The sequence below is a fragment of the Gymnogyps californianus genome, chromosome 10, assembly GCF_018139145.2.
Source record: "Gymnogyps californianus isolate 813 chromosome 10, ASM1813914v2, whole genome shotgun sequence".
Classification (NCBI taxonomy): domain Eukaryota; kingdom Metazoa; phylum Chordata; class Aves; order Accipitriformes; family Cathartidae; genus Gymnogyps; species Gymnogyps californianus.
In genome coordinates this window covers 25,451,463-25,595,641 of record NC_059480.1, presented here as the reverse complement: position 1 = coordinate 25,595,641, position 144,179 = coordinate 25,451,463, and the positions used below count along the sequence as shown (strand labels likewise).

Below are 144,179 nucleotides of genomic sequence, written 5' to 3'. Positions count from 1 at the left end.
TTGCTGGCTGGGTATGAGAAACTGAAAAATCCTTGACGTAGCATAAACACTACTTGGCAAGAACTAAAAACATCAGTGTGTTATCAACATTCTTTTCCTACTAAATCTAAAACACAGCACTATACCAGCTACTAGGAAGAAAATTAATTCTATCCCAGCTGAAACCAGGACAACTAGATACAAAATAATGAGTTGGGTTTTTTCTTATCATTTTGCTAAGGGACCCTGTTGCACTCTCTGTAAATTGTTGAAAGATTGGACTGATAAAATCTGCTAAGGCTAAGATGTCCAACTAAGAGGAGATACAATAGGTCAGAAATGAAAAAAAAAAAAGATTTAAATCTTAGGCATCCAGTAAATAGTTGTCTATAAGCAACAAGAGTTTTTACCTGGACAAGGTCCTATGTTCTGTTTAGTTTTGGGCCCCTCTCTACAAGAAAGACGTTGAGGTGCTGGAGCGTGTTCAAAGAAGGGCAACAAAACTGGTGAAGGGTCTAGAGCACAAGTCATGTAAGGAGCGGCTGAGGGAACTGGGGTTGTTTAGCCTGGAGAAAAGGAGGCTGAGGGGAGACCTTATCGCGCTCTGCAACTATCTGAAAGGAGGTTGTAGTGAGGTGGGTGTCAGTCTCTTCTCCCAAGTAACAAGCGATAGGACAAGAGGAAATGGCCTCAAGTTGCACCAGGGGAGGTTTAGATTGGATATTAGGAAAAATTTCTTCACAGAAAGGGTTGTCAAGCATTGGAACAGGCTGCCCAGGGAAGCGGTTGAGTCACCATCCCTGGAGGTATTTAAAAGACGTGTAGATGTGGCACTTAGGGACATGGTTTAGTGGTGGACTTGGCAGTGCTAGGTTAACAGCTGGACTCAATGATCTTAGTCTTTTCCAACCTAAACGACTCTATGATTCTATGATACTATGATGCTTTTAAAATGTGTTTTATATGCTTGCTATTTTGAAAAGTTTGTTTTTATTTTATAATTGCAGAATTATTGTCAATGAAGACAGTTTTGCCCTGGGTAGGTAAACAAGGTGGCAATACATCCAAAAGCCTCAGAAGATGGTTAGTTCTATAGCACTTTTCTTTTTTAGTGAACGGTGTGGTATCCCTTTGCTGATCATAGCTCATGCTCCTGAGGTTTGTGGCATGAGACATTTTTGGAAAGGGATTTGAAAGAAAGCAGGATGCAGATTAGACACAAGGTCCTTGCAATCAATAGGAGTCTTCATATTGATTTCAGGTAGGTTATGTATTATTTAAAGATATAGTTGCAAACATGTCAGGAATCATTTGAGAAGGCACAGACTAAAAGCAATGTAAAGTAACTCCTCTCTTATGGGAAATTCTTTCCTTGAATATTGGTCACCATTTCTGCAGATATTGCTCCTTCAAGGGATTAGCGGATATCACCTTCAACCCTTAATGTATCCCAAACAGACATGGATCTGTATTTCAGAGCTCCCACTGGAAATTAGAATACATCTTGCAGTTTGAAAATGAGACCAGCAATAAGAAATACCTACTTTTTTTTGTATATTTGTATCTGCTAAGGTAACACGTTGTCTAAAAGAGGGTATTTTTCCACATCCAATCACTATTCCTATTTTCGTTGTTCATAAAGCAACAGAAATGAAAGAGAGAAAAGATGAATCGATTAACATCTGATGGAGAAATTGATCTATTAAAAAATACATATTGAGCACAATGAGGTCTTTAATTTGATGGTGCTCTACTTAAGAAACAGAGAAAGAGTAAGTATGTGAGAAAAATCCAGAAAGATCAGAGACGATGCAAAGTGTTCTAGATTTCATCCACCAAAAAATAAAATAAAATAAAGTAGATATATCAGTGATTTGCTTCATATAAGAACATACAGTTTTATGGTGAATTAAGAATGCTGAATATGGAAAATTAGTAGGCTCTTTCTGCTAAATTGTTTTAATTGTTCTTGGTAAAGGCGGAATAATTCTACAAGAGTTTTTCATGTTTTTTTAATTACTTGAAGAATTTAAATGAAGTACTTTAAACAATAGTGCACTTGATCAAATACGCACAGTGAAATTGGCAGCTAAACACTAGAGCTGAAAACTGTGGTAGTCCAACCCGGACGGCTTCCATACTTTCCCACGCATGCAGGAATTTTAAACGTGTAATACATTTGTGCTCATAAATTTCACTTGCATAATGCTTTACTTGAAGGTTTCAAACCAGATTAAGTCTCTGATCCACTGATAAATTCTTGGAAACCTCCATACACATTACGGATGAGATTTTTCAGGAGAGCCCAGCATTTGCCTTGGTCTCCTTCCATTCCGAATGAATTACCTATTGATTTTGATGGGAGTGGAATTAGGGCAATGCAGTGACTTCTGAAAATGTCACCATCTTAAAAAAGGATGGACTGATAACAGAGTCTTGTGGTGAGGAGTCTTTTATGACAAAAAAAATTACATCTTAGAATACGAAGCCCTAATTTTGAAGATCTCTTGACTTTATTCAGGATTATTTCTTGTCCAGTGAACATAGTGGGATTTTAGTCATTAAGCAACTAATTGAGCTCTTTACATAGATGAACTCCTAGCTTGATATTGCAGGTGGAGGGAGCATGCATACCATGCTGTATTTTTATCACACACAACATACAGCTTTATTTTTCTCGATCACTGTCATCAGTGTGATTCCTTCCATTGACCTTATGTGAACATCCATGTAGTAAAGTTCCCTGTTTGTGCCCATTTGGAAATCAAGGAAAGATTATTTTCTTTTTCCAGAATTACAATATTTTTGCTTCCTGCTAAAATAAGACAAGACTATTAATTATAAAATACACTATTTTCAGTGTATAGCTGAAAACCGTCAAGATTTGAATCACATATCAGCCAGGTTGGTTCATACAACCTCACAACCCCCACTTTCTAAACCAAAATAGTCCCTTTGTTAGTGGTGACACAAAATCAGAGAAAAGCACTTCCTTCGCCAAAGAGCTTAAAAGCTAAATAAAAGTATTCCTGTGATTTCTATCCTCCTTCACGTAGTTTTGTACTATTTAAAAATAATGTTATTCAAAACCTGTAAAAAGATTTTAGAGTAGAACATTGCCTTGCAAGATGCTGCAGGGTACTGCAGGATGTAAAGCTTGCAAGGAAGAGAGGAGTTTGAGATCCTAGAAAAAAATGTTGGTACAAAATTTTGGGTTCTGGATGCTTAAGATTAAATAGAGCAGAAAAGAATACATATAGAAATACATTTAACAGCACATGGCCTAGAAGTGTAAGATAGTGACAGATTTGGCATACTGTTTTACTTTTTGAAACAGTTTTGAAACAGTTGTAGAAACTTTTGAGGAATATTTTGGCTCTGTTTTCCTGGTAATAAAAGTTTTAAAACTACTCAACACCCAGCACTGGAGGAGTATGTACCTTTCCATTTCACCAGTTTTATTTCCCTCTAATCATCAGGTTTAGTAGCATCCTTCCACTGCCCCCAAAATCTAAAAATCATAAAAACCACTGAGTTCTAAAAAAGAACTCTTCGGCTTCTCTGGAACTATGCTGGCTGATGATTTGCTTTCTGCTTTCTAGCCTGCTTAATCTACGATCCAACCCCCCATGGCAGTGAACAATCCATGTGTGCCACAGTGGGGTACGTGAGAAGGACCCCATCACTCTGCCCATGGATCCATTCCAGAGCCGCTGCAACTGGGGGCTCAGCTGGGGCCCCATGGAGGCGAAGGGCTCCTGTCTTCTCTCCCACCACTCAAAAGAGACCAAAGCAATCACACATTTCAGGGTAGGTTTGGTTGGTTGTTGGGGTTTTTTTTTTTGGATGCTGATTTTTTTTATTTTTAATAGAGAAACATACTTCATTAGCTGTGTATGTATGAGAAACTTTGCAACAACAACAATTATTTAAACAAGTTAGAGATCTCAAAATCTATTCATCTTCGGCTAGGAAGCAAGAAGGAAACATAAAACTTGGAGGATGCACAAAAACCTATCTGAAAAGTCTAGTCCACCATTGGATTTTTGCTCCTTTTTTAACCTTAGGGCATGCAGTATTAGCTAATGGATTTTAAACCAGATATAGCTCAGTGGAGAAGGCTTTTCAATTTTATCTGCAGCAGAAAAAGTGAGTTTTCACACAGCATTTATATTCCTTGCTGAATTGGAGTCCTTTGCCTTTGATCATCATAAAGAAATATAAATCAGCTGTAGCATTCCTTTTGATTATTTACCCTTTTACACAGAACCCTTAGGCAGAAGAGACTTGTGTTTGCTCTTGATTAATTTGCTGTTGTATCTTTTAAAGGCATGTGCTGGTTGTAGATGGTTGTAGCAGAGATAAGAGGTTTTTTATGCTGAAACACCGGACAAGTCATATAATTTCCTCTTATTAGTCCCATTTCAGGAGAGATGCAGGCAAGCCATAAAACTACCAGGTTTTAAACAAATGAGGTGGGAAGTTGTGGATATGAAGGGGTTTTATAGAGCAGCTATTATTTCACATTTCTACTGAAAAAAAACCACTGTAATTTCTTAGCAGTGCTCATAGGCATTATTAGACCAGGAATTACTTGAAGATAACCCACTGCACATTAATTAGAAATTGCTTGCATTAAGCTAGACTTTTCTGGAATCTTTTTGACTTATGGAAGAAGATTCTTAAAAAATTCAGTTTCAGAGAAAATGTATAGAAACAGTTGCCTCCTTCCTGCTAATTTACAAAATCCTGTAAATCCTGGGTTTAAGGGAAAATCTTTCAAAATGAGAAATGCGATATTGCATTATAAGGATGAGAAAGACTTGCTCTCTTTTATGTATTATGAAACAAGGTGAATGAATGCAGATAGAGACAAGGCATGGGAATGAGTGACGGGATGCTGAGCACAGGGAGTACCCAGCCGTCTGGCTCCGAAGCCCTGAGGGCTGAAGGTGGGGGACTTGAGGCCACGTAATACAGGAAGCAGGTATGGTCTCCAAACAGCCGGCCCTCCTTGCCTCAAATGAGAAAGAAAGTCTGAGCAGCAGAGAGAAAGAAGGGATTCTGCATTTCTTAAACAGACCCAATAAAACCCCAAAGACCTGGACCTAGAGTTTGTCTTTCTGTCCTAGATCGATGCAGATGGAGCTCCTGCTTTTGGTACAATTAGTTGGGAAGGCCCTTTGTTTTTTCTTGTTTCAACCTAATGTTATACATGACTAAATATTGAGGGGGTTTTGGGTGGTTGTTCTTGTTCCTCGGTGGGCAGAGTGACCATGGATTTGGGTAAGAACAAAGAGTAGGTGACATGCATGTGTCTGGGAGCTTGGAGACGAGGTCTAGTGCTACATTTCACTGCTAATACCAGCCTCAGGCATCTGGCAGGAGATTGACCATAAAACAACATTTGCTTTCATTATAATTTTTCCGTGTTCATTGTTTTGCACCTTGCAGGTATAGATGAATCACCAAATCTGTGCTTTTCAGGATCAGCCCTCAGTGTCATCTATAAAATGCCCCATAACAAGGTTCACAGTAGTGCTTTGTTCCCAAGTCAATGTTTTTACTTTAACTCCTGCGGCAAAAAATTATTTTCATAGCTTTTTCTTAATTTCAAGTATTAAATGGAGTCATTCCAGATTACTCCTCTGTTATCTTTTTAACGTGAAAAAAGTCACCAGATGGTAAATGTGTTTCAGATGTGCTGACCACCCTTCCTGAAATACTTGGCAATAGCTGGGAATTTTATTTCTTTTAGCCACTGGTAATAGATGTACAGTAGAAAAGAAAATGAGTTAACAGATGAAGGATGGATGGATGGATGGATGGATGGATGGGCGGGCATGTACAAATTGTTTGAATATGATTATCACTCTGCAGTTTTATATAGAACTCCTTTATTTTAGACTAAATATCATATTGTTGACATAAAGAAAGAGTATTTTAGGGTGTGAAATTTATTTTGCAGGTGTTGCTTGGAAATCTAGAAAACCCTCCTATGTCTTCACCAGGTCTGTAAGACTAGCAGGTGAATACCTTTGGCTGGGGTGAGCTGGGTTTCTACTGTGGCACTCTGTGAAATTGTAACCCTCTACTTAACCACAGCTCAGTGTCGCAAGATGCAATATCAGTAGAAAAGATCAATTGCCATTATTGAGTTATTTTCAGTGAGATTAAATGATATAATACTTTTTACTGTAGTATGAGAAAATTACTTATGGTTTTGCAAGATTAGCTTTCAAAAAAGATCTGAAAACAGAGAGTTGTTAAATATACACTCCCAAGCCACATATAAGGAATAAAAATATTATTATTCTTGGCCACATTGTTCTCACTAAAGGCAATATTAATGCATCCAATTTTATTAAAATATAAATGTTAATAAATGTACTGGTATTGCTGACTGTCAAAAGTTACTCCTGGAGTGGTTAAATACTTGAGGCTGCATTACTGTTGGCAATAAAAATATGCAAAGTGCAGGAAAGTTACACATATTCAGAAGCATTTTATGAAGTTAATTTAGAACATTTAAGTTAAATTACTGGTTTGGGTGTGCAGGGGAATGAGTAATTGATAAAGGTGAAATAAAATTAGATTTTCTAGAAGGCACGTCCTGAAACAAATCAGAGGTCTTCAGCTGGTTCTCGAGCCATTAAAATGCACATATTTCACTTTATAGGAGTAAATATCAGTTGCCTTTTATTCACATGCAGATACAATTTTATAGGTCCTCAGGTCCTGGAGGCACTTGTAGGCCTGCACCCATGGGTACATCCGCAGCCGCGGCAGCCGGATCGGCACCGCAGCTGCCTGCGATGCCTGCCTTTGGCATCATAGCAAGCCTTCAAAAAGACCTGAAAGCCCGTGGAGATGTTTGGATACGAATATAAATAAAGCAACACTGTACAGATGGCATCTATTCAAAATAGTGTTTCTGTGGTCCTCTGGGAGACGTAGTGCTGTCACATTTGGAAGTTAAAGGTGTTCTAGGAGTTAAAAGCACTGCACATATGTCTGGGGATACAGTTCCTCACCCCAAATATTTGCAAATTAAGCAAAGACTGAGGAACCTGTTGTTATCTCATTTCTTCTGTCTTTTGGCAGGTAGGGGATGGATTTGAGTCATTAATTTAGATTTTCCTAGCATACAGGCCAATGACTGCCCAAACTGCTGCTCATTCATTCTCTATGAATATGTTAAATTGTTTAATAAAACTAAACATAAAAGTTGGGAAATATAGGGATTTTAAGAAAGTATTTCTGAATGTGAGGCCATTGTTTGCCAGCTGCTGTGTGTTTTGTGGGTCGGATGTCTGCCTCCACCAGCAGCAAGAACAAAATACTGCAGGGTCAGGCGGTAATGGTGACTGTTGCTACTTTGCAATTTCTTGGTGACAGTGATAGATTTTAAAACAAATTGGTGCTTAGATTCCAGGGGAAAATTCCTCAGCAGATTACAGCACTATCAGGAGGGGTCAGAACCAGAGCCTAATCTCTCTGACAGTGTCTTGCTACCATCTACCTGTCGCTGTTGCACGGCACGGGGCAATGCTTCACTCCTGCCCCTGCCCAAGTGGCACGGACTATTGTAATGCTGAAATATTGTCCCAGCCCTCTCCTATAAACATTTTAGTACATTTTTAGTGCTTTTCCTGTATGTGTGGTAGATAGGGAAAAGAAGTAAAGAGGAATCCTATCACACATGAGGTTGTTTGTCCTGTTCCCACCAGCTATTTGTTATACCACAGGCCAAAACCAATAAAAAGGGAAACAGATATCTTATCTTATCTAGGCAAGACCCAAATTGTCAGGGAGGCCATCCTGATGAAAAACAAATCCACCGAGGACATCCAGTCTTGCAACAGATTCACTGGCGAGACCAGAATCTGAAGACCTTTAACTGGCAAAGGGCTCATACAGATGCTAATGGATAATTTGTGATATGGTGAGGAATAGAGTGAATTATTGGAAAGCTTGTCTTTGTGGTACGTACATCTGGGGCACGGAGCCAAGATCTGCTTACCCCGTGCCCTGCCCCATGTGTTCTTTGAAATAGTGCCATACACAACTTTCTGATACAAATGTAAGTAATGAATTGGCCATCACCAAAAATCTTCCAGACCTTAATCCAAAAAGCGTCAGAGATTAAAGAAGGCATCCGGAAATTCGTGGACTAAGTGAAGGTATTGGCTGTACCTAGGACACAGATAGGTGTTTGTCTCTGCTAAAAAAAATAAATCTGCCATCAATGAAAAAGCAAAGTGTACTATTGCCAAGTTATAACAGCAAAATTAGACTATTTACTTTTATTTCTATAGAGCAGACAGCACTGATGGCTGCTATACTTAGGTGTAGTTACCCATGCTATTCAACTTCACTGCAGCAAACAGATAAACAAAAAAAACCCTAAAATTGCATGCTGGAGAAACTGAGATGATCACGAGATCGGGGCTTCTCTGACACTGTCTGTTCCATCACTCAACAGGGAGAGCATCGGCTTTCAGGTGACCTGTGCTCCACAGTGTTCCCAGAGACTCAAAAAGCGACTGCTGACAAAAAAATTGCTCTCAAGGGCAGGGAGAAAGCATCTTTTCTTGCAGGGTTTTGAATTTATCATTAAATAAGACAATCCCAAAGTTTGTATTTTTTAACTTGTTTATGATGACTCCCATCTACTTTGATGTGAAACTGCTGTAAACATGCAACAGAAATTACATGCTGGTGGCAAAGGGAGTTAGCAGCATTGAGCATCCTGTTACCGTTTAGTTGTTGTAGACTAATACAGTATCCTTGGGCTTCAGCTGCCAATCTATTTAATCAGACCTACTGTCATTTGCTGTCATTTCTACAAGTACTATAGGTCTAAATTAGAGGCTGGATCTCTTCACCTTGTCATTAAGGAACTATGAACGAGCGATGGCCATAGTAGATTGTGATTATTTTGACAAGGGGATGATATTAAACCTCTGTACTCTCCTAGAGCAAATCACACTTGATCATTATAATTGAGAGGTACGTTTCTTTAGACTGATGACTTCTATCTTTGTAGCATTGCTTTTCAGCCTAGAATATTACTTGTTTCCTTCCTTCACTGCCACTAAGCACTACATGAGCAGGTGTAGAGTTTTATCCTTTGCCATCCCTATAATCTGCTGTTATTTCTGCAAGACAGCCCTTTGAATAAGGTATTTCAATTGCAGTGATTTGATTCCTTTACCAATGTTTACATAAATAAAACAAGCCATAACAATCCAATTTGGAGCTTACGTGATTGCATTCACTTCCTTTGATCCCCGAACATTTGAAATGTGATTCCTTTCCTCAGCACAGATACTGTCAAATAGAAACATCTCTCAGCTGTATTCAGTCCAGGTCTGTCACTTTTAACAACCTTCACTTGAAAAAAAAAAATAAATTAATAACCTTATTCCTAGGAAAGTGATGAGTGGAACCATTTTTTGTGGCTTAAATTATTGATTGCCCTTAAGCATCTAATTTCAAACATTTTCAAAGGGGAAGCAAACAAGAATGTATTTTACAAATAAAAATCAGTTTAATGAAAAATTCCATAAGACAAATTGATTATGGTTCTTGCTTGGTTTTGATTAAGAATGTTTTAAAATTATTTTGGAAACTATTTTTCTAGTTACATTCCTGAACTCGTTATTTATTGAACTTCGTAATGTACATATGGATGAAAACTAAAAAGAGAAAGTTGATTAGAGAATGACAGAGATTTTCTAAAAGGGGGATTTACTGAAATGGATCCTTACTTGCTAAGACTGCAGAATGTATTTATATAAGTGATTCACCATACGGATGTGGGAAAATGTTCAAATATTTGTGTATCAAGTTTCAGACTTTCATAAATGTTTGCTACAGAAAGTAACACTGACTATAAAATATCTTTTTGCTATAGAAAGTAACACTGACTATAAAATATCTTTTGGCTTCAAATCACACATTTAATTCAGGAAAGCCAAAACGACAGAATGAACCCAATGCATAAGGAAGACATTACTACCTGGGTAGTAAGTCCCCATCGTGAAACTGAATTCATGACGTGACCCTAACTGCCATGTCCACATTTACATAGTAATTGCTAAATCCATCTGTGCCATTCTATGTGTTTTTCAGATCTTGAAATTATATATCCTACTAGGACTTGGCCCAAAAGATAGTATCAACAACAGCAGCTTGTGAGTGCTAGCATCTGCCACAAGCGATCCCTGTAGGTTCACTGGCAATTCCCCATCCCACCCTTGCTGGGTGGAGAAGAAGAATAATCCTACCATGGTCGTGTAGGATTAGTGGTGCGGAATCAGTGCAGAGAGCTGCTCCACCATGTTCCCGGTTAATATAGTCCAGGTTAGCGAAGCTGGAGGAGCTCCTAATGAAAAGATAGACCTTAAAGGTCTGTGTTTTAACCATATCTGCTAAAAAGTGGTCTGTAGGGCCACATCCTGCAGCTGAAATCTCTCCAGGCGATTGGAATAGCCATGTAGTGCTACCACTCTTCTCCCCCAAGGTAAAAAAAGAGCTGCCTCCCCAGACCTCAGGTGAAACAGAGCTTGAACAAAGGAAAGACTGACAGACCATGACCCAAATTGTATTTACATTGACGAGCAAATCTTAGCCATGGCAAAAACATGCATATTTTAGTAAAGTTATTTATTGTTAGATTTACTCCTTTGTTCTGTTTTTATCTCCATTCTCCCTGCAATATAATGGATTGTTTTTCTCAGCATAATGAAGTCGAATGAAAAGGAAGAAAATTCATAGCTCTTACTATTTTTTGTAGTTTAGAAAACAAGAACTTGAAGAGAAAATGCAGTATGACATACCCATTGCTGCCAATGCTATATGCTAATTTAGATAATTGAAAAATGCGAGACACCATAATTATCTGACATCATAGTTCATAAAAATTGCTGCTATTTCAGTGTTAACTTAAAAAGTGAGTAAATGCAGGAATACTTTCTTGCTCACAGAGGTCCGGGAAGGGTACTATCAGCTGAAAACACTGTCGTTATTCATAGGGCTACAGTTCAGCTGGTGTAAAAGATGATGCACTGTCATTTAACAGGCCCACAAAAATCATAAAAATCTGTTTGAATCATGTAATCACAGGTACCTCTGGGACAGCTGCTTTGTCCTAAAGAAGAACTGAAGATATTTTGGAAAGCACATCCACTTTATGTCTTCATCCAAGGAAACAATCACAAATCAGTTAGATTAGAGCAGTGACTGGGTGATACAGAAGTTAAGGTTGTGCGTGTCAGCATTTCTATTAGGCTGATAAGTAACCTGCTGTGAAAAATCTAAACAGTAGCATAGATGGTCTCTGCAAATAAGTTGTCTTATTATTTTCTCTAAATTTTAAATCATTGGTTGTTTTGAACTCCTGTCAGCTTCATTTTGCTGCTGTGTGCCTGCCAAGTTCAAGAACATCCTTGTGCAGATATTAATACCTGAAATACCACGTGTGAATTTAATTTATCTGGTAAGGTTTTTGAAAATGAATGCTCAGTTAGTCCCTGTTGGAGGTAATGGAGGAGTTAAGGCTCCCAGCAATTTCATGGAATGTAAGCTTAAAAAATTTATTAATAAAAAATGGTCCAGCAAGTTTAGTCATCTTGGGTTTCTTTAATGAAAAGATGTTTAAATATATAAACACGTAAAGTAAATATTCAACTAAAAATGATTCACAGATGCATTTTTAAAGCTTCCGTGACAGATTTTAATAAAAAGTTTAAACAAAATTGCCAGAATAAAGCTGGTGGATATTGAATTCTTGGCTTTGTTATTCTTTTAAGAATATATGACATGTTCAGTAGCAGAGATCCACCCATAGAGGAGTCTTGCACAATAGACAATATCTTAAATAGGCCAAATTAACCTGGAAGGAAGAAAAAGGCAAAGCTACACATACTGCCAGTGGAGACTGAGAAGACTTAACAAGTCACAATGTCATTGCTTCTTTGCAAAGAGTATGTGTAATGCCAATAGACATGCAGGTAAAAAGTGGAAACACCGTGCCCCAAGGTAGACTTCACACAAAACATTTTTCCAGCCATTCACCTGGAAATCAGGACATTCAAGGAGTTAATTTTCTTTGTCACATCAGAGTCACAGAGGGGCTGAGGTTGGAGGCACCTCTGGAGGCCACCTAGTCCAACCCCTGCTTGAGCAAGGGCAGCCAGAGCAGGCTGGGCTTTGAATATCTCCAAGGATGGAGACTCCACAACCTCTCTGGGCAACCTGATCCTGTGCTTGACCACCTGCTCTTACGTTTAAACAGAATCTCCTGTATTTCACTGTGTGCTTGTTGACTCTTGGCCACTCACTGGGCACCACTGAGAAGAACCTTTGTCTGAACAACCCCAGCTCACTCAGCCTCTTGCTCCAATCTCTTAATCATCTTCATGGCCCTTTGCTGGATGTAGTCCAGTATGTCCTTGTCTTTCTTGTACTGGGGAGATCAGCACTGGACCCAACACTCCAGCTGTGTCTCCAGGGTGCTGAGCAGAGGGGAAGGATCACCTCCCTTGACCTGCTGGCAGCACTCTGCCCAATACAGCCCAGGATACCATTGTCCACCTTTGCTGCAAAAACGCTTATGGTCAGCTTGGTGTCCACCAGGACCCCCAGGGCCTTCTCTGCCAAGCAGCTTTCCAGCTCGTTGGTCCCAGTATGTACTGGTGCATGGGGTTGTTCCTCCCCAGGTGCAGGACTTTGCAGTTCCCCTTGATGAACTTCACGAGGTTCCTGTCAGCCCATTTCTCCAGCGTGTCCAATTCCTGCATGCTGGAAGGCAGTGTGACCCTCTGGTGTGTCAGCCACTCCTCCCAGTTTCGTGTCATCTGCAGACTTGCTGAGGTTGCACTCTGCCCCACCCAAGGTCATTAGTGAAGGAGTTAATCAGTGTCTGTACCAAGGGAAGTAAATGCTATACCCTCAACAGTAATAAATTAGATTTCTACATAAGATAAATGCTCATTGAATGAAAAAGATGCATACATTTTTTTCCATTTTCCACCTCAGTAGCAGTACAGAATAGAACACAAGTACACCTTGGGGAACAAAATTAATATATTCAAATAAGTTTTTTTGCATCTTGAAAACAATCTCTAAATGTCTTTCATAATACATTCAATCTCTTTTTCAACTTTATGGCTGTATCACGAAGGAACATTCAATCTGTTAGCCAACTAACCAAGCAAAAAAGAATTTACATATAAATTTTTAACAATGTGTTTTGAAATTAAATCTTAGTTGCGTTGACCTTTGTGTCTGTGCTAAACCTAGGGACTAGCTCCATTTTTCAATAGGCCTGTAACACATTGAATATCGCTGCCAAGAACAAACGTGTTTTTGACAAACTGTCTTTGGAAATGCCTTTTAAAACTGTAGGTATAGGTAGAAAAATAAAAATTTAATTGCTTGGCTTTCAGTTAACCCTGAAGAATATTGATAATAATATTTTATCTAAGATAGTTATAATTGTTTTGTTTCAGGAAGCCACATTATAATCACATTAAGACACTTCAGGGTGTCTACACTAACAATAGCATGTCCTGCTGTGTCTTATTACTTAAATGTGCTTGCAATTTGCTCTCCCTGCTGACTATTCATTTGTCTTTTCTAGACAGAGATTGATAGTAACTTTTACCAAGTTGTATTTATTTTACTAAGAAGAGTGTTGATCAATACCGTATGAGCTGAGACAATCAGACTCATTTTTCTAATGATACCGTTTTTCCAGAAAGCCTGATGAGATGTATTTATTTGTACCTTACCTTACCATCAATTACTCCATACAGATGGTTAGCGAGATAATAACTGAATGATCAAACAATGATAATTCTTTCCCCATTTAGCAAGACTGGTTACTCTGCAGGAAAATTTGAGCAATCCTGGGAAGTTAATGTGAATCCAGACTCACAGACTCTTACTGCTTATCCCAGAAAGCCAGACACTTCCAGTTTGGTTATTTTGAGACTGTTGTAAGACATATTGACTTGCTGGGAACAAGGTATTTGGGAATATAGCTCTAAATACCACGGATAGAAACCAGCCGCTTATTTCTGTGGCAGCTCTATATCATGAGTAGGTATGAATGTGTTAATGTGAAAAGGGGCATTAAACACTTCTTCATACTGAAACGTAGACAGAGTCTATATTCTTCACTGTAAAGGCACATGGAAAAGCAACCAACAGCCTCAAAAGTGCTCAAGCCAGATTTTTGACACCATTTTAGCACTGAAATGACATTAATTCAGTCAGTTTACTTAAGATTATTCACATGAAGGCAGTAAGTAGCCAAACATGATGAAGTGTGTAGAAGAGCTTTAAAGTTGCTTTCAGATACTTCAATTTAAACAAATTCCTCAGCAAACCAAAGCCACTCTGAGTCACGTTCGACATCCCTCCTGAGTGGAAATCTCCCTGGCGGGGTAAAGCCCAAGGTCTGCAGCAATACCCCGGGGGGCTCCCGTTTAGTTCTGGGCAAGGGTAAGCAGCGTGCAGGCTCTGCACGTCGCCTCTGCAGGTATACGAATGCTGAATTAGCTAAAGCCAGAGATTTATTCCCCTCATTGAATATTAATATGACTGTAACAAGGCCAGGCTAAAATGTGTACTTCCTGACACCAGTGAAGAGTGCATGAGGAGCAGCTGAGCTCATGCGGGTGGTTTTGTACACCCGTCTGGATTCGCTGATGTCTAATAAAGGTAGAACTTATCTTTATTCTCAGTGCTGGCGCTAATATCCTCCCTCTCCTCCAGCTTCTGGCTTTTATGAAATCGGAAGGCATTTAATATCTCCGTGAACTCCATCTCTTTGCTAAATTTCATTATAAATACTTAATGGCTTAAAAACGCAATAGTACAGATAGCTGGACAGGTAAACAGAGACATGAGTGTGCAAGCTTACATATATAGCTTATATATGTAGCTCATACAAGTCTAAAAATAAATTTCTCCTTGGTCACGTTAGCAATCTTTTCCTACTTCTCCAGTAATATTAGAAAGAAAAAGCCTTACTAGCAGTAAATACAGTTAAAGCTAATTTTGTCTTAGACTCATTCTCCAAAATGACAAAGCACGAAGACTGCATTTTATACAGGTGAACTACCAACAGTTTGGAAATTACATGTTTAAGTAATGAATGAATTCCCTCTAGGTTTGTTAACTCAGCATGGCCTAGATTAGTTATATACCTCTCCTGTATCCCAAGTCAGGAGCATATGCATCAAATACACAGTCGTATGTAGAAGCCTACAGAAAACCATGCAACAAGCAGTAGAAATTAATTCCTCGTGTTACACTGAAGCGGTACCGCTCTTCTGAGGTTGTAATCCAATACAAACTGCATTGCTTTTAAAGCTGAAAAGAGGAAAAAGCATATTAATACTGGAACAAACAGTATCATTTCTGAAAGTCTTCTACAGAGAAAGTAAAGCAGAAGCCACACCTAATTAATGGCACTTTATCCAAGAGTTTTCTTAATATTGCAGGATCCAGGGACCCAAGTTCCACATTAATATCTGTTTTATGATGCCCTAGAATGAACCATAGTTTCATTATCAATTCCAGACATCTATGTCTGAGATGTATTTTCAGTGTTTACAATGCTTTTCAAAACAGAACTAATGAACTGTGTGTTTTAAAGGATTCTGTGGGTTTTGTAGGCAGGCTTGTTATTAGAGATAGAAAGCAAATGGGAGCAATAAAGTTGGAATGATGCCTGGTGTACAAATAAAAGTTGTAAGCAGCAGGTTCGGTATCTTTGCATAATCGTGACTCATCTAGCCAAGTTATCTGCAAGAAGAGAACTCGGGATGTGAAATCATGAAATGCTGTTTCATGAGAGAAAGGAAGAAGTTCTCCACGCTGGGAGCATGCCCATCACAGACTCATGTATATATATAACCTAGCATCAGAGGGACACAAAGAGTCCCACTACGGAAAGAGCAGTGTGCTCAGCCTGTAAAGTCACCCAGCAACTATACCCTCAAATTCAAAGTGCACATTAAAACAAAAATAATTTACAAATATTTGCAACTATTCTAAAGATTTTTCCTAGAAATTCTGCTTCAGTCTGATTTCTTCCATCTCTGGTTGGTTTTTTTCTTTGCCCTTCCTCCTTGTTTGGCTGAGCCAGCTCCTGCAGACTTAGCTGCTTGTCTGTTGCTCCTTTGCCCAGACATATTGCCCAGATTTGATCACAGCTAATAACAGAGATCCCACTTACATTTCTACTTCTGATCACTCTCAAGTCTCTGTCAACATCAGTTTTTCACGTCTCCACAGTCTGATATCTACATGTACCTCTCTGATATTTCATGCTTGGAATTATTTTGTTTTCTGGTAATGCCAGAACCTATTGTTTCCTCGTCTTCTCCAGAACATCCAAACATATCTTCTCTTACTTTAATATTTTGCTGATAGTTCTTACACCACTTACATCCTTTTGCAGATCTAATTATTTTTTAGTTGCAGAAATATTCTGCATAGCTTCATAATAACCTATTTTCATATTTAACATACACAACGTTTGGGCAGATTAGATTTTTATGGGAGCAAAATGATCTGTAGCACCCAGATGCAGAATGTAAATGCATATTAGTGAAGAACATGTACATTCAAACCAGCCAAATAAAAGAAACCTCTAGACAGTCTGGGAAAATCCTGACCTTGAACTGTCTATGATTAGTAAGCGTTGCAACAAGGTTGTAAAGCTTCAGCATGTGCTGTATCACAGCATGTACTGTTATAAGCGCCTTTGGAGTTGACAGAAACAAACATTTTTTTCGGGATCAGTTCAGTCATCCTAAACCAGACGTTTAAAATAGGTCAAAGAATTGTAAGAGTGACACTGCTTACTAGTCATTAATTTCAGTGATCAGTTCAAATGCAGATGTCTGCACTGTCAATGCATAAAGTTTGGTGAGACAAAGCCTTACTCAGTGGGATTTCGCTCTTACAAGCTTTTGCCTCTTTTCAGCTCACCCACTGAATTTGTGCTAATAAGCATTTGTCCTTGGTTTTATGGCAGAAATCCTTACCAAGACAGACAAAGACTGCTATTTCTGCACCCAAATAGCAAGAGAAATTGCAAGTGTAGTGGGATACCACATAGACTTTGCAGAAAAAAACCCTCTGTGCATAACTCCTCTTTCTTCTTTCAAGTTTTACCCTAGGTCTTACACTTGGACAGAGGGGTATGTAAGGCTTGTCAAACCACTCTGTGCTTCAGTCAATTTTATCATCTTCAAAGCAGATTCAATTTTGCCTGCACAATAACACCACTCTTTTCCTGATGGAGATCTGTCTCACATTTTGCTTTAATGTATGGCAGGCTGTTTTTTAACTTAGCTAGAAACTGTGAACATGGTCAGAATAATGTTCTGAAACGCGGTAGGTCTATTTTGCCAGTAATATATTAGCTATTTCCAGAGGAAATAATTCTTCAAGTTCTTATGTTTTCCCTGCTTGCTTAGCTACATAACTTCTCCCTGGTGGGCAAAGTCTTTAAAGGTCATTGTGTGTGTGTGTATAACATAAAATTGCTCCAAGATCTCACTGCTTGTTTCTCTGACATCTTTGCAGTGGGGCATTCTCCTCCAGGTAAGGCAAGGTCTCATTATCACTATCAGTATTCTAAGTAAGCCAATTTAGCAATGCTTTCCCATCTGGAGCACTCTTTACCAGCTAAAATGCAAACTCAGGTCTGAGATAGGATCATTTTATCAGATTAGGGAGTGGTCTGGGAGTACTTGTGGGACTTCTCCTCGGGGAGAATTTAACATGAGGAATGGATCTTCTTGTGTGGCTGGGATAGATTCTCTAAGGTTAGGAGCCTATCTGCTGTCTATTAAATGACTTGTATTTTGTATACCCAGGGGTCTGTCCAAATAAGAAGTATAAAAGAAGTCACGGAGTCTACAAAGGGAGCACAAGCAGGAAAAGCTGTGCATGAAGGGTTGGTTACCACTGTCCAGGCCCGAAACACTGCTGAGGGAGAGCTAGCCATGAGTCCACACTAGCGTCACTCCACAGAAAGAGATCTGCTAGAGAGGTATTTACTTGCAATAAGTATTTTGGAGCTGGTATCTATATATTTTTCTTAATCCTCTTTCTTCAAAGATTACTAATTAATTGTATTGCAATGTTCCCAGTCCAACTAGGTGCATCCTGACACTAAAACCAGAGGAAGACTCCAGAGCAAGACTCTTTCAGCCTGCATACACCAGGTACCTTAGAGGTGAGAGGAGAAACAAAAGGAGAGCAAGGTCTGATCTCATCTGGGTCCTGAATGAATCTGGGATCCAGACACAATCCAGAGTAACTGATCACCCTGTACAGCTCCATTAGTTTCTGTCGGCTTTAAGCACTTAAAGCCTCTTAAAATTCTTGCCCAAAGCATGTTTTGAGCACGTTTTTTTCGTGCTTTCTTTTTCCCGTTGAAAATATTAGCATTCAGTTTGTATTGTGAACTCTGCATCGAATAAAACCTACAGGAGAAAAAAAAGAAGTTGGTGGCAAAGCACCCCTTCATTTTGAAAGCACTTGCCCTGAATTTAGCAGGGTTTCTGCTCACAGCTCTGCCTTCCCTCTTTTCAGAGGTGACAGGGACTGGCCTCAACTTCACGGGAGCCTGGGGAAGCATTTTCCTTGCAGTGCCTTTAGCTAGGAAACCCCTTGTTAGATATCATCCTGAGCTCAAACATATGAAATTCTTATAACCACTAATTTATAAACTAAAAAACTGAGACAACCAGCTTAAAGACTTTGAACTTATATGCATATGTGATTGCATACAGTGATACAATTTCTATCACCATTTTTAAACAACAGTCTGAACGGCTTCAGAAGGCATTTCTGGACTCAGGATATTTTAAGTCCCTTGTGTTTACATGATGGTTGGGTTATTTCATCTGCCAGACATTCATAAATATGATTTTTATAGAGAGATATTTCATGTATTAAAATTCTCAAAAGGAGGAGTAAACATCTCATTATCTTGCTCCAAAAAAAAGCCTGAAAACAAAAAAATAAACAAAATAAACAGCTGGATCCTTAGAGATACCTGAAGGAAGGGAGCAATAATAGAAAAATGAAGATGTCCAGTGTGATAAATAACATTCTATATTATCCATGTTGTTCTCCACGCACACATCACTTAGAGTGCATTTTGACTTTGATGTTTTATTACAGATGTTTGTTATTATTACCAGTTTCTCAGTAAATTCCACTGTCTGTACATGGTCTTTATGTGATGTTGCTGGCTTAGGTCATTTACTGTCCTCAATTCAGAAAACAGTCACACACAGCGCTGAAGGGAAGTATATAGCCCTGAGACAGAAGGCTGGCAGAACTGAAAGATAGCTTGTTAGGGTTTTTTCCAAAATAAACATGTCTGACCTATTGCAGATTACAAAGGGAGCCTTAATGGAAGCTGGTTGCTGTGTTTACTTGAGGAATACATTTGATAATGTTGTGATTATAAAAATAGATACTTTAGTTTAGTTGACCTGTCCTAACTTAATTATTTCACTTTCCAGAGCCTTTCCTATGCAGCCAGGTGTCCTTAGCAATCAATGTCAAGGCAGGCAGCTATCGTTCTCCTGATGGCCTCCCCTGGCATTAAATGTGCCTCCAGGTTGAAGTGACCTCCGTGCCTCCATCCACGCCTGCTGCCAAGGATGTGCAGGCAGGAGGGGAGAGTCTGGGATGCTCTGCCTGCACTCCCCATAGCCGTCCCCGGGACGTGGGATGTGCCAGGGCTGCCCCTGCTCCATGCACTGCTGAAAATTGCCTGGCAGTCTGTATAAATGGCAGGATAAACTAAAACATCACGCTTTTGTGCAAGCTTGAGGCATGCCTGGGCTGAAGCTTGTTTGGAGGAGAGCTGGAAACGCTGGGAGGGATGGACAGGGCCAACTTTGCTGGGTGTTGCCCTTCATGGAGCACTGCATCAGCCTGGTTGCACGAGTGAGAGCCAGAGTCAACCAGGTCCTCGATGAGTGCTGACATCCAAACCCACCCAGAACCAGGGCAAACCAACAGCTGAGTCCCCTCTTGCCCCAGGACTCAAACTCAGCTTCAAGGTAGTCAACTCAGCTTCTCTCTTACCACCTTCAAATGCCAGTTAAATAGGGATGATCATTATTGGTGGCAAAATTTATTGGCACGGTATTTCTATTTGCAAGGTAAAGGTGGCCTTTAAGGGAATGAGACTCCAGGAAATTTGGAGATCTATTTTTTTTTTCCGCTTGATTTGAAGCTTGTGTTACTTCGCATGAGGTCTTAGTGGCATCCCAATATTCTTAATCTACTGACTGCAGGTCCTTTAAAACGAGAGGCTTAAATCTAGTCATTTAATTTAGTCCAAATTTGAAAGTTTTTGTATGGTCTCCTTTTAATTCATTTTAAATTCCTTTATATATTTTTAATTACATTATTAGAGTGCTTGTGTTGAAATTCACCTAGAGTGCTGCACAGAGATAATTAGTTAATGTATAATGAGAAAGCCTATTGTATTTGGTACAGTTGAGGATTACTGGAATTCAAAATATTCTGGCTTTTTAACTTTAAGATTGTACACTAATACAGTCCAAATGAAAATTTGCATACACAATATTAACCTGGCAAATATGAATGGGAAAGAACAAAAAGCAAGCAAACACCCACTTTCCCTGGTAGTCATATAATGCTCATTATGAGACCTGAACCGGTAATGACACTGTATCTGAATCTTGATTAAAGAATTAATTGCTGGCTAACTATTAAAAAAAAAAAGAATAAAGCAAACAAGAAAAGGGGCTTTTACAGAGATGGAATTAATTGTAACACAGTGCATTCACAAATCCAGCAGTGTAGTACGTATTCTAACAGCCTTAACAAACTGTGATTTCCCACTCCAACTCCACAGTACAGGACAATAAACTCTGGTAATGGCAACAATACCAGACACATTCCTATTTCAAACAGTAAGTGCTAATTTGTTCTCTATTTACATATGCAATTGAAAACAATAATGTTACATTTATGCTGTGGAACTGTAAATGTTAGCGTTACTGGTTTGTCTCTCTGAGTTTTAGGTCGTCTGTTATTGAGCAGTGGAAGACAAGTTTGGCTGGTTCTGCTTCATCCAAGAAAAATTTATTGCTTGGAAAAGCTCAATTAATTTTTAATTCTTTGCTATCCTGATAGCCATGCCTCATAATTACATTTGAGATTATGGTCCTGTTATGCTGTGAATTGTGCAGATACGTTGAAGAGCCGGCAGTGAAAACAGGCAAAGTAAAGAAAGAATAGAAGGGGAAGTGGGCAAAGGGGTGGTGTAACCTGCTCAGTGCCAGGACTAGAAAATAAAAGCCAGATCCAATTAGTATTAGCTCAGAGCACTGTTCACAGGAGAGGAGTAAAGTACAAATCATATTATAGAATGGACTTCAGAGAAAGGCTGGAGATTATCTTGCTGAAAGGTGATATTGTGCCCAGTTAGAAACTTTAATATCACTTTGCTTCCCTGGGAAAGCAATTGATTTCACTGCAGTGTGGAGCACATGCTGCTCCAAACCTGGGAGGATGAAAGTCTGCTCAACTCATGGTTAGCTGCATATGTAATAAATTCAAGAATGTGTATGTCATAAACTCCCCTGATATCCTGGTCTCTTTAAAACAAAACAAAACAAAACAAGAAAAGAATTGTATTTGGCTGTGTTCTGTACAAACGTCCTCAAATGCTGCAGGGAGGACAGAATTTCCCTTTGGGAGCAAAACAGCAATACCTGAAATGGAAGATATGAAAATTTTAAAATCCCACGTAGCTTGTTACTTATTTATACCATAAGACATTTTCACAAAATTAAAAGTAGGTGAAATCCAAACAGCAATGGAAAAGATTTTTGGAAGAGAAGATTTGTACATGTGGAAATTTGGGCTTTTCACAGAACTACAGAAAACTGACATTTTGTAATCAGAATCTAAACACCGTGATTTAAGGATGCAGGGATACTGCTTCAGAAGTACATTTCAGGCATTCGTTGGTCCCTCCATCTTCAGTGAGGCTTCAGTGTAGACCTCATTTTTGGTACAATATTGGTGGTGAGGTGTGTATGAGGAAACTTGGCAACAGAGTGCCTCAGAATGGAAGACAAAGTCCTAATTTTCCACTGAAAAAGCAGCTTCACTCATAAATTTGAGACTGCTCATTCCCTTCCTGCATGTATTTCACTTGAACCTGGGTTTCTTGTCTACTGGTTTTATTATCTAGCCAGGTAAAATGGTTCTGGTGGAGAATTTAAGTGAAAGATATTCCTCCTCTCTGGTAGCAAGCGCTTGCCGAAGATAAAGATCAAATCTGGCAGAGGAGGAAATTCCCTTCTCTTCAGAGGACGTGGCTAGCTGTATCCCACACAAGCATCTTGAAACTGAATCCTCCTTTGGGCAGTGAGATACCAAGGTATCCTCGGAGAATGCCTTTATTCAGGATTCAGTATTTGTTTTATGTAACACTCAAAAAAAGGCCAAAGGTCCACCTTGAGACAAGCAGTACTCTAAGCCACTATGATTAAAGCCCATCAGTTTACAAATCAAAAGCATTCTAGGAAATTATGTGGGTAGCATCAAATCTCTTTGTCTTTTGATCACACTGCCCATGGGACTCTTAATGCCATATATTTTTAGATCAAGTGAAGATTTTATTCAGCCCATGGCTGCAATGTGGAATTCGCAGAAAGAAACCTAAAAGGTACCTTCACAGTTCCTCCTGCGTGGTGAGCTTGACTGGTCTTCATTTTACAGGCTCTCTGCTCGACCATCCAGCTATGACTCCAACCACCATGATGGATTTGCATGAGGAAGAGAAAATTAAGCCACTTTTTCTTTCTTCATTTTTCCTTGAGGTAGTTTGCTTCAGCTATACAGTAAAATGTCTTTTACAAGGACATTACATATTTACAGAAGAGAAAGAAAACTCCTTTGAGGCAGTGAAGGAACACGTCTGAGAATGGGGGGAATCTCCAATTCCTGAAGGAGCCTATTAGTTTCGAATAGTCTTTCTGAAGGGAAGGAATAGACATGCTGCTTCTGTGGCAGCTGAGAAATTTCAGGGACATTTCTCAGTCTGTGCATGACAAATGCTGAAAGATAGTAAAACCAAGCTGTATTTGTTGTTGATGCAGTAATAACTACTAGTAAATTTGAATTGCTGACTTGGGCCTGATTCAGAACCTTTTAATGCCTTTACAAGACTTGCTCTTACAGATAGCTGGAAAAGGGGATTGCTTTTCTTTTTTGCATATCTTCTTTTTGAACACGCGGGTTTTAGTTTTTATATTTGTGGTGAACTGAAATTTCAGAAAGCCTCCATCAGGCAGGTCGTCAATAAGTTACAACAATCGAACATTCTCATGGGTATGCTTCTGTCGTGGTTTAACCCCAGCCAGCAACTCAGCACCACGCAGCCCCTTCCCTCTCCCCCCTCCCAGTGGGGTGGGGAGGAGGGAAAAAAAAGGTAAAACTCGTGGGTTGAGATAAGAACAGTTTAATAACTAACACAAAATAAAATACACTACTAACTAAGAATAATTATAATAATATAATAATAATAATTGTAATGAAAATGAATATAACAAAAAAAAGGAAATAACACCCAAGAAAAGACAAGTGATGCACACTGCAATTGCTCACCACCCGCTGACCAATGCCCCAGCAGCAATCTGCGTCTCCTGGCCAACTCCCCCCAGTTTCTATACTGGGCATGACGTTCTATGGTATGGAATAGCCCTTTGGCTAGTTCGGGTCAGCTGCCCCGGCTCTGCTCCCTCCCAGCTCCTTGCACACCTGCTTGCTGGCAGAGCATGGGAAACTGAGAAGTCCTTGGCTTAAGATAAGCGCTACTTAGCAATAACTGAAACATCAGGGTGATATCAACATTTTTCTCACACTAAATCCAAAACATAGCACTGTACCAGCTACTAGGAAGAAAATTAACTATCCCAGCCGAACCAGGACAGCTTGTAAAAACGAACCCAAACAACTCATGCACATTGTGTGCTTAAAAGATTTTAATCCTTTGGTAGTAAGTGGAAATAATTTCTGTAAAAGTGTGATTATAGCTGAAGTCTCTAACCAGTCTTTCCTCAAAAGACCTGTATAAATGAAGCTTCTCTAGGCATTTCTACATGATCAGTCCACTCTTTTTATTTTGCATACCAGTATTTCATTTAAAGTATCATTCCCATCTCCTTAGCTGAATATATGCTACTTTCTTAGATCATTCTTCACCTTATTTTGACACTGACCTGCCTGGAGCACTGCTCTAACCTCATGTTAGATGTCTCTACCACGTACGTGTGGATCAGCTACAGAGCATTACAGCTTCCCGAGCTTCAGCTCCCAACTTCAAACAACTTCCAACTCAGAAGTTTGTAGCTTTGGGTGCTGGCCAAAAACAATGCTGTCAAGCTGATATAAACCATCTGCTATTGTATTTGCCATTTTTTTGGCTCTATATAACTCTCTGGTTTGGAGGCAAGTCCTTCAGCGTAGTCCTTGAATACCAAGTCTTTGATGGAAGGGACAATATGGTCATAAGCCATCAATTTAACTGAGCTCAGAAAAAGTGCCATTAAAATAACAAAAAACCTCCACAGCCACCCGTGAGATCATGGGCCTCTTACAGACGGAGAAGGTGGCTGCACAATCTTGGTTACCAGGGACTTGGAACGGAAATTGTTTTTGAGATGACAACAAAGACACAAGCACAGATTTAGAGCTTTATCTTTTTCTTATTGAAATTTATGTCAAAGCTTCCTTAACCAGATAAAAATGTTTCAAATGTTTATCCATTTGGTTGAAAGCTATTTCCTCAGCTGGAGAATTTAATCAGAATGCTAACATTTCCACCAAAGAGAAGATAGGAGAAAGTTTTATCATAGTATTTTGGCACGATTGTTTCTCTTCTCAGGTGGAATCAGAAAGGACAAACACAAGCAAAAGGCAATAATGATGCTACTTGCAAAACTAGCTTTCCCAATCTGTCTCTGCCTAGGTATGCAGGTTTTCAAAAAATGTCTGTGGATAAATGGTTTATCATATTTGACCTGCCTCTAAAAGGGCAATAACATTAGTTTGTAACAATTAATTATGCTTTTTGTATCCAAGATGACTTGATAGAGAGTAGGAGTCAAGCCATGTTGCAATTTCATTCAGTTCGTGAAAATACAGCAAGAAATTCTCTCTGTCGTGTTGCTGTGCAGTGGTCGCAGAACAGTGTCAATGGCCCAAAGGCATGACTGAAACTCCTCCATTTTTCATAAGCATGAAGTTGGAGTGAAATGGTAGCCTAGGAAGTGAAAAACTGATTTTATTCAGACAAGTCACCTGGCTATCAGTTTTTGCCAGAGCTGACAGAAGGGAAAGGACAGCAGACGCAAGATGATGATTCTGGAAAATCCAAATAATAATAAAAATCCACTAGAAGTAATAGCGGTTTAAGTAATCTACTTCACCAGACTTTAGAGCATGCCACTCTATAATCTCCACAAAAATAAAACATCAGTATTTATCTGTCAACACTGCTTAATATATAGTCAGCAAAATCAGAAATAGGCCTACATAAAATCTGGCAAAAGCACAGAGACTGCTTTCCATCCGGCACTTTTCAAAATGTCACTGAATGACATATTATTGTATTTTGCAGCAGAAACCACTGCTGTCCAAGTCCTGAGATTTAAAAAGACATATTTATGTGGGATTCCTGATCTTGCCCATCAGCTAATTAATTTTCTTTTTTTTTTTTAGAAGTACGTTACAAAACTTTGGAGAATATTGATGAATTTGTCATGGTGTTTTCAACTTTGGAGAATATTGATGAATTTGTCATGGTGTTTTCATCCACGGACTCTACCGTGCTTTAAGGAATCTTTTGGCTAAACAAAATTTCTGGCCTGTAATAAAAATGATGAAAGAGAATACAGGCTTTTGAACTTCCCATCCTCTCCATGTCATGAGATTATGCATGAAGCACAGACATTATTTCAAAACCAAACATTGTCTCTGTGTGTAATAGATGCAAAGCCAGAGCCCTTTGGCATCTATAGCACTCATCAGCATCGCGGCTGGAGGCTGCAAATCCTTCCACAAAATTCTGAGAAACCTGATTACTAAAAAACTGTCAAATCTTTCCATGTCACGTGCAACCCAGCGAGCAAATATGAGCCTACAACAGCTTATCTGATAAATCCTATTTCTCAACCTTGTTACCAAAGGATAAAGTGCTAAAACAAAACCCACTCACTTTTTTTTTCACTATTGCTCTGAGTTTTCAGAATATGCAGTTTATCTATATTTATCTGAAAAGAAATTATAAGAGTGACTGGGGAGAAAAAGGGAAAGGAGCAATTTTAAATATGAGGTTTAAAGAAACTACTCAGCAAACAAAAAACAATCCCTTAGAACTGGCTAAGGATAAAGTTCAGTGTCTCTGCTATTTCCACCTTAGGTCCCTTCCTTCTTCTGTCTTTTCAGCCCCTTCTGTGGCTCTTCTTGAATCTGTGGATTTGATTAAGGGCCCATGCTTGAACCAAAGCTTCAACATCATTTAATAACATTAAATCACATATGTGATAATGATGAGTCACGGCAGTGCCATGGAACCAAGACTGTTGAAAACAGTGTTAAATGAATGGCAAATGTTCTGCTAAGTGTTGTATTTAAATAAGCTTCCTTTGGTATTGCTTATGCCTCAGCACTCGTTTTTTAGGACTGGGGCTACTGGTGTTGGAGTAACGTTTTACTAAGACAAATGTCCATGGAAACAATTTTGAAATTATTGGTGTTCAGGAAACCTGTTTGTAGATAAAAAGAGTGATTGTCCAGGGACTAGAAGTATTTGTATACTCAGGCTAATCAGGGAGAAGGATACAGCTGCTAGAGAAAGGCAGAGATAAAGGTAAACAAACTCAAATAGTAATTTTTTTCAGGATCTTCCTTATAAACAGTCTTAGGTAAAGTTTTAAAGTTATTATGAGAAATATTGCATTATTGCACAGTAAAGACACATGATACAGTTGCACTATTTCTTATTGCTAATCATCCATTAATACTTCTACCAAAGCTGAATCTTTGTCTGTTCCTTGTACACAAAGCCTCTCTCTTGTTTTTTGAAAGAAGGTAAAGGACAATGCTGAAAATCTCATCTCAGGAAAACATTTTCCATTCTCTAATCATGTTAATTTTATCCCCAAACAGTGTGCTCTACGCATGAATTGGTAAATCATATTCATTTCTTACGCAAGGCACAATATATTCACCACATTGCATTCAACAGATCAACGTTACAGTGATTGTTTTATTAACATCAACATCGTATTATTAATGTACAATATCAGCAGCTTCTTTATGCTAATAATGATTAATTGTACTTCTATTTTGGAAAACAGCCTACCTCCAGTGATGTATTAGAATAACATTTGGTGCTAGCGTATCTTCTGCAAAGCTTACAAACAATTTGGTATAACGCATAAGTATATGACAAAGTCAATCAGTCTTATTAATCTCTTAGCAGATTTCATAAGACCATTCTTTTACAAAAGTAAATCTTTATACAATTTTTTGCTGTTTTTCACTGAATAGTCTCTCCGATATCACCATTTAAAATCTGAGCATGTTAAATCAGGATCTGTCCTAGGTCTACCTCATTAACTCCACTGGAGTTGCACCATGTTTTATTTAATCCAAACATTTCTGAAGTTCTGAAGTTCTGTGACTACATCTTGTTTAAAAGGAAGAGTGTATGGAAATCTGTTCTAAAATTAATATACGTACTATGGAAATATTTTTAATAGGAATTTAACACTTAGTACATAATCAAGCAGGTTTCAGCCCTAGAAGAAGCCCAAACACCAGAAATTTAGTTTGGATTCTGTGAGATATGCAGAGAGAGTCAAAATGAGAATTATTAAATGCTCATCATAGAATTGGTCCATGAAGTGGCAGGGAAAGGTTCATAAAAACTGTTCCTATTCTCAGAAGAACACTTCCATATTAATTTTATTTCCAAAATATGTCACCCTTTGTTATTAAATAACTATGGCTCGCTTGATTTCTTTTTTTAGAGGAAAACTACAAGGTTGACATGAAACTTGGGAGGTATTTTTGACTGGAATGTACTTTTAAATGAGACCTACTTCTACTCCTCCTAGTTCTTTTCTACATCTTGTACTAGTTCCTCTTGTTGAACATTCAAAGTCAGGATGAGATTATGCCCTAATTTATTTTCTCTTGCTCTGGGTTGGTTGTAGAGCCTTTTTTTTCCCCACTCTTTTCACTCTCATCACTTTTTCAAAAGGAGGTGGGATGAAAGCGGTCTATTTATGGCAGTCCTTTGTGATTTATTTTATATTTTTTAAAATGTGTTGCATACTGGACCAGATCCGTGGTGCACACCTACAGACAAATTCAGGAACAAGAGAAGCCAACAATGTGGGCAAATGGACGACAACTACATTTTATAGCATCTCGAGGGCAGGGGTTATTTTTTACCTAGCGTATTCACAAGCAATATAATAAAGATGCAAGAAATACTCAAAACACTGAGTAGAACGCAATGAGACCTAAAAAACTCTCTGAGTTTATATGTGAAAACATCAAAAGAGACTTGGATGGAGATTATCCAGATTGTGGAAACAGTAGAGTCAATTCCTCTCTGAAGGACCTGCGTGAGATGCCCAACCCATCAGTCCACACGCAGTCCCCACCCTGCAGCTACCCAAATGGCTACGGGCACTGTGACCCACCGGCACTGTCCCTTCGCCCCTTTCCCCACCACCTGCACCCCCACAGATGAAGATGTGCCTGCTTCATCGTGGGTGCTTGGAGACAGGCAGCTGCTCATTAGGTTTCCTGATGAGGAGGGAATTTATTACCACGGGCAACTTGTCCCTCTTCTGCTTGCCACAGCCCGAGAGCATCCACTGTAAAGATGGCAACCATGGTAACTGTAGCTATATAGTTATATAGCTCACATTTCTGACAAATTGGCGGCAAAGTGCTTCCCATATCTCTTTTAAAAGTAGCAATTATGGTATCTCCTGCATTTTATCTTGCAATAAAACACCTGATTTTAGAAGTTTTTAGGAAATGCCAATACACAGTAGTTGCCACTTGGTGTTTGTTGGCCTCATAAACTCTGTTATTATTCATTTTGTTTTGCCTAACTGCATGCGAATTAATTTTCTGTTAAACGAACTTGCCTATGCAGGAACACACAATCCCCAACTGAGTAATACTTGTTCGCTTCCCCTTCTCATTTTCTTCCCCAAATGAGCTGCAGGCATTTTAGATAGCCACTGTAACTGTAAATCTCCAAAGCTGTCTAGGAGAGGTGGTTAGTAGATATGAGAATGCAACCCAAAATTTCTCCTAAACACACTGGGATTGAGCCATGAAGACGAATTCTCGCAAAGCACTCGTGTTTGAAAGGGAAGCGCAACTATATTGCCTTTAATGTACTGGGTTTAATCCTCCAGGTTTTGTATTATTCCCTAGTGTTGTCAGGTCAACTTTAGAAATAGGTGACATATCAAGATATGAACAAGGACCTATTTTCTTAGACCTCTGCCAGCTAGAGGTGATTGCAGGGTATACATATGGTAGCTCTTCTGTGCTTGGTATAACCTATACCTGGACCAAAGTATTTATTGTATGCAGTATCTAGGAAGTATATGGCCCTTGAGACAACTGAACTGGTGTTACTGCCAGAATAAGTTATGTTACAGCTAAATAATGTTACAACGAGAAGAAGATCATTGTGGTACAGGAAGCGGTGGGAAAAGGTTTAAAGGGAACTTTTTTTTCCCAAAGGCTCTATGTTTCTTCACCTTCCATCCTTACAATCTAAAAATGTTATCTCTATTACCTCAACTATCTTTTTTTAAGACTTTATAGGTTATTTCTGTGTGCATGTACATTTTGGTGGCTTTTTTCCTCTTTGCTCTCTTTTATGTGTGTGTGAAAAATGAATAAAAGCTAGGCGATAAAATAAAAGATATTTTATTAATAAAAGCTTTTCAGATCTTTACTTTATTAACCACTAGTACCACTAGTCAGGGAAAAAAAAATAATCCTTCACAGTCAGAATTCCCAAGTGGATTCTCTTAGACAGCAAAAAAGGGTAAAAAAGAGCTGCATTAAAAAAATATGGAAAGTACCAATCTACTGCCTTCATTGCCTCATGATTATGTTACTTACATTTATCTGATGAAAACAAATACTTGCTATAAATGTAAAACAACATGATCTGAAGCAAAAGTACTGGTAGCCTGGCACACAATTGAACCATTTGCATCAAATAGATTGCAGTTATTGCTAACATACCCTGTTTTCCTGTCATATTTTGTATCTTTGTGACTAACCATGCACTAAAGAACTGTACACAAATGCTTCATTTAGGAACTTTTGATTTGTCATGAATGCTCTACAGCCATCAAGTGAATTGCTGAATATTAAGAACTTCTGCTGTTTCATCTAAGTATGAAAAAGAATGACATATTTTATAGGATCAAATAATCATGTCCTTCTTTCTATATTCCTCTTTTTGGAATCCAAAAACCAACCTCACACTAAGAAATATTTGTCTGTTTCCTACTCTGCATTTGTCAGATAAATTTTTATCATCATCATTTACATAGACATGATATTTGGCACTAAGACAGAGGCAGACAAGAAGCCGTCTTTCAACTTGTGATCCCTGCAATAAACTCTATTTTTGGGCAATTCCTGAGCTCACCTGAAGCCCTCTTCAGGGTGTAGCACAACTTTCTCATACACAATTTGCAGCTCTCCTGCAAAATCAGTCTTCTCTTCACATCTACAAGGGAGCTCTTCAAGGGTGTAGAGGCAACTCCTAAAAATACTCATTAAGTGTTCTTAAAAGGAAGAAAGATTCCAAAAGTTTGATGGTTCCATGAGCCAAAGGATATGTTTCATATGAGATGGTTAAAGTGGCAGGGTGACATCATGTTAATCAAACATAGGCATGAATGGCCATGGTATTTTGGGGATACCCTTTCTGAAGAAAATGAGCCCCAAGGTGGCTAGGATTCAGACTTGGACTTCAACTGGTGCTCCATCCTGGGACGTAGGATTTGATTTTAGATGGACTGGGAGTGTTATGATGACAGTTCTTATTGCGGTAGTTGGTAAGTTCTTTTTCCAATCCAGGCTGGAAGTCTGAAGTGAAGAACCACGGGAAAAATATCGTGAGGAAAAGATTTTGGTGCTCCAAAAGTGAAGATTATGCTGAGGTTCCAAAGGATGAATAGAAGTGTTTGTATCAGAATTGATAAATTACTCTAAATGCTTCAAAACATCCCTGTTTTATAAACAAAGATTAAATTATAGTAAGGAATTAAAACCAGTACTGTTTGATTTTTCTTGCTAATTAGTTTTTCTTATTAGAGGACATTAGACGTCTATGATGATGTTCTCTGACCCTTTGTACCAAACATAAAGAAAAAAAAGTTGTTGCAATGTTGTGCTTCAATGGAGTTACTGAAGTTTAACACATACATCCTAGACACCTCATTTCTGCAAAAACAGGAGTTGATTTTCCACTAACTGAGATAATTTTCTAGGTCTCAGTGGAGACACTCCTTATTCATATAGCTGTGAAAAAGGAAGGTCCATAGTGTTTGCAATAAACTTTGCTTCTTGCCTGAAGATAAAGCAACCAGAATTACATTTGCAGCAGGAATCACCATGGCCTCTATCCTATTGATTTTCTATGCCGTTGCAGATCTGGAATATTGTCTGCTCCTGCCTAGCTGGAGGTGTTCTGTGAATTTCTGAGATTTAAATATTTATCGTTCTTTCAGTAATTTCACAAAGTTTCTCTGAGTTTTTCAACTTGCCTAATCCTTAGACAACCTACACGTATGGGAAGTAAAATTTTTAAAGCTGCCAAAAGCCAAAGTATTTTTAGAGAGGGCATCATGTATTGATTATTGCCAAATCTCAGTGGACTAAGACACTACGTTATTGTCAGCATTTTTATTGCTGCCATTGCTTTTTCTTTTTTTCCCTCTTATAGTTACAAGTGTCTCTAATATATTTTAGACCAAACTGTCCCACCAGCTAGAAGGCACTGAGAACTTTTCATAAGAACCATATCTAGCTTTAAGAGACAGAAAAATGAATATACTCGCTGCATTTCTGTTTCTGTCACACATTGTCAGTCCACAAGCAAAAAAAAGAGAAATGCCGTTTCTGTTTGTTTTGATGAGCAAAGAGAATAATCTCGTTCTTTTCTTGATCTAGCTATCCTTTTGCAGACCATGGACATCTTATATATAATGTAAAAATGTTATAGAAATTGAAATGTGTGAAGGGTAGACAGAAACAAATCTATTGGAATGCATAGAAATGGGAATTTATCAGGGGAATTGGGCCCAGAATGCACACAGATAATTTGTGAATGACGGAGATTCTGCCCATCTGGAAAATTTTATAAAAAGTTCAGTTCGATGCATTGTCTGAGAGGCAAAGCCCTCCTTGCTTCTGTTATCCTCTCTCTGCAGCTTGGTAAATATTTACCCTCTTAAAACAACCTTGCACATAGCACAAAGTCGAAAAGAGAGGCTCCAGCTCTTGGTCCCAAACTGTTTATAGTCCTGTTGGAGCCGACAGGAGTGATGCAGAGCTGGTGATAACCACAGACCACAGAACAAATAACTAAATTAAAAATTCTGAGAACAATCTGCCTGTTCTGCACATAGTGATGCATCTTAGTGGCTAGCAAAATTTTATTTCTGTATGTGTCTTTGATAAACAGCTTTTTATCTCTCCTGCTTTAGCTTATTCAAAAAAGAAAATCATACCAAGAGATTTTCTCCTTTTCTCATGGCATAACTTGGCATACTCCCTGACATTAAACAGACCTTTTTTTCAGATACCAGTAGCACATTTCTGTTCCCAAACAGACCCAGATAACCGAGGCCACTGCCGGCGAAAGGCTTATCTGTGGAGTTTCTATCAGAAAATGTGCAGTGTAACACAGGTCAAGCAAGCTGGGCCTCGAGTGAGAGAAAGGGAAAATTAACAGAAAAGCCCAACATACAACATCTTACAGAAAGCACTTGTTCAACTTGCTGTTCTCTCTGATTTTAACATTCAGGAGAGTCAGGCTGGCCTGAACCTGCTGTATTCAAGCTGTGCATACAGTACTCCTCCCTGCAGGCATGCTAAATAATATTTTTATTTCTTCCGCTCCTCTCTTCTGGATCAGACCCCCCCATCAGTGGGGATGGTGTGACAGTTCAAACAGGAACCTCAGGATCCCCAGATTTCCTCCTGCATTTTGAAACGTGCCATTCCTGTGTCTCGGTGTCCCTTGTAAAAAGTACTGGGATGGAGGGAGGGCACCGAAGGAGTCCCTGGGAGAGACGGAGCAGAGCAGGAACGCTGCAGCTGCTTTCCACCGGCACGTGGAGGGAGCAGAAACCACTCCAGAAATGAAGTGTGGAGATAACTGATCTCCACTTGGACGGACTTTAAGAAAACATGCAACTGCTCAAGTTACTGGGATCAGTGGGTGGCAGAGAGTAGAGCTGCCCCTCGGCTCCACGTCCGCACAAGGCAAGCACTCGAAAACATGCTGGGCTGTTACCCAGGTACACACATTATCAACACCAGGGGTCTTTTCTCAGAAAATGCTGCTTCTTCTTGTCCTCTTCTTTGGTGTTTCCTATTGCTTAAGTAAGAGGAAGCATGGAATGAGAGTCGGAGCTATACAAACTCCAGGGACGTTTCTGCATTTTATGAGCCCATTTGCTTATCTTCACTTGCTCTGGAGAGCACCTTTCAAACGATCTAAATTTTTTAGCAAACTTCTAAGCAAAATGTAAAGTCTTTCATAAATTCTACATACCCAGAGAGCAGTTACGGAGCAAATAATATGGATCACATTGTGAGTGTCCTAGCTAAACTCCTCCTAACATACAGCACAGGTCAGCAGAACAATTCTGCAGTGAATTTAATTAGCAGGGTTCTCCTTTCTGCATTTGTTACACACAAACTCTTCTTTGTACAAGTAACATTATTTTCTTTTTTGCCTTTGCTTGTGTTATTCCCAGTGGCTATCTTTTTAGTGCCATTTTGCCATTTCTTACAGGTTTCTCTGTACTGTAATTACGCCAGTCTGCTTTCCAAATATACTTCTTTGGCACTGAAATACAAAGGTTGGGACTGAATGAAGAAAGATAGAATAATTTTCACAGAATTATTTCAGTTACTTCAGAGACTGCACATAACGTTTTTACAACTTTCCACAGATTTTCCTTCTCCCTATACTTGCACATATTTGGTAGTCACTCAGACAATAAGACATCCTGACTATCACAGCGTAGGAAAAGAAACTGCTGCGCCTGTATCTATTATGAGCACATAGTGCAGTCTACATAGATATTTTACATGAGACAAGTGGTTATTGTCAAAGAGACTGGTAATATCTTGCTTGAACACTTTCAAGCTGGCTCTAGGACTGTGTATGCAATGCTAGTAGTGATGGAGTAGGTACAATATTTCTACAGTAGCATAGTTCCCTGCAGACATCAGTAGGTTTTATCAGGCTCAGAGGGAATGTCTGACTCTTTATTGCACTGGTGAAGTTCTCCTGCTTTGAAGAGCTCAGACCAGATTAGGCTTTTAAAAAGCACTGACTCTTTTAATTTTATATTTTAATGTTTTTTGACTAGGAGTGGGTCTGAAGTTTTTTTGCAAATTTTTATCAGAAACAAACAAACTTGCAAAATATTTCCCAGAGATTGCTCTACAGTCCATAATCTTGTATAATTTCAGGTTTGAAATGTGTAAACAACACGATTAGGCAACATGACAATTGCCTTATAAGATAAAACTCCAAGAACTAAATTTCTAAAATTCTGAGCAGACTTTGGGACTGAATGGTAACAGTTAAACATATAAACTCCAGCTCTCTTAAAATAAACAACAGAAATCCACAGAGGCTGGCTGCATCAAGGTACTGGATGGATATTAAGAGATATCTACTTTAAAATATTTGTTCATCAGTATGGGAGGCCAGCTTTCTTGCATTAGCTTGAAACTCTCCCTCCAGCAAGGTTATAGAGTGGCATTATAATTTTATAATAAGATGTAGTGAGGCGTAGGATGAGCACAGTCTTCCCAATGATATGTATAAGACTATTCTGAATTGAAGGCACAAGGAGGTGCCTCACATTAAACGATGGGAAATTACACAGCCCAGTTAAAATATTGACTCAGAACTTTATGCAGCAAAGTGCTTCAGCTTAAGTCCATCCTTTTTCAGCAAAGCACTTATTTTTGTGGGTAGCCTTAAGCACCAACATAAGTCAGTTGATTTTAATAGGGCTTTGCTGCATAGACGCAGCTTGTTGAAACTAAAAACAGAAAAACAGTTTAGCAAGGGCCATCCAGTTTTCCTGGCAGAGGCCAGGAGACATTAGCTCTTACATTAGCTCCCCTCTCTTGAGACCCTGAAGCAGACACGAGATTTTGCTCCCTGCCAGGACAGCACCTTTGCCTTTTTCTGAACCCTCGGCTCATTTGCTGGCCGAGGGACAGGCCTGTCACTGTGCCACGCTGGGGAGGAGATGCTTCTACCAGAGGAGCGTCACTCTGGTACGTGACACAGGGCAATGGCATTTCTGCTATTCCCTTCCGTTTCCCGCTTGCATCTACCCCAGCATAACTCTTCTCATCACTCCTCAGGGCACGGCAGAGACCGTAATCAGATATCTGACTCCGTTTCCTTACAGGCACCTGCTTGCTTGAAAACTATCAAGGGCAGCAAGCACTGCGATAGGATTAGAAGGATAACAAGCTAAGACCTTACCCTGCCAGATCTGCAAGGCTGGTTATGAAGGAACTAGTGGGACTTAAAGTCCAAAAATTCTGTACCACATATGATCCAAGATTGCAGTAATCCTATTGATGGCAATCTACTTACACACACGGAAAGATAAAAAAGAAGAAAGAAATCCATATTCTTAGGTCTACTGTTACACAACTATAATTTACCATGTTAGTATTCATCACAGTGTTGAAGCCATAGCAAAGCACGTAAACTCCACAGGATCGCCAGCTAACACGCTGGGCTTCGCAGTGTCACACGTCACTGTTCGTGAGATGGGAAGAAGTATGGAGGAGCAGGTGTATATAAGGCCCTTGTCCAGCAGTTAATCTTGTCTTATAGTGTGTTACTGATATTTCCCTAAAGGAGGGTGACTCACCCTTTCTAATGATAAGAAGCTGCTAGAAAATAAATGAAACCAATTAGTAATAAAAGACAGATCTCAAGAGCAGCAAATCCAGATTATCCATCGCAGATGTGAACTGGAGGCAGCTAATGGCAAAAGACTGGTCTCTAACTTCTCAGTTGAAATACTATGGCTGAGTTGGTGGCTGTATTATAACACTATTTACAGATACTGTGCGAAATCACAGGCATAATAAATCCAGCGAAAGTGCTAGCGAAATTGAGAGGGAAATTCACACTTCATTGAATTCAGTTTCAACTTCCATTAAATTCAAAGGGACATGAGAGTCTTCACGGGGTTACTGAGCATCTGTAAACATTTCCAAGTATGCCCCAAGTTACAGGTTTATTTTTCAGTTCAAAGAAATTGGCCAGGCAAAGGTACGTTTATTTCTTATTATAGAAATAGGAGAGCAAAGAAGAATGAAATGAGAGGCTTGATAAGAGAGCAAAGACAATTAAAAAATGGATCAAAATCTTATGATATTTGGAGTGCTACACAGTTTGGGAACCCTATTGGATATGGGGAACCTAATCTAATATAACATGCCTTTTTTTTTATGGTTCTTGGCAACACATTTTCATTCTAGTGTGGCCTCAAAGGCACTCGGCATCCTCACGTTTCAGGTCTGATATGCTTCATGTTGAGGCACTGAACTAATGGACGTGTTTTACAGAATCACAGAATCACAGAAGGGTTGAGGTTCCAAGGAACCTCTGGACATCATCTGGTCCAACCCCCCTGCTCAAGCAGGGCCATCTAGAGCCAGTTGCCGAGGACTGTGCCCAGACAGCTTTTGAATATGTCCAAGAATAGAGACTCCGTAACGTCCCTGGGCAACCGGTTCCAGTGCTCGGTCACCCTCACAGCAAACAAGTATTTCCTCATGTTCCTGTCTTTCAGTTTTTGTCCATTGCCTCTTGTCCTGTCACTGGGCACCACTGGAAAGAGCCTGGCTCCGTCCTCTTTACACTCTCCCTTCAGGTATTTATATACATTAATAAGATCCCACTTCAGCCTTCTCTTCTCTAGGCTGAACAGTCCTAGCTCTGTTTGGAGAATGCTTCCTCCTTAGCTGTCTTCATCAAAAGGCAAAATATCAGCTAATCTCAAGGCAGGGGCAGCAAGATCGCGGGATTTTATATTAATGAATAAGAAGGTTGAAATGAGAAAAAAACCCACTGTGATGAGGTTAAAGAGCTCTTCTTCAAATAAAGCTTCTTGCTTAAATAGCACAGGAAGAAAAGAAGAGAGGAAGGATATCTAAACATTTCAGTGATAAACAATATTTAAAGTCTATCCCTCTCCTAGCAGTAATAGGAGAGGCAATCCTGTATGCTACAAAAGTGAAGCTGGCACCTCACTCCTTTCTAAATTTTCCTGTGATGAAGGTTATAGTCAACAAAGCATTGCAATTCTTGGGCATGTGTGACATGCTATTACTCGTACATTCATCTTAGTTATAAATACATGCTTAATTGTTTTGGAGTTTTTGTGTCTGTGTGTCAAAGCATAACGTGTACATTGACTTCTGTTGAAAGAGTTATTGACTTCTGTTGAAAGAGTGGGGGCTGGCTCAGCTGCTAAATTAGGGTTCACTTTAAAGCCTACAAACTTCAACTGAAAGGCTTTCATTGACTTCAGTCACCTTTAGATGAGGTTTCTAGTGCAAAATATTGAACCTATTTGCAGCAAAAAATCTTAGAGAATGAAATCAAAAGATGACTGAAAATAAAATCATAAAGTTTTCTCGGAATCTTGGTTTTTAATTGCTGCTCAGAGCTAAAAGGGCAAACACAACAGCTGGGGTAAACTCTACTAGCCTGAAGCTTTAATAGTTGTAAACAGCTTGGAGTGGTAGGAAAGGCAACATGATATTTGTTAAGAAATGGACTGCAGCTGAATTCTGTGTATGGGAACACCCTGGTTGGCAATCATTATAGAAAATCACTTTATCTTTTTTTTTATGATAAAGCAAAACAATACAGAGGAATCCTGCAGATTTCCTGAGGTTCCATAACACTGAACAACAGTCCAGGCAACATGGAGAGGAAAAGCAAGAAATAGAAAGGAAAGGGGAAAAAATACATGAGTAACTGAAAACTACCTGATGCAATTTGCTAGAGGGATACAAAAAGAAAATAGAGAGATTAGTTAGTTAATAGTGAGAGATATTAATTAATGACAAAAGAAAATGAACTAAGGGTTTTGGTTACGTGAATTTGGATTGAAACTGGAGATTAGAAAGTATCACAATCAGAGGAACTCTGGATTCTGCTGTAGAAAAAAATGTATGTGTTCACATTATGCAGCTTGCTGGATTTTAAGAATCTAAATATTGAGTGGGTAAGTATTATACACAGACACAAAAAAAGAGGCTATTTGACTAGAGGAAATAGTACTTCTCTTTGAAGACTTTCTTTATTAATGAGTTTCTTCTTTTACTGTTGTACATTTCAGGTTAGTCACAAATCCAGGTCTGCAGTTCAGTAGCTGTTTAATCTGGCTGTTGGTGATGTTGCTTCTCTGGTTGGAATACTTGATGAGACTGAGTTCCACCAAAGGGAGCAGCAAAAACTTTTCCTTCATAATGCAGATGGTAGCGAAGAAAAACTACATTGTCAGCAGTTCTGACCACCTTTCTGGTTATGTTTGGCAAATCTGAGATCTACAATCAATCAATGAACTGAGCTTCTCCATATAGTATTGAATTATAGTGTGTCTCAGAAGCAGCTAAGATACCTGGCTAGGGGACTATAAAGTGAAGTCAAGCAGATAAGTCCTGATTCCCAAACAATGAAGGAGAAGTTCCATAATTCAAACAGAAATACCCTTGGAGCAGTACACGTATTTATTGCAAACCACAATTCATTTCTTTACATTTTATTTTACAAATTCTCCATTACTTGCTTCAGTTACAGTGAAATGGCCTACTGTATTTCAAGATATTTCAAGCTGATCTTGTACTTCACTTTTCTATGTCAAGAAATATTCAGACAATTGAACAATCAGATTACTGAAAAGCTGTTAAGTGCCTTGTGATGCAAGGAAGTGTGAGCTATTTAAGAACTAATGTGAAAAATGGCAACTTATACACTATGAGGTAGGTCTAAAAGGGAAAAAAGGAAGAATAAGTCAATATGATTAGACAGGACTGTATTCAATAAGCACACTTTTGTTTTGAAATTGTGAAAGAAGAATGTTATTTCTTAGGAGATTTTCCTTCAGATTGTAGAAAAAGATACTTCTACTCTGTAACAGGTATTTTGCCCTTGCAGTCCCCATAGTTTGTAAGAGTAATCTGATTGAAAAGAATTGGATGCACAGAAATGAGAAATTTTTTTACACTGGAGAGGCTAAAATGAATCCTCTATATTAAAAATGGCGAAGATTATTTATACAAGAAAAGAAGTGTTCAATCAGTCATTTTTAAAGCAGAAATGAGGTCAAAAAGAAAAATGTTGCATTAATGATAGCTGTTTGTCAACTCTGCAGAGGTTTCTCTGGAATGAGAAGTTGTTGAGTTCATTTGAGTGGACACACCACAAAACCATTACTTTAAACAGCTGGTAACTTTGGCCAAAGGACTAAGTGAGCATTTGCAACTAAGTACCACATAAAAATTGAATAAAACTTAGAATCGTAGAGTCTGTGTTTTGCTGCACTTTATCGATTGAGATTTCCCAAGCCCTCAGTACTGAACTAAATCTGCTCGCTCTGAGGTTAAAAAGGTAGGTAAATATTAACGGATTAATTCCCACAACACCAATAGGCAAATGGAGGCACAGGAGGTTTAAATGAGCCCAAAGTTTTGCACAAACTTTGAAGAGACCCAGCTTGCACTCGGTTTCTTCCTTGTGTGAAGCAGGCAGGAAGAACCACTGCCGTCTGTTCCGAGCGTGCATGCTTTCATCTGCAAGGTTTGCAAAATGGATAATGTAAGCGGGGCGGGGGAGAAAAAAGCAACTTCACTGTAAAACCACAGCACTGCACTGAACAAGGTGTATGTGAGTGCGCAGCTTCTAAACTGACCCATGGCGTGTCCCAGTGGGAATAGTGGGTCTGGGACAGCCAGGAGTAGGTGGAAGGGCTCTGACATGAGCCCGCTCCTCTTTGTTCCCAGACCCCAAGTCGGCCCAATTGCCTGACCTGCCCAGAGGGAAGCCATCCACCACGATCCCCAAAGGGCAGCCAGCCGCACCGGTTTGTATCCTAAACTGATGCATGTTGAGTGTAAACCCCTTTTTCATGCTGCCCCACTTTCCCTCACAAGCAGATACTGCAGTGCTGCCCATAACATGGCTATATAGCTGCCTTTAGTGCAGTGTCAGAGAATGCCTGGTAGAATAAGCGACTGTTTTTAATTCTTATAGGATATCCTGATCACAGTAAATGAATGAAATCTGGCTTTCAAACACCGAGGCTGTGTTCCAACTGCCAAACTTTCGCTTCCCAGTCTCAGAAATGCCCCCCTCCCACAGCACCATCATTTCTGCACTGTGCAAGTTAACAGCCTGAGTTTATCTTCCTAAAATTCTACCACTCTAAAACATATTTAGGTTGCACTGAAAGTCTACATCTGTCTTAGAAGGGACTAGGAAGTTGGCAATGCAGAAAATTCAGTAATTCATGAGCCATGCGCTCATAAAGTGAGAAAAGCCTTCTATCAGAAAATACTTTTTTTATAATATATATCCAAAACATAGCAGAAACTGTGTTTTTAATAGAGTCTCCAGGATGGAAGTACAACCAATGTTTATTAACGTTTGAAAAAAATCTAAGAGTTTATGGTAATTGAAGATGGAGTGCCAGAGAATTTACCAGAGATGAGTGCCCATTTCCATCAAAATTTAAGTCAATGACAAACTATTAAGACATTTTCATGAAGTCCAAAGGATTGCAAGGAAAGTGTAAAGATACTTTTAATTATACCATTTTCTGTCAATATATATATTTACAGAAGTAGATATACCCTACAGAAAGATGGCAAGTATTTGTATGAAGAAAGGTGAAGTGGGTCAGAAACAATGCACATTCTACAGAAAATAGGGAATATGGGCACTGTAATTAATGGATCAAATTGCCAAGGAATGGCAAAGAGGATCAGAGTGTAAAAAGCTAATTAGCAGATCAAAGGGTAAGAAGCCAAGTGTTGAAATAAAGTGGTAGTAATACAGACAGCTAAAGAGGAATTATTGACCAATAATTGTATTGCTTTAGGCAATGTATGCTTTGCTAGAACCATTATTAACAAGGTTTTTAATGGACTAGTCTATTTTTATAAATGTGGAGTTATGAATGTCAAACGCCATGAATTCATTGTAGAGCCAGAGTGCACTAACGGTAACCTAGCTTTTAGGAGTTTGTAACAGTAATACCAATGGGAAATAGAAGGAATTCAGGCTGCAGTGGCTGGTTACATGGTCAAGGGAGCTTCCTTTGAATACAGAAATAACATAGAGTGTGATTTTTCAGGGATTTGGCATAAGGTTTGTTCTTATATCATCATAAATTGCATAGTTTATTCTGGAGTAGGTGACATCCTGGGCTAAAGCCTCCATGAATCCTCTCCATTGCTCTGAGTTTTATTCCCTCTCTTACTCAAAAGGGTTCAAAAGTCTGCCAACAGAAGACCATCTGTTTTCATGCTACAGCACACCTGCCTCCCCAGTAACGAGGCTAGATTGAATGAGTGAAAAGCTAATGGGGATCCAGGGGTTTCCAATTATCCCCTGAAGTACTGTCTCGCCAAAAGGGCGAGACCTCTGCCAAAGTGGAGGTTTCAGTCCTGTCTTTACCAGCCCACTAGGCTACAGGCATCGGGTCCTGCTATGGCTAATGCCATGGGATGTGGTCAGCCAGAGGTTAACTAGGTGGAAAGAGCAGGTAAGACCCTGTTTGTACTCTATACTTACTGACTTCAGCACAAGCATTGTAAGGAACCTCATACCATTGCTGCCCTACCACTGTTTGAGGTAGCTAAAGTCGTTAATCTGGCATTTTTGTGCCCAGGGATAGGAAAGAAAATTCAATGAGGTTTTCTTCATTGCTTTCTTTGCTCAGAAGTGTTGTCAAACTGCATTGCTCAGACCTAATCCAGCTGTTTCTTGGAGTAAGAGTAGAGACCTGTTGGCTGAGTTTTGACTAAGATCCCTCTTTGCAGTTCTGGATCCACAGATCCTGTGGTTGTCAATACCCCCTTCTAGAAAGAAGTTCTTGGATATACTGATCTTAATATTTTTAATAATACATACACTATCTGAGTGTGGATAAGGATGGGAACTGCTACAGTGGATCAGATTTATGGTACAATTAAACTAATCTGTTGAGAACCTTGATGAGGGAGCAGAGGACCCTCAGGTGAGCTGAAGGCACACTGCCAGTTTTGCCAGGGATTGGCAGAGGACAATTTTGGTTTCTGCATCCATTTTTCAGAGTCCATTCATTAGCAAAATAACAGAAACGTGTAAAATGTAAAGTAAATGAACTGGTGGCATTTTTAGTTAGCATCTAAAGGATTTTCCTCTGCAAAGAGAAGTACATAAACAGTTTGTCCACGGCTGTACTCTCCCATTTAGCTCATCATTAAGAGGGAAAAAAAAGTATGTTCTGAGGTATGGAAGTTTTTCTTAAATAGTAAACACCTCCTAGATTACTAAGTGATAGAGAAGATTGAAAATGTCAGTCAAAGGAGCTCTTGTGCTTCTGCTGAAAGCAATGACAAAACTTTAACTGAAAGTCACCCAATGGTCTAAAACTGAGAGTGCTGAGGTCATTCCCAAAGAGAGGTGCAATATAAAAGTGTTATTGAATGGAGGCAACCATGTGTACATAAGTATATACTTGCAGTTTTGGTTTGTAATAATAATTCCTGGAACCAGAATTATACCTGCAGTGAGAGCTACAAGATCAAGCTCTTTAGAGAGCAGAGGTGGGGAAAACTGTAACTATCCAAATTACTCTAGCACTGAAAACAAAACATGAAATGGATGAACGTCTAGATAAAAAAAAAAAAAATGTTGAAAGGTAACAAAGCAATATTTTTCTGCAATTCCAACTCCTAATTAAAAAAAAAGTTAAATATATTTGCTTTAAGTCAGGAAAAACGAGGCATGGTTAACGTTATTTAATGACTGGTGTAACTTCAGCTAGCAGTATCTATAAAATTTGTAGCTCTGTAATTAGTGAGTGGGAAAAGTTTAATAATTCAGAAGTATCACTTTGGATGTGTAATTCCAGCTGGTTCTCACAGTCCTAAATAAGGTCCATGTGAATTACTTTCTAAACAATTCTTGATAAACGATCAGTCACATCTCTTGCTGCTTTTTCTGGGTTAATACCCTAATTGTCTCGCATATGAGATAATAAAATAAGATCAATCTAAAAACTCAGTTGAAATGTATCTATTTTGTAAGAAATGGTGCTGCATAGCCTGTAATAGGGAGAGGATGATGAGGTACCCTGAAGTGATTAGACATGCTGCAAGAGTGAATTTAATTTGGAAGATTGAGAGGTGTGGAGATAACTGCTTTCTGCCTACACACTTTTACCACTACTCAGTATAACTGAGGACTTATAAATACTTTATAAATTAAAGAAATTAACCACAGCACTCCCAAACTGCGAGAACCACCTACACCATTTGTACATTGTTCTATTAATAGTGGCTAAAATATTAGCTCCTGCAACCGTGGCATATATTAAAATGGAGCAGTATTGAAAAGATCAGAAGCTGGTGTTCTTTTCCAGGCAAATATGTGAATTTGGAGAGACTAGATACTTGTCAGTTTTTAAAACAACAATAATTTCCTGGCTACCTCCAGATCCCTGACCAGAATGACAGTATTTTTAAAAAGATGGTGATATCTGTAATAACCAGATTCAGTAAATCTCAAAAGACAGACCCCCCCACAGCCTCTGTACGTGTCCTCAAGCTGCTGTGATGCTATCAGGAAGGAGACTTTTTCATTGATTACTTTTGTGTAACAGACCCTGTGCTGGAATTAAGCTTCATTTTGTCCTCCTAATTCTCCCCAAACTAACTGAAATCATCATGCAACTAAACCACCCCTCACCACCCCCCCCCCCCCCCAGCCCAGCACTTCTGCTTGCAACGTGCCTAGAAGCCTTATTTAATCTCACCTGCAATCCAATTAAAAGCCTCTCAAAAATTCACACCTGTGCTAATTCTAGATTCACATCACTGCTTTGTAGTCATTAAGTCTATGAGTTAACGTTTTTATGAGTGCAACTAATCTAGTTTATCAACAAAATGCTGGAAGGTTTACGTGCTAAAACAAGATAATCAGTATTCATGCTTCAAGATTTCAGCAGGGGTCAGGAAGGAATTATCTTGTCTTATGAAGCATTTCAAAATGGCTAATTATGTTTGTTCATAAAATTTCGTCCTAAAACAAATGAAATCAGAGTAAAAGCTTTTGAACTTTTAACTGTGAATGACTAATTTGGCTGAGGTGTTGATTTATATCAGAAAGTCCTGTGATCATTTTATTCTTCAGTAGAGACCAAAAAGATACACTTTGAAAGTATACAAAACTAATTACATCTAAGCCTCCATCTCCATGTTGCTTGCAAAGGTTGGAAACATACTGTTGAGAGGCAATTGCTGACGAACCTATATTTCTATGTATGTATGTGTGCATGGATGCATATTCTCTAAGAGACACATGATTTTAAAGCAGTGGTCCTCTCAGCTCGCAGAACCGAGTAAAGTTGTTAAATATTAACCGTGTGCTCACAGTTTCCAAATACCTCTCGTAGATCCCAAAGACACAGTAATCAAATAGTCTAATGTTTTCTATTTTGCTAGAGATTTTTTTTAAAAAAAGAAGTTTCTTCACCCTCCCACAGCAGCAATCACCTAGCAATAGAAAACCCATTTAGAACCTCAGACAGATGAGGACAAATAAAAACAGAGCAATGAGAAAGAGAGAAATACTTGTAATTCAGCTAGGAACTTTTTTTTTTTTTTGATAATGGATTCTTGCTCCCAATCCACCCAGAGTAAATCAACGGGCATGTGGCATGTACTACAGATGGATCAGCCGTGGTAAACATATACAGCTGCACATATCTGTTACACAGGTGCTTGGTTTTAGACTCGCTGGCTAGCCAAGAGCAGTCAGAGTTTTTGGCAAATGCCCGTAGTTCCACGGATTGGAAGAGAAAAGACAGTGAGAAAGTAGTCAGCTGGCACTAGCACTTTCCATAGCAACCCCCAAGCCTGAGCCAAACCTGCCAGTCTCATTCCTCACCCCATATTCTGAATCACTGTCAAATTCCTAAACCTATTTTGCAATTCAGTGGGAGTTTTTTTTGGCTGGAGTTATCGGAACAGAGACACTGGGATACTTAGTACCTCTGTATACAGTATTAAGCCCTTCAATTGTTGATTGTTCTGGGGCAAAAATGCTTGTGTGGGGTTTTTATGTTGCTTTTCTTTTCCCTCCTTGTTTTTTTCTTTTTTTTTCTTTTCCCTCGTCTTTTTTTTGCTGTTTTTTTGCTTTTCCTTCCTTGTCTTTTTTTTACTTTTTTGCTTTTTCCTTCCTTGTCTTTTTTTTTACTTTTTTGCTTTTTCCTTCCTTGTCTTTTTTTTTACTTTTTTGCTTTTTCCTTCCTTGTCTCTTTCCCACCCCCCCTCCCCGCAACTGGAGGGGAAGGAAGAGCAAGAGCCCTGTGTGGACAGGCTGGCATTTGGCAGTGGCAGCGCAGGCTGCTTTTGCTAGCTGGACACGCTGGAGGTGTAACTGAAGTACAGCGACGTTTATTATGTCCCTCTAAATAGCTGCTGCTGATGTTGCAGAACTGGTGCTGAGCCAGTAGAAATGCACGAACCATAATCAAGCCTGAGAAGACGACGTTATGATGTTGACAGAGACAAATATATATCCCTCCGCTGTTAATGTTACGTTCAGATTACTCTATGTGATATCTGCATATGACAATGGGCCAAATCACTTGCTGATGATCTGTTGTGATAGGAACATTAGAGGTGCCTACAGAGGTCATATTAAGCTTATACATCATGAAATATATGTACATTTTTCTGACAGTTCCATCAGTTTTTCGTAATCTAAGATAATTTTCTCTCCAACACTCTACTTAAGGAATATAAGTCCTTTTTTTATTATTATTTTATGTTGCAAAGATACCTTTCCAACTATGAGCTGATGGAGATTTGCCTCTGCTTCTTGCTATTAAGAGACGCATATGACTTGTCTATTCATGAAGATCTAAACTGGGCACGTATATCTATGTGTTTATAGAGCAGTAATCTCTGCTCTATAAATAGCCTGAGCCTCTAGTGACCAAATAGGGCCAAAAAGCCAGGCTTCCACTTAAACAGAAATTTGGCTTTATCAGTATGATAAACCTAGAGTGATGGCCAGGGCTTAGGACAGCAAGGCCCTAGCACCTGTCTCAAAAATCCAAGCTATGAGTGTAAAATCTGCAATTGGGAGGAAGCCTGGAAACCTCAGGGGCATCTTAGTTCTGTTAGAGACAACTGTTGGGGTCTGAGGGCCCCTATTCAAAGCCAGAAAGCTTCAACCTCGATTGGTCCAACTGTGCGGACCATCCCTAGACCTAGACCAGGGTGCCCTAGACCAGGTATCCTGAACATCCCAACTCCTTCAGTTTTTGATACTGCAGCAGGAGCACAGATGGGATTTCATTCAAATAATGCTTAACTTTACTGAAAGCTTATCTAACCCAAATTCCTTTAGACAAAAACATTTAAAATGCAAAAACTGGTAGTTTTAATTAAACGGAGTTTTGCTGGGAAATTTCTGACTTCAGTCCTCTTATGACTATCTCTAAAATATGTGTGAAATGTCTGTAATTTAATCAGCGTGCTGTTGGCTTATAAACCTAATGACAACTGGTTTAATGCCAACATTTTTGTTGGCACTGCAGTTCATTTTATTATAATCTTTCAGCAACTCTGGGACTAAATTAAGAAGTCTTGCTTTGGATATCAAGAATGGTAAGAAAGAATCAACACATTCTCTCTGGCTTCACAGAGAAACCACCTTTTCTTGCCTCTTTTGAGCCAAAAGAAAACATTAATTAACAACATTACATCTTCAGTAAGGTCTGGGTGAGATATCACTGTAATATGTAATCATCATTTTAAGCAATGACACAGTATCCTCAAACAATTTCCAGCATAAGTTTGTTTGACCTTTAGTTTGAAACTACGCACAATGGGGACTGGTCTTTTTTCGCTTTTCATTACCTTAGCCACTTACATCCAAATACTTAAGGCCTTCCTATTTTTGCATAAATGTGGGATATGAATATATGACTAATGATATATTGATTTCATATGAATGATAAATGGAGATATTATTTCCCATCATATGAAAAAAATACAAAGCTAGTAATTTATTCACACCAAGAAAATCAGTAAAACCACACTTCAAAAAGTGGTTTAACCTTTATTGTATTCTGCTTTTCTTTCCTCTTCCCTCCTTCCTTATTCCTTCTTAAGAACGTCACAGGCATGGTATGCACACTGTGGAAAGGAGATTAGTCTTCAAATAGACCCTATCCAGCCTGGCTCACAGCACATACAGACAAAGGACACCTTCCCAGCAAAATATTTTATAAACTGCTTTGCAACCTGCCCTTCCCAAAGGTTATTTGTGCATTTTACTTAGCTCAGATTTTTTTTTTTCCCCATTGATTAGGCTGATTAGACAGCTAGTGAAATATAGCTAAGAAGAAGATATCAAAACAGACAAATACTGCTTTTAAATGTGTTTAGTGTTTAGGTGTTGCTGGTGCTGTCAAGGCTCACTGTGGCAGGTTGGCACCCAACATGTCTATGAAGCACACCACATAAATAAAATGGGGAGTGCCAGAACTGGCTCAATGATGGCAGAAAGTTCATCCTTCCGTGTTTTTTTTTCAGTAGCTTATCACTGGCATGAGGAATTTCTGATAAATACCCAACACACTGTAGACTGACATAACTCTCCATGCAACTATTAATAGCAGTAACTATGCTAATGTATGCAATGAGCTAATTACCTGTGGTATAAACATGAAGTGCTGCATAAAGAGGGCTTTTTAATCCCAGATAATTTCAAGTTTTATTCAGCTTGCTCAAAAATGACCAGTTTTTTTGACTGCGCAGGTTTGATTGCAGTCTTTGGAAATACTGTGTTAAAAAGTGGTTTTCCATAACTTAGTCAGCAAATAATTATATTCTTTTAGAAATAACTAAAAAGATGATAAGCTATCATCTCTTGCAGAATTTGGCCTTTCTGCAAAAAGAAATCCTTTCCGTGTAGGGATTCTGTGTGGTCAAACTGATTGCCAGAAAGGGAATACTCTCTGTTCATTATCTAGATGTCTTCGGTCTACTCAATTCAAGAAGGAATTTTGCAAGAGCTCACAATCACTAGAACAGAAAATAGATGCACTGAAATGCTATTACATTTACAGAAAGCTTCAGGATAATTTATTTATGAGATGGGTTGTTGCTTTCACATACTCCTTATGTTTATCAAATTTTTGGCATTTATTCTTCCCAGTTGGGCCCGTGAAAAGCATCCGATTAAGGTGTTATTCAGGCATACAACTTCCAACCCCATCCAGAAGCAGAGAAGTAGGAAGAATTATCCAAGGGTTTTTTTAGAAGCTTCTAATAGATTCAGCTCAAGTAGGTAGAAAGGGATCCAGGAGATGCCTACTTGCATGGCAACTAGAGCTCACTTGACCATGTCAAAGAGCTGGGTTCTTCCCACCAAGGTCACAATGTCCCTCTGCAGTGATATCCTTCCCAGCCTTTCCCAAGAGGAGCAAGGGATTTGTGGCCAGGTCCCACTCTCCTGTTGAGAGCTGGCTGGCTAAGCAGGGCTTTCATGGCTGATTTCTGATGAACCTGCTGACATGCAGATTGATGCTCTTCTGCAGGTATAAAAACTTGTCCGTCATGTTCCAGTAAACACAGGCTGTCCCTTAACTAGGAGGCTACTTGGTGGACAAAAAAAATCATAACTGGAGGTTACCTCCATAGCAGAGACTTTTACCAGTTGAAGACAGTGGGTGCCTGAGCAGGGAAAGCTGTGAGTTCATTACTTCGTGAATCTGTAGGTCTTTACTCCTTGAAAAATGAGGATAGCAGAAGCAGAGGCATCAGTTTTTCTGGCTTGTTTCACCATTGCACTTGGACACAAAGTGCTGATGATTTAGGCCTTCAATACATAGTTTGAATACTCTCCTACTATGGCTTTGTCCTACAGATTTGGCCATAAAGAAGCAATGATTCGGGCTTTAATGCCAGTCTTAAAACTTTTTGGTCTAACAGGCAAATATCATTTGGTGTGTCCAGCAAAGTTGTTATCTCTTTATGTTTATGTCAATTAAATTATGTCTGAAGCAAGGTTTAAGTGCGGTGGCACTGCAGCTAAAGATCAAAACCGATTGTGTTTTGCATGGCAATACTGTAAAACACGGCTATTTCTATTAAAAAAATTCCATTTTTCAATAACGGATTACATTGTTTCTTTGAAGTGTGAATTTAAGTAGCTAGTGTTTATAATAATATGTACATCATTAATCTTCAGACTTTAATCTCTCTAGTCCTATTTAACACAGTGAAGCTTCAAAGGGTGTGGGTGCCTTATATTGTTTATCGAGATATGAGATAAAACATAAATGAAAGATCTGGGGAATCAAAATTATATCCATAACATTTTTTTAATCTGTATAACATATTTAATGCTAGAAGTGTTAGAAAGCTACATGTATATTTGCCTGATGAACAGTAATATGGACATACTGGAAGGGGTAAACATATTAATTAGAGCCTGTACATCTCTCCTTCCTGCTAGTATAATCATTAAATTGATTTTTCCAGTCTGACATGTAATTGTTCCAGCGATGGAATCCTGCTTTCCACTCTCGTTCTGCTTCATCAATATTTCCTGTAAAACATGAAATGGGTTACATTAATCTAAATTTGAATCTCTTTATATGCTAATTGAAAAATAATTTTGATTATCAATGTCATTTGCTCCAAATACATTATAGGGTGGTCTTTTGTCTCTTTTCTTAAACCTGGAATGACTGAAAATTCAGTGATTAACACATTATCTTTAAATCGGGAAGGAAGGACTGCAAAGATATCATTTGGGCTCTCCGCAGGGTAATAAATACACTTATGCATGGGCTTCCTGCTTTTGGATAATAATTCTGTCCATCAAATCTGTCATTTTAAAGCCACCTTTTTTTTTTTTTTTAAATCCTCAAAATATTACTTTGGTTCAGTCTACTCTACAGTGAAACCTGCATACGCTGAAGACTACGATATGCAAACTGAGATAAGCGCTTGTAAAGATACAGTAAAATCACAGCTTTGTTCAAGGCAACAATGGTATTGCCATTAGTTTCAATGGATTTCAATGGATGGCCAGGATTTCACCCCACTGTGGAATAAATCCACAAGTTTAATGTGTAAGGGGAACAAGTTTGGAGAAGGATACTGTAAAATGTGCACTCTGTCAACATGAAACCATCTTCTCTTTTCTTTTTCATTCTAGCCTATAAAGCATTTGCCGACTAATCCTGTGTCCCAAGGCAATATTTATTGCCAAATTTGTTATAGACATCAGAGCAGAGGGTGAGGATGAGAAGAGTAATAAAAATATATCATTTTACAAGGTTCCCAGAGTATTTTACAGACAGGGATTACTTCCTCCAGTCCCAAAAGGTAATTAACGCTAGGGAGAAACACAGTGACCTTGCAGGAACAACCCATACAACTACTAAAGGAAAGATAACGTATGTAGGCTGTATTACATACTGTGGCTTATTATTTTGGATCAGTTGTACGCTTTTTCTTAAAGTTTAGAAACCATTTATGATCTATGAATGCCTTTATTCATTCTGGACCTAATTATCTCAGTGTCCCATATTGACATATCTTGCTTCCAAAAAAATTTGGTAATTGTGTTCATGAGATAACCGTTCCATGGTTTCTTTATGCTCTTTTGACTTTATGTTCTTCTGCTGCAGTAGAGCATAGGCCCTTTCCCTCCATAAATACACCCTGTTCTCCTCTTTTATGATCTGCCAGCACTGCAAGTTTAACTGGTTATGCGAAAATGAAATACTTTTGTGTTTTACACATCAGTAGAGAAAATATTCTGGAAAGAGAGTTAACAGATTCAGAGATTTAGTTTGGAGAAGCATCCAGTAATTTGGTTGCTTATCTGCAGTTTAGCTCAACATTTCCAAACCTTTTTGGTCTGGAAATCCAGATGGCAATTTAATGAGACTTTGAAATGAGATTTACATTACTTCTTGGTTTCAGTGAGACCAGAAATAAAACCAAGATACTTTTTCTTGGGGAGGTTCTGTACTTCTGCTTGTAGTCAAAAGGGAAATTGTGAAGAACAAATATAGGAAAAAAATATTAAAAAATTAACCACACTCCCTCAGTTCAAAGATGTAAATAAGCTTGGTTACATTGGAGATCAAAGAAAAGTTCAGATCACTTTTAAATTTTTTTCTGCAGGCCACAATTGTCATTAACTCAAAGAGGATTTGTAAATGCTGGTAACAATAAAACCACATTTTGATTACTAAGCTATGCAGATATGACTTACAGAACTATGGGGATAAGACATGCACAACATTTTACTTCCGATTCTAAGAACTGGCCTTTGCATGTTTCGTAATTTAAAGATGTAGCCAGGGTCTCAGGTAAAGCCAAATTTTCCATGTATGTCAAATGGATTGGTAATTTAGCGTATGAACCAGTACTAGAATTATTTGGAGACAAATGTCTCAACCTTATTTCTTGTCTTATTCTTGATTATGGGTATCCAGTTTTATTTATCCAGGCAAAGCCTCCACTTATGAATTAAAAAAAACCTGTTCCTTCTTTAATTATTCAGGTTTAGATGTGTTTGAAGTCTGCCCACAGACTTTAGAAACTGGAATACCTCTACCATACACACATCTTCAATTAAAAGTCACTGTTCTAGAGTATAAATTATGAGGCATTTCAGTGCCGCTTAAAGATCACGGTGAAGAAGTGAGTCAGCTAGAGAAAGCAGACAACAAGAAATTCAGAGTAGCCACCATTATGAATCTAAAAGACAAAAGGGGGAAGGAAAACACTGAAATAAGAACTTGGATTCCCATTTGTTTGCTTTTTTCAGTGATAAGATCCAAATTGAAGTCACAAGTCAATGCATCCCATTATCACCAACATCATCAATCTCTTTGAAGCAACCACCCATGACTTAGATGAGCTGACAGCTAGAAGGCAAAAAAAAAAAAAAGATTAGAGAATTCAACTTGACCAATAATTACAGCTCAGAGCACTGGGTTACTACAGTGTGCTGCAATACTACGGAAGTCAGCTAATAATACAGTGAGGTTATTTTGCTTTATGCAGTCATTTAGGCAATCCCAAACTTTATAGTAATATCAGTTAGCCTAATGTAAAGCCCAGTGAAGTTTACAAGGAGAAAAGGGGAGATTTCAGTAGGCAATGAATCATACCTCAGCGCTCAGAAAGGTCCCAGTTTAAGAGACAAAAAAAAAAGGTGTTTTTGTTTTTTAATTCTTTGGCAGTGTCAGTGCAGACAGCTGGCGTTTCTTTTCTTTCCACACAGGCATACAGCCCTTACGTTAATGGTATTATAGCAAAGTTAAATTTACCTCCATACCATCATTTGTTGAACTGCTAGATGTGCCAATAAAGTGCTAATCTTAAATGTATTTTTGTGATATTAAGATTAGGACAAAGGCCATATAGCTGTTATGATATAGTATAATTAATAAGGGATGACAAGTTGGAATTAATTTTTCTGTCCTCAACAGCTCATAAATGCAAGTACCTGCAAACTTCTTGATTCATTAGTATGATAAATGCTACAAGTTTATCTGTGCTGTAGATTCTCACAGTGATAGTTTCTACACGAGCGTTCAGAAAGGAGAAAACAAATAGTATCTATACTTCAGTATCTCTATTCAATGTTTTTAATCACATGCTCTGAATATCAATGCTTTTTTTTACCCACAAAAGTATATTTGTTTTCATATGTATTTTTAAGGACTTCGGACTTTTAATTTTTTTTTTTATTTTCTTCTTCCAAAAGTCAATAGAGCTCTCTGGGAGATGAAATACTGTGAGGGCTGTTATCTCTCCTGTGACCTGGGACGCAAGGTACTGGAGTTAGAAAGAAATCAGATTGTTAAGGTACGTGGCTCATTGCCCATAGGTGCACTGAGTACAATCTTACTTTGTCGGTAGGTGCAGTAGTATCGGTGAGGTTACTTTTGACTAGTTCACTTTTCTGCATGCATAATGAGTGCAGCAGCTAGCTCTATGGAAATTGAAAGCTAATTCTGATGATAAATTTTCTAATTGGTCACATTTTTAATAGTCTTACTACCCTGAGTATTTTGCTCTATAGAATCCAGATACTGTTTGGAGGATCATAGCAAATACAATTATCTTGCTTATTCACTGGTCAAAAGGTTGAACTTTTCTCTGTCTCCACATTCAAAATCTTTCAGGGTTGTTTTAAAATATAATGTATTTATATTAGCTGCTCTGATGTTTGATTTCTCTATAGATGATATATGATGCAGTAATATCAAATAAAATAGAAAAATATGTATTAGGCACACTAAAATAGTAATGGAACAATAAATGGAAAGCTTGGCTGCCTGCAGCTTTCTATAATCAAGAGGAAATAGGCATATATATATATATATATATATAGTTAGGGCTCTAGATGCCTTAAAGATTGTGTTAAGGAGGTAGAGTCTAATATAGATGCTTTTATAATTGACATATGATTGCTCTAAAAGCTACTTAAGGGTCACTTACTGTTTACTGTCCCTCCGGTGTGTTTCTTTTAGAAGCAGTCATCAGAAAAAGTTCTGGTGATTGTCCCAGTGCTCACACCTTTGAATGAAATATTAAATGCTGAATGCTCCCAGCTTGTCTTGGGGTGAGTGGGAATGGAGGGTATTCTTGGTGCCTTTGCGATAGGGTTGAAATGTGTGGAAATCGTCTGGTTGGAACTGAGAGACCATGTAAGGCATGTCTAGGTCTACTTTACCTTGCCAGTGATTATTATCAAGCTAGACACAAAACTACATGTTTTGACTCATGTCTTCAATTATACTTTATATATTGAAATTGAAGGGGAAGACATGAGAAATCTTCCAAAATCATACATACTTATGCTTATTTTTTTTCTTATTAGTTTTCTCAATCCATAACCATGACTTTTTTTTTTTTTTTGGAACATATCAGATTTTGTTGCTTGAGGAAAATGGAAAATACTTAACCCTAAAGATGACAGGGACTAAATATTTTCCTCTCATATATTTAACTGCCTCAAGGAACCTGTGTTACCCAGCCTGTCATGGGAACAGCCTTGCTCAGATGCTGAACGCATTTGAAGCCAGGCATTACATGCCGAGAAGACCTCAAGGGGGTAGCAAGGCTTGTGCTAGGAGTGGATCAGTAACTAAACAGGTGGCTCGTTACCAAGCACATCCATACCAAATTCCGATCACTTGGCACAATGAGAAATCCCCTTGCAATTTCAGCGAAATAAGTCGGTTTGACTGTCCTCTTCAGGTTCTAACTGATGTAATTCCATTTTGTCTATCAAAACCCTATTTGAACTATAACTTGTAATGATGATAACATAAAATTTCCTTACTTCTTGTTCTCTGTCATCTTCTATCATATATTAAAGCAACCTTCTTTTTATAAGAATATTTCAATGGAAGAAGTAATACAAAACACAGACCCTCAGAAAATGAGGGAATATGTGTATTTACAGCATGCACTGTCCTTTGAGCATAAAAGGAGATAGGAATGCAAAATAATATTTCAGTGAGGAGAACTATTACAATATAAAGTGTTATATCATGTTTGTAAGCAGAATCTTAAAGATTTCTTTGTCAGAATTGTATAAGATTGTATAAGGAACATAAATATAAAACCATAGTATTTCTGTTACAATATTTCAAGGACTGATAGATGTAGATGCATGACAAAGCAGCCCTACATCTTGACAATATTCTTGTCTCATTTCTGTATTAGGATCCAGGCATAATGATTCTTTCCTTTTTGCTAAGAATATGCTCAGGAATTTCTTTTAATTAAATTATGTAAATTTATGCTTTCAATTACTGAATATGGCAAAGTGATGTATTTATGTGTCCTGGCAGATCCCGAGTGTTGCTTTGCCATCCCTCACACCACAGGACCATGCAAAGCAACTCTACTGTCCTGCCAAGATGTGTCGAACTATGTCTGGTGATATGCTCTCTTCTGCTCTGCCACAGAGCATTTGGTTATGCACAGTCCATTTGTAAGATGCACATTACTCAATGGGGGTTCACAGACAGGTTAAAGAAATATGTAAAATAGATCAGTTCTTCTGGCTCAGCATAAAGAGCTTGTCAGAATTTTTGAAACCTCCCTAAAATCCTTCCATAATTTGGTATACTGTGATTTTAAAATCACAGTGTACGCTTTATAAATTATTCATTTTACCTACTGATTTTGCTTGTCTTGATTTAATTGAAAAACATCTATTGAATTGAAAGGGCATAAAAGTTGAGCCATAATACAGTTATAGGTTCAAATGAGGAAGGAATAAATTATTTCAGAAAGAATCATCTGTGCACCGTGAAAGTTTACATATTTTTAAGACTAACATTCAAACTGAATCTTACAGAAAGCTTGTAAATTACTAATTAACATTTAAAAAGTGTGTCTTCTTTTTTAAATGAGACTTCTCCCTGCTTCCCCCCCCCGCCCCGGTCAAACTGCAGAATGCAGTTCTAGAGCTGCAAAATCACTTTATAAAACCAGTTCCCTTCAAAGTCCAGAAGCACAGGGGCTTGGTCTATTCGGTGAGTTTTGCAAAAACAATGGCATCGGGCTTCTAAAGAAAATATGAGTCCTTTGTGTTAAACTGAGCTGAAAGTTTCAAACAGCCTGTTATACTTTTCTAGGTAGTGAAATCTCATAAACTTATTGTATACATGGTCAGGCATAAATCAGTTCTATTTTGCATAGGCAAATCCTGAAATCTCTGGGTTGTCATCAATGACTAACGCTCCAGAAATAAAACACAAGGCTATCTCATGTGAGATGTAGAACAGAATCCCCTCTTGGCAGCAGCAACGCACATAATATCCTCTGTGGATTAGTTGCATAATAATATAAACCCATAAATAATAGATAATATAATCCCAATATAACATCCCACAATGTACTTTAGATACATGAAGTTTATACAGAACGTTTAAAGCCTCCAGAAATCCCAGTGCGAGCTCCCCCTTTAGCAATGTCTTTCCTGCACTCTCCAGTACCCCCGGAACCCAGAGCCAGGCAGTGCCAAGACCCTCGCAGGGGGTAGCTTGAGAACAGAGATTTGCAGCACTCTAAAATGTCTCCCGTTGTGGCTGCGTCTGCATTTTGGGGCAGAGAAGATCCACACCGCACAAGTCCTGGGCCTTGGCCTGTCCCCAGGTTTTGTCCTAGTCCATAACAGGGTGCTACAGGGTGGTGAGCCCATGGCCAGAAGCATAGGGCACATGATGGGGTACACCCTCACCACAGCATGGGCAATCTTGTTCAACATCTGAACATCTCATGGGAATTCGGTTACAAATAGGAACGGAAAGATTTAAACACAAGTATCATGTTATATCAAGCAAATGATCCTTGTATAAAAGTTATATGAAAGCATCTTTAAAAGCATTTTTACCTGTCATTTCCAGGACTTTGGGAAAAAAAATATTCCAGAATCGGCACTGCTGAGCGCGTAATTTTGTCAGTATCTCTGAAGTGTCGGTATTTAACGTCAAATATTTTTGTTCAGTACTACTGAAGACTGGCCATCTTGTTCCATTAATCAGGGTCCCATTTGGAGTTCTAGATGAGAAAAGAAACATTTCATTTGGAATGAGAAATTACCTCAGCACATCAGTAAAGCATTATTTGTTGTTTATTTAACAGTTATTTCAGTTTAAGTATGTTAGTTTGGAATTACTGAAGTATGCTTTTGATAAGTAATGGGGGGGAAAAAGGAAGGTAAATTTGATTTAACTTCATTTAAAAAAAAGAAAATTATTTATATTCCCCTTTTGGGATGTTCTGGGTTCACCTAAGGGGGAAAAAGTTAATAAATGACCATACACAAACTACACTTGTTGGATTTGGAGATTCTCACAGAAGCTGTAAATTATTATGGATGACTTAAGAACAAATCAACCAACCTGTTTGGGAGGTTGAGTGGTTTATGTTTTAGTTTGAATGTTGCTGATCCCTTCGGATAGACAAATAGATTGGACTAAACAGCTCAGATAAAAATGCAAGTAAAGGTACAAATAATGTCTAAACTTTGGATGAGAGCTGTATTGGGAGAGAAAACAATTATTCCTCATTAAGAAGGAACCGTTCCTCCTTGAAGTATGTTGAGCCCCATTAGCACAGTGCCAAACAGGAACTATCTCAAATCTTTTGGAAACTGGGAAGAGGTACAGAGCGCTTGGTTCTTTATAAAACAAGCTCTGCATGTTAAAGGATCACAGCTGTTAGTATTACAATAATTGTGATAAATATTTATAATACAACAGACTTCATAAGGTTCTAGGGACAGGCATCCAGTTTTTCACCTCCAAAAAGGACAATGTGTAGTATCTATATGACTAGAGGGGAAAAAAAAAAAGGTTCAGTGTGTAGAACAAGAAAATGGGGAGCATTGCATTAGGGAACAAATGAGACAGAATATGATTTTCAGGAAAAGTAGATTTATACTTTAAATGGTCACGAATCACCATTAGCTCAGAAGAGGTTAAGAATACAAATTAAACATCTTATTGCAGTACAAGCAGAAGGACTCATTTTCTTTTATGGACGCTGATATCAAGGAATCTGGGCTTTAGGGCAGAACAACAATGTTTGATGATTCTTGGTGGGATAAATTAAGAACACTATTAGCTAAGTTAATTTGGTTATCTCTACTTTACTTTTCACCAGGACTCTTCCCAGAAGGCGGCGGTCAGAGAGGAGTCCAGGGTGTGTGGAGCCCACTTGAGTTCTGCTTGTCAAGAGTGGGAACAAGGTACTGGGTGTAGGTGGAAGCAATCGCAGCACAAGATTCAGCTGCTGAAACTATCTATATCTCTTAGTTCATTCAGAATGAATCAAGTTTTCAGCCCATGTTTTAGTATTCTGGAGTCTTTGGCATTGGCTACTTACAGAACCGATGTTAGTAAGAGATTCAGCATGTCATTTCCTGAATTGCTCACTTCTTTACTAATTTTTCTTTACTAATTCAGCTCTGATTAACCTATGGCACCCTTTTTAACTGCACATTTATTTGTGGCTCATGAGGATGATGACTTAAGCAGAGCTGACTTGCACTTCAGTTCAAGATCAGAACGCTAATGGTGCTGTCAGTATTCATTTAACAGCTTTTATGCTATGAAATAAATCATGACGTTCCACATTATAATTTACAGGTGTGGGGGGGATTACACAATGGCTACAGATGTATTTTACTAAAAATGATTGAAAGAACTGTCAGATGAACACAGCATTTTGAAATACATGAACCTACTGATTATGACATTCTCTCTGCATTTCTAGGAAGCTTACTGTTCAAAGAAATGTCCAGTAATTTCCTTCTTAGCTCCATTATTGAAAATTTCCCAAGTTAAAAAGTAGCTCCCAGTTACAGCAAAACAGAGATCACAGGAGTATAATTTTTAACTGGTAAGAACCAGTTATGATTATAACCTTGTTGTTCTATCACAATTACTGTTCACTCCTTCTTGCTAATAACTTCATGATGAGAACTGCAGTGCCCAGAATAAGCTGTAAAATTCCCTGTTCTTTGCACCAAACTCAAAGTTTAATAATATTCATATAGAAAATTAAAGATATTCTCACAATACTTTTACTGAACAGAAAGTAATCCAGTACACTGCGCAACCTTGTCTCTGTCCATCTATGTTTGGATGGACAATCTTTGCTGACAGATTATAGAAACTTGCTTCTACTGAAACAAAACTCAAAATTTCCATGGAAACCTCCATCCTATCATCTTTATCAATTCCTCAAACCTCTGCTCTTTCATCTTCTGGTACTACTCAATCATTTCTTCTTCAGCACGTTCCAGTTTTGCCCACCTCAGTGCTGTCAATGGGGCCTGAAGGTGGGGCCTGAAAGAGCTTGGCCCACCCATCTTCAGGACAGACCTCTATCTTGTGCGTCTACCTTGTCAAACATTAATCACCTTTCTCAGACCTCTGTCCATATCTATAAGCTCTAGTCAGGGAAGACCTTCATTTTGTTGGAGAAAATGTGATCATCTTCACTAACTATTTCAGAAAGAACTAGCTCCTTTTCTACACACTTCTTAATGTCTGCAGGAGCAAGTCTTATGGCAATTAAGAAATACAATTATTTTAATTGCTCCCAGAGAAGAAAAGCAAGAGAGGGGAAAAAAAAAAACCAACCAAAAAACAAAAGCCCCCAAACTAACTGTGTTTAAACTTTAGTGTAAACAGAATTTATTTCATTATTTCAGCTCCTTTTTGTCTTTGCATACGCCCTGAAGTTATAGGCTGGACTCTCTCTACTCTCTGATAGTGGTACAGCAGCTCATTTGTAGTTAATTATTTTGTTAAGATATGTCTTTAAGGCAGCCAAACTTATTTTCTCACTAACTCGAAAAACAGAGTATCTTTGTAGGCTCAAAGTAAAGTTGCCATCATGTTCTACTTTTATACATATATGTGCTCTCATTGAACTTCATGAGCCTTATTTAATCTTGTGCTCAGTGGAAGTTGCTTGGTATTACTCAGTTACTAAGATCAGGTTCTTCCCCCTCTGGGTATTGTATGGCCATAACTGTCTGTTGTGGTTTAACCCCAGCCAGCAACTCAGCACCGCGCAGCCGCTCCCCCCTTCCCAGTGGGATGGGCAGGAAGATCGGGGGGAAAAAAACGTAAAACTCATGGGTTAAAAGTAGTTTAATAACTAAAGTAAAATAAAATATAATACTAACAACAACAATAATAAAAATATAGTAATAGTAATGAAAAGGAATATAACAACAACAACAAAAAAAGAAATAACACCCAAGAAAAGACAAGTGATGCACAATGCAATTGCTCACCACCCGCTGACTGATGCCCGAGCAGTGATCCGTGCCTCCTGGCCAACTCCCCCCAGTTTATATACTGGGCATGACGTTCCATGGTATGGAATAGCCCTTTGGCTAGTTCAGGTCAGCTGCCCCGGCCGTGCTCCCTCCCAGCTCCTTGCACACCTGCTTGCTGGCAGAGCATGGGAAACTGAAAAGTCCTTGGCTTAAGATAAGTGCTACTTAACATGCCAATGTTTTAGTTGTTGCTATCAACATTTTTCTCACACTAAATCCAAAACACAGCACTGTACCAGCTACTAAGAAGAAAATTAACTATCCCAGCTGAAACTAGGACAATGTCAATAACACTTAATTCCCAAGACTCATTTATAATAATTATACTACCTTTGACATAAGAGTGAAGAAGGTTTTAGAGGAGCTTATTCACTGATCATTTCTGTATATTTAAGTTAATCTTCAACAACTTTAGAAAGAGAAAGTTAATTTGGTTCAGATGGAAAATGCAACAACCTGAACACTGTTCTGTTAACCGTAATAAACATGCATACCTTACCATTCTCAATATGATCAATATAGCCTGAAATACAGTACTAGTTCACTGCATATTTATCATTATTCACATAGCATTACTTTTACAGATGGTTTATCATACACATACACAAAAAAATGTAATTCATCATCTAACTTTTTTTTTGGTAAGCATTCATGATATAAAGTACCTGTAAAATATTCATTTTATTTTTGTGTGTGAGCTCTGAATAGTTTTCACTCTGCTGTGATATCACCATTTAACAGAGAGATTCTTTTGTACTGTTAAGTTATATTTTGATATTGTCCACAATGAAAAATTTCTCTGATAAGTCTCCTGAAAATGGTTTTAGGCATCATTTACCTTCCTGATGAGTGTTGTAAACAGAAACTGTACCACATGCCAGCTTTGATTGGCCCAAGCTTTCACTGTGTTCCTATTTAGCTGCTCTATTTGTAAATGGATCAGGTTAACATGTTGTGTGTTTCTCTAGAGGAAAAGAAAAACAAAACTCACATCATTTTAGCTGTCTAACACAGATGAATTATACCAATCCAAACTCACTAAGAGCTTCATAGGCTGAAATGCAATTTTACCTCTAGTCCCTGGTAGCCCCTTCCTCCAGACAGACAAATATTTGTTCTGCCTGGCTGAAGCTGTTCATAGAGATATTGCTCCCGGAGAGGAAGCGTACACTAATTTCACCTGAGCAGTGTGTTATTGCTTTTAATTGTCTCTTCAGTTGCAGCTGGCTTCCCTCCGACCCGCACTGAGAAGAGCTCAGCAAGCTCATTTGCCTACAATTCACCCCGTAGAGGATTTCCTGTTCCTCCCCATTGTGCGGAGCAGCGGGAAGGTGGCCTCTCCGTGCACAGCCTGCCTCCCTCCTCCTCTCATCAGGGTAGCAGGAACCCCACCAGTCACAGACACTAAGTATGCAGTAAGGCAATTTCTTCCTCCGTGCCTTCTGCAGGTTATCACCAGACCGGCATTCTGCTGGCATGGGTCTCGTTAGCTGAACAGGTTGCCCGCTGAGATTAATGAAAAGTTATGATAATGCCGCTGCACCCTCTGCTTCCCCCGTGCAGTAAGAATTTAAATCAAATGGAGACCTGTTCCTCCTCGGTGTGACTTTATTGACTTCACTCGGGTTGTAACTGCTGATGCTCATTTTCAATTTGGCCTCCTTTTCTTTTAAACAGCTGGTTTAAAGGGAGGAGAGAGTGAATGTGAATCATTTTTATTAGCTTTCATGATTCCTTGTAGCTGTCAGGCAGTACTGGCAATCAGCTGTTTTTCATGGGATGGCATTTTACAGTGTGTTACCATGGGCACAAGATAACAGGGAGGGAAACGGCCTTGGAGCGAATGCAACAGCAACAATAACCCCATCTCTTGCACATTTTCTACAGTTGCATTACAAAGCCTTTAAGAATTATGGAAATAGTCAGCTCAGCATCAAATAAGAAGCATACTGTAAATGTTTCACTCCAGGGGTAGCTCTGGGAATGAGGGATGTTTCTGCACGTAGAATCATAGAACGTTTTGGGTTGGAAGGGACCTTAAAGACCATCCAGTTCCAACCCCCCTGCCACGGGCAGGGACACCTTCCACTAGGTCAGGTTGCTCAAAGCCCCATCCAACCTGGCTTGAACACTGCCAGGGAGGGGGCATCCACAGCCTCTCTGGGCAACCTGTTCCAGTGCCTCACCACCCTCACAGTGAAGAACTTCTTCCTTACATCTCATCTAAATCTGCCCTCTTTCAGTTTAAAGCGGTTACCCCTTGTCCTATCATGACATGCCCTTGTAAAAAGTCCCTCTCTGGCTTTCTGGTAGGCCCATTGCATGTCTATACTGCGATCAAAAGGAGCTGCCGAAGCTCAGGCAGTTGTACCCCAGGTGGCTTCAGAGCACCCATGCGAAGGCTACCGTGGGTGCAACCCAGAGTTCCAACCCTGCAAACACTTGTGCAGCAGCCCAGCACAGGTATAAAACCTGATAGGAGTGAATGTAATTAATAATGTGCTTTGAGTTAGTGCTTGTAGAAGTACATAATTAACTGCTTTTTCTGTGGCATTGTGTTGTCTCCTATATGCGTTTTCTGCCAGGTGAAAGGGAGTAAGATAGCACAGGGCAGAGAAATCCAAGGTTCAGGAAAAATGAACAAAAGGATGAGAAGGCATCAACTGGGCTATAGTATCAACAGTTGATCTTGGTGATTAAGGATTGGAAGTAGACTTATGTGGTTTACAACAGAAACAAAGATGCCAAACTAACAACCGATACCACAGACTAAGCCGTCACTGCACCACAAGTAAACGTGCCTGCTTGTTTTAATGAAGCTACAGGTAGATTTAAAAAATGACAGAATGGTAAGGGCTCCTGAATAACATCATCATGTGACAGGTCCCCATCAAAGCTCTGGCCTCCAACTCCTTGGTCCTCCAAGGGACGGGCTATGCCAGCCTTTTGTGCTGCTTTCTGCAGTACTGCCAAAGCCTGAGTCCCTCCTGCTGATGCCTCAGTCAACAAGCAATCCCATTGACTTCAGAGGAGTCACAACGGGGCTATCGTACACTTTGAGGAAAGGCCACAAGATTTGTATCTTAAAAATTTATCTCAGTTTTACAATTGCTTTATTAGTGGTTGTGTCATGTAGAACACCATTAATCGTGCTGGCACTAAACAACATACCCAATCAAAATATATTTATTTATCTAATCCAAATGGATGAACTCCCCCCCTAGTATGACAGAAAACATTTTGTTCTTTTCCCTCTTTTCCACTTGGACAGAAGGACACTTCTAATTAGCAGGAGAGCTGATGAGGAGCACCAAGCATGTCTGTGCTGCCTCAGCCCTCCGGAGCGCCGCTTGCTGCAGAGGGGCGGGAAGTGTTTGCAGCATTAGTCAGGCAAACGTATCCAGCTGTCTCACATAATTTCTAAAGGCCACGATGCATGATATTTATACCTACATTCATTTTCTCATTGCAACGCAACAACTGCCAGGTTAATATCAATTTTGTGTGGTGGCATGGTCCCCAGGGGGATGACGGTGTAGCGACAGTGCATGTTTGCGTAAGGCTTTGCTCCGATGGTACGACTGGGAGCTTAAGAGATACTTTCCAGCCCAGTCCTATTAAAAAGAAGAGCAGATTTTCCTGTTAACTACTGGTTGAATCTTCTCAAACCCTCAAACAATTTGGCTTAATGCCGGTTTCTTCATACCAGGCTATTAGTTTCAGATGACTCACTGTTAAGTAGACACCAGAGAGGGCCATGAGGTTGAAGACTCAAAGTCCTTAACCTGGGGAGCAGTCCTAGCTACTGGAATGACAAAAATGAACCTGTTCTGGAAACTTTCCTTAGAAAAGTTAGTAAGGGAAAGGATGAAGAAATATCTGTAACACCTGTAAAAAAAGTTGTTAACTGTAAAAACATCCCCAGAAGCTCTAATTACTGTGTAAGCTTTCCATTCAGAGACTGAGGCCTGTAAAAATCTGAAAGGTTCTCACTGCGTGAATACATAGATTGCATCTGATGCAATATCATCAATTGGGTCCGCCTACGTATGATTCAGTGTAATGAATTTATTCTTAGATTTTTTAAATTCAGACAGTTATCCAGAACATTTTCCCAAGTCAGCTGATCATCTACCATGTACTAAAATGATTTGATGGACTCCCTGGATAAAATCTTTACATTATACTAAAACACTTTACATTAAATTGCACACTCTGAGGCTTTTTGTTATTAGAACTGCAAAAGCAAAGACAAGATGACAGGGGCATTTTTCTGTCCGTTATCCAAAGTTTATGAATTGGCCATTTGGAATAACGAGCAAGGGGAAGTGCCACCCCTAAATAAGTGAATTGGAAAGCTGACACACTATCACTTCACAAAGACATACGTTACTTTTGATGTCACTACTGCTACCAGTTGGTGCTCTTTATATATGACACCGCATAACAAGTTACTTCGCTAGTGTTTATTTAATTGATACAGCTCTTCAGAGTATTCCCTAATATCAGCTAATCACTAACCATCTTATCTATTGAGCTGATGGACCCTCTGTACAAATGTACTGCCACGTTTAGTGTTTTATTTTGAGATATTCTCTTAAGGTCTTTATCCTCTTAGACTAATGGGAAAGACAGCAGCTATCTAATCTATCAGCTGAAAAGGGTAAGCGGTGCCATTTATAATAACCAAGCTCTAAAAACTACCATACTGAAAGGTGACAACTCAGACAGGGGTATTGTCAGCCTGTGCAATACTGGGTGATTGGAAAGCATCCATGATTATCTGTTTCATATGCTAAGCTTCCTTGCAGCCTCATGGCCTCAGCATTCTCAAGGTATCAGGCCTGTGGTCCTGTGGCACTAAGAACAACTGGGGAACTTAGGAAAAAAAAGAAAAAAATTGGTCATGTTTAAAACCATTCTTTTATTTATTGGAATCTAATTATTGCGAAAGAATAGTAACAAGTTTCTGAAAATCTGCAGTAATTAAACCTTTCTCATTTACTTGTTCCTTAATAAGAAGCAAGAATCATTGGTCCTGATTCTGCAATGTTTGAGCCTTACTCAGATTCCCGCTGTAATAAATGGACTCATATGATTGAGTACTAAAAGTCTGAGAGAGGTTGCAGATTTGAATCCTTCAAATTACTTTTCTTAATCAGCTGTTTGTGGGAAGTTCATTATATTCTGTTGTGCTCAGTTCTCACTCACAAATCACACACATGAGTTCATAATCTAGTGACTATAAAGTGCCCCTGAGCCACAGCAAAAGGAAACTGCTTTGCAAGTTATATCGTAGGTAAATATTATTTCTTCTACTGATCCTTGAAGAAACCTGTAGGATCCAGCTGGCATACTTTTTAACTGACAGAAATTGGAGAAGGATCTTTGGACCTAGGCTTTCTTACACCTTCACAGGCTAAATAAAGCTCAGGATATTCCTTCCAGATTCCAGCTTGGTGACAGCAGTTATGTGTTTAAATGTCTTAAACTATAAATTATCATGGTACGCACTCTCACAACTGATATCAGTTTCAGGAAATGAAGCAACAAGCTGTTGCTTCTTTTTTGGTCTTATTGTGTTCTGCTCAAAACAGCCTCATGAAGCACCCATCAAGTTGAAATGATTCTTGCTTGTGCGTGTCTTAGTACTTATTTGTGAATTCCTGCTATATATAAGGGATTGACAAGGTAGGTCTTAAGGTGTTGGCCATAAATAATATAGTATTTGAGAAATTTAGATCCAGGATGTTCTGCCTTAGCTCTTTGGGCATGCTTGCAATGCATTGAGCTCAGTGCTTCATATCCCTGGCTCCTGGATTGGAGTCTGCTCTGGTATCAGGAGTAATAACGAGCCGGGTCAGCCGAGCCAGAGCTAATGAGTCCTTCAGACCCTGGCTGTGTATTTCTAACCTCCTGGACCCACGCTGGCACTCCTGCACGTAGGTCTCCTCCACTGTGAAAATGTTCCAGCAAAGCTTGGTGCTATTTCAGGAACCCCTGCCCCAAACTCCACTATCTTTATAGCATATGATGAGATGTGATTATCGTACAAGGTCTGGAACAGCAGTCCCACTGTTCTGTCTAAGAGTCACTAGCACTAGAAACTTGAAAGCGAATTAAAATGTCCTTTCCTGAGCAACTGGTAAAGTTAAACATGAGCAGACCTGTCTCTAAATTTAGCTCTAATTAATAATGAGGATCCACATTGATTTAAATGAGAACAACGTTGTCCCAATATCCTCTGGGTCCCTCTGAGTGAGGACTATCAGATCTGTGTCTCCTGTCCTCTCAGCAAGTCTATACTACAGTCCTAAAGCCCTGACAGTCAGAGATCCCTCAATATCTCAGATGGTGCGTCCCAAATACATGCGTGTTCCCCCAGTTTTGAAGAGGGTGTAAAGAATAGACTGAGACCGTGCTGAATCTCACAGCTTTCCCATTACAGAGCATTATTTCTAACTAAAGAAAAGAAAGCAAGCTCTGAAAATGGAAAGAGCCTGCAACGCTGAAGGCTGCCACAGTGAGAAGAGTGACTGACAAGAGGAAAAGAAAAAAAAAAACAATCCAAAACCAGCGAATAATCTTCAACCTAATGGTATGACTTCAAGAAGACAAAAGATTTGAAGTTAAATTGAGTTCAGGGAAATGGATGAAATTTTGACATTAATCTGGACATAATTTTAAACCACCAAAAATATGTTTTATCCTGTCTTGTTTTAAGAAATACTTATCACTCAGTGTGATGCTCACAGTCACACTAAGCTGAACATGACAAGTGTCTAATATAACATACCTACAACATATAGTTGTAGTCATTTGCACATTTAGATTACGTATTGTGATAAAGCAGTAAAGAATTTTCAAAAGTATTTTATTCCTTCTGCTTAACATGCCTTGCAACTGATGCGTTATTTTGCACGGTGTTTGAAGACCAGTCCAGCACTTTTTGAGGTGAATCAACTTACTCGTTAGGGTCTGATCCAAGTCCAAACAAATGGAACAGATTGAGTGACTTTAAAAGCTTTGGATCAGGTCCTAGCTGGAGAACCTGTAGCTATTTACAAAAGAAGCTTCTCTCCTCCTGGACAGAATTCACAATGACGATTTCACACCTTCTCCAGGACTCCAGGTTCTGGTGTGAATATTCACAGTTCGTATTTACATCACTTTTGAATAGACATGAGAGAGGCAACACTATGGCTTAGTCCTTTATTCTAAAGGAATGTTTTTGCCTTTTTTTTTAATGTTCCTGTAAAGTATTTTGTAAGATCCTAATGCCCTTTCGTATGGTATCAATTTTAGCTTTCAAGGACCACTTTTCAAAGCTGTTATTTTTTACACTCTTGGCTGCAGCAAGAAATCAAACAAAATTATAGTTTTTAGTCTTACTTGTAGAGGTTGAAGAGGGCTATTTGGAAATGGAAGAAGGTGCTGAACCTTATTGAGACCTTGGAGGAGGAAGTAACTTCCATAGAAGGTAAGTAGAAGAATAAGTAGACAGGAAGGCACATGGTACTCGCCCTTTTACTCATCCTCTGAAACTGTCTTATCTCCTCTACAACCTCACTTCTCCTTCTCATGACCTGGAAAAACATGAACTTACATAGTATCCTAACCAGAATTGCTCCCTGGGACGAACGTAAAGGGAGAGAAAAATGGTTTTATTGCCATGGAACTATTAATACTGTGTTTTAAATTCTCAGTGGCTTTGGTAAAATTTGTCAGCCCAGTTGGTTGTGAGAAAGAGTGAATACTGTACTCATATGTATATGATTGCTGTTTCCATCTCTTGCTTTCTCTCCCATTAATAGAGTTCATCCCAGACACTCAGAAATTGTTAGATAAATGGATTCAATGCTTTCCTTATCTCTAGAGACCAAATTTTCAATACAGACTGTGTAGTAGATACTATACTAGGATATAATATTTGAGATTTGTTTTCATTTGTAATTGCCCTAATCATGATTTCTTTTCGCGATGGATGCTCCACATAGCCCTGCACCAAATAAAATCATCTAGATTCATTGTGTCCTGATGGACTTCATCATAGTAGCATTTTTCTTGATATTTTCCACTACTGCCACTGTTTCATTTCTGTGAATAGTAGGAAGAGCATGAGTCACAGACTTCAACTACCACGTAATCTAGGCCAATTTGAGCAGTCCTATAAATGAAATCATTAGGTAGCTTTCAGTAGCGTATGTGTTATTGCTTCATCTGAAACAGAACCACTGATACTTCATGATGGGAAATGTAAATAAGCCATAGTGTTCATAAACCCCCCGAAAAGATATTTAAAAATAAAATAAAAAAAGATTAAGATATTTTCTTATCTCTGTTATAAATTCATTTATATGAATTTGATATTTACAAGTGGAAGTTACATGTAACTTGCTTTGATAAACACATTCAAACTATGTCCCAGCATTATAACATCCTCTGAGTCTGATTTGAACTACACCAAGAGGGAGATCTCCAAATACTAACATTTGGACTGAGAGTCATGAAAGGCATGCTCTCAAGAAGAAATAGTATGTAAAGAGGGGAGGATATCTGAGCCTATACAAAGTCCTTTTCTTTCAAAATTGAGGGGGCTTTTGTGGAAATTATAGTATGCAGACTACTTTATAACTAGAAAAAAACCACATCTGTTAAACCTCTAAGCATTTCCAGTTGTATAGAAAATTCACTTGGAGGCTGCTCCTTGAGAACACCAAGGTGAATAACATTCATGAGAGGCAGATATTTAAAACTTCATTAGTTAAAATAAAAATCACAGTATTTGAACAGCAGCTCCAGTAGAAAAAGGATCTCTCTGGTGTAAATTTGAGGCAATACTCTTTAGAGTTTGTATTGTATGAAATTAGGAAGTTTTCTTATGTTCCCTCAAGGAAAGGCAGAGAACACAAACGGTGGCCAGAGATGTCTGGGAAAGCAGATGATGGCAGCTTTTAATTTTACATCTGCACTAGCATATAATTGTGTAACATCACTAAATGTAAGCATGAAATGCCTGATTTCTACTTATGCAGTTTCTAGATCTGTGGGGACAGAATCTCACAAATCCTGTGACTAAATTGCTAACTACATTTACCCACAACTGACTTTTCTTGCAGCTGATTGAAAAAAAATTAAACACTATATTGAGCTACCTTCAAAAATATGGTGTTAGGTAACCTCTGCTGCTCCCCATTTCCTCTTTTCTCCCCTTTGCCACTTCCCTGAAACAAGCCAATCTCTTGCGTCAGGGAGTAAATTAAAATGCGTACCGAAAGGTTTCCATTCTTCCTGTGAAATTTCTCAGTAGGACTTTAGATTAGTGTTCCAGAACCACCTGGAAAAATGGGGTTTGCAGACCTTTTAAACTTCAATTTCTCTCTTTTGATGATGAAACAAGGACTAAGCTGCAGAAAAGCAGCATGGAAGAGAAGTGCCCCTAAAAAGAGGATTAACTGTGGGTGAACATTAATTAGAATTTCACAGTGACTTTTGCAACCATGTGTTTACATGCCTGAAAAAGTTATGATATAGGGAAAGTAACCCTAATCCTAGATTATCTCTGAAGTGTATTGCTCTTATATGTGAACCTGCCTCACACATAACTCATAATAATTTCATGCAAACATTTCCTTCATTTCACTGTTCACAGATCCTTTCACCCCCCAAAATAGTTAGCAAGCCTCTCAGACATTTTCTTCTTTTATCTTTCCATTTATTTTTGTTCTTTCTCTCTTCTTTATGTCTTTTCTTGTTCACCTAGCCTCTTGGATTGGTTAGCATTTCCCTCTCTTGTTTTCCCATCTTCCCTACTTATGTACTTTCCATCAAACACTAAATTATTTTCATCCAGGCTTCTTATTCCCACTCCCAAATTTGAGGTAGCAATCATACCATGATTTTATTTCAACTCTTGGAAGAGTTGTATCTCTTCATTCCTCTCCTTTCCCCAAAACCTATCCAGGTAGGCTCTTTGCCAGGTTCTTGGCACAGCAGGGAACCATGTCCGGTACAGGTTCTTCTACCTATCTCTGTCACGAGAACAGGTAGAGCCACATCCAAGATATTTCCCTCTCTTCTTTTACAGGGTCAGCCAAAGGCAGCATAGCTCTACAAAAACCCACCTCAAAGAGACCCACTTTATCATTTCTGTTCTTGTGCCTGTGCACGCATGTCTGTGTGTCTCTGCCTCCGACTGCAGACACGGGGAGTTCACCTTGCTCACTCCCAGGACTGTGCGTTATCACTGGAGGTTTTGATCCCGCAGCTTTTGACAATTGTATTAGAGCTTACCCTTTTCTAGAAAGCATCGCCAGTGTTATATTCAAGGCAAACCTTTGCATTATAGTTTTAGGTTTTAGTTTTATGTCTCACTCAATTACTCCTACAATATTTGGACATTTCCTTAATAGATGTTCTCATTGCGCATTTGAAAATAATAGTTTGACTCATCTGTTGTAGAGAATAAAATCTGTACGGATAGAATTGCATTTGCTGCACATATGGAAAGTAACAAGACATCTTCTTGTAATTTTGCAATATTTGTAATAATATTAAACCAATCTAAACAATTTGTATCCCAGACCTATTTCAAAAGATGACTGAATCAAATACTCCTGTTTTCAATTTTGAAATTCAATGACAGCTTGTCAGCTTGCAAGCCAGAGAGAGATGACTGCCAAATGCGAGTCTCTAGTTACTGATTTTTTCCATGATGCACTATTTCCAAATAGATTGCTAAAAAGATGTTTCCATTACTGCTTCTGAATATAACAATATGTATGGACCCTGGAAAGATGATGAGTCACTTTTAAGAACCCAAAAACTGAAAGTGAAGGTGGAGAAATAGGAGTAAGTTTCCTAAAATTTGACCTTTTTTTTGTTCATGACTATGATTTCCACAATTTTTTTTCATGGCTCAGAGGTGATTCCAGTGAAAGACAGTGAGTGTGAGAATGTATGTGCCCTTTTGGGTCAAAATTAAAGCTTTGCTTTTCCCTAACATGGGAAGGGAAGGCTTTCCTTTCCGTATACCTTTTTGTATTTTTAGAAACCTCTCTCATGCCTCATTTATACTCCTTCGTTTTTTTACCTTGCATCCAGAAATCTTCTGTTCTGGATTCTCGACCTGATCCAGTCAAATCACTAGTTAAGATGACAAATGACTTATTCCAGATAAACCTGAGATGCCAGAAGCAGCAGCCTCAGGGAAAGCCTCCCTTGGTCCCACTGAGCTACAGCTCCGGTGCGTTTGAAGACCTTGTGAGGACCAGCACCAGGTCTCAGGTGAGTGTCTCCAACCCAGGCACCTGCCTCTGTCCCTGTGAACATAGGCTCATCTCAGGAAGAAATACAACGCACAGTAGATTTCTTACCGTGAAATGGCTTAGTGGTACGTAAAACTTCCCACTTTCTGAAGTATTAGAAAATTAAAAGTGGTTGGAGTTTTTTATTTTCTTCTTTTTCCCAGTATATTCATTCCTTTCCATACATAGAGTATATAGGTCCCCAGTTCAATCTGCTGTCTGGACTCTATATGAGGCTGTTGTTTTTGTTCTCACTGTTCTGAAATGACTCTCTATAAACATGTTGTGATAAGTTGGTAACAAAAGCACTGAAATTTATTATATGTCTACCAGTGGAACATCAGGGAAAGGCAATAATAACCAGGCAAAGTGCTTCAGAGCTTTAGTGGGACAATCAAAGCCTCACAAATTCCCCTAAAACATAGGAGGAAATATTTCAAAGACTTCACTTTATAGAAAAAGCTGCAAAGATTTGTTTCAGCAGTTGTAAAACTGGCAGTGAGACAAGTTTTGCCAGTTTCCTTTTATCTGAAACATTTTTCACAAGGCCTTAAAAATATTATCTTTGTATGTTCCACTACATTCTTGTTTGAGTTTTCATCTCATCTGATTTGTCTGTCTCCTTGTCACTTTACGTCACTCATGTCTAAAGAATACAGTTACCAAATCTAATGAATAAAGTAATGCAAAAGGCGTAACCTAGCAACCGCTGATTTGGGATGCCATATATTTTTTCATGATAAATAAAACTTCCTCTTACTAGAGTTAGCAGAGCATTCTGCTGCTTATGATTGATAGTACCTGTTAGTGTCACTTGCTTACTTTCAAAAGCTTTCTGAAGAGTAACAGAAGTGCAGCAGAGAAATGAAATTTAAAAGTGTTTAGAAAGAGAAATTTAAATTCTTTCACCATCGACATCACTTAAAATAAAGTGTGCTGGAAAGCATTCAGGAGAAGGCCACTGAAAACTAACTTAATATTGTTAAAATGAACTTTACCTATACACAAGCATAATCATACCGAGCCTGATCCAGCCCCTTCCATGTGACATCACACTATGTTTTTCTGCTGAATACAATTCGGCCATGTCTCTTTGCCTGTCTAATTTTGATGATGTCTGGTATTTTATCAAATGATTTTAAGACTACTAAGTGATATTCAACTCCTGACATTCTTAAACACAAGACAGCTGAGGAGACCCTAGGTCAGGGTAAATGGAAGAATTTTAAATCAAACTATAAATCAAGGAGATTGATTTTGGAATCTGTTCTTTCCTATAACCCAAATATTTTATTACACTTGATTTATTCAGATGGCACCATTAACAGCCTTTTTTCTTCCCTTGCTGGTAGAACAGAGACTTTTGAGGGTGTGATGACCATATTGTTCTTTCAAGGCTCAAATACATGCAAAAAAAAAAAAAAGTATTTTATGAAATTATGCTAATAGCACTAGGAAAGGCTGGGATACTTGGTCAACCTTATTTGATACCAAAAGTTCAGTCATTAGAAATTGTAGTGATAATCAAACAGCAGAAGAGTTCAAGTGACGGAAAAGGAATGGCCACACCTGGAAGCTTTTGTCTTCCAATCCCAGGGATTTATTGGCAGTTTAGTAATAGTTACCTTCCTCCGCACCTTAACGGACATCAGCGTCCAGCTCAAGACTGACTTCACACTGTTCAGCCAGGACGTTCCTACCTATGCGCTTTCTCCCTCAGCACATTGAATCCAATTCTAAACTGAAAAGGTCATTGGCAGATACAAGTGTTCAGCTGCCAGCAGACTTCAGACACCAGTATGCCGGGGAGACTGGAAATGCCCAGGACTGGAGGGCAGAGGCACTTCAGCCATGCCGGGAAGGGCAGGAACTGACTGCACGTCTCTCAGAATAAAAGACGGATTAGTGGAGTGATGCTCTTCTAAATACTGTGAATCAGAGCATGGTATTTTTGTCCATGTGTAGCACATCCTTGCAAGAGTCTAACAGATAATTTGTATGACTGATTACTTAGATCTGCTCTTGAAATAAATCGTAAGCATATTTCTGAGGGGAAGAGATGCTGCGAGTGTATAACTGGAGGATAAGTTACCCACACTGTCAGTCTGCTTAGCCACAGTTCCATGGTGGGTGCTTACCTGTGTCCTGTGGTCTATCTACAAGCATCAGGGTTAGCATTAGCTAGAAATAATCCAAAGGGCTGATCCTAAACATCACTACCAGGAATCTTATGGGCCTCCCAGTCTGTCCTTTCTTCAAGCTACTCCACGTTAACTGCTTGAACAGTCAGACCCATGAGGTAATTTGCTTTTTTTTTTTTTCTATTCTTCTCAGACTATGTGATATGAAGTAACATTATTTATATGGGTAAATACTGCAGACAGTGATTAGCAGCCTGTCCCTACATGCAGTAACAGAAGTAGTTACAGTATCCATAGTTCCCAGGGGTTCCCAAGCTGCTGAATCCTGTTCTGGATAATGAATCTGCAGGGAATCTCATGACTGAAAAGCAGTGGCTTGTTGTCAAAGACGACTATTTCAGCAGGGTCTTCACAGATGTTATAGACTATGTAAATATATGGCAGATTCCTAAAAATGACACTATTCCCTTGGGTCCTGAAGAGAGGTATTGGTGTATAACGCTAGCATCTAACTTCAAGCCTCACAGGCGAAATGTCTGTTCCTGTCTCGTACTGAATCATCTACGTTACCCGCTCCCCATTCATATTCAAAAACAGAAAATCTTTATCCCTGTTAATTTTCCAGTAAAAATGGTCAGTTATCACTGATATTTATTTTTGGCAAGGATGTAAAATGAGAAGTGCCTAGAGACTTGGAATATTGCATCAGCTATTGATGGGGGTGGTGGTTGAGTGGGAAACTCCTGGGCTGGCTGACAGTCTCCTTTTGTCTACTGAGAAATATAGAAATCAATAATTTCACATACGCTCTTAGGATCCTTTGAAGGAGTCACTTCTCTTTTTCTCCCTAAGATCTTTTCTTTTGTTCTTACATGACATTAGGTATTCCTAAGAAACAGAAAATGCTCCTACAGGGCATACCTTTGACTTTTCATATCACCGTTTTTATTCCTAGTGCTCATGTGAGAATGAAAAACAGAGATCATTTGGGTCAAAGCACGGGCTTGAAGACCTCTCGTGAGAAACAGCTCTGCACGTGGTGAGCTGAGCCGCCTCTCGGTCCCTCCCAACCAGAAAGCACCAGGAGAAAACCGATTTCTTTCAGCTTTTGTTGACTCTACCTTATCTCCTTTCCTCTGCAGGCTGCTCTTCCCTCCCTTGTGCTTTTGTACTTCTGCACATTAGAATATTAGGTCAAACACCCTCACTAAAAATTGTACTGTACAATATTTCTGATTTTCATCTTTTTGCCTGATTTTTTCCTCATCTACTGGAGACATCAATGGTAAAGCAATTTTTCCCTCAGGTATTTGCCCTTTGATCATGCCAGAGTTTACTATAAATATTATGTCAAACGGGGCTTCCCCGGTTCTTTATAAATGTTTACTGTGTGCTCAAAGGTGCCAGGAAAACAAGGATCACCTATTACTTTTGGAATTATTAACAATTTTTATTATTTCCCCACTCATTGTACACGATGAATAATGTGTTACAGAGCCTTAGGAGTCTGTGTTCTGGGCAACGAGGAAAGTGTCACGTAATGGGTTAATACTGATCTGATCTTTTACTGTTACATAAATTGCATGATTGTATTGTTTACCCTAATAGTGATGGTTTTGATACTTGTGGTGGAAGCAGAGGGAGAGATTATTTGCTGTTTGCTGTGGAAACCACTTGAAATTCAATCTGTAGGCTAATCTAATTATAGTGCGAATGATAATCAGACTAGATGACGGGACTGTCTTCTATAAACTTAAACCTGAATGTACCTTATGTTGTCTAATTTTAGCTAGCTACAGTGACAGGGACAGTGTATTCTATTTTGCACAACAGGTTATTGAGATTTTTTTATATATATATACACATAAATAAAAATTATATACATATATACATGAAAATTAAATATATATATATAACCCAGTGGAAACCAATAGTTCACAGAAATGTAAATATTGTTCAGCAAATTCTCATATAGACCTGAATTTCTCTTTTCCTACTAAGAAATAATTCTGTTTAACGGAAAGATCCACTATCTCTGGTATAAGATTGATTGCAAACTCCTGTAGGGCAGGTTGTAAAGCTGCAGTATGTAATAAGGGACCTTCACTCAGTTTACTCTCCACTAAGGGCCTAATGACACCAGCTTCAAAGCAATGCTGTCATAGCATGTCTTCATGATGCAGGAATTGTTACCAAGCTTTACCTGACCTCATTGTGCAGACTTCATCTTGGGAATCTATCAGATGCATTTTTGGCATTGATCAATCAACCGCACAGCTCAATTCCAGAACGTACACCCCTGTTGAATGCCTTTCTCTGTGCTATAATCTTTCACACCAAATTCATATGGAGTGGTGTCATCAGGCTCCGAGTACAGAGGGAAGCAGGAAGAGCTCACAAATTAAATTTTAGATTAAATTTTACAAGACTAAGACCTGTATTAAAACATTATGCATTGATGACTATAGTGATCTGTATAGTCATTTTCTGAGTTTTAATAGGCTCATCACGGTAAAAAAAAAATATTACAGGCTCCAACATATAAAGGGGATGGAACTTGTTAATGTAATTAATATTCCTACCTATCCAGGCAAACAATCAATCACACCTATTGATAAGCAAACCTGTTAAAAAAGGATGCACATAAAACTAAGCTGTTAGTTCCCCTTGGAGTGTAACGTGAAGGGACTACGCAGGGCGCAGGCAGCAGCCGCGCTGCCCGCAGGTTGGTGCCAGCCACCGAGCGCAGCACGTTTCAGAGCCGAAGCAGAGCCGCGGCAGAAGGGGGGACCGCGGGATCGGGGCAGATCACAGAGCCACGGCGCACAGGTAGGCACACGGCAGCTCCTAGCATAACACCATGGTCAAGGTACTTTCCTTGCATGAGTAAACAGGGGAATATCAGGTTGAACTAGAGGGGATAGATGACAGCTGTAATTAAGACCCTTTGGAGACTGCAGTGTTTAATTCCAACAAGGAAAGTTCCAACAAGGTGCTGATGAATCACAGTTTTAAAGAAGATGCATAGTTATTATTTAAGGACTTGAAAAAATGCATTATAGTAAAAGCCTCAAGACTATAACCTGGTTTATTTAACAAAAAAAAAAAAAAAGGATTAAGGGTTATTTGAATAGAGCCTAGAATTATCTCTATGTGGAACACAAATCATAACATAAAGCTTAGAAATTGTCAAACAAAATATAGCACCTGGAAAACGTAGAAGTAGAATAGGCAAATTCAGACCAGGCACAAAACTTCCTTTTATAACTGTAACCGTTTGAAATGGAATTAATCTTTAGAACAACCTACTAACATTTGTTCTGGAATTTTCATCACTGGATATGTTTAAGTCCTACCTGTGTTTTGTGTTATGTACAAGGTCATATGGACTAAATGAGCACAGTGGTCTCCTCTGATTTCTAATCTATTAAGAAAAATAATTAGATCCTGTTCCAAAGTTGATTTCAGCCTTTACAAATCTATGTATCCTTCACAAATCAAAGGAAAAGTCAACCATGGAAGTAAAATTAATGCAGGATTTTAAAATTTAAGTTAATTAATCATTTTTAAAGTATGAATTAAGTGTTTGGTTGTATGTTCTCACAGGTACAGATTTTTATATATATAATTTTCTCAGGGGAGAGCACAAACCAAGCTTCTGAGAAGACAAGATACCTCCCCATCCCATCAGGCTTGCAGCCTTGAGACTAATCGTTCATGACTGTAGTAATGGCCATTTTTCTTACCGCACTGAAATGTTTTCATTTCAAACTGAATATTGCATTGAGAGCCCCACAACCCTGCCGAGCAGAGCAAGGGCTGTCTCACTTCTCTTGGAAGCCAGCTAAACAGACTGAACGAGGAGTTGTATTTAATCCATTTCAAACATCCAAATGAAATATGCTTATTTGCTTCTTATACAGGCTAGGACATATTTCACTTAAAGACGAGTCTAATGGAAATAGCAAGTGATTTGTCATCGGCTTCAGTGAAACCCAGGATTATACTTACAGCACACATGGGAAGATAGGCTTTCTGAAAAGAACATCCTGCAATCCCAATCACTTCATCATGTGAACATAATATACCTCCATATTATACACCTGCATGTTCTGAGCAAGTTACCTCTTAAAGGAAATTAGGCTTTTTGCTCCTACTTCTACCGTTGGAAATCTTCCCTAGAGTTTGAAATATTTTCTTTCTAAAACTTGAAACCACTACCTGCCTTTGTAACAACTGTTGCCATGGCAAAAAAATGTTTTGCATTTGCTTTTATGGGTGGATACACGTTATTTTCTTAAGCTCATCCAATACAGTGAGCTACGCATCAACAGTTTATTTTACTAAGACGGTGTTTTTATCAGAACTGAAATAGGAATTCTGGATAGCTGAACAATTAATCCTTCCTCATCATTCTCATCAGGCTTCAAGCTACCACCAAAACAGTTAAGCTTTTTCTGCCTGTGAAACAACAAGCATCTGACCAATCAAACAAACTTCCACAGTAAACTTACCCAGTTTTCGCAAAAGTTGCCCAGTATCTCAACATGGACCGGCTTAAGATTTCTTCAGCTTTGGTGTAATTCACTCTTCTTTCTAGGGGCAACCCAAACACAAACTCGATCTCATAACCATGCATTACTCCCATCCACTCTGGCCAAGGGAGCTTTGAGGATCGATGTTCAAAGAAATAAAAGAACACGTTGTGTCCTAGTTGTGCAAATTTTTTGGTGAATTCCATTGCAGGACATATTATATTGTAGTCACCAATAACATCATCCATGGCATCACGGTAATGTTCTGGCTTTTGCTCATTTTCCCAATCTGTGTACTGAAAAATGATTGATTCTATTGCAAGTTTGCTTACTTCTGGGAAGGACAGAGTTAAAGCTGCTTCGAATTCTGTTTTATTGATCAAGCTATCACTATCCTTGCTGAAGCCAGGGACTCCATATGCTAGAAATGCTGAACCTTCATCTTTATTAACACCGACTAAGATCTGTGTTTGTTTGAAAAGGCCGTTCTCAATCAACGTTTCTGGCATGTCTGAGAGAAAATCGCCGTCGACAGTTGGACAAAAATATACTTGAAAAAGAGAGTTATATGTTACAACAAAAATTTCGTTCTTCAGTATATCCTTTGGGTCCTTGTCTTGGAGGCAGAGAATTAGCTCTGTCTCATTGCTGCTGGGACACTGGAGTTGTTTAGCTAAAGCCACTGTTCTGTTTCTGGCTTCAGATGCTGTTATTGCAGCCCAAGGGGCATTTGCAGATCCACTTTGCATGATGGCTCTTGTGAATAAAGGATGGCTTTTAGGAGAAAGGATATGGTAGCTGACAGAAGCCGAGCCAGCGCTCTCTCCAAATATAGTCACACTTTTTGGATTGCCTCCAAACGCTGCTATGTTCTCCTGGACCCACTGAAGTGCCAATCTTTGATCAAATAAACCTGCATTTCCAGGAGCTTCCTGGTTTCCTGGCAAAGCCAAAAATCCTAATGCGCCCGTCCTGTAGTTCATGGAAACTACAATGACTCTTTCTACCCTGGCCAGAAACTTGCCATCATAGACCGGTAAGGAAGTCGACCCAGTCTCAAAGCCACCACCATATATCCACACCATGACAGTTGCGTTCTTGGGCTTGGGAGAAGGAATCCATACATTAAGGTATAAGCAGTCTTCACTTAGGTTAGTTTTTGGATTCCACATCTCTGATCCAGGAAATCCCGGGTAAGTTGTATCTATAAGCTGGTAACAAGAGTTTGCATGTTTTGTGGCATCCCAAACATCTGACCACTTCTCACGAGGTTCTGGTTTTTGAAATCTCAGTCTACCAATGGGTGGCTGTCCATAAGGTATTCCAAGGAAGGCTGTCACAGTTCCTCCCAGTACCTGCAGGTTCATCCCCCTGACTCTGCCTTTCTTGGTTGTAATGATGTTATCTTCAGGCATTACCTTCCTGATGAACATATACAGGAGAAGAAGCCACATAAGAAATCTGGTATAGAGACTTGTACCATTTGTCCAAATCATGATGCCTGAAACACAGGAAAAAAGAAATTCAGAATTAGTATTGCAATGTATTAGAACCAGAGCCAAAACAGTTTATTCAAAAAAGGTGTAGGTCATCCCAAGGGCATTGAAAATAAGATGGTACTGCTGTACAATGCTCAGCAGTCTTTAACCACGAGTTCTTGTCAGTTAGTTTTGTTGCAAAGACTGTGTTTAGTATTTAGTATTTAGCACAGTGCTTCAGAAAAAACTCTGTTGCTAAAAAAACATAGAACTGAAGAAGCCAGACCGGGGAAGGTAAAGTCACATAAGCAGACTCTGACTACTTCAGTTAGCAGATGACTTAACCACTGGCATTTCCACTGGCACGATGAACAGGACATTTTACGATCTGTGACGGAAAATGCCATGCCCGACTAGCCATTATTCTGTTAGAGGTTACTTTGGCAATTTGTATTCTCAAATCAATAAAGGGTGATAACAGACATCACTAGGCACAGATTTTTCCACACATAAACATGCATCCCGTGAACACTGAACAGGAGCTTGAAGCCAAGTTTTAATCCAAGATTTCCAGGTCCACATAAGTTTTGAACTATCTGCTTGTTTCACAGTAGATGCCTGGGCTGAAGCAAACCATTGAGATGGCATTGCTATAAACTCAAGAGGACTGGGAGATTTCACTGTCCTGCTCATATGTCTTAAGATGTGAAGGTGTTTTAACAAGTGAAGTACATGATGGACCTCTGACCTGACTGTCAGTTCGTCAGCTCCTGTGGGCAACTGCATACAGAGGTACGCCAAGACCCAAATGAAACATTTCCTTCAAGATCTTTTTTCTTTAAAGCAACTTAACCAAGTTTACAATCATCATAGTAAGGAGAAGGAGTCATAGTTCTACTACTTAGAATGAACATGAAAATTCTAAAAAGCCAAGGATTTTTTAATATATGTAGGTGATGCCTAATAATTTAGGCATGGTCTTTGCTTCCTGAGAACTTTTCAAAGTGATAATTAATATGATCTTAAAGCTAAGGGTACAGATGCTGGTTATGTACCACATTTAAGCATACTAATAATTCTATTTACTCCAACCTATTCAAAGGCTGTAAAAACCCCGGTATCTTCCCCTTGAAAGTGAAAAGCCAGCAAAAGACTATTTGCATAAACCCATTTCTATGGCTTACATATTTGAAAATGCTCAACAAAGATTCCTTCTATTTTTTTCCTTGTTGCCCTGTTGTACATAGTGTACTCTGTCCTGCCACTTTAAACAGGCCATTCTTTGTTAATGAGAAGCACTCGTGTCCTTAAAAGGAATGAGGCTAATTTCTGTGGAAAGTACAGCTGGGGCCTGATCGGAGCTCCTCCTGCTTGTTTGCATATTCTTGGAAATCAACTAAGAAAATGCAGGGGCGGAAAAAGGAAGATTTTGCGCAAAGAGGTTCCTAACTTTGAGATAGCATCAAAGGAGCGGGGAAGACTCCTCAGAGACAATATTTTTAGCATTCATCTAAACAGATAGAAAATAGATAAATTTTAGAAAACATAAACATTTACATTCTTGGCTTTTTATTAAAAAAAAAAAGGTAAGGTGGTGAATGGGGGCAATAGACTTCAGAGTTGGTCTAACGCTCCACCTAGCCTTCAGCTTGACTTACAGAAACCTGCAAATGCCCCCACGTGTGCTAAACTTTAGAGATGTGAGTAATCAATCCGGATGACACACGTGGTCCAGCAACTCCTGAGGAGTTTGTGTAAGCAGAGGCTCGCTCCGGCAGCCCGCAGTACCTGCACAGGAGGCTCACATCATTTAGTGGCATTTAGCTCCCCTCTCTATGTGCCAGTCATTTTTTTTTCCCATTCATTCCTGTAATAAAATCTTTTAAGAGCTGGGTGAGAAAAGGTATGTAAAGATTAGCTTAGGGCTAAACTCTTTCAGCCTATTTCACAGTCAACCAAGGCAACCGAGGTGGCTGTGAGAAACGTTAATAGTAGGGATCTAGTCGGGTATGTGTGTACCCAATGCACAGCACTGTGAGATGGGAGAAGTGATTTCTATAAGTCTGTTGTTTCACTGGCACTCTCTTTTTTCACATATTCACTTCTAACACACCACCCCGGACCAAACCACAACAACAAGCTGGAAATAATGAGAGATTTCAAACATCGTCGTCATGAAGAAGAGAAAATGACACTAAGAAAAGCAAGAGATGTTAAAGTTCCTAAACCTTCTAATATCTAAACAGTAATTAAAATTAATTCCCCTCTGCACTTTCCTGTTAATTAAAAAGGAATGGGACAGGAGGAAAATACTGTAGCATTGCAAAACACAGAGGCATAACTTTTGACCCTAAGAAGTTTTAGACAAGAATTTTAGGAAGAAAAAAAAAAAAAACCAAAAAATTCAATTCTGTGCCTTTTTAATTAGCGCTGCAAAAGAACAGGTGGCATTTTAAAGAAAAAGTTCGAAATAGATCAAGCTTGGAAAACAGAGAAGTTTTGTACTACTGAATGAGAGGACTTGTCTAGTCTCAAGTTACTCTGCTAATATTAACAAAAGTAGCAAGTGGCAGAGGATTATTATTACACCTTGAATGTATAGTAAATATTATATTTAATAAGGTTTTTAATGCTGCATTAAAACAAATTCAACAACGTAAAGCACACTGAGCAAAACAAATATTACTTGATTATTACTATGAGAGTAAAAGGGTCAGAAGACTGCTTTAGCTCATCAACCCTAACCAAGCAGAGATATATCATATAATGTATTTGCATACTTTAAAAAGCTGCTTCTGTAGTAGTTTCCTCCAGCAAAAGTTAAACAGACTACTTTTATATTCCTATTCAGCAAGGGAACACAATTTATTTCAATGACTATTTCCTCTCCTTGCAAATCTTTACCCAGCCGAAAAATCTATACACAAGACTATATAATCACTATTTAAATAGAAAAGATGGTTGAATTAATAAGTGATTTCTAGCTCGGCTTAATTTACTTAGCCCAGGATCCCTTGAATAATACCAAGGTCTGATACACACGCTTGCTTACTTGTTCCATTTGCAGAGCAGACTGAGTTTTCCCAAGAGAGCAACAAATGGGCAGAGCGTAACATTTTAAAAGATCACAATCCCCGTGCAAAACAAGCTGAACTGTAAATTATCCTGGCAGACAGAGACGTGTAAATAGAGAATCACTTACCCCACTTCTATTACAAGAACTACAAAGTTTTTAAGAGTCAGGATCTTTGAATACTTCAGGGAAAATGCAGTATGCAGCTGCTGCTTTAAGCCCGTAAATTGGACAGTACTGACATTATAATCAACTGTTTCTGACACAAAGCTCGCGAGAGTTGGCAGCAGCAACTTGATCTGCAGGCAGCCGTTCCTTACTATCTGACATCTGCTCAAAGGCTAATGGTAGAGTTGTAGAAATGCTACAGAGAGAAACCCTTTTTGGAGAAAATCAGGCATGAGCTTCCACAGGAAAGGGAAGATGCAGTGATTTGTTCTTAGCACGGGGCAACAATTTTATAACCTAGAAAGATAAACAGAATTATAAATATAATAAAATCCTGCCTCTGTTTCCTTCATCTTGCTTAGAGCACCGATCTCACCTGTACGTTTTTGCTGTTGTACAGCTCAAATTAACACCATTTTAAAGTACCTCAAACTTTTCTTTTCACTGTACGATAAGCAGTTATTTTTGGTTTTAAGCAACTGTGGCAGATAAAAAAGGAGTGTCCTCCGCACAGACATGTCAACAACTGGCAAGCATCACTTGTATGACTTGACTCATGGCCATCTGTAGACTACGGCAGAAATCTGCATTGTCCTCTTCTGATGTTAGGGTTAAAAATGGACCCGTGTGGTGTCACACGCTGTTTTCTCTCTCTTCTTAGGCTTCAAATAGGAAATCATCCATGCTGTTTAGTACACCTGATACCCTCCTCTTGCTTGAACTTCTTAAGCATTGTTTCCACAAGAATTCAGCACTGCAGGTGCAAAGCCAGTCTAAACCGCAGGTCAGAGTTGTCAGGGTTGCAGCATGGCTGGGGACATGCCCCACAGCACAGGGGGGATGTTTAAATTGCAAATATTTTGAGGTACAAATGAAGGCAGAATATAGAAGAAGGGTGGAGAAGATAAATAAATTACATACACCCCCCTTACAAAACGTCTTGTCAAACCCACGTCCCTGAGCCACCACATGAAACCAGAATGCCACCCCTTGGTGGTGGGTCTGCTGGCCCCCAGCAGCTTCTGCTCTCTAGCTCTGCTCTGAAAAAAGCAACGTTTCCACAGTTTAAGGTTTTCTTCTACCAAGAGCCTTTGCTTCCCCTGTTAGAGCTGAAGACAATTACTTTCCCTCTGTTTAATAATCAGACTACAGCTCTGTTTCAATTACACAAAAGCAATATTCGGCAATGCATAGAACAGGAATAAACCAGAAATAAAAAGTTAAGTATGAAGTTTATAGACCTTAACATGGAGACTACAAATGATTTTTAAAAGCTTGCATGTGAAATAGAGTTTTAATAGAGAAAAGCTCAAGAAAGCATGGTCATTTAGTTTCTCCCAGTAATTTTACAGTCTACCTTTAGGATCAGACATTCGGTAGGTATATTGCAGGGACGTGTCCATTGGAAAGAGCATGTCCCAGTCTAAACCTCAACCATGTTATAAATCCCTAAGCTTTCAGCACGGAAGTGTCCGATATACTTGCTAGTTGGGAATTCAGAATTCTTAGCCAAGATTGTTATCTCAGTAATGTAAATAGAAATATTTAATAACAAAATAGGATTAATTTGGAATCAACTCTAGTGGCAACTCTTGCTGATCAAAACTTTTCAAGTGCAGTTTCCTGCAGGAAACACTAAGTTGTGCTCTTTAAATTAAGGCAGTTTTCAATGTTCTCTGATGTGCACGTTCACTGACTTTCTCTAGTGCCTCTTCAACCCATTTGGGAACGTGGCCAGGTGACACACATTTGCTGTGACATCAGAGGAATGAATCATAAGCCCCAAATCTTCTTAGATTTTTATCTATTTAAATTAAATTCTATCTATTTAAAATACCTTTTAAATAAGGTATTTCTGATGCTTATGACAAACCATTGTTTTCTCAACCCTCATCACTGCCTTGAGCAGTAGAGAAACAGCAGGAGACTCGAAACACTAAAAACGCTCTTTCTGGCTTCCTCTATTTTCCAGCGTTGGCCATGTTGTCCTACATCTGCCATCACCACCGCTCCCTTCCCCTCTCCTCGCCCGTCTCTGCTCTCCTTTACAGTGCCCAAGGCACCTGAAACAGCCTCCTGCTCTGAGGCAGACCCAGTCACTAAATGCAAAATGTGGAGCATTTCTATGGACTCTGACAAGGTGACCCTGGGATAAGTGAATCAACTGTCTCAGGATGTTTCTCGGGCAGTAGGAAACATTGAGTTCAGCCTTGGGGTTACCTGGATGTCTTCAGGGAAGGAGGGCATTAAGACAGACTGTTTAGACTCTTACACTGCTCAACTACTATACTTTAATCTAACGTTAGGCTATTATGCTGTACTTTTTAAGAAAACTAAGCCCTCTTCTATAATTTTTTCCTTTAATTAAAAAATTAACATATAAATTAAAGTTTCACAACTGTGTGCTGTGAGAGGAAACACTTATTTTAGTTATTACTTAGCTTACTAAAAATACCTGCACAAAAATGAGAGATTAAATACATTTAATGCCTTCAGTAATTCTGTGTAGAGTGGTCATTTTCTCAGTTTTCCTTTGGGAGCTTGAAAGGAAAGGAGGTACAAACCAGCAGATAGATAGAACACTATATATATGTGTGTGTGTATATATATATGAGCTGTTATATATACTTAAAAGTACTTTTAAATACCTCTATCCATCTATCCACCTATCTATAATGCTGGGAGGTTTTGAGGTTATGTAAATTTTTATTTAAGGCAAGGCTCTTAAAAATCACCACCAAAGATAAAAGTGTCTTTTCATTATTTAATGTGTACATATGAAATAGATGTCACACTGACGTAGGAATTTTGATACAAGAGATGTGCAAGTCTCTTAAGAAATGAAAGCAAAGGCCAGCTCTAGAAAAGATTGACATTTAGTAGGCTAAGAAGCTTAGAGAATTTAAACAATACGTATTATAGAAATATCAAACATTTTTATTATGATTTAGTTCATTATTATACTGCCCTTCAGGATATTACTTAAGCACATGCAGATGTTTACACTTATGAATATCCTAAATTATGCACTTTCTGGGTTATCTTCAGGACTTACCTAATAGAGCTGAGAAATCTGAAAGAGGTAAAACTGTTTGGAAAAAGATGTATATCTCAGATATTTCTAGTGGAAAACACGTACCTCTCTCCCAAGGTGTCCTCTGAGCTTTCAAGTTCTACTTGCACGTGAAGAGTCCAACTCACCAGATTTCATCTTGCCCTTCCAAGCCATCTACAGCCTCAGAAAGAGCACCTGGGCTCCTGTAAGGATAACTGGGCTGAAAAGCTTTGCAAATGTCACTTCAAAGTAAAGGATATCACTTATGAAGTGTGTGCATGTTTGAGGAAATATTTACTTGCTAATAGTATGTAAAAGTAGGAAACATTTTTTTAATTGCTGAGAGGAAAATCAAAAGGCAAATTATAGCTAAACTATATGAAATGTCATTTGTATGAAAATGTGGGGAGGTTTTGTTTGAACTGCAGCCTTGGTAAGCTCCCTCGGGGGGCCTCAGCCGTCTCTGATCCCCAGCTGAGTTTTCACGGTGAGCATCTGTGTGACCTTGGCTCGAACCTCTGAGAAAACCTCTACGTTGTGAGAAAAAGCTGTGAGGAAAACAAGTGAACTCAAGCTGTACAAGACACGAAAGGTGAAATTGCAGACAGGGGTAAGATTGCCGAGATGGGGACAGTTAGCAGCTCAAGGACTCAGAGGGAAAAACACCAAAGCTGCAAGCTGTGATATCTTCAGGTAAAAAACCACAGAAGATGGGAGCTCAGCAGCAGCAAGGAACTACTGATGCTCAGCTTTGGGGCTTGCATTCATGTTGTTCTACTGTGCATATTAGGAAATAAATCATTGCTTTTACTTTTAAGTTGAGTATACCCTGCTTGCAGAGCATCTTTCCATGCCCAAATACAGTGACCTCGAAAGGTTACTCCTTTCTCCTCTTTCTGTATTTCTTTTGCAAATCTCATACTTGGTACTGCACACAGCACCTGTGTATACCCATGAATGTAAAACAGGGACACCCTAAATAAACCTGGAGAGAGCTTAAGTGTTGCTACAGGAGATTGTAGCTGGTGGCCAGACCCATCTGAAATTCTGTTATTATTCTGGTTATTCTAAGAAGCCTCACTCCAGAGGAGCTTCCAGGACTAGCAGAAGTTCCCAACAATAGATCTGAAGGGTAATTTTGATAATATTAGGAAAGGTGTCTTAGATACATGCCATGAAAATGGATACCAATTTATTAAGTATACAGAAGATACTAACACTCATATAAGCCATTAAACATGATTACATTTTCCTCTTATTGGTTCAATTATGATCCGCTGTACTTTTTTCCTTATTACTCTAATTATATGTTGGTATAATTTCCTCTTTATTAGCACAATTATGGTCTGTACTTTTATAAAATTCTTGGAGAAATCAGATCCAATGAGAAAATATAGCCAGTTAAAAGATAAAGGTATTATTATTATTATTATTTCTTTTAAATGTTGGCTTACTCTTAATTCCTTATGGTACTCTTACATAACTCAGTATTTTCTCTTATATAGGCATCAGATTCAATAAAAAAAATAAAAATTATTAATGTATACACAATATGTTTTGCATGACTATTATAGCCTGGTGTTTAGCTTGTAAGAAAACAGGCAAAACTGGAGTGTCAGCAAAGAGCTGAAATCTTGTGTGAGCATGATAAAGCTAATTAAATTATAAGTTAAGTTTCACGGATTTCTGCAGAAGGTTAATTAATTGACAATATAACTGTTTTCCATTTCTGTTTCCTTTTCTTTCCTATGGATAGTAAAGCTCTAATTGTTTAAAATTATGTAAAGGTATCTGAATAACCAAGCTTGGCTGCTGGTAATCACCTACCGACAGCAGTGTGAAGTTCACAACGATAATACATCTTCTCATACCCAAACTCTGTGAATAACTAAGACGTCTGAAGGATAAATGAGCTCATTTAAATCTGTTAAGTAGAATTTGTATCTGGAAGGTGGGAACTCTTCCCAATTCCCAGTCCTCCCAATTCTCACTCTTTATTTTGGCCTTATCACTAATATGTTCCTCCATCTTTCAGTCTCTGCATCCACATGAGAGATAGATATACATCTCTAATGAAAAATGCTATACAGATGTTCAAAGGTTTAGCTTAGGCCACTGCAGTTTTCAGATTTCAATTTCATCCAGCATGTTGAAAATAGGAATGAAAGGACTGAGCCTTACACCAGGACCTGCTGGGACCGGCGGGTGGGAAGTTATAGAGGAAACAAGTTCAGTGTGCTCCAGTCCACTCTCCAATAAATGGGTCACAGTACCTGAATATGTCACAACTATCAGTTTTAGTGGAAGTAATTAGGTGGTGGTCATGAGATAAAGCTTCAGATCCACTGGTGCCCACTCATTGCTCTGCGTGGGTCTGAAACCTGTAGGAGAGGAGGTTTCAGAGGTTACTGCAGACCACGTGCAATAAAGGCATCTGAGCTGCACCTTTCCAACAGCTTTGCTCAAGCAGGAGGAAGGCAGCGTCAGTGTCAGTCAACATCAGGTCACATGTTTTATTTTTCCTCGCTATGACTACATCAGGGTGTATTGGGTTTGCGTGGCAAGGTTTGGGTAGCGGGGGGGTACAGGGGTGGCTTCTGTGAGAAGCTGCCAGAAGCTTCCCCTGTGTCCGATGGAGCCAATGCCAGCCGGCTCCAAGACGGACCCACCGCTGGCAAGGCCGAGCCCATCAGCGACGGTGGTAGTGCCTCTGGGGTAACAGATTTCAGAAGGGGAAAAAAAAACCAGCAACTGCAGCCAGAGAGAGGAGTGAGAAGATGTGAGAGCAACAGCTCTGCAGACCCCAAGGTCAGGGAAGAAGGAGGGGGAGGAGGTGCTCCAGGCGCCGGAGCAGAGATTCCCCTGCAGCCCGTGGGGAAGACCATGGTGAGGCAGGCTGTCCCCCGGCAGCCCATGGAGCTCCACGGGGGAGCAGATCTCCACCTGCAGCCCGTGGAGAGAGGACCCAGGCCGGAGCAGGGGGATGCCCCAAGGAGGCTGTGACCCCGTGGGAAGCCCGCGCTGGAGCAGGCTCCTGGCAGGAGCTGTGGCCCCGTGGAGAGAGGAGCCCAGGCTGGAGCAGGTTTGCTGGCAGGGCTTGTGACCCCGTGGAAGGGACCCACGCTGGAGCAGTCTGTTCCTGAAGGACTGCACCCCGTGGAAGGGACCCACGCTGGAGCAGTTCATGAGGAACTGCAGCCTGTGGGAAGGACTCCCGTTGGAGAAGTTCATGGAGGACTGTCTCCCATGGGAGGGACCCCATGCTGGAGCAGGGGAAGAGTGTGAGGAGTCCTCTCCCTCTGAGGAGGAAGGAGCGGCAGAGACAAAGTGTGATGAACTGACCGCAACCCCCATTCCCCGTCCCCCGGCGCTGCTGGTGGGGAGGAGGTAGAGAAAATCGGAGTAAGGTTAAGCCCAGGAAGAAGGGAGGGGTGGGGGGAAGGTGTTTTTAAGCTTTGGTTTTATTTCTCATTATCCTACTCTGATTTGACTGGTAATAAATTAATTTTTTTCCCCAAGTCGAGTCTGTTTTGCCCATGACAGTAATTGGTGAGTGATCTCTCCCTGTCCTTATCTTGACCCCCGAGCCTTTCATTGTATTTTCTCTCCCCTGTCCAGCTGAGAGGGGAGTGATGGAGCAGCTTTGGTGGGCACCTGGTGTCCACCCAAGATCAACCCACCACAAAAGGCAAAACTGAAAAATATTCCAGAGCTGTTTTTCCTTTATTTTCTATTATTCAAAGCTGATTTGATCTCTTTGCCTATGTGTTTCATGAAAGAAATATAACTTTGGGAAAAACAGATGACCCTGGAAGAGGTTGTGCTTATTTTGTTACCACTGCGGCACAACGGACGTAGGCGCACACTGACCTCGGCCATAGGGTCATGCCCAGAGACCATTACACTTATGAAAGCTCAGGCACTGCTGAGGACTGTTGCAGTCCCATCAGAGAAGCAAACTTCGCAGGCTGAGTGACTTTTTAACAGAAGGCCCCTTCGTTCTGTGGATGTGCGAGTGTTGTGTAATCATGAAAATCTCATTATAAACATCTGCAAATTTTTCAGGAAGATGCCATGATTGGTGAATATCGGGTGATTCACCACAGTGCCATCTGCTTGAAAAACAGGGTTGTCAGAACAGGTGACTTAGTGATGAAGTACAGTAGACTCCCTCAGGTCTTGCTATAAGTCTATATATTAAGTACATAACATTAACTTAAAGGTAATACGATGTTCAAAATATGATGCTTAATATGAAGTTCAAGGATACAAGTCAAAATACTAAGGGCATTTTAATTCCAACTGTGTCCTTAAAACATTAATCATGTATAACTATCAGGAAACATTACGTGTAAAAGAGTTAGAAGAATTCTTCATCAGTAACCTTCATTAGTTTATTAACAGTACATTCTGCTCATGATTATTCTGCCCTGTGCAGATTCCTGATGGATTAACCCACCCAATAAACTTATCTTTTCTTCATCTCACCTTTGTTTGCACCAAGGCGATCATACAAGCCTGAAACAACGCTGACTTTTCTCAGTCCCTTTCCCCCTATCATGTAGTAGCATTTTAACACCGAAAACAATCCGTAAGTGTATTTTCCCTTAGCAGGGGTTGCAGCAGGTTGAAACAGGAGAGGAAAACTTCAGTGCACTGATAGAGAACATGGCACCATGGGCAGACCTTGCGGACCTCGGCTGGGGAGAAGAGGCATTTTTAGCAGTTGCAGGAACGTTACGATTCTCTGCTCATTCTCTCACTTTTGCCTGAAGGCAGGTTCAGTACAAAATGCACAAAGACAGTCCGCAACCTGGAAGACTTCCTATTTAAGTTATCAGACCAAGGATACTCGGAAATTGAAAGATGCACCCAAGATCATAACAAAGACTGAATTGCATTCAGACACCCAGAACTTTAAAACACCGTCCTTGGTTTGGTTTAAATCCCCCAGTTTTATAGCTGCAGCGTGGTAGGTGTTCTCGCAATATATTACTAAAAACTGAAGAGGTTTTTGATAGTAATCTTGAATAAAAGCAGCATTTCCATCCATTTTCCACAGTAAACAGAAGTCAGCTCTTGGGATTCAGAGACCGCATTTTCTAAAAGTCACCACAGGCAATAATCAAAAGAAGTTACTGCAGAATACTCCTGGGCCCCTGAGCTGGTAGACATACCATGGGGAAGGAAAGCCACTTCAGAGCAGTCTGCCCAGGAGCTGCTAGTGCCTCTTGCTGGAGCCACCACCACAGCTGTGAATCTTTTGTGCACAATAATTAATCATAATAAAGGTTGTAGCGAGGATTTGGTCTGGAAATGGATTCAGAAGGCACAGATGGACTATCATGGCACAAAACCGTGTGCCTTCATTTTTGCCAAAGCAGCGACTCACTTGCATTGAAGAAAACCCACAGGTAGGCAGGCAGGCGCTGCTAAGTGAGTTTTACACGGTTTGTCTTTCAGTGCCTATCCTGCAGGAACACAGCTTTAATAAAATGTCAGTCCATTTCCCAGTGCCGCTGGAGGAATAAAGTGCAATGGTTAAGACTTTCTCAGTGAAAACATTCAAGTGATTTTAATTTTCATGTTCATGCAAAAAAAATCCCATCACCAGCTGATGAAAACATGGAAGATTTTCAATGTCGCACAAAGAAATGCAAGTGCCTGTGGTGTTGCCTTTCTGATTAAGCACGCTTGTACTTATATCAAATATGAACTGTCCTCCCCAGTGAAAGGGTATTTACCAGTGTTTAGGATTTAACCATGTGAAAAGCGAAAAGCAATTTGCTAACTCTCCTATGCTGCCTTTTCTCTTCTCCTCCTTTTATCCCCCCCCCAATTTTTAGTCAGTTATTCTCAGTGTTGCCAAAAAATGTGCAGTGACGTTCTTACATGCAGAGTATAAAGAATAGTTTTTCTAATAAATATTAACAGCAGCCATAAAACAGCAAAATAGAATAACACTAAGAAAAGCAATCAATAAAAATCTGTACAAGAATTAAGTATTGGTGCATGAAATAGGAAAAGGGGCTGAATCAGAGTGCTTTATAGAGAAACCTGGAAGCTATTTCAAGAGAAGATGGGCAAGGAGTAAAATTTATCAAATGTTGCTGAGATAGTTATACCAGAACAGACAGGAAACAAGATGTTTGACCAAAGGGAATGTAAGTGAACAGATCCAGCTCTTTTCTATGCTTCCCAAATCATTGTCGTTTTGGGCTTAAGTGATCCCAGTGTGTCACCGTGCAAATGATTTTAAGCTAATGCTGAGACAGATGTTTCAGTGATGGGTGCCTGGACAGTAGGAATTTAGGTCGTGCTAAGCACCTGATGCATGGGCAATGGGGATTCAGTCTATGGGATCAGTCTAGAGCTTCTCCAAACTGGGGAAAAAAAAAAAAAGAAAAAAGAAAAGAAAAAAAGAAATAAGAAGTCCTGCAGTGTGTATACCATCAGATCCTCAGAACTGGCTCTTTTGTTGCTCTCGCCAAGCTGCCCTACCTGCTACTGCAGCCACGATGTGTCCGTGGGTACCTCCCTATCCCAATATGCGCACCCAGACATGTCCAACTCATCTCTGCAAACAAACCCAAAGACCATCTGGTCAGCAAGCAGAAAACAGGACCGTGCACAGCCAGCACCTAACAACCTTCACAACTGAGCCAGGGTAAATATAAATAAGCATTTATTTTCGATGATCGAATAAAGAGTCAATAGGATCAATATATATAAGCAGCTCCAAGTTCTAGTTCCATGGGCTTTGGCGTCTGTTCTGTGGACTAAGAGCTTTTTAACCCTGAGCAATGCGGGTTAAGCATGAGAAGACAGCCCCTGCCTTAAGCAGCTGGAGGGATTTTCAAGTTCTTCTTTCAGTACCTCTGATGTTCTGGATATGGGATTGCTATGGGATGAGCTATCAAAGGGCTGTTCAACAAGTGTGTTACTGTCTGTCTAGTATGCTACACTTGAGCCAAAATATGAGCCAGGAGCCCAAGGGTTTATGGGTGTTAAGCAGAAATTTTCCAGCTTAGCCATTTCCATTACACATGCAGATTCAACAGCAGAGGCTACAAAAGTGCTTCTTGTGCCTCAACAGATATTTATTCAATAAAGTGGCTGAAAGACAGACTTATTGCCTCCTCCTCCTCACCCAAAGATCCTGAGGGGGGAAAACACAGTCTGCTAAAGCCAACAACCTCACTTGAATAATGGGTGTGAGATTCTCCAAGCATAGTAAAACCCCAAACATCTGCCGGAGGTGGTAGTGACACCACAGTGAATGCCCAATCCAGTGGTGATAACCAGCATTCGTCATAGCAAACATCCAAAGAGCAATTTTCATTTACTGATTTGTGGCACTTCAGAAAGCGTTCTCTCTGCCCCATTACTGGGTTAAAGATCTTTACCAAGATCTCTTTGAATTTATTGTAGGGAAATTTTATCCTACATTTATGCAGAGCAAACCTTTCTCTCAGAAGGCTGCACTGGGTCTTCATGACCGGAGCTTCGGTTATGATTGGGACTTTTCATGTAATGGGGTGTGCAAGGAGATCAGCTATGAGCAGTCTTAGTGAAAAAAAGCTTTTAATTTAAGTGGCATCTGGTGGAAGCAGAAAATGGGACATACACTCTGAAAACCACAAAGCAACATTTGTCAGCACACGTAGCACATACCCGCATGAAGGTAAGGCAATAGAAGGTGACAAAGTTGTGTGGAAATGTTTATGGGAAGCTCCTTCCCATGCACTGAGGAACAGAGAGGTGTTTGTCTGAGACAGGGTCAGCCAGAAATGAAGTCTGGAGTTTTTGGCAGGAGCTGGCATCTCTACAGCAGTAAAAATGAGGTAGGTTGAGGGCAGGCAGTGAGGACAAGTCATTCAGACTTGAGTTCAAGCATCTGCCTGCTAGCTCCTGTTGTCCCCACGGTGCCTCAAAGTTGCATGAAATAAGCCTGATCTTGGCTCACATACATTAACTCATTTACTATAAATCTTTGGCATGGCATACAAGAGAATGTCAGTAAAAATGGAGCTGTTAACGCATGGATTTTTAGCGCTATATACAATATGTCTGGCATTACTGTAGTGCTGGTAGCAGGAAGGACTCTGGCACTGTCATGATGCAATATGCCAGGGCCTACTGCAGTTATTAGCATGTCTGCTTTTGACAGGATGCCTTCAGAGTTTCTCCACAGGACAGCTGCCATATTACATCATGTCAGTGCACAGGACAGAGCTATTAATGACTTTTAATGCGATACTCCGTATCCTGACCATGCATGCTTAATCACCGGATCACGGATATTGATCTACCAACCCTAACAGCTCTAAAGACGTACTGTGCCAAAGTGTGCTACCCACGTCTGCAACAGTATATAGTAAAACCATTAGGCAAAGACTCAAAATGTTATTTAGTTCAAAGGAAAATTATGAAATTTCAAACCTGAGTCTCCACAGATCCAATGTATGCTAAAAGTAATCTGAATTTTCATTTTCCAGGTGTCCATCTATTCTTGGGTTAATGACTGAGTGTTACAACCAGCTTTTCAAAAATAAAACAAAAAGTATTGCTGCTTATTTTCCTGGCAGACTGCTTACATCACTTTAATTTAGGAAGCAAACCATTTTACAATAATCACAGACATGTAAATGAGCCAAAAGTGGTGTTTATTTTGTTGCTTTCCAAATTTAAGCTGACCTAAATAATTTAATACAAAATTTGTAGCAGTGAGAACACAATTTGATGGACACATATGGGAACACATTGAATTTGTACTACAGAATTGTTACTCCTCTGAGTAAAAGATGATTCACCCTCTAAATGTACTGTAAATGCTGATCCAGCATTCACTTGGGTGGCACGAATGGCACTGTGAAAACAATACAGACCCTCTCTATGTTCCCTCCATTTAACATGGAAAAAGGAGAGCTTTCTCTTACCTAAGCATGAAAACTGGGTACATGCTTATTCTCTGAGTGGGTGTTTGATACTCAATTGTCAAGATCAGCAGATGTTCCCAAGTAGCATATGAAGTTGTTGCTGACGAATTCTTTTTGCTAACATGAAAATATGGAATAACTTTAGCAAACAGTAGGGGAAGCAGAGCAGCGGACTGATCCCATCAGCGGCGGTGTGTGTGTCCGTGCTGCCCCAGACACTACACAGCGGTTATGGCAGTAGGGGCTGATGGAGACAGGTCAGCTCAACCCAACTGATTTGAGGCTCTCCATCCAGTAATCGACACTGTCACCTACTTTGTGAGCAAAGCAAAAAGCAAGGTCTGAACTGATGGGTTATAATTAGCGTGTGATGAAAAGAAATATTAAGCAGGTAGACCTGACGTCACTGTGCTCACCAATAATTTTTAGCAAGATGAAAAATACTCTGGAGTTTCTCCACTGTGAAGCAGGATGCGTGGGAAGCCGGCACAAAGGCTTTTCATCTCAGATGTGTTTGTTTTCTGTTCTTAGTTATGGCTTCCTGCGGCAGAACTGAACATGCTTCTGGCATCTGCTCCAGTGGGATGCAGGGATGTGGGAATCACATCGCCTCCCTGTGCTTCAGCGGACTTTAGGGAAAGGTTGTGAACAACAGGATTTGGTCTTTGACCATTTTGTCATCCAATTCAGCACTCAAGGAAAAGAAAACAATTATTTCTCTTCTTTCTTTTTTTTTTTTTCCATTCTACCCTTTTCCAAAGCTCTTTGTACAGTTTCTCAAAAATATCTTCACTGGTCTTCGGAGTATTTTGTCCTATTTATGTAACAACGCATTTCCTCTATAAAAAACTAAAGTAGAACAATAAGCATTTTCATAAATTTCAGCACACTTTACATTTCATATATATTCGACCACAATAAAATAAATGAAACTTAAGTGTGAGCTTAAGTGTAAGTTTAAACGCATTAATCATAGTTCCACGTGGACTAAAGTGCTTTCTTGGACCAAGATTGTAAATCATACTTCAGTCATCAACAGGACTAAAGTACAAATATGAAGCAATGAGAAACCTTAGCATTTACTTGTGGTGATAGTCCTATAGAAATCTTCATTGCATAAAAATAATGCTACTTTTTGGCTCAAAGCACTTCAGTCTTTCAGTGCCTTGGTAGGCATCTCTTAAGATACCTTTTCCCTCAGGTCCAAACCGATACAGGCTGAAATCAAAGGTTCTTTCGATCAAGTTAAGCAGGACTGAGGAATCTGTGCTTTGGACACAGCCTGAAGATGAAAAACACTTGCACAGTCTCAGGACCAGACCCAGACTGGCACCGCCTTTCTAGTTACAACTAGTGGCTTTTGTCCCATTCTATATGATCAGTAAATGAACTGAATATGTAGTTTGCAAGAATTTTGTTCAGCAACTACACCAGTGCCAGCTGCATTGCTAGTAATAACATAGCCTGTTCTTCAGATTCAAACAAAATAGAAAATGTAATTAATTTTATTTGAAAATTCTGTCTGAGCACATTTGGCACCCACTTCATTTCACTGCTACATCAGAAGGTACATTCTGACCAACGTCACATACCCTGAAGACACAGAAGAAAGAGAATAAATATTATTATTGTTGTTTGTATATTCAGTCTATGTAAATATGTTATATACTTTGCTTGGCTTCATCGCAATAGAAAAAGTAAGCAAGACAAACTTGTATTTTTTTCTGCACACACTTTCCTTTTGTCTTTTTTTTCAAATTTTGCATAGTGCATATTGCAAGCTTTTCTTTTTAGTTATATGCCTCTAGGTATTATCTTGGAACAAAAATTCAGACATATCCAGCACAAAACCACATGAAATGGATCATCACAGTGGAGCCTCAAGGTTTCAGAATCATAGATGTTGGAAAGGACCTATTAATTTATCTTTTTGCATATGCCCTTGCAGTCTAGTCTTTTCTATTTATGCTGAAAACCTCAGGTAAAATGGTATCTTACAAATGAACTAATAAAACCCAGCTTCAGTTCTGTACAGACAATGAGTTGGTTTCTGGCGAAGGGAAAGTCCTGTGTTTTCTTGTGCAGATACCTGACCTGATGCATTAGAATAACCATAAACCACCAGGTTGTGCTGTTGCCCTTAAGCAATGTGCATCACCACAGAGCTATGCTACTGTGCTCACCTGATGGCTGTTACTCGTCTGGGAAGACCCTAAAATCCTAGAAAATCTGAAAGAAAACAAGTCCCTCAGACTCATTTTCCTTTTGATTATACAGCTCAGTATTTTTCATAGGACTTTGGCTCACTTTGTAAACCACTGGCAGCATTTGCTGGCCATGAAATTCAGGTACAAAAATAAATAATCCATCTGCACAGGCTTCGGATGCAAACACTGCAAAGCTGACCTGGGAATTGGTGTTACACTCAGTGCAATTTCTAACAAACCACCTATTAATGTTCATCACTGCAGCTTACTTTCACTACTTCATTTCCCCACCCTGCATAGATCATTTCAGTTTTTAAAAACCATATATTATTATTTCAAAAATCAGGAGTGTACTGAGAAGAGAGCTCAGAGGACGCCTTAAATAAGTAGAGATTGGTGAAGATGTTGGAAACCATGTCCATTTGCAGTTGGAACCTCAATGCTGCTTGCACTAGACTAACCCTTTGAATCTTATGAGTGCCTCTGGCATGCTGGACTAACTTGTAATTTTTTCAGAATATCTTTCAGATTACCCTTTTTGATAGTTTATACCTGAGCTATTTCTTTTTCTTGTTAATTTCTAAATAGATTTAATTTTTTCAGCTTCCCCATTACACAGTTTCTAAGTAAATCACCAGTAAACTGAGCAGATCTTTTTTTCCTGCAGGACTAATCACTTCAGACGGTAGTGTGACTCAAAATTAGTTTTCCACTATGTATGACTAAAGAGATATGTTAACTGCAGAGAAGTAGTAACATCTTCCATCATGTAACAGAAATTTTACATAAGAGGAATGTGTAAGAATGGCCATGCCGAGTCTGACCAAAGGTAAAATGGTAAAATGCCAGGGAAGTTTGCAAAAGTAAAGTAGAAGAGCAGGCTAAACATTTAATAATACATGTAAAACTTTCCAGCCAGCAAAAAACTGAGTCTCAATAAGAGGTGACTTTTTTGTATCTTATTGCTACCCAGAGGTTTTTCTTCCTTGAATTTGTCCAAGCACTTTTTGCAACGTTGTAAACATTTGGCATCCGGAACATCTGGCGACAAGATCCATTGCATAAGTACGTGAGCCATGAAAAACTGTTCCTTTCAGTTTGCTTTTGAACCCACCACCTGCTAGTTGTACACGACATACATAGTATAAAGAAAACTGGGCTAAGATTCAAGGCTGGATCCTGATACTTTTCATAAAACTGGATAATTAGATAAGATCAGTTTTAGGGGTTTGTGACACAAGAGACACGACCATCCCACAACACAAAACCAAAATCAGGACCCCAGATCTTTAAACCTAGACAAAATTGAGTTACATTAGGAGATCATTTAGTTTAATTTTAAGTTCCACGTCACTAAGCATTTGGCTGTGTATTCTCTTCTAAATATTCCTAAACCTTTTAGGATAATTCCCCAGCTACCCTTCAACTTTTTGCTTGGTGCTGGAGTAGGTTTTCCACACTGTGTGCTTTCCTCCTCAATTGATGCCACACATACTGTCTTCTATCTTCCCTCAAAGCACTCCGAGAAAAACAGCTTTTAGCTCTGCTTAAAAAGAAGAGGGGAAAAGGCTCTTCTTCTTTTGTGCGCCTCAGTGGGAATACTCCGGATCAGGAATTCCCCTAACACACGAAACGCAACTCACGCTATTCAGCTCTGGTGGGGAGCTGGTACTGTCCTGGCTTGTGGTTCACACTTTAGTTGTGGATGGCATGCTGCACAGTTGCTTTCTCCCCTAAAATAGTCTCCCGAAGAATACAACCAGATTTTTAGCTACTGCAAATCACAGTAGCACTACTATAGCCTGCTTCGGTACATCTGTTCAGCTGAGATGCGAATCTGTCCATTCAGGAAGAAGGTAATTGTATGTTGGACATTTTCAGATTTCCTTCTGTCTAAATTATTGACAAGCAATTACTACTATGTCAAGTCCAGTGTTTTAGATGGGGTGATAAATGTGAATATAAAACTCCAGAATATTTACAAAGCTATGAAACAGGGAAAAATCCGCCCCTGTTTGGAAAGGTTAAAAATCTTGCCCCACAGATCTGTTCAATGCCAGCAAAAAAGTTAACAGCCAATAAAAGCAAACCTAAGGACATCATTCAGTTGTAGTTTTAGAAGGCTTATGACACAATCCATCACCAAAGCCTATTATGGAAATTTGAACACTACAGGGTAACAGGTAAATTTCTGCCATGGATTAAAAACTATTCATGAGATAGAGAAAACAAAGGAGAAGAAACAAGATCTAATTCTTGACATACAGAGAGGTTAATATGGAGTGCCCCAAGACTTGCTGCTGGGACTGATTTTCGTCACTTTAAATTGCCGGCATAATGCAAAAAGTGCTAGCTTATTCAGCAAATATTCTGCACTTCTCTATTGCCATAAATGCTTGTGCTTGCCTGCTTTAGATCAGGCTCCCAAGTCTATATGCCTTAACTTGTAACAGCACCCACAAGACTATCAGGGCACGCAAAGAGGAAGCTTAATCTCAGTGTGGTTACACTTCAGTAGAAATGTCCCAAGGGCAGAATCTGTGTTACTTGTGATTGCTCATAAATCAGAACAAAGACAATTTTTCTTTTAAACCATTCAGTGAGTCTGAAGCTCTGCAAGGCAGATAAAACATATTTTTCCCTTGTATATTGAAAAAATGTGGGACCATGCTGCTGCTGTGGAAAACTGCTATTACGTCTGAATGAATGACATGCAACATCAAAAAGATTCTTTAAATCCCAAGTAAACTCCGTCTGAAAGGTTTAAGTCATACCATGCATGTATGCAGATGTTCAGCATGGAAGTAAATGGTGTACAACTCATTTTCGAGTAAATGTAGCCAACTGGAAAAAATGGTAGAGGAAGTTTCATGCAGATGAAGATTCATGAATCTACCAATACAGACACTAATGGATTCAGAGATGGTTGTTTAACTCTCAAAAAAAAAAAAAAATCTAAACAACAACTCAGTAAAAATGTCTTCTTATTCTTCAAAATCAGCAAAAAATGGTTAATGTGTTGCAAGCAACTGCTAGCAAAAAGATAAAGTCCAATTAAAAAGTTCGCTGTTATTTCACATCCTCTCAATTTTGAATTCAGTTTCAATCACATCACGGAAAACACGGAAAACATTCAGAAGAAGCACACAGAAATGTCTTCTAGGCAACAAGAGCTCTGAAAAGCGTAAAAGTTTTACACACGGTTCTGCTCCTTTTTTGACCAGCAAAACCAGCAAAAGTCTTTCAGCTGTGCAGTGTCTCAAAAGCTGAAAAGCTGCCATGGTCACACCGATTAGACAAATCTGACTCAATTATCCTGTGCACATACATCAAGATAAAAATGCTAAGTACAATGAATACTCATGATTCAGAACATAAATTGATTAACAGTCGGTTCAGCCAAAAAGTCATCTTCGTGGTGTATTTCATAGTTAGGCATCATGGCAGGAGGAATTGGCAGAAAACAAAGTTGAACACTTAATTTCTGTTGTCAGTTGATGAAGCAATGACCTCAGAAAATCAGTTGCCTTACGCCAACGCGTATTGATATATGTGACTATGTAATATTTTCATTTGCATTATGAATAATGCTGCCTAACGTAGGCCACCTAAAATATCTCATTTTTCTAAAAATGTGATTGGAAGCCTTCCCAGCTTACACAGTACATTTGCCCTTTTGAGAATAATGTAGAACTGAAGTCAATAATTGTATTTTATTCTAGGTTGTGTGTAGCACATGCAAAGCATTTGCCTTCTATTCACAATACAAGATTAGCAGTCATGACGTCTTGATGGTCCCTGTAGGGGAACTGATGGAAATCAAGAGCTGATACCCACCTAGAAAGGAATTGATAAAGTATCCCTGATCTTTGTTGGTATTGTTAAGGGTATCTACAAAATTTTAAAAATTATGTTCACAATATTTTTAAAATATATATTTTTCAGTGTCTCCTTTTCCTTTCTCTTGTTCTCAAATACATGGATAAAGGTCAGGCTGAAGATACTAGTTTATTTTGTCAGATATCTAGCATCTCAGGTTCCTTAGATTCCACAGTGTTACTTAGCTGATAAGAACACAGCTTAATTAAGCTAGAAGGACTACTAACCATAATAATCCCAAAAGTATCTGTTTGCTGGAGCAGGCTGATAGCTTCTGCCCACTTTTTTCCTTCTGAACATGTTGTTAAACAAAAATCAATTTTTTTCAAGCAAAATTCCTTAAGACTTCCTGCTTATCATGTCCAGACCTCTACTGTTATAAGAAATCATTATATATTATTTCACTCATTGCTTGATTATGCATAATCTTTTAGTTTCTTCCCAACTTTGCTCCTAATGAAAGAGCATTTGACAATCTCAATCACTTGTGATTAGAAACCTTACTCCCCTTTCCAGAATAAATTTATACAAAACTATTTTTATTATGAATGTTACCATTTCCTTTTATGTTTTCCCCTCCTGGATATCTCTTTATGCTTAAATTTATAAGAAGGAAAAATCTGCATTAGCTGCATCATTTTTCAAAGCTAAGCCTACCTATTTCAGCCTATCAGGCTTTTTGGGGCTAGGAAAGAATTTACTTTCCCCTCATCATCCAAGTAAACCTTGTCCACCCTGTCTCTATTTGAAAGCATCACTCTTGACACGGAGGGATCAGAAATATATGCATCATTATTGGAAAGTACACCAATATCTTACGCTTCATGTCTTGTTTCCATACAGCTATTCCAATGAAACTCTCCTAGATTAACCAGAGCTGTCAAATTCTACTGTTTGTCCCTGAGTGCATGACTTGGTTTGATTTCACATTACAAAACCAAATAAGCTTGCATGATAGTTTGAGATGAAGACAAATGCAGGAATACTGGAAAGTCCTCCGAGATGTAAATTCTGCTTTCTGACTACACTGCCACGTTTCCTTGGCTGCTCTGAACTGGTACAGGGCTCACTATCTTGGGTCTAGAAGTCTTCAACAACAGCAGTAAGCTGTGTGCTGGTAACTGTGTTATTACATTCTTATTTGAAAAAGAAACAGACTCCACAATGTTTACAGCGTTGCAGAATGATGTACCTTGCTGGACACCAGGTGCCCACCAAAGCCGCTCCATCACTCCCCTTCTCAGCTGGACAGGGGAGAGAAAATACAATGAAAGGCTCGTGGGTCGAGATAAGGACAGGGAGAGATCACTCAGCAGTTACCATCATGGGCAAAACAGACTCGACTTGGGGAAAAAAATTAATTTATTACCAGTCAAATCAGAGTAGGATAATGAGAAATAAAACCAAAGCTTAAAAACACCTTCCCCCCACCCCTCCCTTCTTCCCGGGCTTAACTTGACTCCTGATTTTCTCTACCTCCTCCCCACCACCAGCGCAGGGGGACGGGGAATGGGGGTTGCGGTCAGTTCATCACACTTTGTCTCTGCCGCTCCTTCCTCCTCAGGGGGAGGACTCCTCACACTCTTCCCCTGCTCCAGCGTGGGGTCCCTCCCACGGGAGACAGTCCTCCACGAACTTCTCCAACATGAGTCCTTCCCACGGGCTGCAGTTCTTCACCAACTGCTCCAGCGTGGGTCCCTTCCCCGGGGTGCAGTCCTTCAGGAACAGACTGCTCCAGCGTGGGTCCCTTCCACGGGGTCACAAGCCCTGCCAGCAAACCTGCTCCAGCCTGGGCTCCTCTCTCCACGGGGTCACAGCCTAAGTTCTAAAACTTCATCTTGTTTCTTTGAAGTCAGGCTGGTGGAGAGCAGACCATCAAAAGCAATAGAGCCAAGACATAAAAAAGAAAAATAAATAGTTTTTGAAAAGTAATTATTCTACACAGAAAAGAAGGGCCATTGGACTGTCTGGAGTCATTCCTTCTGCCTTCCTCGCTTGGTTTACAGGAACCCCGGTTCTTCACTCTGGGTTCATCGACCCCATCTATTTTGCAGCTTTATTTTGGATGACAGAAATGAAGGAAGACTATTTCTTTCCTCAGAGAGAAACTCTGATTCACCACCAGGGCAGGAGGTGCAAAGTAGGGCTGGGATGACCTGGAGTGAGTATCAAGACCTAATTTGTCCATTATCTGTAAGTGAGGTGGTAATTCAGCACCTTCACTGGATGGTCTACCAACGCAGTCTCTTTACATGGCACTGAGACATGGGTACCAGACTCTTTTTTTCCACACTTCTGTCTGATTTCCTTCTCACTGCAGCTTTGCAGCAGTATGCCCCTCTGCTAGGTGCAAAGTAAACTGCTTTGGCTCAAAGTGGGAGGCAACCGTGTTCCCTGTCCACAGCACACACCCACACGCACAAATACACACGCACACCTCCCAGTGGAAACTTCTTCAGATATTTTTTCTCTTCAGAAAGCTGCTTTGTGCAATTCCATATTGACTGAAAGGATTTTCAGGGGAAAATACATCCAAATTAAAATCAGTCACTTTAAAAACATGGAAGGAAAATTGCTGTATAACAGTCATACTTCTGCCAGAGAAAAACAGACATAGAAAGGGAAGAAAAGCCTTTCTAAGGGTTTTACAACTGGGAAAGCCTGGGAACTTTATTTTTCAGAATTCTTAGAAATACAATGATTTACTGCTATTGCTTACTAAAACAAGTATGCTAGTTATGGTAGAAGTGCGGAGATGTTTATGCAAAGATTGAAAAGACGAGGAGCTCGGGGAATCTGAAGCAGTCTGACAGACCAGTCTGACTTCTCCAGGATCCAAAGACCTGAACACAAACACTGACTATCCAGAAGCAAATCTATAAAATGAGATTAATCCCAGGAGGAAGAATGCAAAGATTCAACTAACCACTGCTGCAGGATCACACGTGTTAATCAGCTCAGTTACCGACAGCATCGACCTCACCACTATATCAGCTAATGCTTAACTTCATCTGGGCCACAGCCCATCTCTTGTTGCTGCAGATGGCCCTGGGGCCAGCTGGGAGAGAAAAGGGAGGGGAGAAGGGAAGAAGCTGAGCACAACTCGTGTGTCATGAGGAAGCCGAAGAAGAAGGAATAGCCACTCCTCAGTGCTCGGCTTCAAGCAGCAAACTGTCAGGCATGTTACGTTAATAACTGTAATTTGTAACTGCGAAAGCTCCGGGATATCAGCAGTGCCTTGATGAGCTGTGACCAAGGATTAGCTGCAAACAGCCTCCTTGCACAGGAAGAGCTTCCCCGGCCCAGAAAGCACACAGCCTCCCCAGCAGAAGCGAACAGCGCTTTGGAAAGGCACCGTCAAGTGATGGTAAACTTCAGTGTCTGAGTTTTGCTAATCTCATGGCACGACTGCAGCGCAAATTAAAATACATTTGAAGTACCAACCTTATTGCCAACAGTTATGTGCCAGTGAAGTAGCAGGAAATCTGCTCAGAAGTGTTTGCTCTATTTCTTCTGTTTATAACATGCTTTGCACAGAAGACATCTGACAGCATTATCAGCTAGAGAGAAATAGCTGCAAACTGCAGTGTAAGTTTAAGTGCGTTTATTATGGCTGGATTTTTGAAGATTGGAAAATTCCCAGCGGGATCTAGGAGATGCAAGCAACTGACATTTAAAACATTTTAATTCCACCTTGATGTCCTGCTAACACTTTAAAGAGAAAAGAGTACATGCAGTTTCATTTCACACTGATGCATAATTTTATCTCATTCAGTTTACTCAACCTAATGCTAATTCTCACTCCAATATTACTGTGAAATTTTAAGGCTGACATTTATTTCTTTGACCATGATAGATTTAGACGATGTCTTTTCCTCCTCTGCAGCACTGCTAATTCCTACACCAGTCCCCACTGCACAGGGGTGACCCCACATTAGCTGGGTACACACCATCTCCTTGCGTTTGCCTTTCAATGTGTCTGTACATATTGTAGAGTCACTCGGTGTCCCCGCAGTGTGACACAGAGGTGTCTATATATGCCCTTTTTGTGGTTGTCTAAGATGACATTTTTTAGTAGTAAAATATAATACCAAAGTACTGCAATACATTTAACTGCCTGTTCATTCTCCTGGAGCACATTTTGCATTTTCAACGATAAAGAGTATAGAAAGGACCAACAACATGCTGGTTTTAGCCATCGGCAATTAGTTAATTCTCTTTTGGGGTTCCCACGAAGGAAGACCCCCAGTTTCCTGCTTAACATCTTTTGTCCGTGCTCTGTGCGCAGCTCAAAGCATAGGGCAAGACAGGTCTAGCAGTCTCTTCCAGGCTTCGGGTGCAATTCAGTTCATTTCCCCAGCACCGCGCTGTGGGATTTGCATGGCTGGCTGCAGTTTTGAACACCCTGTAGCTGTTTTGGTCTGGTGCCAGCGGCAATCTCTGCAGGACCAGCAGCCGCCGAGGGGGACAGTCCAGAGTTCAGGACTAAAGGACACCAAAGCACCCGGAGCCCCCCCCGCCGCGGAGCTGATGGGTCCCGCTGGCGCTGCTCTCATCATTTGCCCGCTAAAATGTCAGACCCATCACGTTGGCGACAAATTAACACGGAAATGGCGGGGGAAAGCGGCAGGTATTTATTTACTCGAACCTCCCTGTCTGATCAAATCAGCACTTCCACCTTGCCCGCTTTTAACACTCTTTTACTTGAAAAGGAAGCAGAAAAGACCAACCTCAAAAGCTGATTTTCCCATCTTGCTGCTTCTTTCTTTGAATAAAAGAGCTTTCTCAGGCCAAGAACCGACTACCAAGTAGCCAAACTGCTTATATCCGCAATTGCTGGTTTACCTGCTGTCAGATAAGCATCAGGTTAAGGAGCCAGAAACATCACATGACTCAAAAGATATGCTACTTTTTATATGTAAATAATGTGCTGAAGTAACCACAGTTTGGCAAACAACTGAAGGAAACGCACGCATTTCTGCTCAGCTTTGTTTACACATCTGTGCATTTCCCACTTTGCTGAGACCTTTGCCTATTACAGCGTATTTTTATAGTTGCTGATAGGACTGGAGTTTTTTGTTTGTTTTGAAATTCCTTCCAAGATCCCAAACAAGTACATGTAGATTTAATTTTTTTCTTTAACTTTTTGCAGTTTTAGTTCACAGGGTCTATTTGTCATTTGAGTGGAATGTGCTAGATTCCACATTGCTTTTATTAGAAATAAAGACGCAGTAAAATCTAGTGTAACATTGGGGTAGCCATCCAACTCATTTATTCAATTTTCATATCTGGTGTTACTTGGCTCTATGAGTGTGGGACGTCAATTCAGTGCTTGGGACTGAGAACGGCTCTGTGTTCTGGTCAGCAAGCTGCTGTGGCATTAAACTACTTTCTTGTTCACTTCCAATTTTCTGATGAAAAAGAAAACAGTTGGTTTTGGTTTTTTATAAATAATATTTTCTGTATTTTAATTGAATAAAAAAAAAAAAGCAAATTTGACTCCAGAAATAAAATGTCTGAAAAATAATTCAAGTTGAAGAGACTCCACTGTTCAGTTCTCAGCGAATCTGCAAAGTTGTCACTCTCATGTTGTCATTTGATTGAATCCTCAGTCCTGTATGTATTTGCCATCTGCATTATAAACTCTTAAGTCTGAGCCATTTATGTCCTGAGTTTTGGCCATTTAAAACAACACAAGGAAGTTAGGCTGGAGATAACATTCGACTTGCTCCAGCTGCTCACACAATCATTCCCAGGTTAAAGAGCACGTTGCTGTTATGCTCTTGAATCCATGAAGTGAAACATTAAACATCTTTAAAGGTTCAAATGTGACCATGTTGTAAGCTGCAGAGAAAGACTGAAGCTACTCTTCATTCAGTGGTAAACTACAAACGGGTGTTTGCAGCAGAAGTAGGCACAGCCACACCAGCACCATGTTTAGCTAATTAGGCTAATGCTAATGATTAACTGGTAACACCAGCAATTGTGGTGGTAACGGGTGGTGTGGGTGACACAGACTATGAGCCTGTCTAAGGAGAGGGGTGCTGGGACCTAGGTAGGTCTTGCAGGTGCCGTCAACTGGTTTTCCAGTTTTAGATCTGTGCTGCCAGGTCTTCGCTGACACTGGTTCTTCTGGGACCCTTCATGCAGCCTAGTTAAAGCAGTCAGGGCTTTCCCCCCATTGCAAGCTTGTGCCTTGCTGTAGCAGACAGAGCTGCACCCTAAACATGGTGTTTCTCTGCTCAGACGCTGACCGTGCCCACCCATGACATTCTCTGCTCAAGAATGATCCTGTTCAGTACCAGCACATCCAATCAGGATTTTTTTATTTAAAGGTATGTATATTTAACATGTAAAAATACAGATGTATTTTTAGCTTTCAGTGATACTGTGCTGAAAAGAGCTAAGAGACACCAAAGGAGTCTCCCATGAGCAGAGCCCTGGGTGAAGTTGATGAGTGCAGCTAGCATGTGATTGCTAAGCAAAGATATGAGCATGTTCTTGGAGGAAAGTTGGACCAGGGAAATGGTTTTTAGGTTGAGAAACTCATTAGGAAACCAGACTGGAGTTTCTGAGTTGGGATTTCTGTTTATTTCTACGGTACTTAAGAAAACATGGGTTGGTTTATGTAATTTGTAAATAAATATTATTGCACCTAAGAAATCCTTCACTAATGCCAACAGTGTATTATTTTATAGAAGCAAACTGCTGCGGTTACTTATTCTGATTATTACTCTGTGAAAAATGTTCACTGAGACTATGATATTTCACCTATGGATATTAGACTTATTCTGTACACATTAAGATAGCTCTGGCTTTCGGTTTTGTGATTTGGAAATACAATCTACACACACTTCACAAGACTTTACTGGCACTTTTGATCCTTGACCTGTTTATGTAGTAATTATTAACTAGTGTAATTCTGAGAACTATGTTCATGTTATGTTTTTACACAAGATATTTTGGCATGATAAAACGATGCCTATTAGAAGTCAAGGTTGTTTTTGCTCAACCAAAACAGCCACATTAATTCTAAATTCAGTGTAAACAAGAAACAGAATAAATGTTTTCCAAGTAGAACAACAAACCTGGCAAGAAATAAAACATACTCATGCTTTTAAGTTCATAATACAAGTGAGCAGAAACACAGAATTTCAGTTTTGAAGAATGTCAGAATATTTTACAGTCTATGGTTTATGTATTTTTTCCCTTTCCTTTTGAGTTAATTCTTCATCTTAACCAGCCTTAATCTGTTTCACTTCAGGTATTTATAATTTGTGCATATATCCAAGCCTGAATTTTATTTGAGTCTGAATTGGGCCCGACTCTGAATGTCTTTTCACACAAGTGCAAATCAGAGCAGTCACTGACTGAATTTACCTGAGGATAAACTGCAAGAACAGAAACCCGCCACTACTAACTTAATCCAACTCACATAATAGCAAGACTCCTTTGATGTCAATGATACTATCACAGTTTGTATAAGGATCAGAAGATTTATTGGTTTTAATAACCTACTATTAGATGATTTTTCACATCAGTGCTTCGTTGACTTCAAGTCAAGAAAGTAATCTCCTAAACTATACTTGGATAAACCAAATACATTCAGTTTCATAACTTTCTCTCTCTAAAATAGGTTTTCCAGACATTATACCATCCTTTTTCTGAACATTTTCAATTTTCATTATCAGTTTGGAAATTAGGCTGCAGAATTAAACAGATCGTTCCAATAATTGTCTCGCCAACGCTGCATGGACACATGCCACCACTTCCCTGCTCTTTCTTCTTCCTGTCCTGCTTATGCCTTCACGTGTTGTGTCCTTGCTTTTTCTTGCAGCATTGTACTAACGCTTTATATTCAGCTTGTTATCTATGATCCTTGTTTCTGCAGTGCAGGATATGTAGATTTTCTAAGCATGGATATGTGACATCGCAGATGGACAAAGCATGTTTGTCTATATTCAAATATTTGTGATTTACACTTAGACATGGCAAGCCTTCCCTAGTATTTCTTTAATCCACGATTCATTTTACATTATTATCAAATCAAGACAGACTCCTGTCACAAATGGCCAGAAACTATTTTTCAATGTGTTTTACCACAGACTGTAGTAGTGTGTAAAGTCTAAAAATAGTGGTTTAACGTTGCCTACGTCTGCTGCTTATCATCAAAAATGGTACTGGTGTGAGTGAAGTCCTATACGCTAACACATACTGAAATATGACATGGTACAGATCCTCCACTGGTGTAAATAGTCATGCTGAAATCAGAATGAATGAACGTGTCATCATTTATACCAAGTAAGAACTGGTGTTTCTTAAGTTTACAAATATTTATCTGTATTTTAAATTGCCTCTTTCACCCTGGAAGAAAAAACTTCCTTATTTGTCATCTGAAATTTGTCTTTGCTTCCCACATTTGGTAGGGAACTGGGAAACAAAATACAGAGGGTGGAAAATGGCAGAAATTGCTGAATAGCTACCTCCCCTATCGTGAACTGTTATGGAATAAAAGTCAACTTTTTACATTTTCATTTTGCTTAATATTTTTGAGTTGAACTCTTTGCTATGTGAATGAGCGGGCACATGCAAATAAACAAATTTACTAATGGTCTTTATTGTTATCAATACTTTTAGAAACTAAGGACCTAAGAAAAGAATGTGGCCGGAGAAGAAAAACCTCTGTAAAGAAGTCTTACCTCACCTATAGACAGGATTTCTAGCAGAAGACAGAGTAACCTCAGACAAATCATGGTAAAAAATTTCCTCTGCTAACAAATCTTTGGGCTACCGCTATAAATATCCCCATTTCCTATCTCCATAAAGCCTTGTTTGCCTCCAAGTAGAGCAAAACAGTTTAAAGATATTGACATGAATACTAGATTTGAGAAAAGACTATAATCTTAATCAGAGAGAGGTGAAAGTAGAGAGAAGATGACATGATCAAAAGATATGAAGAGTGTTTATTCATTACTAAGAACAATTTATCCTATGCTATTTCTGCATCTCCTGATGTAGGCTTTAAAACATATGGAACTTGCACAGGAAGAGCTGGAAGAAGATACCAGTCTTTTTAAGAGAGATATATTTCATAGTGTTGTGGGGAATAGAAAAGATTGATTTCTGCATTTCAATAGCTGACATTCAATCTGATTTTTAAAAATCCCAAACCATACGACTTCCATCTCTTCTATTATTCAACAGTTTAATATGCTGCATTTCCTGATATTTACATCAAATGTCTTTCATCCCTTATACTATATTCCCCTTACCTGTTAAAAATGTACTCCCATATAACAAAGTGAATAATTATTATCCTTTCTATAAGCTTATGTCCTCAGACACTTGAAAGCTGTTATTGTGTTCCTGCTTATTCCTTATTTGGCCAAATTATAACTGCTTAATTCTCTTCATTTTTCTTCCCACTTCAGTTCTCACAAAAAACCTTAATTTTTTATTCTGTCCCTTCTCGGATTTCCTTCCAATTTAACATCTTTCTGGGAAAGCATTTCTCATAGTTGCATGCAATGGCCACGACAAGGTTGCAGAAAATCCTTGCTTTGTGACTACCATCCATGTCCAAAATCCTTTGAAGTCCATGGCTGAACTTCCATTGGATGTAAAGGGCACTGGATCCTAAACTTGCATTTTATTTTTTATAATTCTTGTAACATCCTCCAACTCTCTTATCCATTACTACTGTTCCATTGCCTACATTGCTTATTCTAATGGTTCATCTTCCGACTGACTGTATGGTTTATATTGGTTTTTTGCTTGCAGTAAAATATTTTTACTCCATTGATGAATCTATTTTGGCCATGCTTCATCGATGTTTCTTATCAATCCCTTTTTACTTCACTCTCCTTATTGACATTTCAAATCTTCTAGAATGAGCATAATCTGTGCATTTCATTAAGATCTTATTTATGACTTTTTTTCTGTATCATTAATGAAGACATAAAGTAAACCCAGACTAACAATCAGTATGTGTTGCCCCACTGGACGTTTCCAACCATCTTGTTATGCAGCTGTTTATCGTACTTTTTTTCATTTGTCTTTTAGCCAATATTCAATCCACACACAATTGTCTCCAGCCAAGCTGACTTGAATTAATTTTTCAATTAAGATTTCATGAGACAATGTCAAATGCTTTACTAAAATCCAAATATCTGTCAACTCCTATACGGATTTTTTTTTCTTTTTTTATTTTTCTGTGGTTTTTTTTCACTCCCTCGGTTTAAAGCTCATTCCTTCAAGTGCTTCACACAAAGACATCAACAACTGTTCCATGTGTGGAGCACTTTAAAATTGAGCTTGCCAACAGGTAGACTTGAATTGCCTATTTGTCTAAGGACCATTTAGCTCAGGGTTTGCAGACCCTGGAAGAGACATCTCTCTCCTTGACCCTTTGCAGAGTGACTGGCGTAAATTGAAGGAGTTACAGGGTTGTTCTAACTAAATTCACTCTCAGACTCATAAGACTCTCCATTATTTTAGTTTACACAGCTTAAAAATACCTTCTGTCCATTCCTTATCGTCATACAAAAAGCAGCAGATGAATTCGTAATTACATTCACTGATTTTTATGCCAATGAGGGAAATCTCTTTCCACCTACAGCCATCATCTGGTGTCCATGGTGTGCCCAAGCCAGCAAATGCAAGCTCCTTAAATCCAGGGTGCTGTTCCCCAAAGGGTCTAAGGATTTGAATTTTGAAAATCTCATTCCTGTACATTAATCCTCTGGTATTTCTATTGCTTTCAGAGGGACTAATCATGCAGTGAGGAGCTGCTTATTGTTAATTAAAAAAGTCTAGCCTGGACTTTTTAAAGCTACTCTGTGTTTTTCTCACTGAGGGGAGGTAAGGAAAAGGTGGTAGCCCGCTGTATTCACGTATTTTTTAACATTTAGTTAATTCCTTCCATTCACTGAAAAGTCATGGAAGTAATTGTTCTTGGCTATAGTAACGCAGTGTATCCAGGATCCTCACTCTTTACAAAGGAAGTTTTATCTGATGAAAGACACGGTAGCTTTCTAAGAACCAGAACGTATCATTCACACCTAAGCCAACAGTAAATCTCCAGCCACTAGGATGGATTTTAAATGAATTCATGGTGACTAATTATAAGGTGTTTCCTCTTTGATTCTAGAAGACTATTACCAGAAAAACATTTTGTAATTATTCAAACTTCTGCCAATGTAAGGGAACCAATAAGCAAGTTTTTGAAGGATTCAAATGCCTTCTCCTTCCATGAGAAAAATACAGAAGGACCATCAGTGCCCACTTTTGCAGTAGCCAGAGAGTTAGATTAATTGCTGACAGATTATGTGTGTCTTTTAAAAAAACACATCTAAATCTATGAAAGATTTAAAGAGGCCTTTGAATAATGAAGAAAACCATTGAAATTAAAGAAACCCAATGGCTTTTATTTTATTGCAAACATTTTAAGACTTGACAACAGTTGCAGTGTTCCCCTAATTTTTTCTATAAAAGGGAAGTAAACCAACAGTTTATTGTAGCAATACCTCATACTGCCCTACTTCTGTAAATTGTCTTTAAGCTCTAGGGTAAGGATGGAACATTCATGTTTTTAAATTGGACACAAAAGCAGTTTCTATGCTGCGGCTGCTGTAGCATAAATTGTTACACAGAGACTACCAGATATATCTAAACATACTGATGCTCAGCAAATTGTGAACATTTTTTTTGCCTTGCTTTACCTGCAATGCTTATCATTTGTGCTCCTTTTAAATGCTTTCTAATGTTTCGAAGGTATAACGCAGACCTTGAAAATGTTTCCTGCTTGTAGGAGGTTGCATAATTCTCCTTGAAACAGACCCAAAACTATCAGAGCTGTCCTAAAGTTTTAAAATGTTTTAGCATAACTAATTTATAATATAAATTGGCTGACCAGTGTGAACCTGGATCTTACACTGCAATTTTTTATGAGGACATAATGTTCTACCCACAATAATGGAGAGAAAATAGTACTTATTAAACTTTCATTTGAGAGCAGCAGTGGGTCATGCACCGTGTCATGGAGGTGATGCACTCTCCAGACCCCACAGAGGAGGGACTAAAGGGTGGCCTTGCCTCGTACGGTCTTGGACAGGTAATAACAGGTTGATATATTTGGCATGCCGGCTGGGGGGTGCGATGGCCTCACAGTCACCCGGCGGGAGCAGCGTCAGTGTCTGGAAAAAGGTCCTGGGACTGCTCGGAAAGCAGCTGAACATTTTGCAGGTGGTAGGAAGCTCCTCATATCTGTTCAATATTCCAGATGGCATCTGTAATAATTACATTTAGTGCGACGGCTAGGAAGGGAACTGTGCCATTAAGAAGGCCTTGCGAAAGCCATTTGAACTGACTGCTGTATTTCGCAGACAAGTACATAATGGAATACTGAGCAATTAGACATTGAATTAGCAATTAGATACTGAATCGAGTAGATCTCTGATGTAGATACCAACTGTCGCTGGAAACTCCTTCCTTGCTTGTACCTTCATTACACCTCCTTTGTTGTTCATTACAGAATAGACTTTTACATTCTCTGTAGGGAGGAAAATACATTTGAAGGCTATTAAGTGTTAATGATCAGATTGTGAGGTCCTATTACGTTATTTATTTATTTTAAGATATTCAGTGCATGAGAGCAAAATGAGCAGCGCAACTTCTACAGCAGTATCTTTGAGAAGTTTGGATGAGATTAGCGGGAGGCTGTTTGCAAGAATAGAAATGTAGCTTTTGCATTCACGAAGGGTAGGAAGGCCAGTTGTTAACTGCAAGATTAACAATGCAATCATCTGATATTTTAAATAATATGAGATCTGAAACATGAAAACAAATTAAGCCTTGCTATGGATGAGAAAACATTACCTGAAAATATGTATGTATTTAGAGCTTAGCTACAGGAACAGATGCTGTGTCTGAAAAAAGGTATTTACAAAGATGTACAAAGCTGCCTCTGCATCTTACCTCCAAATTGCTATGAAACTCACAATAATTACAGATTAACTTTTAAGAGAAAAAATGTGTACATGCACAAATAAGCAATGTGAAACAATTTTTTCTTGTTTCTGAAATTAACAAATGTATTGAGGTTTAATTGGCAACGGTTTACAAGGAGAAAAATTTTGAAAGTAATATAGCATGTTCTTATTTGGTTTTAGTGCTTCGGTACTAGATTTCTTTTTTTTTTATTTCACACTGATGTTATGAAACCTTGAATTTGTTATAATAGGAAAAATGGCAGTTTTCTTTATTGCTGCTTTCTTGCCTTAGAAAGAAACTGACAAACATGTCTATCATCCTGTTCAGTTCAGAAGACACAGCAAAATCTGGATGCGGTGGAAACTCATTATATTTTTTGAGGTAGCAAACACAGTTTCCATATCTCCAGACTAGTACCTAGTTTAAAAGTAAATGTTAAATTTACAGCAAAATATTCAGATTACTGTCTGGATTTTAAACAACCACACTTTTTGAGTCCTTTTGAAGTCAACTGCAATTTCAGCCCAGTGGGTGGAATTAGGTATGTACATTATTCATAGGATTATGTATCATTTTGCTTGCTTTCCAGGCCATCTCCAGCCATTCTTCCTGGGTATTAACCTTTGTTTTTGTCAGCTCCAACATCTGCCATTTTCCTAACTGGCCTGTAAGATGGAAATGAGAAGGCAGTCAAGGTTGATGCTAAATGCAATCAGCTGTCTTCTAAGCAGGACCTGATTTTTTGTTTTTAACCTACATTTTTAAAATCATATTTTGCTCTGCATGGAAAACTTGGTTGTCCCTGGTATTAATACCATTCAAAAAATTATTTCCAACAAGACTGAAAGTCTTCAGATATAAGTATACAGTCATGATATACTGTTAATAATTGGATTGTCTCTTGGAGTCTCTTTCAGGAAAGACAGAGGAAGAACACTTTTTCTGAACTAGACCTACAATGCATTGAACCTCAAGGCTGGGTCTGAAGAGGAGGCTGCTGTGGCAGGTGCAGCTTTTACCATCCTTGCAAAAGATAAGGGCATACAGGAGAGAAAGGGTGAGGAAGTGAGATACCTACAAATCAGGCTCTAAATAGACCACCTTTAAAAAAAATAAGTAGTCCTATTTCTTAAACCAAAGAAAGAAATAGGTCTCATCAAGTGATTTTTCTCTATATTTAAATATCTTATGATGTTCTTTATAAAATAACTTTCCTAAGGCTCCAAAGAAGGCTGGCAATACTATATTTTTGTAAGTCCTAAAACTCATTAGAGAGTCCATTTATTTCTAATGCTATCCAAAATACGTGAATTATGGGCAGCACCATCAGTACATTAATCTTTCCCAAAAGAGTCTGAGTGGAACTGCAAACATCGGTACCTTATGCCTTCTTTGTGTTAAGAAAGTTTGGTCCAAAATATTATATAAATGGTGTCCTGCAGCAGGTTTTGTAAGTTTGGTTGGTTTTTTTGCATTAGCAGTATGATTTCCCCTCGATATTGGATGCATTGTAGAAAAACATGTTCACACAGAACAAACTGTTTGCATACTCCACTCATCTAGAAGATGATAACAATAGGGTAGAAAATACTGTTAGCTTCACCCTTTATCTTTGTTGGGAATTTCACTAGCTAGATGTCCTCATGTCTTTGTGGTGATCAGGTATCAAATATATGCTGTTATCTAATCTTGGCTGCTTTTGGTGGATAAAATGGACAGAATGCAGAGAAATAAGGCTTCATTTGCAGAAAAAACCTGGCTAGGCGATGTGTATCATCCCACGCTTATCGCAAGACAGGCATTTTTTTGCAAAGCTTGTTGTGAAGAAAAACAAGTTTTATACTTATAAATTTTATTCAGATGCAGATTCCATGACAGATTAAGTGAATATAACAAAAGTGGAAACTTCTGTTCATAAAATGATGATTCCTATCTATTTGTCCCTAGCATAACAGGAATTCCCAGAGTTTCAGATGTTATATTAAAGCTCACTCTTGAGCTATCAAAAGTTGGTTTTCAAGTTCTGGATGACATCTAGATTGTAAGGTATCCCATGAAACTATGGCAAAATCAGAATTGTCCCTCTCTCTGGACTTCAGCTGGAGGCAAAGTATTTTCTGATCTCTCTGCAGAATAGGACCCAAATACTGAAGTAGATTTGGCCTCCGTAGTCCACAGGAAGATGAATTCTACATGTTCATGATAGCAGAAGGCACACAGGTGATGCTCAGACTATAGCTGGGTATTAACCAGCTGGGAGTGCAGAGAGGAGGTGAATCTCTGTGAAGTTTGTCTCCTTCATGCATATGTTATAGGCAGCTATAAAATTCCTATGCTCTTTTATTTGATGATTTCTAAATAATATCTAAGAAGCAGTTAGCCCATAAAGAGGTAATTTTATGTTTTCCTTCAAGTGTGCATCATTTTATCTTTCTGTTGTGACATTGGTTTATATATTATGCCAAAAATAGAAAATCTTTATTGAAAGAACAGCAACATTGCACACAAAAGCACTCAGTTCAAGCATTCCTTGGCTTGTAAGGTTACCCATGGAATTTTAAATTGCCTCGCATGGTTTTTTGCTCTTTGACGTGACCTTTCATTCCAATACAAGATACTATTTTTTTTCCACCATATCCTGCCACCTTCAACTGATATGATCCTCGCTACTCTCTAACAAATATAGTTATTAAATATTGCATCTAATCCTTGCTTTTTAGTGTATGAATTGCTATTATTTATTGCATATTCTTCAAAATGAGGTTGTTATTCCTAAGTAGATGGGGAAAAAACCCTCTTATTACATGAGCTAATTCTAGGTGCTGCCCTTGAGGTGTCATGGCCCATCATTTGTCCAAAGGAGAGCTTTGTTGACTTGTAGCATGCCCGTTTGAGCATCCACAGCACAAATTTAGGTTTGTCCCTCCAGCAAAAAAGGAACATCTTTAGGAGGTTTTTTTGTCAACCTAAAATACATGCTCTTTCACACACAGACACAGAGAACAGTTTCCTAACCTGGGGCACTTGCATGTCTCCTTAGTGGTACGTGCAGAGCTGCCCAAACACAGCCGGCTTGGGGTGGCTGGACATACGAGGAACTACAAATTGGATGTTTCTGTCTCTCAGTCTGCAAGCAATACAACCTGGTGAGCAGTCACAGAGTCTCGACTGGATAAGGCTCTGTGCACAACACAGACATGGAAAGAGGGAGTCCAATCTCTCCTTTACAAGTTAAAGAAGCACCCGGGATACGGAAAAAAGTTTAATCCCTCCCTTTATCTTGTTTATAACCAGATCCCTGCTTCCCAATTTAATACTCAAGCTACCAGCCTATAAGTTGCAGGAGGGGGGTAAAAAAGAACAAAGTAATGCATGACTTGACAGGAGGCTGGAAAGAGGGAAGGATGCGTGCTTTGCTGTCAATTTAACGTTAGGAAACCTAAGTGGAAAGCTGTTATCTTGTCTGTGAACCTGCCGTGAAGGGTGATCTGAATTGGCAGACAGATCACAGCTATTTGCTAAACAAATAAGAACACTAAAACTCAGGAATAAGTTGCTCGGTTCTTGTAGAGATGCGTGTTGCAGTGGCTAAATATCTTTTACTTCTCTCCTCCAGTTGCCTCTAGCCCTTTCTGTAATTTTGTGAAGGTTTGTTTTACCTTGTATCTCTAAAGATATTTTCCTTGTGGGTTTTTTTTTTGGTTTTTTTGGTTTTTTTTTGAAAGTGTCTTTGAAGTTTTGGTAATTATACCTCTGCAAAGCACAGTGTTGTTGCCTCCCTTCTCCCTCTCTCCTTTCTGTCTTTACCTATACCATCCCTCCCTCCTTTCATCAGCTGCAAATTTCCACTTCTCCTCTCCATTTACTCCTGCTCTTCCCAGCTTTTGTCACTCTTTGTTCCTGTTCACCATTTTTATTCTTGATCCTTTCCCAGGTTCACTAGTCCTATATCTCCTTTTGACTCCCATCAGGAATTTCCCAGGTTTTTCAGGTGAGTGGCAGGACCAGGAAGAGCCCCTTGTTTTGTTTTGTGCCTCAGTGGGCCTGCCAACAAGAAATTACTATTGCAGGAAAAATCCTGATCAAGTGCTGCAGTAGAGTGCTTGTTTTGAGTACTGTGTTCAGCTCTGGGGCCCCCAACATAAGAAGAACACGGACGTGTTGGAGCGAGTCCAGAGGAGGGCCACGAAGATGATCAGAGGGCTGGAGCACCTCTCCTATGAAGACAGGCTGAGAGAGTTGGGGTTGTTCAGCCTGGGGAAGAGAAGGCTCCAGGGAGACCTTATAGCAGCCTTCCAGCACCTAAAGGGGGCCTGCAAGAAAGCTGGAGAGGGACTTTTTACAAGGGCAGGTAGTGATAGGACAAGGGGTAATGGCTTTAAACTGAAAGAGGGTGGATTTAGATTAGATGTAAGGAAAAGTTCTTCACTGTGAGGGTGATGAGGCACTGGAACAGGTTGCCCAGAGAGGCTGTGGATGCCCCCTCCCTGGCAGTGTTCAAGCCCAGGTTGGATGGGGCTTTGAGCAACCTGGTCTAGTGGAAGGTGTCCCTGCCCATGGCAGGGGGGTTGGAACTGGATGATCTTTAAGGTCCCTTCCAACCCAAACCATTCTATGATTCTATGATCATGAGCAGTGTAATTAGTAAACAGGAGGTGAGAGAGGGGACAGTAAGGAGAGTGGAAATGAACTGTCAGATGTGTTAACATCTTGTCCAGATTTCGAACAAGTGTCTATGTGCACACTGGGATTTTAGAAGCTTGTTACAGAGCCAAATGTGGACTTGGGAGGGGGTTTTTTTGAGGGTTTCCCTACATTAAAAAGTATTACATTAAACAATCCCACGCTAGCTTCCCATGCCCGGAAATGCTAACTTAAAAGGTCCTAGATAGCAATTAGCACCATTCCTGAGTAATGTTGCATTAATGCAACACGACCAATTTCATTCCCTGTGCTGTAGTGCTACGTGGCTCCTGGTCAGGAACATATTTCAACTGAAATTGGCTCTAAGAAGTACTGAATCATGCAGTGCAGGTATATTTTTATCTATATATTTATATCTGTATCCATATCTATAGTTACAACTCATTCCAATGCATAGAAGCAGTGTTTCTTCATAAAACAGCACTGAAAACAGTTTCCCCTTTAACTCACAAATGTTTGAGGTATTTTAGAAACCCGATGCTCCCCCCCGACCCCCAGGTTTCAGCCTGATGTAGAAAATATCCCTTAATGATTGTGTTTGCAACATTAAAACCAGATGAAAGTGAGCCCTTCCAGTAAAAAATTCCAGGCGACCACAACTGCAAGTGACCCATAAGAGAAAATGATAAAGTGCTTTTGAACTCTGTGCTACTGTCCGGTGTTTTATTACTACATGTCATCTTAGATATTTTTTCCTGTACTTAGTGTTGCAATTAATAAAAATCCTTATATAAAGGTAACTAGGTGTCAGCTTCATTTCCAGTTCAGACTGTCTGTTGATTAAAAACTACTTTACAATGACATTAAGCTGCAAAGAACAAGTCAAAAAAAGCATAAGCCCAAGACACGCACTGTCAGTCCCCATAGATTTAAATTTAATTAAATGAGAAAACTGCAGGACTTTTTTCGTTCACACTGAAGATTCCCAGAGCTATCCCACGAACGGTATTCAGTTATTGCAAATCATGAGCTCAGCTTGGAATATTGTTTTATCATTAATGCTGCCAGTCATTCCCCATTAGGTCTAGTATCTAAAATGCCATGCTGCCGCAATGAAAATAAAAGGCCTTGGCCTCGTACTAAATGTGTCCTGAGGATGCAGCCTATGTAATCACACCGGTTTATCCACTTATTAACACAGCAAGCCAGTTGTTTCAGACGTGAAATTCAACACTGAAGCGGTGCTATTTTGAGAGGTGTTGACCACCTGCTCCTGGATGCAATTGAGCCTTTTATTTCGTAACACCTAAAGTGTGGTGTTATCTCCCTTTAAAACCAGACCTCCACGGCATGCCCTGGACCCATGGCCATGTGAAGCAATGCCCTCTGTGTCAGTCCGATCTTCCCTCTATGCTGATGTCTGCCTTCCCCAGGCAACATGGAAAAATGATACACGTGCTCCCAGTAAACCTGATATTTTTCCCACAAAGTATGAGAGAGAACCAGACATTGCTTCCTAACCCCGGCAATTATTTGCTGTCTTTTGAAGTATGGAATTATTCGTCTGACATTTTATCTTGTCTATCTATCAGCACCATCAAGTCAAATATAACATCTTCAAGCCCAGTTTTCATTTTTTTGAATTTTAGCTTTAATATTTGTAGTTTTTCTGTTCTCAAAGATAAATTAGGAAATAAATGAGCCTGCAGACAAAGCTGAGAATATACTATATGATAGCAGTAAGGTACGAAGATGAACATAAAAATGTCATCAGCATCATTGCCAGATATGTTCTTGTTAATATTTTTTCAGAAAACTGGCTTATAGTGTTGGGGAGAGAAATAAAAAGAGGCCAAGGAGATGACAAGAAAGAAAAGATAGGGGACTCAGAGCTGTGCAAACACACCTCCCCAGTGCCTCTTACTTGCTCCAGAAAAGGGCTTTGTTACCTCCGTAATTGCTGAATTTTTTTAACTGGCCTGGTCTGTGTGTGAGGAGCTGTCCTTTCAAGCAAACACTGTGACTTTTTGAGATTAAAGGCCAAACCATGTGTTCATGAATTTTAATGTAAACAAAATCAGCTTTTTTCCAGTTTTTAAGATCTCTCTTTACTTTGTTGTGTGGGGTGAGGGGCGAAGGAGCAAAATGGCCAAAGGGTAAGCTGCAGCATGCTGGTACATAAGTTTTCATCTCCAACTGAATCTTATCCTCCATGCTCTAAAGAGATCACATTTACAACAAAGAGACCTGAGAGACTGAGACCAAATAAGTACCTGGAGCACAGCTTTTCCAAAACACCACTAATAGAAAAAGAATATGAAACGAGATTAGCCCTTCTGCCTCTTCACAGGTTTCTCTGAATTTGCTGAAGTATATGCTTCTACTGCAACAATCATCATCAATACTATTATTCATTTTCAAAGCATTTTGCACATATTCTTCTTAATTCCAGTGAAGTAGCTAAACATTTCTGTCTCTGTTTTGTTATTGGGAAGAAGCACAGAGAAGGCAGAGCTCGCTCCTTGCTCTGCAGCAATGTATTGACAGACCTTTGGCTAAAGCGTGGTAGCTCCAGCTCCATACCAATTAGCCTCAGCAAATATTCAGGCCAAGGTGACCTGTCAGAGGAGTTCAAAAAGCAGTCTTGCAAAGCAGCATCTGCAGAAGGTAACAACCATATTTTCTTACATCTTTTCTGTCCTGTGGATTCCTCAGGCACAGAAGAGAATGTGTTCCTAGCACAGTTATTTTGAAGGAGAGCTGATTTTGCAGGGTGCCTCCCATTCCCAAATTTTTACTTTTGAAGCTCTTCTTCTAACTAATGATGCTGACGCACCAAAAATGCCATCTGCCATTTCGGAACTGACACCTGCCCCACACATAATTTTGAGCATCTTATATGGTAATGCCAAAGAGATATTCAGGCTTTTAATCTCCACCATCCATCTCTCTCTCAATCCTACTCAAATATAGCATCTCTTCTAGTTAGATATCCCTGTACATACATCTCTATACAGCTACAGCAACGTTCGGAGATATGCTCTGGGAATTAAAAATGCAGACTCTATGAATATTTTTGGGAAGGAGCATATTACTTCACAAATTCACTTTGAAATCTGCAAGACAAGAAGTACCTTCAATTTATTTTATCACTGAAGTTTAAGGGTACATATATTTTTCTTATTTAAAACCAAAAATCTGGATGAATAACTACACTTTAAGGTACATTTGCTCTAAAATAAAAGGAATCTTGCGACTGGTTTTGATGCCTGCAGTGAAATGGTACTGAAACACCTAAATTGTAATAAACATTATACTTTCTTGTAATACATTGCAATAATGTTACTATTATGAAAAATTGTGTTCATGTCACCAAAAAGCGACTGAATTAATGTTTGACCTCTTTGAGCTCAAAATACTTGTTCCAGCCTGAAGTTCTCCAGCAAATGACAGTACTGTGACAACAGCTTTAAGTCCTTTTCACAATCTTCTACCTACACCTCTTGAGATATTATTATTTTGGTCCAAATTCCACTTGACACAATCCACCAACTGAAATATGCCTAACTCCAGAAGAACGCTGCCTTGGCTCAGCGTCCCACTGAAATGAAGTTTTTGTTTACAGCCGCGCGTTACCTTGTACAGCACTTGCTCACTCCGCTGCATCTACCGTGTATGTGCTGGAAAAGCCACTCGAATGATTTGTAACAAGTTCAGCTGAACGCGTCTCTGCCAAGGATCAAGCTATACCACACAGCACTGCAGGATGAATTCGGGCTTTTAGTAAAGCAAAATGCAGCAGCACCGTTTGATTACTCTTCTGCAAAAAGACCACTTGAGAGCACAGAACTCTCTCCGCCGCCATGACTCAGTACCAGCACAACACGACTATTTCTTACGGTTTCTTTTCAATCACCACTTGAAATTTCTGCGCTGTATCTTAACAGGTAAAAGTTAAAATTATCCACACACTCTCCTAAATTCTGTCCATCATCTTCCTTTCAACACAGTAATCTGTATTTTTGTTACCACATCTCATACAGGCAAAAATTATTCTTGTTTCTCCATTACCCGCTCTATTTGTCCAAGCTCAGCCAGATTTGCCTGTAGGGAAATGCCAGGCACACACACAAGGAAGAGGTGGTAGACTCCAAAATGTTCGGGCCGTATGGGGACACAAGGGGTGAGGATGCACAGGAGCCCTGGTGCAGCTGGGATGCGGCGTCTGCATCCTGCAACCCTCATTGAGGAATGATTTGTATTGTGTGGCCGTGAAAGCTCAGCGTGGGAGGAACCCAGGTTTGGGGTATTATATTTAAAGCTTGCTAGATATTTAAAGTTTCAGACCTGAAATATCAAAGTGACTTTGTTGTTGTTGTTCTAAACAGGCTTAAAAGAGTGAATTTCAATTCCCTTCCCCCTCCCTTCCGTGGAGGGGATTATTTTAGTTCTGTGAAGCTGATATGTTTAAAGTTGGGTGGGGGAAGTGGTATCTGTTGTATTGCACTTTTATATTCTGTTCATCAGAAATGTTATACAGAATATAAATAAGTCTAATGATAAAAAGACATTGTAAAACAAACAAACATGCAGCACCTGCTTTTAAATTACTTTTGCTCCTCATTCCTGACACAAATAATGGTCGAAATGCAAAGCTCTTGCATAAATCATTTCCATTTCAATGAATCAGCGGTTGCCAAAGGGAAAATATTTACATCTTTGCTTGTTCTGTCGGCTTCTGGATTGCACATATAGTCTCAAAACTACAACTAAGCAAAAATCTTTTGGGAAGCTACAAAATGATAAAGATTTTCTTGGCCAAGAGAGAAAACTGGAAGGATGAGATACTTGAACTCTAACATCTTTCAGTCAGTGTGGCAGCATGGCAACAGTGTAAGGCTGAATTGACAAAAATTACTTCCATTCAGTTCAGCAATCCAAACTATTTTGGTTCCAATTAAGCAAAATAGAAAATGTAGAAAATTGGACAAAAAACATTGACAAAAAATACTGATTAGCTCAACTAAAAAGGCCAGGATGAAAAAGCTCAACTACGCAAGGGCAGAATAGAAAGTTGAACCTATATTTGGAAATGACAAGAACTATGGAATAAAATAAGAGGTGGTTATATTTATTTTGATTTTCACTATTCTGTCTTAACTTCAAATGTTTTGATTGCAAAGTCTAGGAAAGATTACCAGCTAGAGGTTCCATTTTCCTTGTCAATTTTTTAGTTCCTTTACAGGAAAAAAAATCCCGAAAACCAAAACCCCCCCTGGCCTTTGATCTCTCATTTTCTCTATTGAGAAACTATATAATCATTTTATAAACTGGAGCAACTCTTCTTTTATCCCTTCATTATATCAGCTGATTCACTGTGCCAAGAGAGCGGTGGAACCACAAGTTGAAATGCAGTGTAAATTAGGAAATTGGTCTGTATTACAAATCCCTTTGAGTATCTTGCTGAAGCAGTCTGGCAATAGCCACCCAAGATATTCCCTCGTGTTAGAACAGCCTAATCTGCTTCAGTATTGAACGTTTTTTCTGTTTACTCTTCATTGATGCAGTTATTACCCAACAGAAAGTGGCATGAGGCCTCCAGAAGAGGTGATGTGACTCAAGATGTGGTCTCAGCGCACCTTTAGCCTCAGTAGTCCTTTTGAAGGAAGAAGGGAAAGAAAAATTAAGAAACATCTAGCTGGATCTATCAATCAATCTATCTATAGCACATCTAAAAAAACTCACATTTTGTTAGGAATTAGCTAGTGGTCTTTCAAGATGATCCTCATCCAGCTGCCATTAATATTACATTCCTGTTATCTACTATGGAAATTGGATTTAATGCAAATACGCTGCTTGAAAATGAGTGTAAAGAACTAAAAGAAGGCTGCCATTGAACGTACTGATCCCTCTCTGCACCTGCTTTTTGCTGTGCATTTTTTTATTGATCTTTTTTTTCTTATTGACATTTTGGGAATATGGGTTAGTGTTCAGCCGCAGTATGTTCTGTCACAGTGCGTGCAATGAATTAAACCCAGGCATAAAAATAAGAGTTATGAGCAGATACATGTACTATCATCACAACAATATCTAGTTCCTCTCCGGCGCTGTTTACGCATTGAACAAAGTGTTCTTCACAGAGAAACCTATAAGTATTTTCAATTTTACTGTAAGGCCTTCACCAGATCTTGATCTTAATCTTATACTTTTGTGGATTAGGTCTTCCCAAGTACCAAACTCAGACCAGCTTTACTGAAAAGTGCCTACTGCATATATAAATTCAAATGATGTTAAGGGTATGTCTTTATTAAGTTTACTAGAGTCTGATGAGAAAAGTTTTTAATAGGGTTAGTCAGGAAATAGGTTGTCCTGTTTTCAATTAACATCTCAAAACAGTAGCCTCACATTAAATTTTCAGTTAAAAAATGTTGGGTTTTATACTAAAACGTTCCAACAAATTGTCTTAATCAGTTGTGTTGATTGCTAATTTTGTGTTCCCCTTGCAAATGTTTCACAGCCTCAGAGCTACAAAGCGGAACGCAGATCCCGGTCTTCTGAAGCACATGGTTAAAGGAACACAGGAATGAAAGTTTATTCTTGTTTTATTCTCAAGCACCTATGTTTCTATTGTTATTTAAATTTCATTTTCCACACTTTTTGATTGTATGTTATTGATTTTGTTTCATACCATAGTCTCTCATTTCTGCAGCATTTCTGACTGACGTGATGCAAGATATTTGATGCATTTGGCTTGCAAATACTTATTGGCACTTGCATTGGAAATGAAAGTTCGGACTGGTTTCTGTGGCAGAAGTAGCATTTTTACTAGTTTATTTAATCTGCCGAAGAAGTAGGTACACTCTGTTTGCTGCCATTCTGCCACCCTTATTCCCTGAGTACATTTCAACAGAGGTGAGATATGGCAAGAGGTCTAAGGGGATCAATAACCGCACACCCACAGACTTTCATCTCTAGATAGTTGTTCGAAAGCTGGCTTTTGACCAAACCCATGACAGTTTGACAGCTGTTTGGTCTTTTAGACAAACTGAATTGGTGGCCTCCATCCAGTTGCTTGTGCAAGTAGGCAACTGCATCCAAATATTTAGATTAAATTAGTACCTTTATCTGGAAATCTCAGCAGAGCTGTCAGGTTTGAATGTCACAGAGATTTGTCTCAGGAACTACACCAGCGCCCTGCTAGTGCTTACTCAAGTCTTGCTTCACAGATAACTTTTCCAAGTATTTCTAAGATGTGGGCTGCACATCTTCCAAAAATCTTTCCATCTGTCTTTTACAGAGAAAAGTATGATAGCGATCACAGCCCTCATGCTTGACCAGGGACCAAAACATCAGCTTCTTGCTTTACAACTCATTTAGCTTCTTTGAGCCTTAATCCCCTGGCCCTAAAATTCAGAAGAGATAGTAGCACCGAGGATAACGTCAGTATCCCCCTACACTGGCACTATATATGGTGTTTCTCATTTCAGAACCCTTTGTACCTTGAAAATCCCCTCTGATTTCACAGGCTGGTATATTGAATAAAGACCATTTCACCCAACAGCATCACAGGGCTTGCCTCAAAAGCAGTGACCCCACAAATGTCTCTGTTGGCACTCTTAATTCTCAAACTATGACATTATTTTCCATACTATGCGCAAGAATCCACACCAAATTTTATTTAATTAAACATTTATAGCATACTAATTTAATGCTGCTGTTTTAGCAACGCTCTTGGCAATGATCCAGTTCCCTCATCGGAATAAACTGCGCAGCCTTCGGCTTCATAGTTTATTCACTTGGGGACTGTGTTACTGCCTCATAAAACAGTGCGATAGTACTATTATCACTTAATTATACAGCAAGCTTTTTCAGACTTCGGTGTCTGCCTTCCTACATCAGCCACAGCATATTTCTCTGAACCCCAGAATGTGCAGGAAATATAAATTGTTCTGTTCGAACACACATAAATATATCTCAGAAAGCTGTTTTGTCAGTACTTGGAGAATTATCAATGTATTATACTCAAATGTGATAAATTACCACTTTAGAACAAACCAACAAACATATTCCTAATAGAATTAATTCTAACAGGTAATTCTGAGTCATCACCTGCAATACCTTACATAAAAAATCCCAGCAACAGAAATGGGCTACTTATCTGGGTAATGAGTATTCACTGAGGGGAAAAAAAAAAAGAGAGAGAAAGAAATGCTGAAATGTAAACTGCATAATCATTATCACTAATTGTTGGCATCTGCAATAGGTATTTTTGGAGGTAATTTCAATAATAAAAATATCTAAATATCATACATAGCCACAATTTGTTCCAGGAGATCAAGGTTCCTAGTATTTTTTCTATTTGATGACTAACAGGCTTTTTTGTGTGTTGAGACACTTGTTAAAGTGAGGAAATATTGCTAAAAAAGAAGTAAATACAAAAGCTAAATCAAAATAATATTAACATTTCCTAAATCCTGGTTATTCTAGCTAAGTTTAAGCCACAATTTCACATAAATTAAACAAGTATAAAGCATAGAATTACTTATTTTATACCTTACGTCTATAGTAGTTGCCATTTATTAAATATAATCACTTAAGCTTTTTTTTAAATCTTCATACTGATTTAATTAATGTCCAGAATGAAATTTGAGCTAGGTTTATATCAAAATGAAAGGCTATTTTCAAAAGCTATTACAATGTGAGGATATTAGGTAATCCATATCTGTCTGTAGATTGACAAAATTGTTAGAAATGCTGAATGCTTAATGTCCCTTGAAACAGGTTTGGAAATGGGAACATTTGACTTATGTGACTAAACAAAGATTCACACACTTACATTTAAAAGTTTTAGATGAAGTGACTTGTCCAACTGTCTCAGTTTAAAGACCTCATTCACCCATCAGTTCCTTAAGGTCACCTCTTTTTTGCTCACTGTTCACCATTTAAGTCGATCAGCCCCAGATAGTCATCTCCCATCTCCCAGTGTAGCACGACCAGCTGTCTACAGCTAGCTCAAAGGCTCTCCTCCTTATAAAAGTTTTCCTTAGAAGTAGTATATACAAGGTGGCATTGGAACAACTCTTTAATGCAGTGCCTTGCTCTTTTTGGAGGTTTGCTGAACATCCACATCCCAAATATGAAAGACCATAAGTACGTGAGAAATGGAAATATTGCGCTGATTGTGTAATTCAAGGCTTTACAATTCTTCCTGTTGATATTAATATGTTTATATTAAAATAAATATCTAATTGTAAAACCGAGTGGTTTAGATTCTGTCATTTTTCATGTGAAAAGGAGCAAGACTGAACTTCATTGTCTTTTCTAGAAAAGAGTTATATGGCTACACTTTATAGGCTTTTTCTTTTATGACTACTTATTCAAAACCTCAAAACATAAAATAAATTTTAATTTATTATGTAGAAGGGGAGAATAAAATTGTATACATTCTTTCATATATCTAAAATTACCTCAGTTCATGACCAATATCTTTTATAACTGCTATAACAGCAAATTAAAGTGATTTAAGCATACCACACCATGCAAATGTCTATAGCATGACAATAATAGCTCTCAATAATAGTCAGGTCATAAATACCTTTGAAAGTTTTGAATTATTTCAATGATTTCACTTAGTTCTTTTCGCAGACAATGGAGCACATGGGAGTAAACATCCGTTTTGTGTTTCATTTTAATTGGCTCTTATAAGACACCTACATATGTGACAGTGAGGCAAAATGGGACATCTACTCCAGATATGACTGTTGTTTGGCAAAAAAATATTTATTTGAACATATGGCCCTTTATTTTTAATTTGATTGTAAAGTATTTACTTGTATATCCCACGCAAAAAAACATGACAAAAACTTTACCAATTCTAATTATGAATGACAATGGATTAAAAGTCATCTTGAAGAAAATGTAACACAAAAAGTATTTTATATGGTTTTGTTATCCAGAATGCATAGCAAGCTCTTGGTGCAACTTCACTCACTTTTTTTTCTCTCAACCGCTTACCAAATAATTGCATTATTTATATCGTATTAACTTCTCTAATGATGTGCACACCAGTTAAAAGTAATGTTTAGAACATAAAATAATGCTGTTTATATGCCATTAGGTGTCTACTTAGCATTTAAATACTCTCTTCAGATGGATTTTTTAAAAAATAAACAGTTATTTTTTTTTTAACATTAGAAATGCAGATCTTTTCTTGGCTAGCAGGAGAGAGAGATTAAGTGGTGGTGTCACACCGAAGACAATGAAAATGAAGTTCTCTTGCCCCTGCTGATAGGAAAAGGATGTGAAGATTGCGTGATTTGTGTCTCTGTGAATAGAAACACACTCCTGAGATAGTGTAAGAACCGGGCTTCAGTAAACCTTGAACAATTAATACCCTATAAATCATAATCTTCCTCTTCCACCAAATTCTGTCATTCAGATTCCAGTTTTCTTATTCGCTCACAGCTGAGAAATAAAGAGAAAATACCGGGACTCTGCTGGAATGTGTGACTTAGCCAGGAATAACTGCAAAGCAAAGCCCCCATCTGTTTCCATCACAGTGGATGGCAGAGTCCCCATCCCTGTACCAGAACCGGATGGATGCTGTCAGGCTCCTGATGACTGCGGTTCCAGCTCCTGAAAAAATCATTGAAAGGAAATCCCCAAAGTAAATCCACAGTTATGGATATCTCAGAGCATGTCTCGTTTCCTAATTTGTTTTACTCCTGCTTGCCTTTGTATGACCGTGCGATATAACCATCCTTTTTATATAGATGGTAGTAACAAGTGGCTGTTTTGCGTAGAATGAAATATTTATGACCCCTGCTGCACAATGCAGGGTAGAGGAGTACAGGCGGCTGTGCCAGCAGGGACGGCAAAAGAAGGGACTATAAAATGCTTCCCATACAGTAAATTCTGGCATACAGAGGAGCTGCAGGCCACTAACGAAGGAGCACAGCGCACAGCATGTCACACATACAGCGCTGTGATGCACCAAAACCTCTCAGCCCTGGTCTGTTAAGTAGGGAGAAGATCCAGCCTCATCTGTGCCCTGCTATGAAATCTAGGGCAAGAGGCTTTGAAGGTAACTGCTGATACTGTAGCCAGCTGCTTTTTGACAACAGAAAATGTAAAAATAAAAATAAAAATGCTGAACTACAAACTTCAGTAAAGGAGTAAAGTTCAGCTGCTGCATATTCATAGCCCATCTCTGAGTAAGCTTTCTTCCATTGAAACGTACCCTTCCTGCATACCAAATGCTAATGCATATTTATATATTCATAAAGCATACCCAATATTTCAGCATTCACGATTATTTACTACACGCAGGTATGCAGTCAAAATTCAGGTGACATCTAATTTCCCATACTGTAAATTCATCTCCAGACCATATTATTATACTCCGCGCACCTGCAGAATCATAAGGTATTTCACCACTGAGAATTTTATCTTCAATTATTTCTCAGCCTCCATACTGCAGTTCTTACAGCATTATGCAATACACAGCCAAATTTATCTCCAGGTACATATTATCTAAGCTTATATGCCTATAAGCATAAATAGCCTATCATGATGCTAATTCTGGTATTAGGATATAGGCAGGAAACACAGCTCAAAAAATACATGGAGGCTTGTGTTGGTTTTCGGTTTTGCTTTAAACCAGCAAAGAGTACTGGTTCTTTGAGTTTTTCTGAAGTACACGGAAGGTGAGTTACTGGGCCTCAGACAAAGCAATGCCAACAGCACACATGGCAGAAATTATGAAATATCTCCTAAATAAATCTTTCTACGAAAACGGCCGTTTAGTTGGGAATGAAACAGCCCACTGCTCACTACCGTGATATTTTTTTCTTTTTTTCTCTTCTACCCTTTCCAGTACTAAATATAGAAACATGAATGCATGAAGTGCCAAATTTTTATACTTTATTTAAAGAAGTCAAGAGGTATAAAAATAACTGAGAATGACTAAAAGTTATTCTCTTGTGCACTCCTGACAATTGAGTTCTCGTCGCACGTCACTCACAGTACTAGTCTAATTTTAAAAATCAGAGCTGTAGAAATAAGCATTGTTCTATTCTTTGGATGTTAACCTGCAAGTCTGAATCCATATCTAACAAACTACCGTAAATAAATATGGCTTTTTTTCAGCAGTGGGATGAATATGTCATGCTTCCTAGATTGAATTAATATCCTAGGCAAATTCTAATTTTATTATTTGTTCTCACGATGGAAAAATTTTAAGGCAGCCGTTGCCATCTACAACAGGAGGATCTTGTCTTCCTTCTGTATCTGAGAATTTATTTAAAAAGAGAAATTCAGGCTGGAAAACAAGCTATCCAGTGACAAAGGAGTAAACCAAACCATTTCAGGTTGCAGATAAAAGTGGTAATGGCATTGGTGTACTGTAGAAAGGCACTTGTTTCCCTTTAGAGAGGCATAGACATCTCTGATGAGAAAATTCAGCAATTACTTTTAGACAAAAAGTCACAAAGGGAAAAAAGAAAATGCTCAATAAGAAAATATGTAGATAAACATGGAGACGGAGGAACCTAATCTCAACAGAATCATTTCTGGAAGAAATACATTCTGTTAAGGCTGAATATTCCATATACTTCTTACCACTGAAGAGAATACATTAAAAACATGTGTGGAAGGAACATACGAACCCAGATACATTTGAACATATCTTCCTTTAAGATTAAAGTGAAAATACAGATCCATTCCATTGTACTTGCTGAAGTTTTGTGACAAATGCGAGACTGAAAAAAAATATAATGCTAAATTACGGTTTTACAGTTTGAATATATAATCTTCTCTTATCCACTGACAGTCTAAAAAACTCCTTGCTATTAATCCTATCCAGAAAACAGTTAAGACCTTATCCTGTAAGCAGTCATAAGATGCTTGTATTATTTATTTCACAGTTATATATCAGATTTAATCTTCAATTCCTTGAGATAAAAACCGTTTGTTTATTATAAGCATTGGCAAATCCATTGCTGTGGAGATTTGAAGGGATGCATGCCTTCCCTTTCATCTGTAATTGGAATACGTATTTGCCTTATGTTTTAGCTGGGAAATAAACATTTAATGCCGTCTGTAAGGAATAAAATATATGCTTAATAACTTGTTACTATTTAGTACTACTTTTTAAGCTCTTATCACATAGAAATTAGTTATCATTTTGGTGGTATCTTATTTCCATAGCTCACCAGGATACTTTATTCATGAGTTAGCATTACTTTGTCAGGTAGCAAATGACAGTATATTTTAATAATAAATGTCATAATATTTAAATCATGATTGTAGCACCTAGATCACATAAAATGTGTATTACAAAAGTTTTGCAGTGCAAGCCAGCAAAATAGTCTATCATCTCCCAAAAACAGTATTTAAAAGTAAACACTGAAGAAAAACAGTTTACAATCTAAGGCCATCTCTAAAGTATTCACATTACGGTCCATTTATATAAAGACTTCACTTACGCGTTTAGCTCAAACATCATCAGACTTTTTTCCTACCCACATTTCTGTAATTCCAAAGTTTTCTCTGTCCAGTGTCAGGTATTACAGCTGCTATTTTTGTTCTTTGAGCAAAGACTGTTCAAAACGAAGACAGTTGGGTGAAAGATATCTACAAAAGCAAATATAAGCCAGACCACTGCTATAAATGTGGACTGAAGAAAATGGAGCTCCTTTCATTTGCACCATGTAAGGACCTAGCATTTTGTATTCTGGCAAGACATCAAAAAATTTCCTTCCTGTGAATCATCTACAACCTGCAAGAGAAATGTCTCAGAAACATGTGCCTTCTTCCAAATATTCACGTCTCGCTCATATAAATAAAACTTCCAATAAAAGAAAAGTTATATCTTGGGGAGTAATGCATATTGAAAGTAAATATATCTCTGGAAATTGCTTTAGAAAAGCAAAACTAGCCAGACAGCCACTCTATAAATTTGTTGCAAGAGTTAACCTTTTATTTAGGATTATGGACTTAGACCTGCTGCCATTACTCACATGAATAACTTCTCCTTAAGTGAGTAGTACAACTGCATTGCAAGGGGTTTTCACTAAGTAAAAGCAGTTGGGCTGAAACCTAACTGTAACAAACATGTTCTTTTAAATTAAAAAATGTTTGTGTAGGGGAAGAATGGCCAATAAATTCCAGTTAAAGTCAATTCTGTTAAAACCTTGAATGTCTGCTATAACAAAGACTTCAGTGAAAATGAATAGTACAAATACTTCACAGGAGGGTTCAAGTGCTAGGTATATTTCCAGATAACTAGACAATCCATACCAAGATTTGTTTGAGGCAAAATGTGTTTTTTCTAATCTTTCCAAAAGCCCTTTCCAAAATGGCTAAGAAAGAGACTTGAATTCAGGCTGGTTTGCCAGGCATCCAAGCAAATTATCCTGAGCTTGATTATGCAGATTTTCCTGGACTCCAAGCAAATATTTATTCTTGCAAAAAAGTTGTGTATTATATCAGGTTTCAGCCTTGGTTACAGATTTCATAGGAGTTTGGAAATGCAAAGGACAGGGGAACATTATTTGCATGTCATCACCTAATAGTTCAACTTCAGAACTTGTCCAATTTGCTGAAGGATTCAGATGGAGAGTTATTTTTCTCTTCAAGAAAACTTGTTTTAAAGGACTTTCACCCTATAGAATCTTTGAATTGATTTTGATAATCCTCGGGTTAGATTAGTGCATTGTGTGTCACCTAGGATGAGGCGACTCAGTCCTTGCTAGAAGTTTGCTCACCCTATATAGAAAATACCCTATGGCGCGAGAGTGGTCTGAAAGGGGAGACCTTACTCCTCCTCTCTGTGGGTGATGACATTCAAAACCTGTCGTTTGTGCCGGGAAATCAGGGTTTTTCTCCTTTGCAAACACAGCAGCGCAGCCCTTGTTTCTGCCGTTTTGTTTTCTGCAATTTCTTTCCCCTGTGCAGATGGTTGAGGTTGCAGATGGACGTGGGAGAGTCAGGCTGAGCAGGACAGCTGTTGCTTCGCATCGCTCTTGCTATGATCCTGAGCGTTTGTCATTTTTATGTCAATGCCTCTTCGGTTTGTTTGGTTGGGATTTTTAAACACTTTGTTCGTTGGAAAAACAAGGAGGAAGGGAAGGCTGGCCAGCTGGCAAATAAGGCTGAGCTCAAGAGAGAGAGGAAAGAATCAGGGCAATCACATCTCTACTGACTTTTAATACGGGGTTGGAGATTTTGTGGTTATGTACTTAAGTAGTTAGCAATAAATCCAAGTAGGGTGATGTATGTAATGCAAAATTTAAGATAGCATTTTACATTTATACTCCTTCTTTTCCTCTTTTGAACTGTTTACCTATTCTCCAAGCATCTCTGAAGCAATCACTGAAACAATTACAGAGAACATGAAATCCATGAAATCCAGGCAATGTCCTTAATTTGCGGGGGAGGGAGGGCACATATTTTTACAGAGGAGGCTTTGGTGTTAGGAAGTCGTATGGCTGCAGTATGGTTTGGTTTTGAAAACAAAGAAGGGCAACCCTACATAACTAATATCTCTATGGGGAATTCTTAACTAAAACTCCTAAGTGTTAAAGAGTAATTTCATGCCAATAGAGCGTACTTGACTAAAGCAACTACATGTCTCAAAACTTGCTAAAATTGTTACACTTTATCTTGTTTTTTCAGTCGTCGTCATCCCCCCTACCCCCTCCCCCCTGTTTGTCTGATACTGATAAGCTGGAATTGATTCTGGGCTTGTGCAAAACAAGCGAAAGTCAATGGGAAGACTGGTCTGCGGTGTAGGGAAATTAAAGTATGACATAACACAAAATTCAAGCTCTGATTTTGAGACATTTAGAGAGTACGTAATTAACACAAATAAACTGTCTCCTTCAATTAGTAAAGAATAAGTGAAAATAGCAAGCATATTTTCTGCTGTATTCTTTCAAGGCTGGTTTAGACTAGTAGCCCATTTATTAACCATTGTGATAGCTGTGCTATGTCTGTTCTGTATGAAATTTAGATTTGCTAGTCTTGTCCCCGATCCATGTTGGTAGAGAAGATTTTAGGGCTGAAAATTATTCTTTTAAGGCTGGATTTCTCTTATATTTACTCTTGTGAAAAAAATAAAGTAATTTTACTCTGGACTATGTTACATCACCTTCCTGCCCAGGCTTACTACTTTCTTGGCATCCCCAAAAACATGAGTCCTGATTTTTAAAGGCAGCTTCTCATTTGCATTGACAATTAACTACAGGCACAAATATTCAGCTAGCTACCCGCCCACCTTTAACAATCAGGCACAGTAAATAGAGAGTTAACCCCTGTTTTTCTCTGCTCACATTTAATAGTGGTTAAAAAAAATAGTTCACAGCGATAATAAACCCATAGGTACAGATCAGAATCAGGTTCTGTCTCCTTTTCATGGTCAGGAACAGGTTTTTTGTTGGGTTTTTTTGGCAATCAGTATCACTGATCTCAATGGGACTGGCTGCCAAAGAGAGTGCTAATACCGGTAGGGGAGTAAGATTCAAGAAGGCAACCCTGTGTGAATAATAACCTAAGCACCCATTTAACTTTAAGCACTTCTATATGGTCCTAGAAGTGAATAGCTTTATGCATTTGGTCAAAGTTAAGCATATGCTTAATGCCTCCCTGAATTAGAAATTAGATCTTTGAACTTCAGTTTTGCTTACACTGTGTATTATTTTGTTGGTAGATTCATTTTAGGAAGATAGGAAAATAGAAGTCATTCAAAATGATCTCTTTTTGCAATTAAATGTTACCCATACAGTATATTCAGCACATCAGCAATTAACATTTTTCTTCTTAATGTATATTTGCCTGTATAACAGCCATTAAATGGAACTAACCGCACAATTGTTTCAATTAGATTTTCTAGTTCTCTAATCCAAGAAAAACCACTCAAAGTTAAGAGAAAAAAATAACACATCTTATTACTGACTTTAGTTTTCTATTAATTATATCAGTGTTTACTGTTCAGGCTTAGTTTTTGCTTTGTGTAACCTGACAACTCATCATAATTTCCTGATTTGACTTAAACTTGCTGAGTCCTATGTAGCACGTGTGTGGCACCAGGCCTTACACCCATATAAACCACAACCTATTAGAACAACTGTGGAAAAGCACTGTTTTACCTCATATACAGTTTTTATTTATCATTTGAACACCGTTACCTGCATTGTACTTATTGGAAACTGAGGAGATCAATGCCCTTTTCAATAATAAAAGGCCACTCCACTTGCTCATACTCTTATTCAGAGACAGTTATGCCAGTCTTCAATATACACATCATTCTAAAAATCTTCTTCTCTACATATGCGATAAGGATTTAGAGCCTAAATCCCACCATAAAGCCAGGTTTAGACTCATCAAATAAACCAGAAAATCATGTGTTGCTAGACAAAAAACACAAGATATCTGAAATTGTGCAGGGTCAGCTGCATTAGAAAGCTTCAATTCATCCAAACTTTCACTTGGAGATTGCTGTACACCTATTTTGTGATAGCACTAGATGCGCTGATGAGTTAGGACTGTTTTTTGGTGGCAGGATCCTGTTCAGAGATCTGACATTAGCGGATCTCTACCGCGCTGCCAGCACAGGGATGCGGAAAATGGCACGCAGAAGCTATCAGTTGTCATAGGTAACAAGATACAGATGATTCATCCTCATTAATTTCAGTTAATTAAAGCACAATAAGCAAATAAGCCTTGTAACCCTTCTATTGGTTTCAATGGAAGTTAGATCAAGCACAGAATACTTTAGTATTAGCAGTGCTTTTAAGACTGTATGAAAGGTAACTATGGAAGTAGCAGATCCTCTTCATAATACAGGGCGCTGTAATACAGAGACATCACTGAGGCCAGTTTCTGCTTTAAAACCTGGTAAATCACAATTACGTCCACAAAATCAGAATTTATCTCCACAAGAGTCTTGCAAGTCAAACCTAGATATTAGCAGGAAGTCAGACTTCAATTATCCTTAACTACATCCTTTCCAAGTTTCTTTTCTTCTTCTGTCCCTATAATAACACTTGTGTTATCTCATATTAATATTAGACACGTATTGTTATTCTAATAACTAATTATAGGACTCATAATGCTAATGATGGCAATTTAGTTTGTAATCCCATCTGTTCACTTTACCAGAGTTGTTTATTTTCTTTCCTGCTTTCAAAATACTCTTGATTTGTAATTAATCATGCATTTTGACTTTTTTAATTAGAGATTTGCAGGGTTTTTTGAAAATAAAATATCAGAAGGAATAAACAGGAACTGGCATGGCACTGCAAAGAGAAAATACTTCTATGTTTTCAGTGACCAAATAAATGAAAAAAAAGTGGTTATAAATGACCGATGGAACAGCTGAGTAACTTCTGTCATAAAGAATAAGTTGATCCTTTGCAGTTATAAAGTATTCCTGGAGAAGCCTGAATAAATGTTTCTGCTCTTTGAACACTCGATCCTAAAGTAGTCTTTGCATATGGTGTACGTTGCATTTTCATTTCACCAAAATTGGCATTCTTACTTATTCACACTGCCTGATGACTTGGCCCCTTCCTTTGGAGAACGGACCTGTTGAAACACTGCACAGAGAGTTATCTAGGAAAGGCAAAATGTGGTGTATTGAAGATCCTAAAGTGCTGCAATGTGCTCATATAAGCGCTCATATATTTTCTTGTCTATATTGTTTATATTGTTCTCCATAATTCTGTGCTCTATGACTCTCATTCATGATCAATCAGGAAGTATTTGCTTATGTGAATTTATTTCTTAGTCTTATGGGACAGCTGGATATAAAACTCTGAAGACAACATTGACGTAAAAACAATTATGCTCTTTTTAAAAGACAATCAGAGCCTAACATCCTCACACTCTTTTCGCTGTTCATTGGCTTTATGTTGAGGTAGAGAATAACAGAGTGAAGCACTTGTCAGAAAACTGAAGGTGCACAAGAGTACAAAAGGAGAAGGGAAGTTGAAGAGCTTCCCCAAGTCCCATCTGAGTGAACTGAAGGTTTTGCTCATTTTAGCATGTATTTGCAACCACAGTCCCAGACCTTCCTGAAGAAAATTCAGCATTTGGTTCAGCATTATGTGATGCTCATGTGCAAACACTTTCTTCTGCCATTACTCTTGAAATAAACTTTTGAATAACTGTAATCTTCATTTGTACGATATTGTCCTGAATATGGTAATTGTTCTAACAGTTAAAATGTCATATTTTCACGTACATAAGTAGTCCAGCCAAGGAAAAATATTATTGTTTCACTATATTGATACTTCCTGCTTCTTCAGGTAATAAGAAGTATACTTTCTTAGGAATGGAGGAAGAAAAAGAGAAGCTAAAATAGGATCGACTGAAATCTTGGTACAAAACATTCATGACACCTCCACAGGAAGTAAGATTTCCAGCCCTCATAACTAACAGTCTCTGAACTTAAAGATTGATACAAAACCTGTTGTTAATTTCTTTAAAACTTTCTCCCTTTCATTAGGGATGTTTAAATTGAAAAATACCTATTTTGGTGATATATTTATTGGGCTTAATTTGACTATCCAGAAGGCAAAGGTGGCTGAAACAGTTAGCTCTCCGATGGAGAAAGTTTCCATTGACCTCCCAGAACAATTAGGTTATTCTATCTGGGATGTATTTTGGTATCTTATACGAGTACTGAAATAAATTGAAGGTAATGAAAACATTCATTCTTTAATTGCTTTATACATTTCACTTAGATATTATTTCTAAAACTATAATATGGTCTAGCAATCTTTTTCTGATACCCTTTTTCCTCTTTAGCATATGTTTTCCCACTTCTCAATAAGTGACAGTTTAAGCACTCTCAAGTTTAATCCTGTTTTCATTGAAAAAAAAAGTAACAGGATTTTTGGGTTTGTTTGGGGTTTTTTTCTAGCTATGCTCTTCCAATTTGCTAAAGTTTCTACACTTTTTATAAACTGATATTTGTTACAGTCTCTGCTTTCTAAGGTGTGCAGCTATTACTGTAAAGACCAAGAATTCCATCCAAATGGTTAATAAAACCTCAATCTGTATTTTTGTTCTGTTGAATTTTAAATGTATCAGTGTTCTTCTGATTAATTGCAATACACCATCTGCAATAGAGGACAGGAGAGGGGTTTTTTTTTCCTAGCCTCTACATGCAGCAGCCACTGTGTTATGTTATTGTGAGTTTGAGTTTTGTGTGGTCATTTTTATAGTTGCTTTCTTGACAGCGGAATGTGCACTGCTGATCATGATGCAAGAAAGTAATTACTTCAGATAAGAAAAAATGGATTCTTCTCAGACTTTTTTTTTTAATTAAAAAACCAAGATATATACCCTTCCTTCAGCCAGTGCTATGATCAGAAATGTTTTCTTGTGTCTGAGAATTGGATTGAGACCTTAGTCTACGTTCCTGTGTTTCAACACAGGATCAAAGCAATAGGTTTGCTATTTGCTACAGATCTTTTATTCATGGTGCAATGTAAAACATCAAACAAATCTCATTTGTTTTCAGCTAACACATACATAAAGAGACCAAGCCGTTGTAATTACATGCATGCAACCCAAACTGAATTCATTTGGAATTTTGTCTGCCCAAGTAAAGCATATTCTTACCTTCAATATTCACAGCTAATGCCCATTCCTGTATACTGATGAGTGTTGGCTGTGAGACGTTAAACACCTTTAGGACAGATATTTTTATTTTATAAGCATTTTTCAGTACCAAATACCCAGGCCAAGTGGCTGCACTAAGAGTGGTGAAGGAAGCATGTTTTATTTATTTAGCTGTCTTCGCTACAAACAGCTTTCCACAAGCCTCGTCTATTGTTTGGTTCTGCCCCTCCAACTGTCTGTGTTGCTAATCAGGATTTCCAAATGCTAAGTGTTAACACATAAAGCTTAGAGTTGAGAAATTCTGACTGTCATCACCAAGGGATTAAACAGAGATTTATTCAGGTAACTCAGAACAAATATTACTCTATGAGGTTTAAAACAAGTCATGCATCTAAATTATCTAACTTTTCCTGCATAACAAAACACCCTGCTTATGTACTGCCCTACGTACTGCCCTTTTGGCCAAAGGACTTTGTTATACTGTATCCTCATTTTTTTAATCTTTTAAAAACATGGATGGAAATGGTGTTACTGATAAATTAAGAATATTATTTTAGCAAATTAGGTAAAACACAAGTAATCACAGGGAGACTCCTCTTTCCGAGATGCCTTCATAGCAATCAGCCCTTGAAAAGGGTTTTGTGTCTACTGGGCCATGCAAGCACTGTACAGCTACTTGGAACTAATCTCCACGTCAGCCTTGGCTATACCCTGCGTTCAGTGATGGACTAGCAACTGGGAAGTAAAGAGTAAGGGGAAAAGTATTTGCTTACTGATAAATGTGAGGTTTCCACAAGTACCACTGGGTGCAGGCATGTGCCAGTGGTCCCAGTGTGCACGACGGTGAATGACTGAGTGAGCATCAGAACCACCTGAACACATACTCACCAAAACCAGTGACTTTTGGCTTCCAGGAAAACAGGGAAAAAAAATATAAGCGCCATACTGCTGACAGATAAGCTGTCCATATTGCATCCCATACAGTCCGTCCTTGCCTGGGTGACTTTCCTAATTTTGAAGCCTCAGTGCAAGAGGCCAGTGAACGCTTTAATTGCATGTAAGAGATGATCAGCTTTTGGCACAATTTGTAACTAAGGTAACTAGTTCAGAAATACATGGCTCATTTAATTTTAAAAAGAGGGTCTAGTTTAATTATTCATGCTATATAAATAATGAGATTCCAACAGTCTGAGAAGCCACTGAAACATTATGATATTAAATCTTTGCAGAGACAGGAGGTGAAGGGAGAGACTCTTTTGTGTGAGTTATAAAGTATGAGGATTAGCAAAATTTGGATTAGTAAGGGTCTGCTGCATTCAATACAGAATTTAGGGTGAATTATTTACTGTTAGTATTACTTGCTTTCAGCTTATTAAAATTAGCTCTACGAGTTGGTAAATAATAGAAAATGCGTTTGATGAAAGAAATGCTAATTTTTTTCTAAGAATGTTACTTGAAGTTATTTAACAAATTCCATTTACTATTAACTATTAATAAACAGTAGGAAACATTCAATAGCTCGTGTTCAAAACCTGAAGCATTTGAAGCAGATGGATCGTGTTTTGGGTTTCATCATTAGATTTTTTTATATCTCTATTCAGATTTGTTTGAAATAAAACTCATGCAAGACAAAGGGTGTGGGAGAGAAGAAATACTTTTTGTCCGGGGCTCCTGAGCTGAGAACTCAGCACTTGGTTGACTGTGTTGACTGCACTAAAATAAACCAGAGAGAGCTCTCCTAAAATAATGTGTGGTCTATTAAACTGAAAATTAGGCTGGAGTCTGACAGCCAGGGGAAAAGCGCATATCTATTCCTAGTGACAATCAGAGAAAGTCCAGGAAAGTACTCCCGGAGGTGAACCTGCAGTGGGGATTGTGAGATCCGTTGTTTTATGTTAGGAAAAACACTACCAAGGTCCTTCACAATTACCAACGAGCTATAAACCTGTACATGATGTGACACTGTAAGGGGAAAAATGTGGGGGAAATAGGAATTGACTGCTTTGTTTTACAGGAGGCACACAAATCTGGCACCAGAGACAACCAGCCGACTATTATTGTTATGCCTAAATCTTGGATTCTTTCATCAGAATTACTGAGTCAACATTTGTTCATATTTCATAGGTCCTGTTCCACGTTTTGTTACCTTGATCCTTTATTGCTTCCATTTAATTACAGGGTAATCACCACTCAAGTTCATGTTCCTGTCAGTTGTTTTGCTTCTGGAGGAATATCCATCAGCAGCACAGAAATCTCAGACACTCCACATGTCAGCTTACACCTATTTTTCATTTTGACATGGTTTATAGCAAATGTCATTACGGGATTGCATTTAAGCTGCTGGTGACAGCATGTCACTGTTCAATTAAGTTTTTAAACACCTCTTCTAATTGTATATTTCAGCACTTCATATTCCTATGATTGCTGCTGTTTCTCGCCTTCCCCAGTTGTTTAAAAGGCAGTAAAATCTCTCTCCTTACCTCCAAATGTGAAGATTGTGTTGACTTTATTTTGTAAATGTGACATTAGAATTGCACGCACAAAATTTGCAGGTTGACAAGCCTGCACAATGCAAATCTTTCTCGTGAACCTGAGGGACAGAGTAATTCACCCGTTGCTGGAAAATTGCAGAAGTTTCTTGAAATTTCCCCACAAAATGCTGTTTTGGGGAATTTCCTATATGGATAAGGGCACATTTCAAACATTGTTATAAAGATGTCCTTGATGACTCTGGTGAAGTATTTACAGACCATCCCAATCTCAAGGCTTTCCCCCCCCCCCCCCCCAAATATATGTCAATTGTTAAACATTGGTAAATGGACAGATAAGTGAAACAGATGCAGAATCCAAAATCTCTTTGAATTCTCTTGCTGAACAGAGGTAGCTGACTGTTTTCAACCTAACTATAACATAAAAATGCATTTATTTTTTTTTTTTACTAAAAAAAAGAGTAGTTTGGTTTTGTGTGTGTATGTGTGGTTGTGCGGTTGGATTTTCTTCTTTTTTTTTTCGTTAAGAAAAAGCTCAGATTTCCACAGAGTCTCTCTTGGAATGCACCAGAACAAAACGTTTCTGAGTCCTAGAGAAGGAAATCTTTTATTGCTGAGCCTTCATGGAATGACTGTCTTTGAATTACAGCGATTGTGAATCAGCTGGGAAACTAAGTAAATCCTTTTAATCACATAAAGTTAGTTTCTGGATGTCCTTGACGGGTCTTTGACTGTTGATCTGTAATACTCAGCAGTTTGATTTTCCTTACATTTTCACACGTGAGATAGACTTTGTAATGTCTTCCCAGTCCTTGCAGTAGCACTTTACAACATTAGGCTATTTTTCCATGCACTGTGAAAATACTTTTTCATGACACGCTATTTTACAGGGAAAAAACCACCTGTTCAGCACCTCTGTGAGAAATATGAATTAATGCTTCAGAGGAAAGAGTTTAGATAATGTGCATCTTCAAGGCATTCTACCGTCATGAGACTTCTTGAGGCAGCAACATAAATGAAGAGGTGCAGTGAAGCTGATGTCAAACAGCTCAGCCCCCTCATTTACCTGATGAAGCCAAACAAAAACTTCATAGAGGCTCTCTGAGACAGATAATGGCACTGTTGCAATGTAGTCCTCGACAGCATGTTCAAACTGAATCATTGCTTAGCATACAAAACACATGCCAAGGATTTAAAGAAGTACTTTGTTACCTGGTATGATCTTTGATTGCATGACACAGCAGCAAACATCCCTTGAAAAAATAATTTTGCATGTCAAATATTAAAAAACTTAATGGCAAAAAACTACTTCCAACAATATTGCAAACGGATTTAAATGCATGTGCAAAACAACATCTTTTTAGAAGGTAACATTTTAAGTGAAGAATTATTTAATTACATTTCTGGAGATTTGGAAGTAGGTCTACTACTAATGGAGGAGGTAAGAACATCTGTGCACATCAGTGTAGAATACATCTGCTAGATATTTATTCTCATCCTTTCTCCTATTTTCCTTTTGCTATTCTCTTTCTGTTCTTCCAACTGCCATCTCCTTCGAATTGTATTCATATCCTTTCCTTGTACTAGATGAATTTTATTTCTTTTAAAAGTATCATCTATTTCAATATTGTGAAGTCCATATCTTCTTCCTTGTTTTGATGTTTCGTTAACCTGACTTATTTCTCAGCTAGTACAAATCATTATATCTTCAGAGTTTTTTTTGTCTCTGAGTTCATGTACACTAAGATAAGATTTGAGATCCTTTCTTCTGTTTTTTTCTTTTACTGGTTGCTTTTTTTACTGTGGTCTTTGGGTTAGCAAAAGAAATCTTCCTGTGTGGTGGAAAGAGTCTGACTCATGCTACTGCTTCTTAACAGATAATAATATTGCCTGTGGCCAGGATTTTCAAGATAGTTAAATTACACATCCAGCTCCCATCAACCTTCATCGGATCCTTCATGACCTTTGAAGAAAATTAGGCATGCATTAATTTTTTTTTAATTGCATTTAGAGTATGTATTACTCTTACAATAGTCATCTCAGACACCAATGAAAGAAGAAGTGATAAGCAAATGTTTATTT

The 144,179-nt window shown here is 38.9% G+C and overlaps 1 protein-coding gene across 2 annotated transcripts; it reads right to left on the bottom strand.

Moving 5' to 3' along the window:
• Positions 1-49,939: 49,939 nt before the first annotated feature.
• On the bottom strand, positions 49,940-83,282 carry BCHE (butyrylcholinesterase). 2 transcript variants are annotated; one of them, XM_050902736.1, is made up of 4 exons: positions 83,228-83,282; positions 78,527-80,048; positions 57,101-57,267; positions 49,940-50,266 (listed from the first exon to the last, which is right to left on the bottom strand). In XM_050902736.1, the coding sequence occupies exons 2-4, from the start codon at positions 80,041-80,043 to the stop codon at positions 50,139-50,141; spliced, it is 1,812 nt and encodes a 603-aa protein (XP_050758693.1). In that variant the 5' UTR covers positions 80,044-80,048; positions 83,228-83,282; the 3' UTR covers positions 49,940-50,138. The 2 variants fall into 2 exon arrangements, with proteins under 2 accessions (XP_050758693.1, XP_050758692.1); XM_050902735.1 differs by lacking the exon at positions 83,228-83,282 and adding an exon at positions 83,078-83,141.
• Positions 83,283-144,179: the final 60,897 nt, after the last annotated feature.

Excerpts from the sequence above, each read along its gene's own strand:
- BCHE (XM_050902735.1), bottom strand. The coding sequence starts at position 83,141 with ATGTTACGCTCTGCCCATTTGTTGCTCTCTTGGGAAAACTCAGTCTGC. Across the intron at positions 80,049-83,077 it reads CTGCTCTGCAAATGGAACAA|GCATCATGATTTGGACAAAT; the intron begins GTAAGCAAGCGT and ends CCTGTGTTTCAG. Across the intron at positions 50,267-57,100 it reads CAAAGTCCTGGAAATGACAG|GAAATATTGATGAAGCAGAA; the intron begins GTAAAAATGCTT and ends CATGTTTTACAG.